We start from the raw sequence: 144179 nt of genomic DNA, 5'->3' as shown, positions 1-144179 counted from the left end.
TTCACTTACAACTTAAACATAAAATGATCAAGAAATATTGTGTGTTAATAGTGAGATGCATGCATGGGGCACCAAATCAATTTTTATACATATATAACTACATGTAAATCACTTGAATAAAGTTCAGTATCGGTGAGTTGTCTTTTCTCCACCTGAAAAATTTCTCACAAATTTGTAGCTTATATTCCTATATACAATAGACTTACACATATAAATATACGATATATCCATTTTATCCACGAACAAAAATGTACATTTGTACTTCTATACGTCCAGAATATAACTGCAGTAATGTAACTATATTGACCGTTGGTTAGATATTCGTACCCTGTGAATACAGTGTACATAATAGCTAGGCTGATAACATATACATTCATATAATATCATAAAACACCAATTCATAAAAACGGTTAAAAAACAAGAAAAGAAAACTATCATCCGATAAGTCTGAATCCCGTTCCTTGCAAGATGTTACAACGAATTATTAAAGACGAAAAATGAACGCATATGAAACGGAATGGCCTTTTTCCACCCTGCCAATATGGATTTACAAAAGCACTGTCGGGAATCACGTGGATTAAATTGGCGACTCCACGAACAGACAAAATGTCCGTCATGCAGAAAACCGAGTCGCTTCGGGAGAAACCAGACGGTAATCTTCTGAACTAAATGGGTCTTATGTATCAAACACTGGCCTATAGACGTCGGACATTATAACCAAATATACCCATCTTTCATTTCAGCTGAATTTTGTGTCATTGTTGCAAACATTCAAATAGTCGGACGGTTGGTGTAGAAAAAATATCTAAACATTTAATCAACACGTCGCGTAGCGAAACCCACGAACGAAGTACGTTTTACTGTTGTACGACGAAATAAGTGATATTACCACTGAATTGTTATTCAGTCATCTATATTATACAATGACAGGACAATTTTAGACCATATTTGCCAATATCTATGAAAGGTCTTTTTAAATGGTGGGTGACACGAATAGGTCATCGTAGTAACAAGGCGGTGGGTTACCACGCATAAGAAATGTTTCAAAGTTATACAACAGAGGTCTTGGTAATATTCTGTTTACAAAGCTGCCACCTCGATTTGGTGACTGACTACACTCCACCGCACTTCAATCGACTAAATATAGATTATTCTAATATCAAACTGTAATCGAATCGGTTATATAAAATCAAAACGTTATAAGTCATGTTATTCTCAAAATGTTGGTAACTTTTAGTAATGAATGACATTAAAAGTTCTTCTTGATTCACTCAATGAATTCCACGCAAATCATTTGAGTTGAGGGGGGCTGTTAAAGTACATTGTATAACCTATAACGCATTTTCTTTCCATTGTATTCATATAAGATGGCCCAGTTTCATGAACATGGAACTTCAACAGAGTTTAAGTTATGGGATGTTTATCAACTAACTCGAGTTAGAGAAACATGCTTTGCATAGTCACTTATTGGGAACCTCTATTTTATTATTATATGATGATGACTACGGGATTCAAAACTAATTTACATCAGTAACTTATTTCATTCGCTTGGTGAAATTCAAGTCGTACACGTATAACTTTAGGCCCAGACGTAAACACAGAAGTTGTGAAATACGTATCTAGTTACATATGAATCTACATATAGTTTGTATGCGCAATTAAAAAAGAAGCACGGAACAATTGACAGACTGGCGAACTATAATTAAATACAATGTTGATACAAATGAATAAACTTAATGAGCTATACCATATTAATACTTACATATATTTAACTATCTCATATTTTACATCATATATTATGGATCATCAACTTGGCTCAAAGGACCATTTTACAGTCTATTTACAAAAATGTAGCAACACCTTCATCATACATAATGCTTGCAGTTTGTTGTAGTCAAAGTAAATAGCTTAACTTATTAGCAAGTATGTTAAATATATATCTTCTTTCTAGATCTGGTCGTAAAACGTTGAGAAAATATTCCGAGACTACACCTGCGCTCACACATTTTAAATAGAGCAAACAGCTCCAGAAGCGATAAATATCTCTCGGCTTCTTGACCAAGTGGTTGTTTACAATAAGAAAAAATACCTTTGTGTAAATAAGGCTGCATCTATTATCACATCTTCTCGTAATTCTTAGAACTTTACCGGCATGCTGCGGTACATGCATACGAAGCATCGTGTCAACTACCATATAACACACGTGCACGTGCTACATACAACTTTACTGATAGTCCGGCTATAAATGATGTCACTGAGCTGTCCACGCACGCACAGGCGTTCGACTATAAATACACGAATATACCGCAGTCTCCCAAATCATGCACCTCTCACAACATACACGCAACACACAGCATACATGGGAGGCCGTCCTTACATGACCATAGCTGTTAATAGGACGTTAATTAATCAAACAAATATAGATAGCGTTCTCTAAATACATGTATGTGTAATACTGTGTCAAGATCTATTAATCGGCCGACTATATAACACTACCCAATTCAAGAAAAAAGTATTGATATTAAAAAATTGTGTAAGATTAGACAAACGAAGGGTCAAGATGACCTATAGTCATCATGATTTGTCCGTCGTCGTCCGCCGTGCGCCGTCCGTCGTTCGTAAACTTTTTCCTTTAAAACTCTACTCCTGCTTAACCGCTAAGCGGATGTCATCCATATTTGGTGTGAAACATAATTGGGGAAGGACAATCATATTTTATATAAATTAGCTTGGTCCGACCCCTAGGGGCTGAGGGGTGGGGCCCCAAAAGGGCGAATTTTCTTATTTTAAGCTTTAAAATCCTACTCCTCCTTCATCCTTGGATGGATTTTATCCATATCTGGTGTGAAACATCATTGGGGACGGACAATCATATTTTATATAAATGAGCGTGGTCCAACCCCTAGGGGCTAAGGGCTGGGGCTCCCAAAAGGGCAAATTTTCTTAATATTAGCTTTAAAATCATACTCCTCCTTCATCCTTAGATGGATTTCATCTATATTTGGTGTAAAAATTTATTGGGGAAGGATTATCATATTTTATGTAAATGAGCGTGGTCCAACCCCGAGGGGCTGAGGGGTGGGGCCCGAAATGGGCAAATTTTCTTAATTTTAGCTTTAAAATCCTACTCCTCCTTCATCCTTGGATGGATTTCATCCATATTTGGTGTGAAACAACATTGGGGAAGGACAATCATATTATTAATGAGCCCGGTTCGACCCCTAGGGGCTGAGGGGTGGGGCCCCAAATGGGGAAATTTTCTTAATTTTAGCTTTAAAATCCTACTCCTCCTCCATCCTTGGATGAATTTTATCCATATTTGGTGTGAAACATCATTGGGGAAACACAATTATATTTTATATAAATGAGTCTGGTCCGAACCCTAGGAACTGAGGGGTGGGGCCCCAAAAGGGTAAATTTTCTTAATTTTAGCTGGCCCAATTCCTGTTTTAAGGTTTCAGTCTCAATGAAAATTGGTCTATAGGGGTTTTAATTGATGCCGAACAACATGCAAACATTTTCGTAAAGATTTTGGTATTCCAAGATGGCCGCTGGCCCACTTCCTGTTTTAAAAAGTTTCTGTCTCCGATCCCAATGAAAATTGGTCTGTAGGGGTTTTAATTGATGCCGAATAACATGCAAACATTTTCGTAAAGATTTTGGTATTCCAAGATGGCCGCTGGCCTACTTCCTTTTTTAAGGTTTCAGTCTCCGATCTCAATGAAAATTGGTCTGTAGGGGTTTTAATTGATGCCAAACAATATGCAAACATTTTCATAAAGATTTTGGTATTCCAAGATGGCCGCTGGCCCACTTCCTGTTTTAAGGTAACAGTCTCCGATCTCAATGAAAATCGGTCTATAGTGGTTTTAATTGATTCAGAAGGGGGAACTTTAGGTGAGGACAATCATATTTCATAAAGGACCGAGGTAAGACCCATGGGGATACTACGACCGAGGTCCAAAATGGGAGCTTTGCTGAAATTTGGCTTTAAAATCTGACTCCTCCTTATATTAATCCTTGAATGGGTTTCGACCATATTTGGATGAAGGGCTACCAAGTTTGTTCAACAAATGACATTTACCTTTTTCAGAAACTTACATATTCAACTTAGGAGTATTGTTTATATTAATCGTTATATTTTACCTATTTTAGAATATGCTGATGTTTTATGGGATAACTGTACTGAACAATGTAAACTTCTGTTAGAGTCTGTTCACTTAGAAGCCGCTAGGATTATAACGGGATTGCGCAGAGGTACCTCCCATGATATACTTTATAAAGAACTAGCTTGGGGATCTCTTTCTGATCGGCGTCAAAAACACAAACTTATTCTTATGTTTAAGATACTCCGTGGATTTGCTCCACAGCATTTGATTGAAATTGTACAACCATTTTTATATCAGCCTGAAAATGAGAGATATCCACTAAGGATGACAAGATATTTTAATATTCCTATGTCCAGAACTGAAAGCTACTATACTAGTTTTTTTTCCAAGTACCTTTAGAGAATTTAATTCTTTCGCTTTAAACTTTGACTTATCGAAGGTTAATACTGTTGCACAATTTAAAACGCTCCTTTTTTAACATTAATAAAATGGAACCTGATATAACAAATACCTTTATAAACAAAGGTTCTCGAATTATAAATATTACTCTGTGCCAACTCAGAAATTCCTCTAGCAATCTAAATTCTGACCTATTTCGCGATCACTTGAGAGATTCTCCAATTTGTTCTTGTGGCCTTGGTAATGAAACAGCCGAACACTATCTTTTCATATGTCCTTTATTTAATGAACAAAGATCATCACTCAGAACCAAAATACATAACTCTAATATCCCCCACTCGCATTTTAACGCAAAAACTCTACTGCATGGCTGTGAACAATTGTGATGAAGAAAAAAATACATATTTATTGCAATGCATATCAGAATATATATCTGAAACTAAAAGATTTTTTTTTAGATTTTTCTACTATGATAGGTTGGGGAGATACACTAAAAATAATATTCATTCATAATGTAATGTTAAATGTTAAAATATTTTGTTGATAATTGTACTATACCGGATTTGTTTGGAGATGGCTAATATAGGCTTTGCCTGTTGCCAAATCCATTTGCATATTATTTGCAATAAAATTTGTAGAAATGAAATATTAATCGTTAACCAATACTTTATACTGTGACTTTGTTGTTTTGTGCCATGAGTCAGATGACCGTTAAAGCCCATGGGCCTCTTGTTAAGTGAAATTCGAGATGGTGGCCATCTTAATGACGTCATAACCGGAACTTATACAATGTTAACATTGGTATTTGTTGTTGTTGTTGCTTAAACTGATTGATAAGTGGTCAAAAAAATTATTAGAAATAATAGTTTGCTATTGGGAAACATTTTTGCTGCGTCAAGCCAAATAGGAAAAATTTGCCAAAAATCACCATTTTTGAGCTTCAAATCAGATTTTTTTTCTTTCCTTGCGTTGAAATCACTACATATATTGGATTTTTTGGTTCTGATATGTATGCGTATTTGTTGTTCTATTGTGGTCATTTTGGTACCTCATTTGTCTACTTCGGTTGAAAAATGTCAATGTTATGACTATTTTTCATTTTTTTGTGAAATTCGAGCTGGTGGCCATCATGATGACGTCATAACCGGAAGTTCATTCCAATTTATGCAATGTTAACAATTTGATTTGTGATCAGTGGGTCATAAGGGTTCAGAAAGATATTGGTTCGGAGGTTTGGGGGGGGGGGTGCATGTGGGACCCTCCTAGCCCATGGCCTAAAAGGGAAGTCGTGTGTGACTCAACTTATTGAAGATGTTGACTATGTTAACGTTACGTCAGAAATGGCAAAAAAAAATGAAACAACGAGTCGTCATTTACCTCGACTTACACAAAGCCTTTGACCGAGTACACATGGTCGATTACTACTTAAGATATAAAAAAATGGTATAAAAGGTAAAATTCTAGGATGGATAAAACGGTTTTTGAAGGGCATGAAACATCGAGTAAGGCGAACTGTCTGTTCTGTGTGACGTCACAAGCGGCGTCTCGCAGGGGAGCGTCCTCTGGCCGAATTTGTTCTTGATATTTATCAATGATATTCCTGACGTGTTAAACTCGGTCGTGAAAATGTTTGCCGACGACGCTAAGCTGATGAAAGGTATTGGATGTGTCAGAGACACACTAGACCTACAAAACGACGTCGACAATATCATTAAATGGTCTGAGACGTGGAACATGAAATTTAACACAAAACAGTGCAAACACATGTCTATTGGAAATTCAAACATTACGATTGCTACAAAATGGGCACAAATGAAGAAATGATAAAATGTATTTCGGAAAAAGATATTGGCGTTACATTTGATCCTCACCTCAAATTAAGTCAGCATGTGAATAATTCAGTCTCTTAAGCAAACCGAATTACAGGATTGATATTCAAAACATTTAGTTACATCAACAAAGACATGTTTTTGAACCTTTACAAAACCGTAGGCCTCATCTTGAATACGCATCATGCATATGGAACCAAATTTCCATTAAGGACCAGATTTGGATTTAAAATGTCCAGAGACGAGCTACAGAAAGAATGAAAGGTTTTAACAACTTGACGTATGAACAACGTCTCAGATCACTAGGAATACGAAGTCTTCAATATTGACGGAAACGGGCAGATATTGTTCAGGTCTACAAAATAATCAATGATAACGATATTATTGATAAGGACAAGCTCTTTAAAATGTCTCCTGTTACTGTCACCAGAAAAGATTGTCACTTAAAAGTTTCTGAAGCGCGGGGCTAAATTGAATGTCAAAAAACAAATTCAACAGTAGAATTGTGGATACATGGAACAGTCTACCTGAAAATGTGGTACCTGTAATGACTCGGAACTCATTCAAGTCACGCCATAGCAAGGACTGGCACAATGAGCCTTCTAAATTTACTCCTACATGTTTTAATGTTACTTGATTGGACAACGATTGTATACAAGGATACGCCTCCAGAATCCATTAGAGCTTATAATGGTTTAATTTACATAATTGCATAGTTACAAAATGCAATTAAATGATATCCAGCTGTACTTATCTGTTTTTCGACATTCCGTGCTTACTACCTGTACACTGTACTTGTTTTTATTTTTAACATTTTTTTTCGAGTCACCCCGTGGGAGGTCTCTTCAGGAAACACTATTACAAAAATAAGTTCTTTTTCTATGTATATTTTCAATAAAGCATGACTCGTTCTTACTCCTGTTCCAACGAGCCCATTTGTGTTATTTAACTCGTATTCATTGAGTTTTAGGCTAATTTCGGAATTTGTCATGTATATGCGTACGTCATTACAAAGCTTTTTTGGGGAAATTCCCCTTTTCTGTCTATGCATGCTAACTCGATATATTTATATTTTGTAGCTCTGTATGCTCTGTGGCAAAGAGTCCGAAACCCATATCTTATACGAGGGTTTTTTGTGTTTTTGGAAAACATGGTCGTTCGTCCTTTTTTGTTTGTTTGCTCTTCATGTTCGGTAGTTATTGTTTTCATTCTGATTAAAACAGATCCTTATTATCACTACGTTTGATAAGAGGATCTGAGAAAATCCCATTAGGGGTCATGTCCAGGTGACCTTTTGAAATGGCCAATCGAATTGCTACTTGCAAAATTTTGACAGTGAATTTCAGGGACGATATAGTTTGAAAAACTGTCAGAATTATTTTGGTTTACGTAGTTATCTCGCCCAAAGAGCACAATAAAGCTAATTGTTTATGTTTACTGGGACGAAATATCGTTTTCAATGGATGTGACAAGGTGTAGAAAATGTATCTTATATGAAGACCACGTGGTATAAAGGTCATCTGGACATGACCCTATAAGGATATTGTCAGATCCTCTATATAACGGAGTGGTTATAAGGATCTGTATTTTAATCAGATTGTTATTGTTTTCTTTCTTTCGGGCCATTTGCGACTTTTCGACCGTTCGTTTACTCATTACAGATAGTTTGCGAGGTGATATTCTGTTTCTGATACTGGTAGATTTAATGTTCATATTCGTTACTCTGTAATCACCCCCTATTGCTGGATCTCAGACTGTTCTCCTTTTGTTTCACCAACGGTCTTTGATACTTTGGTTGAAATTTCTTTTCAACATTGTCCGATTTGTCTTCTTCCTCGTTAGTTACCTCATCTTTATCTTAAGGGTTGATCTGTTTTGAACTAAATAGCGGTAATTTCATTTTACAGGCATTACATGTCCCCTTAAAATCGACCACAATTTTTACAAGAGATCCCAGAGGGATCTTGGCGCCCACCAAAGAATGATCTATGTCTGACAACAGAAAGAGGGATCTTTTCCCTGCTTTTCAAACTTTTACTACATACTATATATGAACCTTGAGAAAGATCCTTTCAGTACTTTCTGAGATATGTAGCAGTAACAAACTTCAATTATCAAAATTCAAGATGGCTACCTGTCGATCATCTTGCTGACCGATTTGTCCCAAAATGCAATATGCACAACTAGGGTCGTAGGGGAATCTACATATGAAATTTGAGAGAGATCCCTTCAGTACTTTCTGAGAAATAGCGGTAACAAACTTTAACTATCAAAATCCAAGATGGCCGCCGGTCGGCTATCTTGTTGACCGATCACTCCCAAAATGCAATATGCACAGCTACGGTTCAAGGGGAACATGCATATGAAATTTTGAGAGAGATCCCTTCAGTACTTTCTGAGAAATAGCGGTAACAAACTTTAACTATCAAAATCCAAGATGGCCGTCGGTTGGTCGGTCATCTTGTTGACTGATTGGTCCCAAAATGCAATATGCACAACTAGGGCCCTAGGGGAACCTATATATGAAATTTGAGAAAGATCCTTTCAGTACTTTCTGGGAAATAGCGGTAACAAACTTTAACTATCAAAATCCAAGATGGCCGCCAGTCGGCCATCTTGTTGACCGATTGGTCCCAAAATGCAATATGCACAACTAGGGCCCTAGGAGACCCAACATATGAAATTTGAGAAAGATCCCTTCAAAACTTTCTGAGAAATAGCGGTAACAAACTTAAACTATCAAAATCCAAGATGGCCGCCAGTCGGCCATCTTGTTGACCGATAGGTCCCAAAATGCAATATGCACAACTAGGGCCCTAGGAGAACCAACATATGAAATTTGAGAAAGATCCCTTCAAAACTTTCTGAGAAATAGCGGTAACAAACTTTAACTATCAAAATCCAAGATGGTCGCCAGTCGGCCATCTTGTTGACCGATTGGTCCCAAAATGCAATATGCACAACTAGGGCCCAAGGAGAAGCAACATATGAAATTTGAGAAAGATCCCTTCAGCACTTTCTGAGAAATAGCGGTAACAAACTTTAACTATCAAAATCCAAGATGGCCGCCAGTCGGCCATCTTGTTGACCGATTGGTCCCAAAATGCAATATGCACAACTAGGGCCCAAGGAGAACCAACATATGAAATTTGAGAAAGATCCCTTCAAAACTTTCTGAGAAATAGCGGTAACAAACTTTAACTATCAAAATCCAAGATGGCCGCCAGTCGGCCATCTTGTTGACCGATTGGTCCCAAAATGCAATATGCACAACTAGGGGCCTAGGGGAACCTACATGTAAAATTTGAGAAAGATCCCTTTAGTACTTTCTGAGAAATAGCGGTAACAAACTTTAACTATCAAAATCCAAGATGGCCGCCAGTCGGCCATCTTGTTGACTGATTGGTCCCAAAATGCAATATGCACAACTAGGGCCCTAGGGGAACCTACATGTGAAATTTGAGAAAGATCTCTTTAGTACTTTCTGAGAAATAGCGGTAACAAACTTTATCTATCAAAATCCAAGATGGCCGCCAGTCGGCCATCTTGTTGACCGATTGGTCCCAAAATGCAATATGCACAATTAGGGCCCTAGGGGAACCTACATGTAAAATTTGAGAAAGATCCCTTCAGTACTTTCTGAGAAATAGCGGTAACAAGAATTGTTAACGGACGGACGGACGGACGGAAGGACGGACGGACGGAAGGACGGACGGACGGACCACGGACCACGGACGAAAGGCGATTTGAATAGCCCACCATCTGATGATGGTGGGCTAAAAATTCGAAAACGATGGTTTTGTTATCTTACTTTATATCAATACCAAGAATCACATGAAAAGTATGTGCATACATCGATATCATACACGCATGGGCTGCATAAAGGTAGTGGCATATGTTGGAAGTTGAAATTTTATGTTTGAGTCACAACGTAGAAATTGATACAATGTTACCAAGTACACTACACAACGATAGGACGATCTTAGAAACGTGTAACCAAGCCACGTTCAATACTCAAATTCCTTGTTTTGAAATGTATGTTTTCCAAAAGTCACACATACAAATGCCGCATATGTAAACGTGTTATATATTTATGATCCACTTTTATAGTCCGATCACTTGTAAAAGATGTTTGACTTATGAACACATGGAATGGACGGGTTCTGTTCACTTTAATCAGACTTGTAGTAATTGTCGTAATTACCAATCATTCTTCTCTTCTCAAGTGCATTTATCTTATCAAAACATCCCAATAAATATAGTATGTTACCATTAATATTTTCTGTTCTTCATATGTATGTGAGATGACCTTCACAATATGTGATGGTTGACCAGACTTTAAAACTTATTTAAACCTTGATAGTGGCAAACGTTAGCATTGCTATGGGAAATGTTTTGGTTCTGCGGATTTATTATTTATTGTATCATTGAAGTGTCACATTTCTTTTGTCTCGTCCTTGAAATATTTCCCGAAGAGTTAACCCTACTAGTAAAAACCCATGTTCTTTTCAACTAAGAACATAGACTCATATTGACTCACGTGGCAGCCAACTTTCCAGTTCATGTTGTACAAGATAGCAAAATTGTTAACGGTTATACGAGAACTAAATACTGTACACTATTAACTATACATGTGAACTTGGAAAATCGGCTATCCTGTGTAATTTACAGGCAGTTTGTTTGTTTATTTGATTAATTAACGCCCTATTAACAGCCAGTACATATCAATAAGTGCTTTCAAATGCATGTAATTTACATGCGCATCAACAAAACACATCAAAGTAACCTTTAGTAGAATTAAACACATGGCATTAATAGTTTAGCTTCAAAATTGTTTGTAGAGTACAACATTATATACGCGAGTCTATTGGATAACATCGTAGATATATTCCCGGGCTTTAACGTCTGGGTCCACAATCCACAATAAAAGTCCAGCGGGTGACTAGCTGTTTTGTTTATCTGTATGACAAGTTTAAACACGTCTAAAACAAATACCAGGTAACCAATCAAATTAAAGAAGACGTGCCTTATATGTATCCATCCATGATTGACAGTTGCAGTGTGTATCGGTTCCCAGGCGTAGTTAATGTTCAAAATTGTTTAAAAATGAACATTGGCCTCGATGTGAGAAATATGTCACATGCATGATACGAGGAGAACACACACATAATTGACTCGTTCTCAGCACCCCGTGTACCTCGTGGGTTATATCATGAAGATAGAGAAAACTATGGTGTAACTAATACATATGAAGAACAGAAAATATTAATGGTAACATCCTATATTTATTGGGATGTTTGGAAATGACCAATCAAATTACTACTGGACGTAATAGTTTTGTAATATCTTGGGTCCCATTGTAACTGGAAACGCAACTCATGCAAGTGGCAGTGATCTAATTATTCTAAGAGTAAAACCTGGAGACCGGGCACGGAGTTCCGGATGTCATACTTAAATGCGGACAATAACGTTAAACATGATGTAGCGGGATCACACATTGAACTGTTATTATCCATACACAACAGGTTTTAAAAAAAAGTATCAGCATTATTTTCGTGTACTTAAAAAAGCATAATAAAGCAAATTTCATAAGCATACTGGGACAAACAGGCTTTTTCAATTTGATGTGCCAAGGTGTAGAAATAATCAAATTTACAGTCTAATAGTATAAATAATAGTATAAGCGTGTACATGTTTAATTCATTTGCAGGCTACTCCAATAATACTGGCGAAAGAACCTTACAACGTTGGCCATTTATACCCAACGGCTACAAAAGTATTTGGAAGTAAATGTTTTGCCAAAAACAACGAACTAAATGTATTGACTTGTAAATTACTAATATGTATCTTAATTTCAGGTGACTTTAAAGGTAGATGACGCTTGTTTACATAAGTTGCTATATGATAATTAAGTCAATTATTCAGTAGCCATTTTTATATGTTATTGCATAAGTCATACAGGACTTTTAAAATCATATATTTTAAAGTCTCCTTTTACTTTTTCGATAGACTGATTTAAACGGATCTGTATATATGATACTTTGGAAGGATCAATATTGTGTTTAATTATCTTTATTTTATTATTCACATCAGCGATATCTTATCATAAATGGATACAATTTGAGTCTATTGTCATATAAATTATACATCGAACAGCTGTGAGATGAATCATTCGATATATTGCTTATTAAGTTGCAAAGATTTTCCAGACGTCGTCTTAAACATATATGGTTTTGACACCATGCTACCTCTCACGTCCGCGGTTTATGATGACGTAACAGTTTACTGAGTTGCGGCTAAATACACCCACTTATCAGACACGTTTATCATTCCCATTTTTTAAATTAAAAGCCGTTTCGGAAAGGTTGTTGGACTTTGATATAAGTTACAATATGCTGATTTCGAAATTTTATATGATGTATATGCAGATGAGCAGGCTTTGATACAGATATCAGGAAGTACTGTAAGTTTAATTTCTTTCATCACATTTGTAATCGAAATACATTTATATCTATAATTCGATACCACAAATTATGGAAGATTTTCCTGATGATACTTCAGCACTGTCATAAAAGTTTACAATGCGGTTACGATTTCGACGGTGTATTTTCCATTTTTCTATTGCGCAAGCGTAATACAGATAAATATGATCAGTGTTCCTAAATATATGACGTGTTTCCATTGCTATCGTCCGAATTTCATTGATTAGTACAACTTATACAAATTATATTGATCACACTGATCCACGGTACTCATTCCTGAATACAAGGGTCCCTGTATCTCTTCACGAGATATCATATCTTCATATACTTGATCCAGAGTTAAGGTTTGTTGAGGGTAAGTATTAATTGTTACATCATTAGATACGTACTTTTGGTATGAATAATTTGACTCAAAACACAATAGTACATATGACGAAATAATAATTCCAGGATATGTGATTTTATCAAATAAGTATCTAATGTTAAAGTCCCAGTATATTAAAGCACGTGCATTAACCCCTTAACTCCTAACTACGCATTTCTATCATTTTCATGTCGATGTATATATCGCAATGTCTTCCTTATTTGTTTAGCTACGCATTTTGTTTACATCCTATAAAACTACACTTGTTCGAAAACATCATTTGGCAATCATGCTTAATTCAACTTAATTCCGAGCATTTTTAAATTGTTGACGTCATGTGTCAGACGGCGTATTCGCAATGTCAGTTTTATGTATGACGAATTATATTGAATGAAATCAATTTTAACATTAATTTTCTCGTAGCATAAATACATGTAATAGGCACCATATGTGTACTAAACAATATGAGCGTTCGCCCCTGTGAGAAAGGCTCTGGGTTCTGTCGCCTGGCCGAGACATACCAAAGCCTATAATAATGGTAGTTTCTGCTCCTGCTTAGCGCTCACCATACAGGGAGTGGGATTACTGGTTCACCCGCTGTCAGTATAATGTGCACCTCGCACAACATACCCGCACCACCCCGCATACATGGGAGGCGGTCCTTGCATGACCATAGCTGTTAATAGGACGTTAATGAATCAAACAAACAAAGTAACTAAACAGTAAACTTCGACGAAATAATAATAGAAAATAATTAAAATATCAATTTGCCATACATTGCAAGAAAGCCGAGAACATGAGAAACCATTGGTCAAAATGAACAAATTTGTAATTCATAACATACCGAAATACGTTTTCTATTGCCTCTACAAATCAGTTATTAACTTCATCGGAAATCGCGGTCCGGTGTAATTTCTAATGTTGGTCTCGTTGGTATAAATTAAGCACCTGTGCGATAAAGATGGGCATCAATTCTGAGCTGATGTTCTAAAACGATAAAAATATAGATTAATTACCTCAACAAATTTATTCAGTATGTCATTAGAATTATGAATTTTAAAACATCGTTTGATATATGTGACCAAGAAAAAGAAATATATGACCTAACCGGGAATGCGCAGAAATATGTAGATATTTTACCTAGATATAGCGTAAAAATCATTACCAAAACAATATGGCCCATCTTCTGATTATATTCAACAAACAAACTTTTAAGTTATATCGACTTTATTAAAGATGCTCCGCCGCTGACAAATGGTATTTTTTCACTATCAAAAACAGGAGCAGACGATTTGGTATTTTTCTTCAGTTACAAAAGTTACTTTCTTCACACCATTACCACCATTGAAAAGTTTGAGCTTCTAATTTTACTTAAAGTTTAAAAAATAAAAAATAATTAATTGCATCCCGAAAAAATTCCCTGGCACTATATCCTATATGGAATGAATTACTGATTGCGCATGCACCAAAAGCAAAGCTAATTATTTTAAATTATGTTTTGTGTTAATTAGACATACATATACACGATTAAACACAAATTATTGTTCAAATGATGAGTATCATTTATGCTCTGTCGGCGGTGGAACATTTTTAATGATACATGTACAAGCCTATATAACTGTTGTTTTGAACATACATATACAGCTACATAATATTGTAACTGCACAAAGGAATGAAGGCACATTTATATGTTGAGAAAGTACATTTTGATTTCTCTATGCAGTAATGTATCACAGATGTGTAAATTTAGGTGTAATTCTACTGAAAAACCATAAGAAGTTATATCCTTCCATATCTATTAAGCATGTTTTGAATATAGGTAACACCACCCTCCCCCCACACGCACATATACTTTCTGTTTGTTATCCTGTTGGAATTAGGCCTGGGTATTGGAAGGTCTAAAACGATACGATACGTATTGAAAATACACTGAAACAATACATGATACGTATTGAGCATATACTGGACCTCTTTTTCCAAATTCAGTTGACCATTGTGTTTTGAATATTGTGATGATAAAAGACAATTTTTATAAAACATTCTATAACCTGGCAAAAACCTTCCAAACATTTTATTTGGTTCACCATCTGTGTTGATTTATTTCTGTCAATTCGTATTCTTAGCTATGAAAAGACATTTCTAATCCATCTAGATGACACAGATGCTTTAAACACTTCCTTTTGATTGAAATGCTCTTACTTGAATGATGTTTAAATATAAATTTTGCTTGGAATTTCCTCTTTATATAATAAAAACAGTAGGTTGAATTCTTAAAACGATACAGCGATATACTACATGTTTGCGTATCGATATTCGATACGCTTATGAAAACCGATACGTATCGGTATATTGATATATTGATCCAGCCCTAGTTGGAATAGCATAACAGCTGATTATATAGGTTTGTATATGAAGTTGCTAAAATGATGTTAACATGCATGATTCATTTGTCTTTGTCAAAATTGAAGCAATACATGAACATTTATTGCAATGAGGAGGGGGTCAAATTTGACCATTCTTTATTCAATTTTCATGGGAAATGAGTTAAACTTGGTCAGAATTATTTGCCGTTTGGCACTATACAAACAAATTGCTAATTTTATGGCCCTGGGGTCTCATATTTTCCCCTGGTGAGGGGATCAAATTTACTTCAGGTAGAAATATAGGGAAAACAAAGTTTTTGTTCATTTTTAATATTTTATATGTTATACCTGATTGGAATTATCATAGTGGATGGCATTTGCAACATTTCTTTCAGATTGCCCTTGTTTCATGACTGACACCAGGGACCAATCTGATTAAAAAACATATTCTTATTATCACTACCATTGATCAGAGGATCTGATAACATCACATTAACGGTAATGTCCAGATGACTCTGAAACTGCAAATGATACCGTAGCGTCCGACGTCCCGCGTCCAGCGTCCATCTTCCGTTGTCTCTCGTCCGTCAACAATCGACTTCTCCATAACTGCTGCTCGGGATTCAACAAAATTTGACTGGTAGCATTATGATGGGCTACTAACTGAAAAATTGTACAAATGATGGGGCGGGGTCAAAAGGGGTCAAATTTGCTATTTCTATATAAACGACTTCTCTGAAAGGAAGCATGGGATGACACCAATAATGCATTGGTAGAATCCTTATAAGGTGGGGATTCAAAATTGTACAAATTATGGGGCTGACCCTCCCGGGGGCTGAGGGGCGGGGTCAAAAGGGATCAATTTGGCTTTTATCATATAAAAGTCTTCTTCTCTTCAACTAAGCACGGAAGAGCACTCATAATGCAATGATAGCATCCTTATAAGGTGTGGATTTGAAATTGTATAAATGATAGGGCTGACCCACCGGGGCCTTAGACGCGGGGCCAAAATGGTCTATTTCATATAAATTACATCCTCTCTGAACCTATGTATTGGATAGCATATTTGTATGGTATCTATAGCATCATTATATGGTTGTGATTCAAAATTGAACAACTTTCATAATCAATTTTGCTAATTTTTCTAATTGTAAGAGTCTTTGTGATAATTACTAAAAAAACAGGTGAGCGATAAAGGCCCTCTGGGCATCTTGTTTTCGTGTACGTAGTCATTTCGCCTAAAGAGCACAACAAAGCTATATACATATGTGTATTGGGACGAAATGGCGTTGTCAATTGACGTAGCAATGTGTAGAAAATGTATTTGACGTGTAAAGTATACGTTATCAAAAGGTCATCCGCATGACCCCTTTATGGGATGTTGTTTAATCCTCTATTGAACAGAGTGGTTTGAAGGATATATGTTTTAATCAGATTGACTAGGGGCCTGAGGGGTGGGGGCCAAAGGAGTCAAATACATTTTGTAGGCAAAAATTTCAAAAATCTTCTTTTGAAATTCCAGAAATGGTAGCATTAAATACATAGATTGAAAGTTTTATGGTCCTTTACGAAAATTGTGAATTATATATATAACCCCTGGGTCTCACAATTTACTCTTGAGAGGGGGTCAAGTTTACTGTAGTTTATAGAGAAAAAGCACACTTTTGACGTTATTTGATCATTTTTTGTTTGTTTGTTTGTTTGATAAATTAACGTCCTATTAACAGCTATGGTCATGTAGGGCCGGCCCCCATGTATGCGGTGTGTTGCGTGTATGTTGTGCGAGGTGCATGTTTTTTATCATTTGTAATAGAAAATAGATCAAAGGTTATTAGAATAATCAGTAGATATGGTGGTTGAACTTTGTTGACAAAATTTCCCTGCCTGACATCCAGGGGTCTAAAAGGTTGGACCAAAAGGGGCCAGCTGGGTTTTACATTATGTAACTTTAAACTTCATTAATCTTCTCAAAATCAACAAATATATAGCATTATCTAATTCCCTTTACATGAAGAAAAATCACAGAGTCCTTTCAAACAAAATTTGTTTAAATGACGCTGGTCTCTGGATGTCTTTCACCCGGGAAGCTGGTAATTTCCTTTAGTCGACAAGCCAATTTATTGGATGGCAATTAGATATTAAATGTTCATGATGGTCGTGACTGACATTATATACTAGAAATACCAAGGCAAATTAATACTCAGGTGACCGTCTGGGCCTCTTGCTAAAATTGTCATTTTTACCCCCTTTAGCTCCTCTCACAGCCACCGGACGATTAGCGTCATACCATTATTCACAATTTCGATAGATATTATGTCTTTGAAGGTTAGTGTAAAGCATATACAAATTGCTTCAGCAGTTTTTAAGACAAAGTCAACTATTGATAGGACATTGATTAATTCAGCAAACAAAGAGTAGAAGGCAAAAATGTAATTGTTTTGAACAAACGACGGACGACAAAATGCGATTAGAATAGGTCACTTGAGATTTCATCCAAGGTGACCTTATAACCTTTTTTAGGATTTCGTGTCAGCTGACCATTGACATGTACACCACCGTGCATATTTAAGGATGTTTTAATATACATACAATACATACCTATGAAATGACAATGAACTAGATACATAGTTCAAAACTGGAAAACTGAAGTTGGCCTAGAAGCTAATGAGCTGAAATAAACCGAAGAGGTAAATATAAAACGTATCTTTCAACAACAGCCACAACAAATTATTTTGTTTCAGGTACATGTACGTACATAGAGACTAAAGAGTCACAAGATGTAGTAAAACCCGATACAATTTGTGACCCCGAGGGTAAACTCTCCCTATACTCCATATGAAACAAATAAATTAGTTATTGACCGTGACTTCACGTGTAGCGTCACATAACGCCTTTCCTCACAAAATCATGTCACAGTTGCTACTAACTCTACATTTTCCAAAGACGAAACGATTCTGAAGTCGGAAGCTTTTTAATTAAATTCATTATTGAGACGGACTCATAATAAAAATATGACCTTAAATTTATTTACTTTCTTATTTTTGGTTTATTTTTTAGATCGATACGGGAAATGGATGACATAAAAACCTCGGTGTTGGTGATTGGAGCAGGCCTGTCAGGACTAGCGGCAGCGCAACATCTCATCAACGAAGGTCTGACACACGTTATTGTACTAGAGGCAAGCAACAGGTACATATCGTAAACTATGATGTAAACATTAGGCTATAAATATACAGGGACAAAAGACCGCATGCTGTCAAACTTTTTCAAATAATCCTCGAGATACCCATTAATGTTATGAGGGGCGTTATTCATTGGCTTGGCGTGAAGGAAATTAATTGTGACCTCATAACCGAAAGGATAATGTGAGTGACTCCTATAATCAGCCATTTCATGAGGCCAGTTATCCAAATCTGAATTAACTACAGATCCTTATTATCACTACGTGTCATAAGAGGATCTGACAACATCCCATTAGAGGTCATGTTAATTTGAACTTTGGAAATAATCAACAGAATAGCTGTCTGCAGAATCCTGAATGCGAATTTCAGTATAATTGAATTTAAGTTCGAGTATAATTATTGAAAACAAAAGTAAAATATAAACTTTATTTATTTTACATCGATTGAGAAACAAGTTACACAACTTATATAAATCACTCTCGATGGCACGGATGTAAGCGCGCGAGGGGTCGTAGTGTGGGAGGAAACCGGAGTGCCCGGAGAAAACCCACGTGATCGGACAGGTGACCCCTGACCTTTTCACGTCCATGCCGGGGATCGAACCCCGGCCGGCTATGTGAAAGGCGAGCGGCTTAACCACTACATCACCTAAAACTAAAGTAGATGGTCCATTCGAAGAAAAATTGATAAATAATTAATTGATTTATGAAATCGAGAGAATTTTCACCATTTTGAGGAATTTTCGTCTAATTTTGGGGAATTTTTTTTTGTTGGGGAATTGTTTGGAATTTTTTCAAGGGGGGATAACATCATTGATGAATACTACCAAGTTCGGTAGACAGATCGCTGCACATTTAAGGTAATTTCGATATCGATGCACATTTAGGGTAATTTCGATATCGATGCACATTTTAGTCATTTCCATATCGCTATACATTTAAGGTAACATCAATATTGCTACACATGTAAGACATTTTCGATATCACTACACATTTAAGATAATTCCGATATCACTAAACATTCAAGACAATCCCGGTATTTACGCATTCAATGTAATCCCGATATCCCAAAGCATTCAAGACAATATCGGTATAGCTAAAATTCAATGTAATCCCGATATCTCTAAACATTCAAGACAATATCGGTATAGCTTAAAATTCAATGTAATCCCGATATCTCTAAATATTCCAGGTATACCTGATATCACTTAATATTCAATATAATCCCGATACCATTTTATTTTGCGTTAGACTCGGCGGACGAATCCATACGGAGCAGTTCTGTGACGCTACAGTTGAGCTTGGGGCTACATGGATCCACGGTGAGGGCTCTGTTAGCGAGTTAGCAGAAATATTCCAACTCATCGACAATGCTATTATAACAGACGAGTAAGTCATTTACTTGTTTATGAATTAAGATCAATTGTTAATGTAGCATATTGTATTTGTATTGTTTTAAATCAAATATATTGTATCTACTCAGCGTTTAATATTTGATATTACCTGTAGCGCGATGTCACATGCTTTTGTGTTGTACCTGTTTTACTTGTACACGTGTCTTCGTAATGTATGTGTCGTAATGTAGTGTTTACTGACTAATCGTTTTCATTGGACAAGACTGGACCATGCACACTATGTATACGTGTTCCGTGCTTCTGTATTTCCCGTTTCTACTCCTTCTTTCATATATATCTCTTCCAATCACTTCTTGTCAGACTGCCGCAGCAGGAACATGTAATGAACTGACCAAATCATCACAATTTTATGATTTTATACATATATTGAACTGACCAAATCATCACAATTTTATGATTTTATACATATATTTGCCCGACACCAAATGTAAGGTGAGTACAATATTGTATGTTTAAGAGATTTATATTTTTTTGAATGGGCCTAATTATTAACTATAATGAGCGTTAATTTATCATTCCGTTTATCAGTAATATTAGCATTAGTTTGATATTTCTCTCGGTATATCTTTTATTCTGTAGTGAATTCTATAGTATATAGTTGTATCAAATAATATCGTTTTCAACTGCGGTTACCTAGTCCGTCCGGTTGAGTGAGTAGTCAGTAATGTTTCGCAAGTATTTGCAGTGTAAGTGTGTAAGCTAGGCGAGTTCAAATGAGTCGTATATATACATGCGTTTACACAAGTGCCATTTTGTTAAAGGAATATTCGTTGTATCGGGATAATAAATGAAAGAACCGGAATCCGTGTCAGACTTCCCTTGTCATTGCAAAGAGAACCCTATCGAAACGAGATATTACATAGGCGCCCATGTAGGGACTCGGGGAAATACTCAGCTATGCCCCACAGGTATCGCTGTAACCCCTGGAAACTCGAGGACGAGTTCTGTCCTTGAGGGGGAGTATGTGTATAGGTGTGTGACGTTACACGATGTGCGGTGTGCGCACGGTGTATGCACGATGTGCGGTCTACATCTGTGCGGTGTCCGCACGATGTGCGGTCTGGGCGATAGCTTTCCTGGTTTATATAAATTTAGGAATTCAATTTTATTTACTAAACATGAGAAACGATGATGGAGTTTTATTGCTTCAGTACTGAAGATATAATAAATCTAAATGTGACATATTAAGGATGTCCATTATATAATAAATATGCATTTTGTTTTATTTTGTTTACTTCACAATTTACGTACTTGAGGCTGCTAAAAGTCTACCGTACCGGCGAATTAGGCCTTTAAAATATTGATTTATACGTATTTAATAAACATCTTGAACAATATTTCACTACTGTAGCTACAATGTACAATGTAGTAAGTATCTGGATTTACGTACGTTCATTCAGGTATTCACATCCTTTTCTATACTAGATCTGTTGGACTAGCATGTTTACCTGAGCCAGGATATTAGTTAAATTGAAGGTAAAACAATTCATGTCCAGAGGGCAGAATTAGTGTCAGTGCGGCGAAATACACATACAATAACTAGCTATATGCACATACATGTATATTACTGTAGGTAGGTGTGGGGTCGGTGGGGCTGCGTATAAAGAAGCCCTATGGGTATATTGTCTCGATATGTAGTATAAATTTAACTATTGATAAACCCTTCTCCCTCTCCTGATAAAAGATAAATGAAACACAAACAAGACACAAAACAATGTGTATACATTATCTTCATTTTGAGAAAAAAATAATATTATAACAATTATTTTCAATTGAAAGAATAGGCGCAATTTGATAAAAAGTAGCAATAAGCTTAAATTGAACAGTCGGGCAAGGATGGCTTAAGTCGGTAAAAATGGTGTGAATGTATCCAGTATAATTTCTTGTGAAATGGAAAAATAAAATCTCTCGTAACAATTTGTCTGCGTACGAAGAAATTAATTTAAAGTTTGGGAATTCTAAAACGTCCTCCCGGCTCACTATGTCCGAGGTTACATTTCCACACAGCCTCGCTTTCAATGCTTTCAACTTTTCTTTACTTTAATGGTCAGAATTGGGAAACTAAGCAGAACTTGACCGTCGTATTAATATGTGAGAACATTTGGAAGGCCAATGAACGCATTTAGACTGGTTTTCTTTGCCCGTCTATTCACTTTAAAGATGCTCCACCGCTGACAAATAGTATTTTTTCACTATCAAAAACAGGAGCAGACAATTAAGTATTTCTCTTCAGTTACAAAAATTACTTACTTCACACCACTACCACCATTGAAAAGTGCGAGCTTCTATTTTACTTCAAGTTAAAAATATAAAAAAAAAAAAATTAATTGCATCCTATATGGAATGAAGTATTGATTGCGCGAGCACTAAAGGCAAAATGAATCATTTATATTATTTTTTGTGGAAAATATCATATTTTGTAACAGGTTCGTTGTTCCGGTGGCATAACTCTAAAACCTGAAGAGATCTTTCCACGAAACTTCAATATACACAATGGTCGTATGGTCTAGTAAGTGCCTTTTTGATATTTTTAAGATTTTCACTTTTTGTACTTTTTTTTTTTTCTGTAACCATGGTATAACATTGCTGAAAATTGCAAGTTTTTTGTGCAATGAATCGCTTTTACGGTGCACAACTCTAAAACCAGCAGATGTATATTTCCATCGATATTTCATATATACCAACATTGTTCTTATGGTATCAGTAGTGCCTTTTGCTATTTTATTAGGTTTTCATTTTTTGGCTTTTTTTCCGTAACGCCCAAAAACAATGTGCTGAAAATTTCTTATTGTTGTACCAGGTTTCGTTTTCCGCGAGCATTAACTGGAAAACCCGGTTGAGATATATGCACGAAACTCCTTAGGCACCATTAGTCTTAATGGTCTTGTAGTGACCTTTTGCTATTTTTAAGGTCTTTCACTTTTGGTACTTTTTTTCTGTAACAACCATGGAAAACATTGCTGAAATTGGCAGATTTTTGTGCGAAGAATATCGTTTTCCAGGAGCACAACTCTAAAACCAGCAGAGATATTTTCCAATGAAATTTCATATACAGCATTGTTCCTTATTGGACTAGTAGTGCCTTTTGTGCTTTTTTTGGGTTTTCATTGTTGTTTGCACTTTTTCCGTAACCATTGGAAAACATTGCTGAAAATATCATATATTTTGTACCAGGTTTCGTTTCCTGCAGGCATAACTGGACAAACCGGTTGAAATTTATGCACGGAACTCCATCGGCACATTAGTTTAATGGTCTAGTATGGCCTTTTAGCTATTTTAAAGGTTTTCAATTTATATACTTTTTTTCTGTAACTCATGGAAAACATTGCAGAAAATGTGCAGAATTTTTGGCTTATATGAAATCCGTTTTCAGGCGGCACACACTTTTAAACCCCCACATCCAGAGATATTTCCGATTGAAACTATCTAGAGGATAGCATAGTTCATATTGACTAGAAAGTGGTCTTTGCTATTTTTTTTGTTTTTCACTTTTCGTGCTTTTTTTCTGTAACCAATAGGAAAACGATTGCAGAAAAATATTCATATTTTTGAAGCAGGTTCATTTCTGGAGCATAACTCTACAACCAGCAGGGGAGGGGATAGTTCCACGAAACATCATAGAAATAATCCTTTTTATGGCCAAGGGTCGTACACTATTGGCTATTTTTAGGTTTTCATTTTTTGCTCTTTTTCCGTTACAAGGGAAAACATTGCTGAATTTTTCATGGTTAAATTGTAAATGGTTACTTTGCAAAAACTCCACCCATGCCTTTGTGTATATAGTTCTAATATAAATGTCTAGTAAGGACTGTAATCCTGATTCAACCATATGCAGGCCCCGCCTCTACTTGAATTATACACCCATCTTTCATTTAGCTCAACTCCTTTTTTCATTGTTCTTTTTCTCTACACATAATTCTTCCACAATCAATACTAACTTCTGCTTTGATATTCTCCAATTGGCGGGGGATCTGAATGGGAACTAATTGTCCTTGGTTTATATTTATTTTTGTTTTAATGAGATATATATATTTATATACACGATTATACAACAAATATTCTTCAAATGATGTAATCATTTAATTCTCTGTCCGGCAGGTGGTGCATATTTAAGTTAATTATTGTTATTATTATTATTTAAAAAACAAATCAGACCATGATGAAAAAGTAGACTTTTTTTTAAAACTTATCTGGGTATACCGGTACAGAGGCAGGTAACAGCAATGCCGATATCAATTGTTTTGAATGCTTGAATAATAAAGACCCCCCTGTGGGGTTAAAAGGAAAATAGGTATACCTTACCTGGGACGCTCCTGGACTGTATCATCATCGTCAGGTAAGGTGTCACGCTTCTTAAGTGGTTAGTGGGATGGGGAAAGAGGGAGAAAAGGGGCCCAAGGGCTATTGACCATAACGAACAGCCCCTTGGCCACTAGATTTTGTGCCTATAATTTAACAGTACTCAAAGGAAGTCATTTACATGTAAGACATGGTACAAGTGTATACCTGTAATCCCAACCCCAACGTAACATTGTTACAGTAACATGTATATCAGTTTATGTAACCAATCTTATATATAATTACAGATCCTTAATGACCTTTTTGGAATATGGACAATCAATTTGGCGCTCTGGCCAGAATCTTGACTGGGGAAGAATCTAGTTTGTAAAAAAGCTGTCCGTAATTATTTTCGTGTACGTTTGTAATCTCGCACAAAGTGCACAAATCAATGCTCGAAAACTAAAAAAAAAATGAGTATTGCTTACTTGGACGAAATGGCGTTAACAATTGACATTAGAAATGGTAGTAGAACATGTATTTGTTCTGTAGTATACCGTGGTCAAAAGGAAGGGTCATCCGAAACGTGTCCCCAAATGGATTTATTGGCAGATCCTTTTATTGAAACGACGTGGTTATTGTCATTGAATATCTTAATATCGGGTTCACAAATCCTGTTTTAGTAGTTGTGGTCCCTGTTCAGTATGTCACGGCGTGCTCGTGAGCCTCGTTTGAGTTGAATATATGTTGCTGGACCCTCAGCATTGGTGGTTGTTCTTCTTCTTATTCTTCTTAATGTGTACTGGGACGCCCGTCAAAGGTAAGACGGTTTATGATACACGGGGGACATGTAGGGTTTAAATAAGGGATGTTGATAGGATTAAGATTTGTGGATTTTTGTTTTTTGTATAATATAATATAGGTGTGTGCAGAACTTTTTTTGTGAGGGCTTCAATAGGGGCGCGTTTGGAAATATGTGCCTAGTAAGTCCTCGAGTGTTAGTGCAATGAACTGGCTGCTACATGGGAGGAGATACCATTGAGTTGTGTTATTGTTATGTTGGGAAAAATGAGTATTGGTATGTGTCCTTTGCAGCAGAGAATTGTCTGAAGCAGTGTGGATTAGGAGTGTCTGGTTCTGTGGTCTACTGGTATGAGTGTATGTGTCTGGTATTCGACGGCAACTATTATTGTGTATTTATTTTGTAGGAAAAGTATCTCAACTCTTCGTGTGTAGGCTCGTTCGTGCTCCCTGTAGTGAGTTGGCCAGTTGATATGATGTATCATGTTTGTAACCCCCCATGAACTGGTGAGTCGTGATTTTTGTTGTGAAACCTATCTTGGCATGCACTGCGTTGTGGTTTTTTCTTTCTGTTGTTCTTGGCTGTGTGTTGTGGGGGGTCCTCATTGGGGAAGTGCTGTATTCACAGTTTTGGGCGCTCGGAACTAGTGATTTGTCTTGCGTGTTGCTATTTATGTGAGGGTGAATTAATTTTTTAAGGATGCGCTTAAAAAACCCTAGTGTTCTGTTTGGGCATTTGCGGTGATATCTATTTATGAGCATGCCCCTTTTTAGGTTTTTTTTGTAGTGGTTAGTCCTAGATATTTTGCTTGCTGTTTACTTGCATCGAGTGTGTGAATTGTGGAGTGTATAGTTGTGGTGTATTATGTTTGCGTTTTTGTGTAACACAGATTATTTTGCATTTATACTGGGTGTAATTTTCCATTAGCCATTCTGTTTTTACCCCATTGTTGCTGCTGCGTCCAGATCTTTCTGTTAGTTCTAATTGTGTCGAGCTTTGTTGTTTATTGTTTTTGTATTTAATACTGTCTTCTGCGAATAAGTCTTAGTGGGCATGTACTGACATGTATTGAAGGGTAAAATCGAATATTGTATAAGAGAAACAGAATTGGACCCATACATGTTCCTTGAGGGGACTCCAGATAAAGGGGTTTACTTGTATTTTTATTTGAATGTGTTCCCCTCAAGTTCTACTGTTTGGGTGCTTTTTTATTCTTCACAAACTCGTTTTAAAATAGAGAACGCGAAATTTAGCCGCAAAAAAGGTTGATTTATAGTATGCTACCTAAATGATATTCAGCGATCAGGCATCCTTAAATCACAAGTCATTGCTGGATTAGGGTTTGGTCATGTATATCAGGTATAGGTATCATATATATATAAAATATATACGTGAAGTACTTACTCTCTTTCACAAATAAAATGTAACTTCCTGTCACATTGTATATCATTCACAACCCTTGTTTCGTTACATGAATACAATCCTCATTGCCGGTGTTTCTAGGGTTACCAGGTGACCAATAGAAATTCGTAGTTGGGACCGATTCTGTTGACCAGATCCAATGATCTCCGAGAAAGAAGTCACTGCCACCGATCAAATAGTCCGTGTGAAGAGCCGCTACAATAGAGAACGGATGTGTTATTGTACTAGCAGATCCAATGATCTTCGAGAAAGAAGTCACTGCCACCGATAAAATATTCCGTATATGGGGATATTAATATTTTTCATTATTATTTTAGAAGACGGACACATGTTTTTTTTTCCATTTTCTTCTATCGTATGAACTACTATTTCCAAACATAAGAGACCAAAAGTTAATTACAAGAAAATTTTCAATACATCCCTATTCTAAATGTAGAAAATACATTAATAAATTGCTTAGCATCAAAATTTATTAATATTTGAAGAGTTACATATCACGCTATTCATTGAATACTCTTTCCATGTATGTGTGTGTGTCGACGAGACCTCAGGTTTGCGATTTCGTTCAGACGATAGCAATCCGATTAAAATACATATATCTAACATAACTCCGTTTGAGCCGTAAAATTGAAACAAAAAAAAACAAATAGGAATAAAACGTTATCAGCACGTGACCCAGAAGTGAGAATAGGAAAACCGTATTTTAATTAGATTGCCAATACAATGAAATATTGATTTCTCCCAAAAACAAAACAAAACGAAAACATAAGAAATGGCATGGTTATGGATACATCAACCGCATAAACAAAAGTATGACATCATCGACAGCACAATACATTAAGCTAATGACGTCACGCATGCTTGTATATCATGTTCATAAATAGGGATTGACAGAGAAGTCCTCCCACGGTTTATAACCAGTGATAAAGTGACATCTCCATACCTGATACAGTAGTTGTTCAGGCTTTTGTCAGCGCTTGTTGTCGCTCATCTTTGTTTGGTTCGAATAGCACTGCATTGAACGTTCTGCAGTAGCTCTATAAAGTTATATATATAGTATGTAAGTCAAGAAAAATTTACGTGTCCATGCAGAGTTGAATATATATATATATATAAAATAAAATCAACGACCTTCCTTTGTTACATTCACCATTTCATTTTTCCAATTTGAAAGAAATATATATGATATATCCAATATTAACGTTACAGGATAACCTGTTGAGCGGAATTCCACATGCATGTTAAGAAAGTATTTCTAAACAATTATTTCAAATTGAAAATTCATATGATAATAAAGCATGTAACTTTGATTGGTACTCAAGTAAAACCATTGAATCAAACTATACCGCGGATTCACAAAAAATACGCAAAGCGCACTTCACATATTCAACACACCGTATAGACGGGAGACCGTCCTTAAATGATTCTGGCTGTTAATAGGACGCTGGTTTAATTAAAAAAGAAGGATTTAAACTCACATTTGCCTCCGCCATGCTCGGGTAATCTCACTGAAGAACAAACAGACGTCGTCTGATGCATGGTATCCTGGTGGACAGGCCCCTGGAGACAGAAAATGGTTTAATGTGAAATCAGTTTTTGTTTTATTACCGAGACTTCCCTGATGAAACAAAATACATCCCATATGTTTAAAGGGACATCAATGCTATATATTATGATTTATGAATTTATACCAAGAACAAAGCAATAATTAACGATCTTAGAGCAATCATAAATGGGTAATACAATCGATATGTTGATTGATTCGTTAAAAAGTAATCAGTTCCTTTTGTACCTACCCTACTCAGCATTCCATTTCTTGCAGACAGCAGCACATTCATTTTATTTTTTACACTTATCGAAATATAATTCTAACACACTAAAAGTATTAAAATACAACAGTATTGCCTTGGTGTACCTGCATAAAAACGGTTTATACAGTGTATGTATATTTTTATGACGATACTTTATTCGATATATAATATAACTAAAAACATTCAAATTAATTTAAAGATGCTCCACCACTGACAAATGATATTTTTTCACTATCAAAAACACGAGCAGACGATTAAGTATTTTTCTTCAGTTACAAACGTTACTTACTTTACACCATTACCACCATTGAAAAGCTTGAGCTTCTAATTTTACTTCAAGTTAAAGTTACAAAAAATAATTAATTGCATCCCGAAAAAAAATCCTTGGCACTATATCCTATATGGAATTAAGTACTGATTGCGCATGCGCTAAGGGCAAAATAAATTATTTTATATTATTTTTTGTGTTTAATTCGACATTATTTATACACGATTAAACACCAATTATTGTTCAAAGTGATTAATATCATTTATGCTCTGTCGGCGGTGGAGCATCTTTAAACAAAACTATCAAAAATCAAAAAAAAAACTACTAAATAATTTAAGCAAAAATTGTTAAATAATTAAAACTATTTTAAATAGTTAAAGCTGTAAGCATATCCAGGCATACCGAAACCCCAGAATAGCTCAACTCAGGACAAATTAAGCAATGTTCGATCCTTAATCATGAAAATTCACTGTCCTGTAGGAATTCTCAATATTTGATAATACGAATGGTCAAGACAATCCTCTGTAATGCTGGCCTCTGGTAATAAGGTATACCCGCCAATACGCCACACACATACAAAGAAAGTGACACATATTATAAATAAGTTTCCTCAAATAAAAATTTACTTTGAATTTATTTTTTGCCTTTTATTTCGGATTATTAATGTACTAACTTTATACCGTTTTACCTCATTCAAATGGAGAATGTGTATTTCATAGATATTTTGTGAAAGAAAGTTTTAATTTTGCGAGCATTGAATATAAATTTAAGATATTGTTTATCACATAACCTCAACAACCTACATCATAGTAAACATATGTTACAAAAGATATACAGAGGCCGCCATTTTCTTGAAAGCGTGACGTCATATCATTGTTAAATGACGTCATGCCATTACGTTTACAATGGATTCATAGTCGTTGAAAATCGCCCCGGCCTAAGAATTGTCTGAAGGCGACAAAATTCAGGATCGTATCTCCCTAAGATTCTTCCTAACTAAATGCGTTCTTCCTAACGTCTCCCTCGACACCATCTTACTTTCGATCTTTGGTTGAGCGCTCGCCCATGTGAGGTAGGCTCTGGGTTCTATCCTCCTGATAAAGAGATAACTTAGTCTATAAAAGTTTTTTTCTGCTCCTGTTTAACGCTACGCCTATATGGAGAAGGACAACTGGTTACCCGTTGTCTTACGCCCTCGGTCACCGGTGACATAACGACTTTCGGGTGGGCAAATCGTCATGTCGCTCCATCACGGGGGCATCATATTTTATTATGCGAATATTACAGTGTCTATCCAAAGTGGACTTTCTGAAAATATTTAAATATTATGTTTCTATTGCCCATACTACGTTAACATCCGTGTTTGCACACACACAAAAAAGCTAGGAGGCAGGATACATGTAGAATTTTTTTTTTTTAAATGTGAGAAATGTAACAAAACACTTAAACCATACTGTATATGTTGTAACTATCGTTTTAGAGTTCTACGATTTCCCGTGCTTGTTAAGCTTAGTATTCAGAGTAACATGTTAGGTATACTATTACCGTACATACATGTAATTCCGATATGTTATCTGTGGCTAGGAAGGGACAGTAAGGGTACTTATATTGTAGATTTCAATAATTTGTTTATCACTAAAAATGTTGAAGATGCTAGCAGTAATCTGCTGTGTTCATTTTAAGCTTTAGGCCTAACGTAACGGAAAATATACCGTATCATGTTCAGGAGTCGTTAACAACTGTCAGACCGTCTAAGTACAAATTATACACAAAAAAAAACAGAGATGAAGTGATGGTTAAGAAATACTAAATACCATTCAGTTTATGCTAGGTTATCTTTAATCGGGTGTTAATTTGAAATAAATGTTACGTAACCAAGAGCAAACGATTCGTCCTGAAGCCACCATATCTCTTTTACCCGAAACCCGGAGACTACCCGGATGAAGCTCACGTGAAGGTGACATAACGAGGATGACATAATGTAATTTCAATCAATGCAGCACGATTACAGATGATATGATTGTTTTTAATGACGTGACACTGTATTGACTATTCAGAAGGACCAATGCATGGATGAGGTATAACAATTTAATATACCGCAGTCTCCCAAAGCACATCGCACTTCATCCACGCAACACACTGCATGCATGGGAGGCCAGCAAACAGCAAGTTTATTAGGTTTATCTTTTTTACAGTAAGGACCAAATAAGGACGACGCCCATGTGTACAATGTGTAGTGGTGTATAAGTGTGGAATTTTGGGAGGCTGCGATATACTATACAATTAAAAGGCTCGTTGGATTGCAATTATTGGATATATAAATGCAATCTGGGTGGCAGATAAATAGAATAGCGCCCGTTAGTTATCTCAGTCAAGGAGTTTTAACATTTTTACAGGACAACATGGAGAGCCTGTTGCATACATCCGCTTGTCAGAGGAAGCTGACCCTGAATAAATTCCACCTTGGTGACCTTTCTGTTGCGTTTCGACCACAAGGGTGACATATTCACCATTCTCATTATTTTCAGAAGTAGATGAGTTCCATCACTCAGGAAACAAAATGAATTGACAGATTGTACCAATTAAAGTGTCGCAGTATAATTGGACATCTTGTAACGCATTCAAGGTAGTTGCTTATCGTTGATAAAGCTGATTTATCGATTACCTCCTTATGTTTAGTTGGTTTGGAAAGGCCCGTTTTTTTTTCTTTTAATCTCCTTGTCTCGCGCCATGTCAATATTCCTATGGATGTCATGCTTCAGTGATATAGCACTATAAAAAGGACAACAGTTCCACTATAAAAGAAGACACAACATGAATATGTACCACAGTCTCCCAAAACACGCACCTCGCACAACATACACGCAACACACCACATACATGGGAGACCGTCCTTACATGACCATAGCTGTTAATAGGACGTTAATTAACCAATGTATCTGCAGCCCCTATTGCATGATCGTAAGAGGCGACTAAATTTAGGATCTTATCTTTTCTCTTCTTCCTAACTGACTTTATCCTTCCTAATGCTTCCCTTGGCACTGCCTCACTTTTGGCCTTGAATTGAGCGTTCGCCCCTGTGAGGAAGGCTCTGGGTCCTGTCCCCTGGCCGAGACACACACCAAACTCTATAAAAGTGGTAGTTTCTGCTCCTGCTTGGCGTTCAGCATACAGGGAGTGGGACGACTCGTTCGCCCGTTGTCAGTATAATGTGAGCGGGTGGGGCGTGTTGCTTGGTTTCTTCGGCGGCATGCTTCAGTGATATAGCATTATAAAAGGGGCAACAGTTCCACTGTACAAGAAGACAACATAACTATACCGCAGTCTCCCAAAACACGCACCTTGCACAACATACATGCAACACACCACATACATGGGAGGCCGCCCTTACATGACCATAGCTGTTAATAGGACGTTAATGAATCAAACAAACAAAAGGATTGTAACAATGGACCTGAATATAACATGGCATTACCAACCAGGTGAGCGATAGCGGTCCTCTGGGCCTCTTTTTGTAGACTGCAGTATAACATATATCTATGCCTATGTTTTTGTAGACTGCGGTATAAAATGTATTATTGCCTATGTTTTGGGAGGCTGTGGTTTAAAATGTATTAATGCCTATGTTTTTTGTAGACTGGTATAAAATGTATTCATGCCTATGATTTGTAGACTGTAGTATAAAATTTATTAATGCCTTTGTTTTTATAGAACGCGGTATAAAATGCATTCATATTTATGTTTTTGTAAACTGGTATAAAATGTATTCATGCCTATGTTTTTGTAGACTGTAGTGTAAAATGTATTAATGCTTATATTTTGAGAGGCTGTGATATAAAATGCATTTATGCCTGTTTTTGTAGACTGGTATAAATTGTATATATGTCTATGTTATTGGGGGCTTTGGTATGAAATGTATAAATACCTTGTTTTAATGCCTATCATTTTGGTGCTGTGGTATAAAATGAATTTATGTCTTTGATTTTGTAGACTGCTGTTTAAAAATGTATCAATGCCTATGTTTTAATAGACTGCGGTATAAAATGCATTAATGCTGATGTTTTTAAGACTGTGGAATTCAATGTATTAATGCCTATGTTTTTGTAGCTATTTTTGTAGACTAGTACAAAATGTATAAATGCCTGTGTTTTTCTAAACTGCGGTATAAAATGAATCGGCCCTGCAGGTAGGGCGTTAGAATTGTACCTGCTGCCCCTATTGCATGATCGTAAAAGGCGACTAAATTTAGGATCTTATCTTTTCTCTTCTTCCTAGCTGACTTTATCTTTCCTATTGCCTCCCTTGGCACCGCCTCACTTTTGGCCTTGAGTTGAGCGTTCGCTCCTGTGAGGAAGGCTCTGGGTTCTGTCCCCTAGCCGAGACACACCAAAGTCTATAAAAGTGGTAGTTTCTTCTCCTGCTTAGCGTTCAGCATACAGGGAGTGGGACGACTGGTTCGCCCGTTGTCAGTATAATGTGACCGGGTGGGGTGTGTTGCTTGGTGTCTTCGGCGGCATGCTTCAGTGATATAGCACTATAAAAAGGGCAATAGTTCCACTATACAAGAAGACACAACACGAACATACCGCAGTCTCCCAGTACACTCACCTCGCACAACATACACGCAACACACCGCATACATGGGAGGCCGTCCTTACATGACCATAGCTGTTAATAAATCAAACAAACAAACAAACAAACAAACAAAATAAAATGAATAAATGCCTGTTTTTGTAGACTGCGGTATAAAATGTATTAATGCCTATGCTTTTGTAGACTACGGTATTTATGCCTTTGTTTTTGTAGATAGCGGAACAAGATGTATTTATGTTTATGTTTTTGACCTGCGGTATAAAATGCATTAGTGTCGATTTTTGTAGACTGTGGTATTAAATGTATAAATGCCTATGTTTTCTAGACTGCAGTATTAACTGTATGAATACCTGTGTTTTTCTAGATTGCGGTATAAAATGTATAAATGCCTATGTTTTTGTAGACTGTGGTATAAAATGTATAAATGCCTATGTTTTTGTAGGCTGTGGTATGAAATGTATAAATGCCTTGTTTTGTAGACGGTGGTATAAAATACATTAATGTCTATATTTTGTAGACTGGTATAAAATGCATTTATGTCTATATTTTGTAGACTGTGGTATAAATTTCTGCTCCTGCTTAGCGTTCAGCATACAGGGAGTGGGACGACTGGTTCGCCCGTTGTCAGTATAATGTGACCGGGTGGGGTGTGTTGCTTGGTGTCTTCGGCGGCATGCTTCAGTGATATAGCACTATAAAAAGGGCAACAGTTCCACTATACAAGAAGACACAACACGAACATACCGCAGTCTCCCAGTACACTCACCTCGCACAACATACACGCAACACACCGCATACATGGGAGGCCGTCCTTACATGACCATAGCTGTTAATAGGACGTTAATTAATCAAACAAACAATCAAAAGTGGTATCAAATGCATTAATGTCTATATTTTGTAGACTGTGGTATAAAATGTATTAATATCGATGTTTTGGGAGGCTGCGATATAAAATAATTGGAACACGACTGAAGGGTTCAAGTTACCGTATTATCTGCCATAACAGGGTAAGCAGTTTGATCCGATTAATAACATTCGATTATATACAGAAAAAGCTTGATGAATAAAGCCGTGACTTCATTCATATGCTAAAACAATCCGATTAATAACATTCGATTATATACAGAAAAAGCTTGATGAATAAAGCCGTGACTTCATTCATATGCTAAAACAACTTAAGTTAACTTTCTCCACCAATCGAAATACCGGTAGTGTATTATTCCACTAGTAGAAAACTTATACATTGTATATCTATCAAATACCCAGTACATTTATACAATTTTTGACATAGTCTCGTAGAATATAATTCTAAAATTATACGGAATTGTACAGATCTGCTTTGATTCTTGGTTTAATTGTGTGCATTTATTTTTCTGCGCGTAAAAAGTGATTTGTGCACTTCATTAGTAGATTGTGGTGGCGAATGACCTTTTAATCACACAATCCGCCTGATATCCAATACATGTAATTTCGCCCGTGTAATATATTTGCATACAGTATGTCACCAGTGTACAATGACCTGGGGCGAGTTTCTTTGTCTGTAGGGCCAACCTATATCAAACGTTTGGTTTTAAACAGCATATAAATCTATTAAATAAAATACTCCTTCATTAATTACTCGGTATATCTTGTAATCATGTTAGTGGAATTTTGATTTAACGGGTTTTGAATTTATATATGTTTCGAAATTAAAAGTTCGAAACGTCATACATAATTCCTACATTAGTTGAGTAAGGTCCTGTATATTAATACATCGTATTGCGAAGTTAACATCAAATATATACAACTCTAACAAGAAATCGAAATCTTTAGTTTCCATCCCTAGTGAAGACATGCTGTCGCAGATGTACTTTAAGTCGTGGTACTCCGACTTTATCCAATGATATCGACGTCTCCCCAAGGCCTGAAATAAAAATATATTTATCATCAATCTGATCCAAATAGTTCGATTTATTATCACATTAGTGTGCAGGTTCTTGAGACCTTTAAATGTGTCTTTTTCATTTGTCTTAATAAGCTGAAAAAGACATTCCGAAACATCAATCATACACGAGTTAATTATTTCGATCTGCCATAGGGGAAAATCACTCCATATACGATAACAACTCTTTCATTTCATGGTATTCTTTGATGATTTCGAAATGTTAACTTTGTTCTGTCTGTCCGCGACTCGATGTTATTCACCGATATTGAAATAAAATAGGATTGTCTTCTAAGAATAAATGAGAGCATTATATGACGATGTAATTTGATCGCCGCCTTCAATTTTCACTGTTTTTCAATTTTCACTTTTTTTGTTTAGTAAACTTACCCATTTGTTGGGAAAATGTAGTCATGGAATCCATTAGAATTTCGATTTACATAGAAAGTGAATCCTTTCTTATGAAGGATGGAGTAGTGTATATCACTAGAATGTCCCATTATTACCGTATACGATGCGAGAACTTCAACCTCTGTCACAACACATACGTTGTATACCGTTGAATCCGAAACTGCACCAGATAAGTTAAGTGACTTTTGTTTACGACTACTTTAATCGCTCTTACATTAGTATATTTCACCTTCTTAGATACATGATAGTGCGATAAAAGTGTCTCCTCTTTTTACAGAAATGACAATTTACAGGTATTTATTTTACGAACCTCGTGAGAGTTCAAATCAATTATGGATATAGCGTACACATCAGACATACTTGATTTTATAGCTACATGATCAAGAATTTCAATTGTATCAATTAATATTTTCAACAATTTTACTTTAAATAAGGATTGGATGGCATGCATCAGACTTCGTCCAGGGGCATATTATTCATGTTTATGTATTCTACGTTCTTCCGTCGCGATGCCTTTTCTTGGAAACTACTAGATCATCATTACACTTGACAGACATTTCATTGAAACTTGGGTGTGCATAAAGGATCGAATCTCCCGATGACAATGGTTGAATACTTTTTCCTATTTCAGATATCTATCCAATATTGTTTTGAAAAATTGTATGTTGGGGTTTAAATGGAAGTCAAGCAAGAGGCATGATTGGTCGTAATAGACTTTATTATAACACACACACCCGTAACGAAGTTAGGGGACGTATCTGGGAATAGACTTGTCTGTCTGTCTGTCTGTCTATCCGTAGAAAAATTAGAAAAATTCTCCTAAACTACTAAACAAATTTCAATGAAATTTTGGTTTCCATGGTAAACAGATCACTATGCACATCTAAATTGAAACTTGAAAGCGTTGTTTTGGACCATGTGTAGATGAGCATGCATACAGGTCTTTCGTTTTTCGATATTTTGGTTGCCATTGTAAACTGGTAACTATACACAGGTTTCAAAATTTGTCCCAACAACTATCGGATCAATTTCAATGAAACTTGACAGTATTGTTTGGGATTAGGTGGGGAAGGGCATGCAGGTTTCCGTTAGTCAAAATTTTAGTTGCCATGGTCACTATATCAATATACACAGGTTAAGATATGTCCGGACAACTTGTAATTTTCCGATGACTATTATATTTTTTTCAAGAACAAGTCAGATACCTCTCATAAGAGGTAGTGGGGTATGTGGGGGGGGGGGGGGTATAAGTCAGCCATCGGCATCAGTTCTTCCGAACATAATGATACGTATGTGGGCATCTGTATTCACAAAATCAAGGAATTATATATTTACCTTTCTTAGTGTTTTTTATCGATGCATTTGATCAAATTACTGTTTTGCATTTTAACCCGAGACAAATACTTACTCTGTTTCACAAATAAACGGCAAATGGCGATCACATGCGATATCATTCCATTGCCCTCCCGCCGATACAGCCATGCAATCCTCTCCAATGTTACTGTCACTAGGGTTACCAGGCAACCAATGAGAATTCGTTACTGGAACCGACTCTGTAGACCAGATCCAATGACCCTCCACAAAGAAATCGCTCCCTCCAATGAAAAATTCCCCATGTGATGGCGCTGTAAACAGGAAACCAATTTCTCTGAGTGATCGAAATTTATGAATATCATTTAGCTGTCTCTTCAACAAATGTAGTTGCTTCAGATATTTATCGGTATTTCTAGAAAAAAAAAGCTAATGGATGTTACAAAAATATTTCTTTTTATACAGATTTCAATTAATTTCAGATTTTCTTTTTTGTTCACTCGGGTGTATAGATCCTTTTTACCTACTTGGTACTGATTGTATTTAAGTAATCCTACCTGGTACAGTCTGTAGTGCCGTTACCACGGCTTTCTGGCGCTCATCGCTATTAGGTTCGAACAAAGAAGCACTAAAAGTCCGACAGTAACTCTGTAAAGAAATATTCAAACGACCCATGTAAACATTTATAAAAAGGGTGTAATGAAAAAAGATTTGTTTAGGTTTAGATACAGTCATTTTGTTCACGTTTGTCGAGATATTCCGTCTGTGCATATTACAGTTTTCCCTTGCCTGTAGATATCCATTGTATCGTAATATTTTATGACTTTTTTATTTCTATGACATATGTTTGGGAAAGTGATGTCAATCGCATTAAAATACAGACCCTGGTAACATCCTATAAAGGGGCAAGTTCGGATGACCTTTATACCACATGTACTTCATATCAAATGCATATTTAGCTCACCTGAGACGAAGTCTTAAGTTGACCTATTCTAATCGCCTGTCGTCCGTCGTCCATCGTATGTCCGTAAACAATTTATATTTTCGACTTCTCTTAAACTGCTGAAGCAATTTCAATGAAATTTCGCACAAACATTCTAAGGCATAAGACAAATGAAAATTGTGTATTACGTGGTCCCCACCCCCAGGGGGCTGTGGAAGGGGCCAAAATATTTTTTTCTTCTTCTCCAGTCACAGGTGTGGTGGAATCAAATACTCTTCATAGATGGAAAGGCCTTAGGTTTTAACAAAAATTGTGAATTATTTGACCCTGGGGTCTCGTGTTTCCCCCTGGGGGGGGTCAAGTCTTCTATAGTTTATTCAGAAGAAAACCACATTTATGAGCAATATTTGCTCAATTTTCATAGGAAATGAGTCAAATTTTGTTAGAATTATTAGCCTGAGATAATATTTTTTACATTATATCTATAATAGTCCCGGCCGATCCCCAGGGGCAAGAGGACGGGGCCAAAATGGCTCAAATTTTAAAGTCTCCTTCTGAATTCACAGATTTGATGGAACCAAATACTCTTCATAGATGGAAATGTCTTAAGGTTCTTAACACAAATTGTGAATTTCATAGCCATGGTATCTCAGATTTTCCCATGGGGAGACGATCAAATTTACAATAGTTTGAATAGGAAAAAGAGGGGCAGGGCTAATCGCAGTCAAAATGACTAGAATTTTAAAAAATCTTATTTTGAATTAACAGATTTGATGGAAAAAAAAATAATCTTCATAGATTAAAAAGTTAGATTTTTAAATCACTTACTAATTTCAAGGTCCTGATGAGACAATAAATAGTGTTTATATGTCTTTGTTTCATTCTGTTTTCCGAACTCTGTGACCGCTAAGGCCCATGGGCCTCTTGTTACACCTAACTATGTCAATTGAAAACGACCTTTCGTGCTTATTTACATATTCATTACGCTTTGTTATGTTATTTGAGCAAGATGACTACATGTATTAAAATGATTATGACTTTTTCTTTTAACTAATTCGTCCCCGGTCAAGATTCTGGCAGCAGTAATTTGACTGGCCATATCCAAAGGTCATTAGAACGTGACCCTTAACGTAGTGATAATAAAGGATTTATCTGTTAATCAGATTGAAGTGTTGCCAGTTTCGTGTTGGCTGCATACCTGAATTGGCCTTTTTAGGTCTTTATGAAAAAAAAATATTAAAAAAAGTAAATTACAACAAAAATAAACTACTCGGAAAGATAGACATTGAGACCACTTGCAAGTATCAGAGATTCAATACATTCAATGTATGAGTAATTTATATATGATATATATGAAGATATCACATCTTAGATCATTGCAATACACTCACGTTTGCCTCGGCCCATGTCCCCGTTATCTCACTGAAGAACAAACATAAGTGGCCTGCTGCGTGGTAGCCTTCCGGACAGCCCCCTACAGTTAGCACAATACTTGGAATAGGATTGTAATGAACAATGAATATCTACTTCATCTGATTAGACACTAAGTTGTTCGGAATATTTAAACATTACATATATTTGTGTTCAATTTTCTCAATCTTAGTCAGAATTATACGAAAAAAATGTTCATGGTTCCCGATTACATAATGCTAAAACTAAGTGGCGTTAATTACATTTAATATTCACTTAAACTACTGATATTTTAGCGGTTTCCGTCTTGCTCTTGGATAGTTTGTGTTGAAGAAACAACTGAAATATATGTAATTTTAATACGATAATGAGACAACGGAGGACAGTGTTCTGATATGTATGCAGCCTTCTATTAGTGTTAAATGGCTGTCGTCCATACAATAAACATTATTATTATACCTCATGTTTGTTAGTTTCTGTGATAAGTTGAAACACATCACATGACAGGGAAATGTAACGTCGTATTTCCCTGGTTCGGGGAATACAAAAATCACATTTTCCTGGCAACCGTCCGTCTTTCACACGGAGTTATCTCCCCTTCCGATTGTCCAACAATCACGGATGAAGAGTAAAAATCATTTTCACTCATCGTGTTTAATTAATAAAATGACGGTTCCTGTGGAAGTGTGAAATAAAGGTTTAAGGTAGTTGGCTCGGCCGATTTTGAATGCGCGCGCGCATCGTAAACCAGCACGATTGTCGTATATTTTTTTCGCAAAATAAATAAAAAAAAAACACGTTATAATTTATCTGATTTGATCAGTAAACTATACTATTGATAAGTCAGTCAAATTACATGCAGGAAACGTGAATTTAAGAAAATATATTTCGTTTTACGACAATGATACGTACTTCCGGTTATGGCGGTCACTATCGACGCCAAGACCAGACGAGTGTGTGGTATGTTATTATCATGCTGAGTAGAGGATTTGATAATAATTTAGGTCGTTTAAACCAAAAAGGTAGATTATTGAGACACACAGGAAGATGAGAGAATGATTTATTGCATAGAAAACGGGGATTGGAAGTTTTATTGAAGGCCAAATCGTTACCGATGGCCGAGCAACAATCACAACAAATCCACTGACATGCATTAGGAAGACCACAAAGCGGACACGGTAAGATATATTGATTATCTTTAAGCTTTAATAAAATTAAGCGAATAAATAATCCATATCTGGACCTAATTATTTTCGATCCTTCTCTAATATTTCAAGAAATTCAGTAGATCAACAGTCTGTTTATAACTTACAGTCAGACAGTGTCGATTTCAGATATCTCTCTGCGTGTACTATATGTGCACTGCTTAGGGGGAAACAAGATATATTTGACAAAACTATGCAAATGACATAAACAGATAAAAATACATGAGTCACATCAACATATTATCTACATTATATCCAGGTTAGATGTTGTTACATTTATGTATAGTACATACATGTATTTGTTATGTGTACATGTAAGCCTACATAAAGGGTATTCATGAGTGACAATTCGGGGCCAGCTACATAGTTCACATATAATTGTAATATGCCATTTTACAACACATCATTATAGAATTCACCATGTACAGTCACTTGTGCATGTTGCTTATTAGCATGTAACATACTTTTTTTCTAAAATATTAAATTGATTTAGTTTTTTATCTAAATTAATAATCTTGTTTTTTAATTTATAGGTGTGACACATGCTGACATATGTAGCTGCTGACATTTTGTGATCTGCTAGCAGTTATCCAATATCCATGTTGTAAGTGATTTTCTGAGGAAGCTTTGTAAACATGCATGTGTACAAAAGTTGACATATGAATATGGGTTGATATCATAATACATATTTGAATTGTGTCAATATGAAATTTTGAAATAAATGAATGAATGGATTATATAAAGTGAACACAAGTTTAATCATGTGTCTGTGTAGGTTATATTGTCAATTACTGTTATATAATTATACTTTTCTAAATTACCGAGTCATAATAAAGAGATACATGTATGGGTTCATAATTAATTTGACCTACAATGTACATTTCATTGTATGTATTGATCTGTAGCATACTGGCCATGGACTTCAGTTCAAATGAATTATCTTGATCCAAATCAGGGGATAAAATATTATAAAAGAAATCTATTTTCTTCATGTACATCCTAGATAAAAAAATGCCTGTCACAATGAATTCAAAATTTTGATAAAATGTACAATAACAGTGTATCCATTTACCATTTTGTGTGGATTTTGTATAATTCATATAATAGACCAGTACAATTTATGAGAATGATTAAATCGATAAAATTGTCATGTAACAAACCCATCTTTATTTTATCAGGATTCAGGATTCGAGGAGAGATTGGCAGAAGAGGGACAATACAAGAGCACTTTCACATGTTGTTAGAGGTGTGTATATTTGAAATCAATCTATTAGGTCAAAATTATACAAAAGGCAGCAATCTGTAAATATATATATGTACGTAATTAGTGCCCCCCCCCTCCCCCCTATAAGCGCCACTCCCTTTTCTGAAAAACAGTTGAAGTTTGCCCCCATACTACTTGTGATTTGTATTCCATTTTGCATGATCTTGCAAGTCTTTTACATGTGAATCAAGACATAAGAATGCGTCTCAAAGGATGAAAGGCACATATGGATGCTTACTGAGACAGATTAACTTGTTTTTGAGCCATCAGTATCCTGTTACATGTACCTATTGTATAATGATGTCCCTTGATTGAATTTTAGGACACTGCTCCATGATTGGTAAATAAACTGACCATGTCACCAACTGCAAACTGTGATAAGGAACACTATGTCTGTGCTTTCAAAAGAAGTTGAACTGTTGTTCCTGTCTGCATATGTTGAGAACTGAATCTGCAGCTTTCAGGGGACATAACTCAAGCCTTGTTCACTGCAGCTAATTATGGAAATATGTTTACAGAAACTATTAAGAGATGTCTTAGTTGATTGAGTGTTGCTGGTAATCATTCAACATTCAGTGTTGAAAGATTGATTTCTTCATGGATATTAGAAACAAAACATTATGATTAAATGTTGGATTTTTAGTCTGTAATCTATGATATGCATAGATAATACATTTAATATCAATGTGATAGTTTTAATGCTAATCTTTCCTTTGTCAGAATTTTTTTCTGAATTTATTGTAAAAGTTTCATTATGTCATATTTGTGATTATGTCAATTTCAACTTCTCAATGAGCAGAACATCTATCTTATATATATATTAATTATGCATGCTCAAGTTTTGTTCTTTCTTTCATTTTTGAATAAATCAAATATTACAGGAATTGATGTTGTTAATCATCATTTAAGGATACAAACTTTTAATAAATTTTAAAAGATATTTTTTTATAAAAGATAATCTATAAAATGATGTTGCATCAGAGACTGGATACCAATTTGCTATTGTGCTTTGTCTGTTGTCATCATAGAGTGCCATTACATGTTTTTTTCTGATCTTGGAATGGAATTCAATTCAAACTTACATACATGTATGGGAAATAATTCATAAACAATATTTGTTATTTACTTGCTTCTATTAGATTTTTATGTGGAATTCTTATGGTTTTTAAGTTAGATTTTATTTAATTTCCTTTAAGCAGCCAGGGGCATTAAGGTATGTACCAGGTTTAGGAAATGGAGGGAAGACATAGTACATTGATAAAAATCACTGACCTCCAAACAGGTATCTTGGAAGTCGTGTGACCAAAGACCTCAGCCCTGTTATCAGTGGTTGTTTTACATATATATAAAATTTACATTCATATATCCCCTTGATGCTAATAATTTAATATAAAAATTGAGATCTTTGATTAAAATAACTTAGAAACCACAAAATTTGAGCATTCCTATGTATGAAAATGCAATTGTATTGCTATGAAGTATTCAGTTATGTGAAGGGGAATATTTGAAAGTGGTTGCTAGGGTACACAACCTTTCATAGAGTACTTTTTCATCACAAAATTGCTTTAGTTATGAAAATTTATGAATGTCTCAAAGAAAAACTTTTGTCTAAATGCTATAAATATCAAATAACTTTGAATAGAATGCAAAATTGAATCCAGGTAAGACTTTTGTATAGAATACTGCTTGGTTGCTATGCAACGGTTGGTTACTAATAAAAGTTAACCAAAATATAGTTTTTCATTGAAAAACAAATATTTTATCATCTTTACATGCATAACATGTCTTTATCAGAAAAAAATATACATTAGGTTACATTCAAATGTACACAACAACCCTATTTATACATTTTAGAAAAATGTTGCTAAGGAAAACGGTTGCTATGGATTTAACATCCAATAACTTTTTTCTTTGGACAATGACATGCCATTTTCTCATCATTTTTATAAAGATATGGATGTCCTCTGCAAAATGAGCATCTTTGGAAAAAAGTTAATTATTCCTTCATATATTTTTATCATGTTAAAATGGACAACTCATTTTGCTATATATCAGTACTGAAAAATGAGGGAAACGTTGCCATGGAGACACTTTTTAAATCGACGCTAGGAAACAATAGATACATTGATTTATGTTTTATATTTATTAATAGTCACAAGACATCCATACAAATACATTAAAGTAAGAACAAATGAAAAAAATCTTATATTTCCATATAATTTTATTGCATTACATTTACCAAGTACATGTCCAGTTGTGCTATATTTCTGCGCAAAGGTTTGGTTAAGTCGTTGTCAAGGTAACACTTTTCAAACGAGGCTAGCAAAAAAAACTAGCACAATGACACACACTTTTATGTCCATTTTTTGACACAGCATGACCATACAATTAAAAATATCTGTAAATGAAAAAAAGTTAATTACTTTCAAACGGTCGAGCCAGCTACCTTAATAACACTCGGGTGTAATATTTCCCTCGACCAAACCTTCGGGAAATATGACACCTTCGTGTAAATAAACACCCATATCACACATCCAACGGGGCCATAAATGCATAAACTTACCATGAGAGAAGTGGACATTAGCCAATAGTAACAGGATGACGACACTGACAACCATACTGGCCTGACCTCTAATCTTTACCACTAAGGTTATATGTGTTACAAATACAGCGCTTTCTACGCTTCAGATAACGGTATCAGGTTAAGCTATCTCCTTGATCTATACATTCACACATACATCACAGTTCACACACGAGAAGTCCTTATGACATTTACTGTTAATATGACCTAACCAACCATCCAAGCTTTCAAATGCGGTAATTGAAAAAAAAAATGAAATGTCGATTTCACAAGGTAAAACTAAGGCACTAAAACAATAAATACACAATGTTTTTGGAAGTTGAGACAAATGATCAATGGTTCTGAGGTTGTAGCACGGAAAGGTCCAGTAAAGTCGTGCTAACATTATATTCTATTATACAGAAATTTTTGTTGAAGTCAGTGAAACGGTGATGCTGTTGTAGCTTGGAAAAGCCTCGCATACCGACACACGAACGGACGGAGCATACACCGCGTTTCGCATTAATACAAATACATAACAACAATTACAAATCTATTAGTTACTATACTGAAGTTTCTGGTAATGCAATATTTCTGTATTTCGCCAATTTTATTTCAAAACTATCATTTGTATGTATTATTTCTATTCACCATCAATTTTTTGATAGATAACGTGTTGAGTCAACGTGGAATGAAAAGGTCAAGGGTTCATAGTGATATGGCACGAGTCCATTATAGATTTAGTTTCGAACCTGAGTCGACCTTTTCGAAATATGACCTCTGTAAGCACATGACGCGGATGTTTACAAGGACGAAGAAATAGTTAGTGCTATAAGATAAGTTTAAGTAAGATTTTGTTTAAACATATACAATTTTATACTTAAATATGGAATGAGTGTTCGATTCAAATGAAATTTATCCCATAACTGGCCCTTCCAGCCATATTATTCGGATGTGTCATAAATATCGTAAGACACATGTGTAATAACACTATTATGATGTCACATATAGAGTTGACGTCATATTATATATATATGACGTCGCATGATTGTTTCAGGTGACGGAAACGTCACATTCGAGTCGGATTGATACTGTTTTATATATAGACGAAGTTTTGCTTATATTTTTATTAATAAATGTTATGTGATAAATAGACCCTTACACTTGTGACTATGTGATATGAAATTTATTGAAATTGTTTATTAACTTGATCAATTCCATATCACATTGTCACTTATGTAAGGTCCTCTACTTATGGAACGGATTTAGGGAGGATTTTATTTTTGATAACAAAATGAAAACGTAGAAGAGAGTTAAAGTTGATCATTTAACTAAAAAAACGTACATTTCGAAGAATTTTAACATCAAAATGGGTTGCAAAAATGTAGCGGAGACCACCATTACAATACGATATCCTCGAATTCTGACGTCACAATAACTTTCCAGACCATGGAATTCACTTCAGGTTACATTGCACTAGTGACAACAGCACATGGCCGAAGTCAATTGATATCAAGGTGGATTAAGTGATCAACCATTTTATTCAATACACCAGAAAATTGCCACTTCCATAACAAATAGTTCAATTTTGCTTGTAACGAGCATTTTCATTGGCTTGAAATGTTACTTTATCAGCCCATAAAAGAAAAAAAATGCAGTCGTCATTTGTAATTTCGTTTCTGATTGGCTGAGATAACGACGCACTGATTTCAAAGACAAAAAATTTCTTAAATGGATTTTAGAAAATGAAGAAACGGTCTATAATAAATTGATTTATAAGCATAAATATGAATAGATGTTTTATGTTACGGAAATGTAACACAAAAATGTATGTGTACAATCATCATAAACCACTTTGCTGTTTATTTAGAGTACACTCAAATGGGTGTGTTGTATCTCCATAACATAAAAAATTATGAAAGTTAATCCTTAAATAAATGCATATGTATGTATTAACTTACGACATGAACTTTTCAATGCTTATTTTATAACAGGTGTTTGCAATAATATATACGAGGAAGTAATATCTGTAACATGTTTTATCACAGGTGCGGTGACTCTAATAAAGTCTATAAGAATTATGTCCCTTATTTACAATGCTTTGATTCACAGTTAGGGAATTAATGATCTTGCTGTAATAATTGTATCTGGAGGTTTCTCATTGATTTACAATTATAATACTTGTCGTATATCCATATAGATATGGTAAATATCATAAGCACATTAATATTGAAATTTATTTCTATTGAAATTGTTTGTACGACTGCTGAATATTTTTTTTATCGCAGAGTATTTTCAGGGATAATGATATACGTGTAATACTAAACGAATTCTAATCTACACTTGATTCATTACATTCCATATTTTGCATAGTGTGATGTCGAGCCAATGAAAATGTATTTAAACGATAGTAAGGAATCTATTTTAATATTCCTATCGGTTCCCGCCTAACGTTTTTTGTTTGCTTTTCTTATTAATTAACGTCCTTTTAACAGCCAGGTTCATGTAATGACGGCCTCCTGTGTATGTGGTGTGAAGCGTGTATTCAGTGCGAGGTGCGTGTTTTGGGAAACTGCGGTTTGTTCGTGTTTTTGTTTTCTTGTTTAGTGGAACTCTTGTCCTTTTTGTAGTGCTATATCACTAAAGCATGTCGCCGAAGACACCAAGCATTACACTCAACCCGGTCACATAATACTGACAACGGGCGAACTAGTCGTCCCACTCCCTGTATGCTGAGCGCTAAGCAGTAACAGAAACTACCACTTTTGTAGACTTTGGTATGTCTCGACCAGGGATAGAACCCATATCCAACCTCACAGGGACGAGCACTCACCAATAGGCCAACTGTGAGGCGGTATATCAATGGAGACACTTTGGAAGAATACAGTCAGTTATGAAGACAACAATAGATAAGATCCTAACTTTACATTCAATTGGGGCAGCAGGTAAAATTCTTACGCCCTACCTGCAGATATTTTCTGTTGTTAAAGTTAGTTATCGGTTTCAGGCAGTGAAACCATAGCCAAACAAATAGTGTTCGAAATATTGATTTGTGTTAGACCATGTCTAGTAGATTTCCCTTTTGGTAAACTTTTCGCTGTAATTCCGTTGGACCGAAATCAAAAGGATAAGCTGTTTTTGTTAAAACATGAATCTTGTATTAGAAGTTTATTGTCCACCAAAAATTATGACTTATAGTTAAGCCTTGAATCCAAGCAGAATTTCAATTACTAGGTAACACTGTTTAAGCGTCATAATGTTTTCTTTTTTGCGTGTGAATGAATTAATTACTCAGAAAAGCATGTTATCATTGTAGTGGGAATTCCATTAAACGGGATATGGATGTATATATGGTAAGAAAATAATGTTCGAATCATCATATATAATTCCTTTATTAATCTTTAGCAGTTGACATCCACAATGAAGTCATGTTGTCATAGATTAACATTAAGTCGTGGTACTATTTATCTAATGATATCGACGTCTTCCCAAGGATTGAAATAACAAGAGGCCCGTGGCCCTTAACGGTCATCTGACTATTGGCACAATTCAACATAGTCATTTAAATATTTAAGCAATTTTGACCCCTGTGATCTTGAATGAAGATCGATGTCATTTACTTAAATATAGTAGCCCTTCATGTCTCAGGCCAAATATCAGGTCTCTTAGTTATTCACAAAAAGTTATTTCAAGATTTTAGCCTATTTGACCCCTGTCACCTTGAATGAAGATCAAGGTCATTCATTTGAACAAATTCGGCATAGTTACAGGCCAAATATCGGGTCTCTAGGCCTCCTAGTTATTCACAAGAAATCGTTTAAAAATTAATCTATTTGACCGCATGACCTTGAATGACAGTCAAGGTCATTAAATTTAACAATCTTGGAAGCCCTTCATCGAAGCATGCTGCAGGCCCAATATGAGGTTTCTAGACCTTTCGGTTCTTGAGGAGAAGTCGTTTAAAGATTTTAGCCTATTTGATCACTGTGACCTTGAATTAAGATCAAAGTCATTCCTTTGAACAAACTTATTAGCCCTCACTTTCATCCCCGCATGCACCAGGCCCAATATCAGGTCTCTAGGCTTTTTCAGTTATTCACAAGAAGTCGTTGAAAAATTTTAACCAATTTGACCCCCGTGACATTGAACGAAAGTCAAGGTCATTTATTTGGAAAAAAACCTGATAGCACTTCATCCCAGCATGTCACAGACCCAATATGAAATCTCTAGGCCTCTAAGTTATTCTCAAGAAGTTGTTTAAATATTTAAACCTTTTGACCCCGTGGGCTTGCATGAAGGTCAATGTCATTCATTTGAACAAACTTGGTACCCCCTCATCCTAGTATGCTACAGGCCCAATATCAGTACTATGAGCCTTCTGGATTTGAGAAGAAGTAGTTTTAAGATTTTAGCCTTTTTGACCCCTGTGACATTGAATGAAGGCCAAGGTCATTCATTTGAGCAAACATGGCAAATATCAGTACCCTGGGCCTTTGGGTTATTGAGAAGAAGTTGTTTGAATGAAAAGTTTACGCACGGCAGACGGCGCACGACGACGGACGGTGCATGAGGACAAAAGGTGGGTCAGGCCCCGATTTCTCGAAACTTGAGTGCAGACTTAAGTCAAAACTTAAGTTTTTCTCCTATATAACTTATATGAAAATCTATGACTTAAGTCAGTTTTTTACTTAAGTGTGTTTCGAGAAATCGGGGCCAGATTACCTAAAAAAGGGGGGATTAAAACCGCCGACCAAAGTTAGATAATGTATAACATCAAATGAATAATAAAGCAATATAAAAAAATTTAACAAAGACCGGTGAATTGCAGTGCCAGAACAGAATTACTGCGCTCTGTTAATGCCTAACTGAAAGAATGTTTTGTTAACCAGCATCTATCGCATGCATTGCCAATTTGTTAAAATCAAATTTAATAAATGCATGCGAAACGACAGCCACGAAAAATAATGATTTGCGTCGAAAATTGTATGACTGTGTATAAAAATGTTGTATCATGAAATTGTCAAAATAAGCCAAAAAATCATGTTTAGAAAAAATCAACTAAGTTCTATATTTTTATCATCAAATAACCATGCCTTTTTGTTTACTCAGCATGCAGGTACCACAAACGTTCAGGAAAACTATAATACCTTATATAAGTGCAAACGATACAGGTATAATTACTGATGCTCTACGAGTTTTGATGATTAAGTTAGTCCAGTCCTGCTACAAAACACAAAGCTACTACTGAAAGAACACAAGCTTTCTAAAAGACGCGTACAATAAAAAGTATACTAAGGAGCAAACTGGTATAGTATCATAAAATATGAAGACAAGCAGGTGGTACTGCTGCTGCTACCTCACGGTATTATCAAAATCAAATAGAAAACTGCTGAAAGTTCAAATCAAACACGTAACATTTCTACGACAATGCATCAGAATTTTGGGCAAGAATACACATGTAACGTCGTCTGTATTCATGTGTATACATGACACACTGATAGCGGAATGTCTATACTTGAATACTGTCGCTTCAGAGTTTCCTTTAAAGGTCGTTTTCAAATGTAATTTCAACAAATCTGACGACACCCCATGTTTATCGGCGTGGAATGAGTATCCATTAACTGATTTCGCCACAGTTATATCAAAATAAACATAAAGAACGTTGCATATACATCATAATGATATACATAGATGCACTTTGTTCAAACTATTATCATCTTTTATTTATGGAAATCTATGAAATACAGTGTCTTAATATAAAACTGGAAGACAATCCAAATACAGTGATTATAGTAAATTGAATAGCAACCGTCCAAAGGTACCGTACTTGCCTGGGGATGTGGATAAGTTGTTCTGACCATCCTTTAGGCATTAGTTAGGTAAAAAAGCATAAAATCTGTAGTGTTTTGGCCGGTAACAATATTTATGTAACCTCTGCCGAAAGACACGTACAATAAAAGGTATACTTTAGGAGCAAACTGGTATAGTATCATAAAATATGAAGACAATTAGGTTGTACTGCTGCTGCTACCCCACGGTATTATCTCGGCAATCAAATAGAAAACTGCTGAAAGTTCAAATCAAACACGTAACATTTCTACGACAATGCGTCAGAATTTTGGGCAAGAATCAACATGTAACGTCGTCTGTATTCATGTGTATACATGGCACACTCATAGCGGAATGTCTATACTTGAATACTGTCGCTTCAGAGTTTCCTTTACATGTCGTTTTCAAATGTAATTTCAACTAATATTCACAAGGACATTTGATTTATGGAAAATGTGGCATTTATCTTTGACACAAAAATAACGTCGGTCGGGGTATTATCGGACACAGCCAATCAAAACCGTTCTAATCAATTTCTGCGGTGATCCGTTACATAATCATTTCCGGTATACTTAACTTTGACGTTTTCCGCCCTTATAGGAAAACGTCCTATTTCAACTATTTAGTTCAGGTATAAACAATGACAATTACAAGTCATGTTGTCCTTATACTTTAACATCCGGTTGACAAATACTAACATGTGACGTCACCAGTTTCTATCATTAGCAATATATCGCTGACAGCACACAAATAACAATGTTGACATACAATAAAAATGCGTTCAATCTTGACGTTGTATGTTGTCCTCTGAGTACTGCACCATTGATAATAACTGCAATAACGATTTCAAACAGAGGCCACATTATGGGTATTATCGGACACAGATTACGAGAGTTTTTATACTCTCTGTAACCACATCAAAAGTGTTCATGTGTATCCAATGCGTACTATAGATATGTTTAAGCCTAATATTCTATTTAAGCCTTGTATTTTATTCGCTACATTCCAATGACTTTACTAATGACTCTAATGAAGGTTGGGATAACATTTTACCCATTCGCTACAAAGACTCTACGGAAGATTTGGAATAATGCTAGGTTTACACTATGTTCCCGGCGATCACGGTAGCCCCGTTTGCCCGAAACGTGGTGCGCCGTGGAATTTTGGCTATTTTTGTCTCTGTATTCAAGTTGAGCTAGGTCTTGTGAAGTTTTGCCACGGTCTTTTACGGATTACGTCATGGACCTTGGATATACGGGAAAGTGCTGTTCCGGAAGGTTAAAGGTACACTACGGCTTTAGCACGGTCTATCAAGGATACCACTACGTTCTCACTAGGCCTGTTACGATCTGATGAGGTCTGCTACGTTTTACACGTTTTGATCAAGCTCCGATACGTTTTTCACGGTCCGCCAAGGCTTACTAGGGATGAAAGTCTGATACCGGGATTTTTTTTGAAGCAAATGAAACAATATTTATTGCCGAAAATGTCATTTCAAACACATTTTAATTACAAATTATATTTGGTATGAATATATAATTATTATAGCTAAGTGTTTTTACGCCATTTTTTTCTGTAATGGTTAATCACTTAATCTGTCTTTTGCAATAATAGTTTTTGTATAATTTGATGGTTTTAATGTGTTTGATAATGACTATTTCTATTTAATAATACAAATAATCCATGAAGTAGCAAATATGTACCAGGCCAGGCAATGATACTTCATCAGATATTGGTTGCAACGTAAGGCCGTTATAAGACGTAACACGCCGTATCACGTCGGGCTTTCAATCGCTACAAGCCGTGATGTGCCTTGACAGAACGTATCGAAACGGTTATCATCCACCTTGGCTTGCCGTCAAAACCTTGACAAACCTTGACAAAACGGCACAAAACGTGCAGCCAATCTGCATCAACCGTGATAAAAACGTGGAAAAAAACGCAACAGAACGTCACAAAACTTGAAATCACCGTTAGATTCCGTGAAACGTGCTTGCTGCCCGTTCCACCACGGACCGTCTGGAAGTTTTGTTACGGCCTCGCACGCATTGTTACGTTTTGTTACGTCAATCCCGTTTTATGACGTCCTGTGGCGTTTACCATCTGTACCGTGACTGCCGTGGCAAATTTTTTGACAGTTTAAAAATCTGGCACGGCATCCACGGTAATCACGACCGCTCACGTTTGTCTATCACGTCCTTCTGCGTTGTCTCAAGTTGTCTCGCGGTCACCACGTTTTGTCCACGGTGGCCCGAAACTGGGCTGCCGTGGCCGCCGGGAACATAGTGTAAACCTAGCATATTTTATTTAACTTTTGACTGTACTGATGGTTTAAGATAACCTTTTTGGCTTATTCGCTACACTCCGATGACTTATGAAGGTTTAAGTTTTTAACCATTTGCTTCATTCCAATGACTTTACAAATGACTCTACTGAAGGTTGGCGTTAACCTTTTACCCATTTGCTACATTCAAATGACTGCTGAAGGTTTGGGATAACCTTTTACCCATTTGCTACATTCCAATGATTACTGAAGGTTTGCGTTTATTTTTTTATCAATTCGCTATATTCCAATGACTTCACTGAGGGTTTTGGATAACGTTTTTGCCCATTCTCTACACTCCGATGACTCTACTGAAGGTTTGGGATAACCTTGTACCCATTAGCTACATTCCAATGATTACTGAAGGTTTGCGTTTATTTTTTTATCAATTCGCTATATTCCAATGACTTCACTGAGGGTTTTGGATAACGTTTTTGCCCATTCTCTACACTCCGATGACTCTACTGAAGGTTTGGGATAACCTTGTACCCATTAGCGACATTCGATGACTCTACTGAAGATTTGGGATAACCTTGTACCCATTCGCTACACTCTGATGACTCTACTGAAGGTTTGGGATAACCATGTACCCATTTCCTACACTCTGATGACTCTACTGAAGGTTTGGGATAACCATGTACCCATTTCCTACACTCTGATGACTCTACTGAAGGTTTTGGATAACTTTTTACCCATTTTACTTTACCATTTGACGTTACTGGCATACACACTAAGTCAATACCACACTATTGAAGGTTTGGGATGGCTTTTCCTCAATTCGCTACTCTCCACTCCATGATGTTTATCATAACGTTTGGCCCATTCCCTACACCTCAATGATCATACAGAAAGTTTAGAATAAGATTTGTCGTTAGAATATGCATACGATCGATTTTCTATGAGACTGCTATAACCGGTGGAGTGTGTAGCGGAACAGTGTTAGGGCATGTCACTGGCTACATGTTCACTTTGTTACCTGATATCAAACTGGAAAGTTGAAAATTTCCGAAACCAAGATATATTGACATGAAGAGTATAGTGTTATTGATCATATTATAGTCATGCATGTCTACTTATTAATGGTGTGTGTCTGTACAGTTCAGGCGGCCATTACATCATCTTCGTTTAAACGTGTACACGTGCTCGATGTGACCCTTCCCGACTATGATTGTTACGTTTTGGCCGTGGAGCATAATTTATACAATCGGATCGAATGTTCTTCGAAATGTGGAACTGGATGTAATTCCTATATTTACAAACAAAATACAAAGGAATGTACAACATATACGATAGAGTTCTGTAATGACGAGAGTGTCATTCAGTCATCAATTATACAGATATATGTGAAGAAGAAAATTTCAAACTGTGGTACGTATTTGTCAACCTCAATATTATATGGACCAATTTATTTGGTTATACTTATCTACAGGATAATAAATTATTAACATAGGTTTTTTTAGATTTGTAAATACAACAAGAGATCCCAGAGGGATCTTGGCGCCCACCAAAGAATGACTTATGTCTAACAAACCGAAGAGGGATCTTTTCTCTGCTTTTCAAGCTTTTACTACATATTACTACATATGAAATTTGAGAAAGATCCTTTGAGTACTTTCTGAGATATAGAATAGTAAAAAGCTTCTATTATCAAAATCAAAGATGGCGGTCTGTCGGCCATCTTGTTCACCAGTCTGCCCGAAATTGCGATATGCACAACTAAACCCCTAGGGGAGCCTCCACATGTAATTTGACACAGAACCCTTCAGTACTTTCTGAAAAATAGCGGTAACAAACTTCAATTGTCAAAATCCAAGATGGCGTCCTGTCGGCCATCTTATTTCCTGATCGGTACCAAAATGCAATATGCATAACTAAGGTCCTAGGGTAACCTACATGTGAAATTTGAGAAGAATCCCTTAAGCACTTTCTGAGAAATAGCGCTAACAAACTTTAACTATCAAAATTCAAGATTGTTGTCTGGCAGCCATTTTGTTGACCGATTTGTCAGCTAGGGCCCTAGGGGAACCTACATATGAAATTTGAAAAAGATCCCTTTGGTACTTTCTGAGAAATTGCGGTTACAAAAATTGTTAACGGACGGACGGAGGACGGACCACGGACGAAAAGCGATTTAAATTGCGATCTAAAAACATCTTCTCCTAAATAACTTATTTAAGCATGTATTCTCTAATATTTCAATTTTTACTGAAGTTGGACTCAATTAGACTACTTAAAAATCCGGTTTCATTTGCTCATGAACTTGGGTATGAACTTGGGTATCTTAACATCGGTTTTCGCGCAAGAAAATATTTTATCTAGACCTACTTTTAGGCCTAGATCTAAACAGCGGTGGTTTAAAAAAATGCAAATATTACGGACAGATTTCTACAATTTTAAAAGCATTTTTATGAGCTCTCGTGCCATGTCCCTGTGTGGTGTGTGTCGAAGCTACACTAGAACGTCTCAGTTACAAACAAATCATGAAGCATAAACGGCGATAAGAAATACTATATAAAAGTCAAAGAGTGTTGATTTACCTTTAATCAGTTGTTTAACTTGTATCAAGACTAAAGGCTACATAAACCACTGGAACCTTTCCGTTCCCATCACGTTACGATGACTCTCCATTTTGAATCGAAGCGGGAGACAACCGTATCACACAGTCTAGACATTATCCTTCCGCATCTTCGGCGGACGATTTTTGCAATCACTTCTAAATCTATTGTGAATGTTTTATGTTTCATATGAATTACATTGATAATAAAGTTGTTTCTAAATAAATGTATGACAAATTCTAATATTTGCGCTATTTATCTTTAATTAGTTGTATACTAATGACGCACTCATTTCTTACGTCTCTCGTTGTAGACTTGCACAAGCCCAGAAACTCGTATTTTTTAAAAACAAAAAATCAACAAAAATCTTATACGATTGAATTGAAATATAAGGATTGAATCTTGCTTTGGTCAATTTCATGGGGTGAGGAATTGAGTTGCTCTTGGTATCAACATGAACTGCTTCGCAGTTCATTCAATTTGTTTCAAGAGCAACTCAATTCTGCTTAGCAGTTCATTCAATTTGTTTCAAGAGCAACTCAATTCATCACCCCATGAAATCGACCAAAGCAAGATTCAATCCATAAATGGTTACTATTACTGTCATCATATTCACCCCATCATCGATACTCAAAGGGTTACTTTCACTATCGATATACATGTATTTCCTTTTGGACAAAGCTTTTCATGTGGAAATAAAAAATAAAAAAATGGCGGTGGTCTCTGCTCCTGCTTAGCGCTCAGCATAAAGGGAGTGGGACGACTGGTTTGCACGTTTTCTGGTTCCAGTATTGAGATGGGAGTCTAACATTCCCCGTAGTTTATATTTGTTCTATAACGTTAATATGTTGTATCATCTGTCATTTTTCCTCAATCGATATTCAAATTTGTCATTTTTGTTTAGTTTCTATTGTATACCAATGCAGTCCAATATGACAATCCTTATCATCTTTGACCTATCATCTATTGGGCCCTACCCATCCTGCCCCCATTGGTTCAGAGCCAAAATTTATACAAACTCTGTTCCCCTTTCCCCAATGTTTCTGGGCCAATTTGGTTACAATCCATGCAGAATTCTATGACTAGTATCGATTTAAAGAATTTACCTCTATTTCCTCTATTGAGCCCCGCCACTCCTGCCCCTAGGGGTCATAGCCAAAATTATACAAATTCTGTTCCCATTCCCCAACGGATGTTTCTGGCAAAATTTGATTACAATCCATGCAGACCTTTAGGACTAGCAGCGATTTAAAGGATTTACCTCTATATCTCCTATATTTAAGTACTACAACACAAAACATTACAAAAACATCGATTGGCATATTCTAAGAACTATTCAAAAATATATTTCCAATTGATCCATATTTGATCAAATTTCTCAATGCCTCCATTTTTCATTGACAGCTTTTTTAAACATCATATTTTGTAAACAAAAACTCATTCAAACCTTCCATATTTATGTTGGGGTTTTTTTCTTGATACAACCAAATTGAGCGGTATTAACAAGTTTTCAGTCTCACTAATGAGTACTTTACCTCATTTAAATTCCACAACATCATTAGTTTTTTCATATATTTTCTTTTCGTATCTTGCCAAATTTTAAAAGATTTTTAACAATACCAAAAAAACGTGTTCTATGGTTCAACTTCTGTATTACAGATATAACAGTATACGTTGTTGTAGTCTATACTGGAACATTTGTATTGATGTATCTTTGGTAATTTAAAAAGGTATTTTTATGTTTGTTTTTCCAGTGTATGTTTCCATTTCTGCTCTGATGTCATCAACGTTTCCATTTTTTTTCAATTAAACATTAATAGATGTCTTAACATGCCTTATACTTTTAAATAAAATATTAATATGGCTAGGTTTGAGTGGTCTATCAGAAATATTCTTTCACCGTTTTTTAACCTTAAAAAATACTTTTGGGTGAAAAAAAATAATGCATTCTTTATACCAGCATTAAATAAAATCAGAAAACTAAAAACGAAATATCTGTTACGAAAATACCATTTCTTTATTCCTACATAAATCCGTTATGTAAATAATATTTACTTTTGTCGTATTGCATGAATTCCGTCAATTTGTATTGCGTCTTTAAGGCCTTGTCTATATATACATGTATATAATCAAGTTTTATAATACTATATATATATATTTATTTCATACTTACAGGTGTAATACTGGCTGATCTATGGCAATACACTCATATCGCCTGAGGCTACCCATGCAATAAAGCCTCGTGACGTCATGGCGTCAACAAAATTTCCATATCCTCGGTAAAATTTTAACATTTTTTTCACAAACTTGACTGGTTTTATTATAAAAGATGCAAACAACGGAATTTGTGTCGAAAATATCACGTAAATTTTCATGTATGGAAAATTGACTTTCAGTCATGGATTTCATCGAATTTATTTCAAAATGGCGAGATATTATAGTTGTAAAATTGCAATAAAACGTCGAGGTATGAAAGAAAAATACTCTTTCGTAAGTGGATATGAAGGATAGGGATATTCTACCCTCGGGATCACAAAATGTTGCAAAACCATCTGCAAGCCTCGGGTTTTACTACATTTTGTGACCCGCGGGTAGAATATCCCTATCCTTCATATCCACATATGAAAAAGTCTTATATATATTTCTGATACCCTATAAGGATGTCACCTTTGCATTATGAGTGATATCCAATGCTTAGTTTCTGAGAAGAAGTCGTTTATAAGAAAATAGCCAAATTAATCCCTTTTGACCCCGCCCCTCACGCCCCTGGGGGTCAGCCCTTTCATTTGTACAATTTTGGATACAAACTCTATAAGGATGCTACCATTGCATTATGAGTACTCTCCCATACTTAATTTCTAAGAAAAAGTCGTTATATAGAAATAGCCAAATTGACCCCTTTTGAACCCGCCCCTCTGGCCTCCGGGGGGAGAGGGGCAGGCCCAACATTTGTACAATTTTCAGTCAAATTTTGTTGAATTCCGGCCAGCTGTTATGGAGAAGAAGTCGATTGTTGACGGACGAACGGACGCCGAACGCCACGGTATCGCATAAACTCACCCTGGTCCTTCTTTAGGCCTAGGTTTGGAAGTGTAGAGTTGGATATTTCTCAGCTCCGAACCCGACTGTAATAAATCATTATATAGAAAATGTATTCTTTGGATTATCCTTTTTCACAGACAACATTAGAGCTATTTCCCCAAACACTATCTGTAGCGATGAGAAATAGAGACCAATATGAAAATTCCAATATCGTCTCCGTACTGATCTCTGACATTTGCTGATAATATAAGCTTTACTTCAATAAATCACTACTGTACACTTGTCACTACAAATATCAGGTTCACCAGAAAAGAATGCGTTAGCAATATATATACATAATTATAAATAGTGATACCATTACACATGCGCCTTTCAATAGTTTGACATTGCCGTGTGAAATGGCTGAACAATCCAGAACGTGTTTTAAAAATATACGATCTCTCTGAACTATTACATCATCTAACTTACTTTTTAATATTCCACGCTTTCATAGCGGCGCTGAAATATGCAAAACCACACTCCTAATAAGCAAATAATAATTTATATTTGACAGTTTGAAAGTTCTCCAGTGTCGAACTCATAGCTTCATTTACACCTATTTTTCTGATCGAACATTTTGGAAATCTTGCGATCGATGCTGCGGATTTTATATCAAGGTTAGCACAGATTAAGCATGATCCAAAGCCTTTCATTTCAGCACAATAACGATTCTTATGACTTTATTGTAGGAAATTTTAATGTAAAGAAATATTATTAACATTGAAAAATTTGAGCTTCTTATTTTACTTCCAGATAAAAATATCAAAAATACACTAAACTTACGGAAGGTTTGTGATATTTTTTGTCTCAATTGCTACATTCCCATGAATTCACGGATGCATCAATGCATTCGCTACATTTCATTGACTTTACGTAAGGTTTGGGATAACTTTTTACCCATTCGCCACACTACAGGACTTTACTGAAGGTTTGGGATAACTTTTTACCCATTCGCCACACTACAGGACTTTACCCATTCGCCACACTACAGGACTTTACTGAAGGTTTGGGATAACTTTTTACCCATTCGCCACACTACAGGACTTTACGTAAGGTTTGGGATAACTTTTTACCCATTCGCCACACTACAGGACTTTACTGAAGGTTTGGGATAACTTTTTACCTATTCGCCACACTACAGGACTTTACTGAAGGTTTGGGATAATTTGTTTTACCTATTCGCCACACTACAAGACTTTACTGAAGGGTTGAGATATACTTTGCGCCGTTCGCTACACTCCAATTACTTCACGTAAGGTTTGGGATACAGTTTGGTTTTATCCGCTGCACTTCAACGAATTTACGGAAGGTTTGTGGTAACATTGTTCAATTCTCTACACTCCAGTGACTTTACACATTGTTAGTGATATCTTTTGTTTCACTCGCTACACTCCATGAATATACAGAAGGTTTGGTATAACGTATGTATCATTCGCTACATTCTATTGACTTTGCGTAAGGTTTGAGAAAACTTTTTACCCATTCGCCACACTACAAGACTTTATTGAAGGTCTGGGATAAGCTTTGCCCCATTCGCTACATTCCAATGACTTCACGTAAGGTTTGGGATAAGTTTTGGTTCATTCGCTACTCTTCGATGAATTTAGGGAAATTTTATGATGACGTTTGTCTCATTAGATACATTCAAATGACTTCACGGGTAGTTTTGGGTGATTTATTACCATTCGCTGCACTCCAAGACGTTAAGAAAGGCTTGGTCACATGTGCTAGAAAATTCTTCTGGTCGCTTTGCTATCGTACTGGAACCGACGAACAAACAGCACAGTCACAGTTGTCTCCATACCCGGTAGTGTGAGTAGATGGGAGAAGAAAACATTACAATGCCTCAACTTATATTACAGATTGGAGATCGAAACTAATATATATTGGGTACACATATAGACATGTATGTTTACATGTGGCTGACGTGTGCTTGTACAGTTCAGGCGGCCATTACATCATCTTCGTTTAAACATGTACACGTGCTCGATGTGACCCTTCCCGACTATGATTGTTACGTTTTGGCCGTGGAACATAATCTATACAATCGGATCGAATGTTCCTCGAAATGTGGAACTGGATGTAATTCGTATATTTACAACCAAAATACAAAGGAATGTACAACATATACGATAGAGTTCTGTAATGATGAGAGTGTCATTCGGTCATCAATTATACAGATATATGTGAAGAGGCATATTTCAAACTGTGGTACGTATATGTCAACCTCAATATTAAATGGAGTATAATTAATTATTAACATGAGTTTTTATATTGTTATTACAAAAACATCATCTCCTAAACAAATAATTGAAGCATTCCACATTTTCTAAGGGTTACTATTACTGTAGTCATATGCACCTCTCGATACTCAAGGGGTTACTGTCACTATCGATATATTCACTTTTGGGCAACGCTGGAGACATTTCATGAGAAAAACTAAAACAAAGTGATGATGGTCTCTACTCCTGCTTAGCGCTCAGCATAAAGGGAATGGGACTACTGGTTTGTACGTTGTCTGGTTCCAGTATTAAGGTGGTAGTCTCATCTCACATTCTCCATAGCTTATATTTGTTCTATGAAGTTAACATGTTTTTATGTATCCATCTATCTTTTTTTCTCTATCGATATTCAAATTTGTCAATTTTGTGTAATTTCTACTGTATACATGACAAGAGGCCCACCGGGCCTGTATCGTTCAACTGGTTCGTGTGTGTGTCTGTGTGTGCGAAGGGGGGGGGGGGAGGGGTCAGAGCCAAAATTTATACAAACTCTGTTCCTCTTCCCCGAAGGAGGTTTCTGGCCAGATTTGGTTACAATCCATGTGGAACTCTATGACTAGTAGAGATTTGAAGGATATATTGACGGACGGACGTACGACAGAGGGACGGACGACGGATGCTACGCCATGAAATAAGCTCATCAGCCTTTCGGGCCAGGTGAGCTAAAAACCAACATTTGTCTGCAGCAAATCCGACCCGTAAATAAAAATAACAAAATGTATGATTTATGTATTGTTTAATTTGTGGGATATATACCATTTTTTCAAGAAAAAAGCTTTAGTTTACATGTACTTTATTTTGGTGATGATATTTGGTGGATTAATTTATTTTGTACAACGGAAACTCAAACACGTTGTGATGACGTCATAAAGAAACGGCCAGATTTCCATTAATCACCGTTATCTTTTATCAGTTTTTAAGTAATCAGGCGCTACAGTCTTCCATCACAAATATTTTCTGACGGTTTTCATAAATTTCATGAGTCGAAAACTTTGAAAATGGTATGGATGTATCGTTTTTCGATCGGAAACGTGAAAATGGGTTAACCATAGCTACAGCGGAAAGTTAAACTCAGTTCAAAACCATTGTGATATAGAACACATTGTGCTATAGAAGGTATTGCACACAAATAATGATTTGGTATATCGAAGTATTGACCGAATTATTATCCGATTTTTGTCTTTCTGTGATTCCTCCCATATTTTTACTCCAATTATATGGTCCCGTATTGAAGAGAGGATATTCCTTGTTTATTGATATATGCCACTTATATTTCATCTCGTGAGGTAGAAACTTGATTAAGAATATCATTTTTCACCTCACGAGATGAAATATCACTTGTATTCACCAAAAAACATGATGTATTCCATATATTATTTTTTTCCCGCTTCCATTTACAGCAGACCATCACTACTTGTTTCGCCAAAGGTTATTCCCTGGCTTGATTGTTTATGATTTATTTTGACGCTGGGATTCTCTGGAATGGAATAGTTGTTGTTGTGTGATTAATCTCCTATTTGTGTTTGTTTCATACGGGATTTTATAAAATAATCTAAGGAGTTTTCTATATTGTTGTTGCAAGCATTGGCGACCAACAATTCAAATTTTAGTAAAGTAAATGTACGCTGATTTGTATGCATAATTATAATACTGTTAACATATGACACACGTGTATGTATCATTGTTTTAACATGTGACACACGTATATGTATCATTGTTTTAACATATGACAGACGTGTATGTATCATTGTTTTAACATGTGACAGACGTGTATGTATCATTGTTTTAACATATGACAGACGTGTATGTATCATTGTTTTAACATGTGACAGACGTGTATGTATCATTGTTTTAACATGTGACACACGTGTATGTATCATTGTTTTAACATATGACAGACGTGTATGTATCATTGTTTATAACATGTGACAGACGTGTATGTATCATTGTTTATAACATGTGACAGACGTGTATGTATCATTGTTTTAACATGTGACACACGTGTATGTATCATTGTTTTAACATATGACAGACGTGTATGTATCATTGTTTTAACATGTGACAGACGTGTATGTATCATTGTTTTTAACATATGACACACGTGTATGTATCATTGTTTATAACATATGACACACGTGTATGTATCATTGTTTATAACATATGACAGACGTGTATGTATCATTGTTTTAACATATGACACACGTGTATGTATCATTGTTTATAACATGTGACAGACGTGTATGTATCATTGTTTATAACATGTGACAGACGTGTATGTATCATTGTTTATAACATGTGACAGACGTGTATGTATCATTGTTTATAACATGTGACAGACGTGTATGTATCATTGTTTATAACATGTGACAGACGTGTATGTATCATTGTTTTAACATGTGACACACGTGTATGTATCATTGTTTTAACATATGACAGACGTGTATGTATCATTGTTTTAACATATGACAGACGTGTATGTATCATTGTTTTAACATGTGACAGACGTGTATGTATCATTGTTTTAACATGTGACAGACGTGTATGTATCATTGTTTATAACATATGACACACGTGTATGTATCATTGTTTTTAACATATGACACACGTGTATGTATCATTGTTTATAACATATGACACACGTGTATGTATCATTGTTTATAACATGTGACAGACGTTGTATGTATCATTGTTTTAACATATGGCACACGTGTATGTATCATTGTTTTCATAACATGTGACAGACGTGTATAATATCATTGTTTATAAACATGTGACAGACGTGTATGTATCATTGATTTTAACATGTGACAGACGTGTATGTATCATTGTTTATAACATATCACAGACGTGTATGTATCATTGTTTATAACATGTGACAGACGTGTATGTATCATTGTTTTAAACATATGACACACGTGTATGTAATCATTGTTTATAAGATATGACAGACGTGTATGTATCATTGTTTTAAACATATGACACACGTGTTTGTATCATTGTTTATAACATGTGACACACGTGTATGTATCATTGTTTATAACATAATGACACACGTGTATGTATCATTGTTTATAACATGTGACAGACGTGTATGTATCATTGTTTTACATATGACACACGTGTATGTTATCATTGTTTATAACATGTGACAGACGTGTATGTATCATTGTTTATAACATGTGACAGACGTGTATGTATCATTGTTTTAACATGTGACAGACGTGTATGTATCATTGTTTTAACATATGACAGACGTGTATGTATCATTGTTTATAACATGTGACAGACGTGTATGTATCATTGTTTTAACATATGACAGACGTGTTTGTATCATAGTTTATAACATGTGACACACGTGTATGTATCATTGTTTAACATATGACACACGTGTATGTATCATTTGTTTATAACATGTGACAGACGTGTATGTATGTTTATCATTGTTTTAACATATGTGTACAGACGTGTATGTATCATTGTTTTAACATGTGACAGACGTGTATGTATCATTGTTTATAACATGTGACAGACGTGTATGTATCATTGTTTATAACATGTGACAGACGTGTATGTATCATTGTTTATAACATGTGACACACGTGTATGTATCATTGTATCATTGTTTTATTGTATGTATCATTGTTTTAAACATGTGACAGACGTGTATGTATCATTGTTTTAACATATGACAGACGTGTATGTATCATTGTTTTATAACATGTGACACACGTGTATGTATCATTGTTTTAACATATGACACACGTGTATGTATCATTGTTTATAACATGTGACACACGTGTATGTATCATTGTTTTAACATATGACACACGTGTATGTATCATTGTTTATATGTGAAGACGTGTAACATGTTTAAACATGTGACAGACGTGTATGTATCATTGTTTTAACATATGGCGACACGACGTGTATGTATCATTGTTTTATAACATATGACACACGTGTAATGTATCATTGTTTATAACATGTGACAGACGTGTATGTATCATTGTTTATAACATGTTACAGTACGTGTATGTATCATTGTTTATAACATGTGACAGACGTGTATGTATCATTGTTTATAACATGTGACAGACGTGTAGACAAAACATGTGACACGTATGTATCATTGTTTTAACATATGACACACGTGTATGTATCATTGTTTATAACATATGACAGACGTGTAATGTTATCATTGTTTATAACATGTGACAGACCGTGTATGTATCATTGTAATAACATGTGACATGTATGTATCATTGTTTTAAACATATGACAGACGTGTATGTATCATTGTTTTAAACATGTGTACAGACGTGTATGTATCATTGTTTTAACATGTGACAGACGTGTATGTATCATTGTTTATAACATGTGACAGACGTGTATGTATCATTGTTTTATAACATGTGACAGACGTGTATGTAATCATGTTTATAACATGTGACAACACGTGTATGTTTTGTTTATAACATGTGACAGACGTGTATGTATCATTGTTTTATACATATGTCAACACACGTGTATAAGTATCATTGTTTTAACATGTGACAGACGTGTATGTATCATTGTTTATAACATGTGACAGACGTGTATGTATCATTGTTTATAACATGTGACAGACGTGTATTGTATCATTGTTTATAACATGTGACAGACGTGTATGTATCATTGTTTTATAACATGTGACAGACGTGTATGTATCATTGTTTATTAACATGTGTACACACGTGTATGTATCATTGTTTATAACATGTGACAGACGTGTATGTATCATTGTTTTAACATATGACACACGTGTAATGTATCATTGTTTATAACATGTGACACACGTGTATGTAATCATTGTTGTACAGACGTGTATGTATCATTGTTTATAACATGTGACAGACGTGTATGTATCATTGTTTTAAACATATGACATTGTAACGTGTATGTTATCATTGTTTTAACATATGACACACGTGTATGTATCATTGTTTATAACATGTGACAGACGTGTATGTATCATTGTTTATAACATGTGACAGACGTGTATGTATCATTGTTTATTAACATGTGACAGACGTGTATGTATCATTGTTTTTTAACATGTGACAGACGTGTATGTATCATTGTTTAACATGTGACACACGTGTATGTATCATTGTTTATAACATGTGACAGACGTTGTATGTATCATTGTTTATAACATGTGACAGACGTTGTATGTATCATTGTTTATAACATGTGACAGACGTGTATGTATCATTGTTTATAACAATGTGACAGACGTGTATGTATCATTGTTTATAACATGTGACAGACGTGTATGTATCATTGTTTATAACATGTGACAGACGTGTATGTATCATTGTTTATAACATGTGACAGACGTGTATGTATCATTGTTTTAACATAAGTGACACACGTGTATGTATCATTGTTTTATTAACATATGACAGACGTGTATGTATCATTGTTTATAACATGTGACAGACGTGTATGTATCATTGTTTATAACATCTGTGACAGACTGTATGTATCATTGTTTTAACATATGACACACGTGTATGTATCATTGTTTTATACATATGACACACGTGTATGTATCATTGTTTATAACATGTGACAGGACGTGTATGTATCATTGTTTTAAACATGTGACAGACGTGTATGTATCATTGTTTTTTTTTTTTTTTTTTTATAACATGTGACAGACGTGTATGTATCATTGTTTATAACATGTGACCAGACGTGTATGTATCATTGTTTATAACATGTGACAGACGTGTATGTATCATTGTTTTAAACATGATGACAGACGTGTAATGTATCATTGTTTATAACATATGACAGACGTGTATGTATCATTGTTTATAACATGTGACAGGACGTGTATGTATCATTGTTTATAACATGTGACAGACGTGTAAGTATCATTGTTTATAACATGTGACAGACGTGTATGTATCATTGTTTTAACATGTGACAGACGTGTATGTATCATTGTTTTTAACATGTGACAGACGTGTATGTATCATTGTTTTAAAACATATGACAGACGTGTATGTATCATTGTTTTATACATGTGACAGACGTGTATGTATCATTGTTTTAAACATATGACAGGACGTGTATGTATCATTGTTTTAACATGTGACACACGTGTATGTATCATTGTTTATAACATGTGACAGACGTGTATGTATCATTGTTTATAACATGTGACAGACGTGTATGTATCATTGTTTATAACATGTGACAGACGTGTATGTATCATTGTTTATAACATGTGACAGACGTGTATGTATCATTGTTTTAACATGTGACAGACGTGTATGTATCATTGTTTATAACATTGTGACAGGACGTGTATGTATCATTGTTTTATAAAATGTGACAGACGTGTATGTATCATTGTTTATAACATGTGACAGACGTGTATGTATCATTGTTTTAACATGTGACAGACGTGTATGTATCATTGTTTAATAACATGTGACAGACGTGTATGTATCATTGTTTAAATCATTGTTTATAACATATGACAGACGTGTATGTATCATTGTTTTATATATTGTGTATGACACACGTGTATGTATTCATTGTTTATAACATGTTGACAGGCGTGTATGTATCATTGTTTTAACATATGACAGACGTGTATGTATCATTGTTTTAACATGTGACAGACGTGTATGTATCATTGTTTATAACATATGACACACGTGTATGTATCATTGTTTATAACATATGACACACGTGTATGTATCATTGTTTATAACATGTGACAGACGTGTATGTATCATTGTTTTAACATGTGACACACGTGTATGTATCATTGTTTTAACATTGACAGACGTATGTATCATTGTTTATAACATGTGACAGACGTGTATGTATCATTGTTTTAATATATGTGACAGACGTGTATGTATCATTGTTTATAACATGTGACAGACGTGTATGTATCATTGTTTATAACATGTGACACACGTGTATGTATCATTGTTTATAACATAGTGACACACGTGTATTGTAATCAATTGTTTTTATAACATGTGACAGACGTGTATGTAATCATTGTTTATAACATGTGACACACGTGTATGTATCATTGTTTATAACATGTGACAGACGTGTATGTAATCATTGTTTATAACATGTGACACAGTACACACGTGTATGTATCATTGTTTTATAACATGTGAACACGTGTATGTATCATTGTTTTATAACATGTGACACACGTGTATGTATCATTGTTTTTAACATATGACAGACGTGTATGTATCATTGTTTATAACATGTGACAGACGTGTATGTATCATTGTTTTATAACATGTGACAGACGTGTATGTATCATTGTTTATAACATGTGACAGAACGTGTATGTAACATTGTTTTAACATATGACAGACGTGTATGTATCATTGTTTTTATCATGTGACACACGTGTATGTATCATTGTTTATAACATATGACAGACGTGTATATGTATCATTGTTTATAACATGTGACACACGTGTATGTATCATTGTTTATAACATATGACACACGTTGTATGTATCATTGTTTAACATACATGTGACAGACAGAATGTATGTATCATTGTTTATAAAATATGTACAGACGTGTTATGTATCATTGTTTATAACATAGTGACAGCGTGTATGTATCATTGTTTATAACATGTGACACAGACGTGTTATGTATCATTGTTTATAACATGTGACACACGTTGTATGTATCATTGTTTTAACATATGACACACGTGTATGTATCATTGTTTTATAACATGTGACAGACGTGTATGTATCATTGTTTATAACATGTGACAGACGTGTATGTATCATTGTTTATAACATGTGACACACGTGTATGTATCATTGTTTTAACATGTGACACACGTGTATGTATCATTGTTTATAACATATGACACACGTGTATGTATCATTGTTTATAAACATAGTGACAGACGTGTATATGTATCATTGTTTAGAACATGTGGCACATACGTGTATGTATCATTGTTTTTATAACATGTGACCACACGTGTATGTATCATTGTTTATATACATTGTGACACACGTGTATGTAGCTTTGCTTTATTACATGTGACAGGGTTCATTGTTTATAACATATGACAGTACGTGTATGTATCATTGTTTTTTAACATGTGACATGACGTGTATGTATCATTGTTTATAACATATGACACAGCGTGTATGTATCATTGTTTATAACATATGACACACGTGTATGTATCATTGTTTATAACATGTGACAGGACGTGTATTTGTATCATTGTTTTAACATGTGACAGACGTGTATGTATCATATGTTTATAACATGTGACAGACGTGTATGTATCATTGTTTTATAACATGGACAGAGTGTATGTATCATTGTTATTTAAACATGTGACACACGTGTATGTATCATTGTTTATAACATGATGTACCATAGACGTGTATGTATCATTGTTTTAACATGTGACAGACGTAGTAATGTATCATTGTTAAAACATTGTTTGAATATACATATGACAGACGTGTATGTATCATTGTTTTAACATGGTGAAGGCACAAACGTGTTATGTATCATTGTTTTAACATGTGACAGACGTGTATGTATCATTGTTTATAACATGTGACAGACGTTGTATGTATCATTGTTTATAACATGTGACAGACAGTGTATGTATCATTGTTTATAACATGTGACAGACGTGTATGTATCATTGTTTATAACATGTGACACACGTGTATAGTATCATTGTTATAAAAATATGACACGACGTGAATGTATCATTGTTTTTAACAATTGTGACAGGACGTGTATGTATCCGATTGTTTATAACATATGACACACGTGTATGTATCATTGTTTATAACATGTGACACATCGTGCTATGTATCATTTGTTTTAACATATGACACACGTGTATGTATTCATTGATTATATAACATGTGAACAGACGTGTATGTATCATTGTTTATAACATGTGACAGACGTGTATGTATCATTGTTTATAAAACATGTGGCACAGTACGTGTAATGTATCATTGTTTTTAACATATGACAGGTGACGTGATATGTATCATTGTTTATTAATCATATGACCAGACGTGTATAGTACGTCATTGTTTATAACATGTGACATGACGTGTATGTATCATTTGTTCCCTAATAACATATCACACACGTGTATGTATCATTGTTTATAACATGTGACAGACGTGTATGTATCATTGTTTTAAACATATGACACACGTGTCATGTATCATTGTTTAAGTACATGATATGACAGACGTGTAGTATTCATTGTTATATAACATGGTGACAGACGTGTATGTATCATTGTTTGGCAACATGTGACAGACGTGTATGTATCATTGTTTTATAACATGTTGACACTTGTATGTATCATTGTTTTATTAAAACATGTGACAGACGTTGTATGTATCATTGTGGTTGTATAACATGCTGACTAGACGTGTACTGTATCACTGTTTATAACATTGTGACAGACGTGGTATGTATCATTGTTTTACACTTGTGACAGACGAGTGATGTATCATTGTTTATTAACATATGTGAACAGACGTGTATGTATTCATTGTTTATATACATGTGAGCAGACGTGTATGTATCATTGTTTATAACATTGTGACTAGACGTTGTATGTTTCATTGTTTTAATATCCATTGTTTATAACATGTGACAGACGTGTATGTATCATTGTTTATAACATGTGACAGACGTGATGTATCAATTGTTTATAACATGTGACAGTACGTGTATGTTGTCATTGTTTATTAACATGATGACCAGACGTGTATGTATCATTGTTTATAACAAATGTGACAGACGTGTTTATGTAATCATTGATTGTTAGTTTCTATAGACATATGGTGAAAGTCCTGACGTGTGCTGCCTCTGTATTTATCATTGTTTTAAACATTTTATGCTCTGCACAATCACGTGTATCGTATCATTGTTTTTAATAATTGTATGTGACACTCACGTTGTATGTGATCATTGTTTTATAACATTGTGACAGACGTGTATCATTGTTTAGTAACTTATCATTGTTTGTTTCCATACATGTGACACACGACCGGCCATGATATGTTCATCATATTGCGCGCGCCCTAATACATGTGACAACACGTGTATGTATCATTGTTTTATAACATGGTTGATCAGTGGCGTGTATGTATCCATTGTTTATAACATATCACAGATACTTGTATGTATCATTGTTGATAACATGTGACACACGACGTGTATGTCATCATTGTTTATAATGTGAAGAACGTGGAGTTGTATGTATCAATGTTTTAACATGTGGACAGACGTGTATGTATCATTGTTTTAATTGTGACAGGGGAGTGTATGTATGACTTTTTTAACATGTGGGTCAGACGTGTATTTTAACTTTGTTTATGACATATCACAGACGTGTATGTATCATTGTGTTATAACATGTGACAGACGTGTAATGTATCAAAGTTCTATTACCTATGTAGACAACACGTGTATGTATGTATCGCGCGGGTTTATAAACATATGAACACACGGAGTCATGTAGTCCATAGGATTAAATAAACATGGGGACACACGTGCGTAAGTATCATATGTTTATAACTTGTGTGACAGACGTGCGTGTCTCAGTGTTATTCTTTGTGTTTATAACATGAGGGACACTCGTTGATGTTTCATTGTGTTCAACATATGACACACGTGTTTGTAAACATATGTTATTACATGTGACTCAGACGTGTAATGTAACAGTTGTTAGAACCTAGGGACACACGTGTAGGTATCATTTGTTATAACATAGTGATGACAGCTGTTGTTTGTTCGAGTTCATGGATCGCGCTGCGGGTCACTCTTTATGACAACATGTGTTAGGTATCAGTTTGTTTTATAAACATATGACATCACGTGTATGTATCAGTTCTTAACATGTGGACAGACGTGTATTGTGACATGAGGTAATTCGGTCGATCTTTTTGGATGTCCGATTGTGGAGTAATGGTCGGACTGTCTTGTAATTGTTCTGACCGCCAGCGTGCTTTGTATCGAGTATCATTGTTTATGATCATGTGACAGAGTGTTTGTATCATTGTTTATAATCTAAATGGATCTGACGTGTTTGTATCTTTGTTTATATACATGTGGACTCACACGCTTTTGAGTCATTGTTTATATCATATGTAAAGGACGTTGTTTGTGTCATTAATAAAAAATGTACACCTCGTGTATTTATCATATGTTTATACCTATGTTGACAGACTTGTGTATGTATACACTTGATTTATAACATTATGACATGACTGTGTATGTAACATTGTTTATACAACAGTGTGTGACGCAGACTATGTATATGGGTCCATTGTTTATAACATATGACACACGTGTATGTATTCATTGTTTATAACATGTGTGACACACGTGTAATAGTATACATTGTTTGTTATATCATTATTTCAGACGTGTATGTATCATCTGTCTTCTAAACATTGTGAACAGAGTCGTGTATGTATCATTGTTTATAATCATTATGTTTACCAGACGTGTAATTGTATCATTGTTTATAACCTGGTGGATGACAGGACGTGTATGTTTCATTGTTTTAAATATGACACACGATGTATGTATCATTGTTTTAACATTTATGGACAGGACTTGATGAGCTCACGTGTATAAGTATTAATATGGTTACATTAGACAGACCTGAAATCACTTAAGATGTAGATATGTTATACTGTTATAAAATTTTGCAGATCTTGAAACCATTAAGATGTGTTATGTTAGTACTGTTAACATTTGACAGATAGAAACCCTTAGATGTAGATTTGTTTTACTGTTTACATTTGAAACCTTAAGATGTAGATTATATTGTTATTACTGTTTAACTTTTGGACAGACTGAAACCATAAGATGTAGATATTGTTATAGATGTTAAACATTTGACAGACTTGAAACCCTTAAGACTTGTATATATTGTTATACTGTTAACATTTGACAGACTTGAAACCCTTAAGATGTAGATATTGTTAGTACTGTTAACATTTGACAGACCCTGAAACCCTAAGATGTAGATATTGTTATACTACTGTTAAACATTTGACAGACTTGACGCTCTGAAACCCCGTTAAGATGTATAGATATTATTATACTGTTAACATTTGACAGACTTGAAACCCTTAAGATGTAGATATTGTTATACTGTTAACATTTGACAGACTTGAAACCCTTAAGATGTAGATATTGTTATACTGTTAACATTTGACAGACTTGAAACCCTTAAGATGTAGATATTGTTATACTGTTAACATTTGACAGACTTGAAACCCTTAAGATATAGATATTGTTATACTGTTAACATTTGACAGACTTGAAACCCTTAAGATGTAGATATTGTTATACTGTTAACATTTGACAGACTTGAAACCCTTAAGATGTAGATATTGTTATACTGTTAACATTTGACAGACTTGAAACCCTTAAGATGTAGATATTGTTATACTGTTAACATTTGACAGACTTGAAACCCTTAAGATGTAGATATTGTTATACTGTTAACATTTGACAGACTTGAAACCCTTAAGATGTAGATATTGTTATACTGTTAACATTTGACAGACTTGAAACCCTTAAGATGTAGAGTATTGTTCTACTGTTAACATTTGACAGACTTGAAACCCTTAAGATGTAGATATTGTTATACTGTTAACATTTGACAGACTTGAAACCCTTAAGATGATAGATATTGTTATACTGTTAACATTTGACAGACTGAAACCCTTAGATGTAGATATTGTTTATACTGTTAACATTTGACAGACTTGAAACCCTTAAGATGTAGATATTGTTTATACTGTTAACATTTGACAGACTTGAAACCCTTAAGATGTAGATATTGTTATACTGTTAACATTTGACAGACCTGAAACCCTTAAGATGTAGATATTGTTATACTGTTAACATTTGACAGACTTGAAACCCTTAAGATGTAGATATTGTTATACTGTTAACATTTGACAGACTTGAAACCCTTAAGATGTAGATATTGTTATACTGTTAACATTTGACAGACTTGAAACCCTTAAGATGTAGATATTGTTATACTGTTAACATTTGACAGACTTGAAACCCTTAAGATGTAGATATTGTTATACTGTTAACATTTGACAGACTTGAAACCTTTAAGATGTAGATATTGTTATACTGTTAACATTTGACAGACCTGAAACCCTTATGATGTAGATATTGTATATACTGTTAACATTTGACAGATCTGAAACCCTTAAGATGTAGATATTGTTTTACATGTTAACATTTGCCAGACTACTTGAAACCCTTAAGATATAGATATTGTTATATACTGTTAACATTTGACAGACCTGAAACCCTTAGGATGTAGATATTGGTATACTGTTAACATTTGACAGACCTGAAACCCTTATGATGTAGATATTTGTTATACTGTTAACATTTGACAGATCTGAAACCCTTAAGATGTAGATATTGTTCTACTGTTAACATTTGACAGACTTGAAACCCGTAAGATGTAGATATTGGTATACTGTTAACATTGACAGACCTGAAACCCTTAAGATGTAGATATTGTTCTACTGTTAACATTTGACAGACTTGAAACCCGTAAGATGTAGATATTGGTATACTGTTAACATTTGACAGATCTGAAACCCTTAAGATGTAGATATTTGTTCTACTGTTAACATTTGATACATCAATACTTGGTACTTTGTATATCAATATACATAAAAACTACATCAATATTGGTACTTTGTATATCAATATTACATAAAATACATCACTATAATTTGGTACTTTGTATATCAATATTACATAAAAACTACATCAATACTTTGGTACTTTGTATATCAATATTACATAAAAATACATCAATACTTGGTACTTTGTATATCAATATTACATAAAATACATCAATACTTGGTACTTTGTATATCAATATTACATAAAATACATCAATATTTGGTACTTTGTATATCAATATTACATAAAATACATCAGTATTTGGTACTTTGTATATCAATATTACATAAAAACATCAGTATTTGGTACTTTGTATATCAATATTACATAAAATACATCAATACTTGGTACTTTGTATTACAATATTACATAAAATACATCAATACTTGGTACTTTGTATATCAATATACATTATTACATCAAAACTTTGTATATCATTACATAAAATACATCAGTATGGTAGCTTTGTATTACAATATGATATAAAATACATCAATACTTGGTACTTTGTATTACAATATTACATAAAATACATCAATACTTGGTACTTTGTATATCAATATTACATAAAATACATCAATACTTGGTACTTTGTATATCAATATTACATAAAATACATCAATACTTGGTACTTTGTATATCAATATTACATAAAATACATCAATACTTGGTACTTTGTATATCAATATTACATAAAATACATCAATACTTGGTACTTTGTATATCAATATTACATAAATACATCAGTATTTGGTACTTTGTATATCAATATTACATAAAATACATCAATACTTGGTACTTTGTATATCAATATTACATAAATACATCAGTATTTGGTACTTTGTATATCAATATTACATAAAATACATCAGTATTTGGTACTTTGTATATATCAATATTACATAAATACATCAGTATTTGGTACTTTGTATATCAATATTACATAAATACATCAGTATTTGGTACTTTGTATATCAATATTACATAAAATACATCAATACTTGGTACTTTGTATATCAATATTACATAAATACATCATTTTTACAATATTACATAAAATACATCAATACTGGTACTTTGTATATCAATATTACATAAATACATCAATATTTGGTACTTTGTATATCAATATTACATAAATACATCAATACTTGGTACTTTGTATATCAATATTACATAAAATACATCAATACTTGGTACTTTGTATATCAATATTACATAAATACATCAATTTGGTACTTTGTATATCAATATTACATAAAATACATCAATACTTGGTACTTTGTATATCAATATTACATAAAATACATCAATACTTGGTACTTTGTATATCAATATTACATAAAATACATCAATACTTGGTACTTTGTATATCAATATTACATAAAATACATCAATACTTGGTACTTTGTATATCAATATTACATAAAATACATCAATACTTGGTACTTTGTATATCAATATTACATAAAATACATCAATACTTGGTACTTTGTATATCAATATTACATAAAATACATCAATACTTGGTACTTTGTATATCAATATTACATAAAATACATCAATACTTGGTACTTTGTATATCAATATTACATAAAATACATCAATACTTGGTACTTTGTATTACAATATTACATAAAATACATCAATACTTGGTACTTTGTATATCAATATTACATAAATACATCAGTATTTGGTACTTTGTATATCAATATCACATACAATCTGATTAAAATACGGATCCTTATATTATTATCACTACGTTTGATATGAGTATCTGACAATATCCCATTAGGGGTCACGTCAGGATGACCTTTGGAAATGGCCAATCAAATTGGCACTGCCAGAATCTTGACTGGGGACGAACTAGTTTGAAAAGGCTGTCCGAATTATTTTCGTGTACGTAGTCATCTCGCCCGAAGTGCACAACAATACTCAATGTGTATGATAACTTGGAAGGAATGGCGTTAACAATTGACGTAGAAATGTGTAGAACATGTATTTGATCTAGAGTACACGTGGTAAAAGGTCATTCGAACGTGACCCCATATGGGATATTGTCAGATCCTATTTAATTGAACGGAGTGGTTATAAGGATCTGTATTTCAATCGGTTGTATTACATAAAATACATCAATACTTGGTACTTTGTGTATCAATATTTCATAAAATACATCAATACTTGGTACTTTGTGTATCAATATTTCATAAAATACATCAATACTTGGTACTTTGAATTACAATAATACATTAAATAATCAATATTTCGTACTTTGTATTACAATATTATATAAAATACATCAATACTTGATACTTTGTTTGACAATAATACATTAATTTCTTCAATATTTCATACTTCGTATTACTACCATGTATAAAATACATCAATTTTCTATTTTGTATTATGATAATTCAATAAATACATCAACACTTGGTAATTTGTATTACAATATTACATAAAATAAACCAATACTTTGTATTACATTATAACATAGAATACATCAATACATGGTACTTAGTATGACAATAGTACATAAAATACATCAATACTTGGTAACTTGTATTACAAAAGTACATTAAATACATCAATGCTTGGTACTTTGTATAGCAGTATGACATAAAATAAATCAATACATGGAACTTTGTATTATGATAGTACATTAAATGCATCAATACTTTGTATAGCAGTAATAATTTAATATATCAATACTTGGTATATTGTATAGTAATAGTACATTTAATACATCAATACTTGCTACTTTTCATTACAATACTACTATAAATATATCAATACTTGGTACTATGTATTTTAATAATACTATTAATTAATTTCGTTCATTTTTTTTTTATTTTACATTTCATATCTGTCTAGTTATTCTTTTTACGCATATGGAAATGGAACCATTACCTTTCACATTCTTCAGTTTTGTTGATGTGTTGGTTTTATATAAACTTTCCTTCGTTTTATGATGATGAAACAATTCTTTACGTTCATTACTTCATTTTGTAATACAGGTGATTCAGAACCGACTGGATGGAGAGGTTGGATTCCACAGGAACTGGACGGAGTACCAGGATGGATTCGGAGACCTACAAGGAAGTTTTTGGGCTGGTGGGTATAAAAAATGTAATGTAATTAATAGCTTACTAAGGCGTCACACATCTTGTAATAGAACATCGGATACAAAACAAAAACTACAACTCGTGTGCATAATATAATTCTCGCTGACTTCCTATGTAACGGTTTTGTATATATTTTATCGTCTGCCTTAATTTTACACTATGGAGTGGTAGTTGGTTTAAGGTTTTCCGTTATGTTACCACAATTCTTCCACTTCTGTACTTCGAGATCAAGATCCGCTCTAGGCAGGTTAACTAAGCGAAGTTTTTTTTGTCGCGATCAAGTTCACTCTTCTATTTCTAAATAAGGCACGGTCTTCAGTAATGTTAGCTGTAGATATGACACAAAATCAATTTACAAATATTCACAGCTAAAATGCTTTCAAATAACAGCAGGAAATTGCTCGGTAAACAAGTCCTACTAAGTGAACCACCCCCATCTTACCTCTATAACATAATCATAAGGTGTTGACCGTGACAAGTACCTGAATTGTATTTTTGACAATATATTAGAGGATCTGACCACATCCCATAAGGGATCATGTTCGGGTGAACTTTATACGGCCTGTACTTCAGATTAAATACATTTTCTACACTTAGCTACATCAATTGAAAACGCCATTTCGTCCCTGTACAATATATTTTGTGTGCTCTTCTGGGCGAGATTACTACGTACACGAAAATAATTCCGACATTTTTCAACGTTTTCAAATTACTTCCTCCCCTGAAATCACTTTCAAGATTCTACAGGTAACAATTTGATTGGCCATTTTCAAAGGTCACCTGGACATGACCCCTGATGGGATGTTGTCAGATCCTCTTATCAGATTGCAGATAAACAGTATTCAGTTTCTACATATATTCTATCATCGGACGTTTGTTTACTAGGATAAAAAACCATTACAATCCAGTAAATATATTTGGAACCAATTCTCTGTTCAGGCCTCGACATAATACGTGCTCTTACCCAGACCGGTTCAATACTCCGTATCGAGATGGTCACCGTGACCGGTGCTGCCACCTACGCCCAGTACTCGTACTTCAGTGTAGGGGACGAGTCGTCCCAGTACCGCTTGTCTATATGGGGATACTCCGGGAACGCCAGACGTAAGTATATGGTTTTCCTTGTGTGTTGTGAGACTACCGCTAAAATATTTTGTGCCCAAGTCTCGTTTTAATTTTTCTTTCATTTTTCCCCCCAAATAACATTGTTGAAAGATGATCCGTCGCCGATCGAGTATAATTGATGTTTAATATATATATATATAGTGTATTTAAATTTCCAACAAACAAAAAAATAAATATAAAAATAATTAATTTTGCTTTTGTTGTCTGCACTATCACTACCTCGTTCAATATAAGGACCTATTGTAACTGATGAATGAAAATACTTATTCGTCTGCTCCTGGTTTTAATAGAGAAATCATGTCACTTGTCAGCGGTGCAGCACCCTTAAAGTATATGTAAATAATTGTTTCAATCTTTCCTCAGTTGATGCCATGTCTTACCATAACGGCCAGCGGTTTACCGTGATGGGCCGGGACAATGACCGGAATTCCAAACTACAACTGTGCTGAGCGGTTCCATGGCGGTTGGTGGTATAACTCCTGTTATCAATGTCACCTGAACGGACCGTACGTCCCCCTCCCGAACAATAGAGATGGATATATGACATGGGGTAGAGGTCGCGCGCGTATAATGAAAACAAGAATGCTAGTGAAGTGACCTTTTGTTTAACTCGGACTTGGCGTCTTTCTAGAGTCAACATCGACATATTATAAGGGTTAGGAGTAACGCTACTGTATTAAGAAATCGTGAATGATACTGAAATGACCAGAGTCAGGTTGTTCAAACGAGGATTAGCTTGATCCCTTAATTGGTGAAATTTTCTGTTTTCATTTGCTGTTAAACCTTTAATTATATGTCAACACCTAAATATAGCAAGAAGGTCAAGAATGTGAAAGTTTGTAATGTTAGTATTCAAAGATAATATCTTATTTTGGTTTGAAAATTGGCGTTAAACTATCATAAAGCTAATCAGTCAACAAGACCTAGTTGTTTACCTCGGACTAAAGCCATCGTAAGTAATTCATTTTCCTTCTCATGTACTTTTATTATCGTAGACAATACAGTTATGTTAACATTGGTAATCATGCGTCTCGTGTAACCCACATGCATAGCTTGGTTTTTGTACAGAGACAACCCGTTCTTCAGTGATAATCGCAAGGAGACATAGCTTCAATGATGAATATCTGCATAGGAATTGACATGTATATGGTTTCGCTATGTATGTTTTGAACGTCTATAATTGTGGTAATGGAATAGTACAATCCTCCCGTGTGACCTACCAACGGCTTAATCTTGGGCAATGCTATTCTGTATTTGCATATTGCAGAGTTATCTGCCCTTGCGGGTAGGTATAGATTGTGACGTCATGTGTTTGCGAGCGTAACGTCATACTTTTCGGAGAAAATGACGTCAATCGTGCTCACAAAATAAAGACATAACAATCGATAACTACCCACTACTGTGATTGCACTTATATAAGATCCTTTCCTATCTTGATATGAAGGATAGGAGTATGGACGCTAATAGACAGCACGAATACTAACACATAGTCATAGAAACTTTGTAAATATTCACTTGTTGTAAAATGTGTTAATGGAAAAACAAAATTGAAAAAGTACCGTGGTGATATGGCTCATTTTTCTCTCATTAAACTTCATGAAGTTTTTGTGAGTAAACAGCCATATGTAAAGAATCGGCCATATTTTTAGCTGAACCATCTATCCAAATACAAAAAAGAATATGGATATTATCACATAACTGGCCCGTCCAGCCAAGTCATACGGCCATGTCATAAATATCGTAAGATACATGTGTAATAACAATATTATGATGTCTCGTGTATTCTTGACGTCATAATCTATATATGACGTCGCATGATTGTCCCAGTAGACGGAAAGTCACATCAGAGCCAGATTTCTACTGTTTTATATAGAAACGAAATTTAAAGTTTTACTTATATTTCTATTAATAAAAGTTATCACATCGCCAATCATGTAAAATCCCCAATTTCTACCTTACCTGATGGTCACAAAATGCTGTAAAACCCGGGTTGATTTCATTTGATTTAAACATATTTATAGAAGGTATTAGTTACAAGTATGATACGGTAACGTTTTTCACTCTAGTAAAAGTTTGTTTATAATGTTTCAAACTGTACAAAATTAGAACCTGATAGGTCAATTTTAATACATATGTAATTAAAAAAACACAGAAAAGAACATGTTAATTGGCAGTATGTAAAGGAAACATAGATTTGCTGATGAACGAAGTATATCAGATGGACATTGTCAGTTACAAAATGTCAATAAAGAAAAGCTTTTTAGGTGTGATTATCGATGACAATATATCTTGATTATTCAAGCGGAAGATGTTTTGAAAATCAAAGTACTGAACGTACTGATACTTAAGCCTAAAAAAAGTTACAAATCAAGATTTCTGATTTGCATTTATAACATAAATGATCAATCTCAATGCACAACAGCATGGTCATCAATTGTTGTCAAAATGCAATGGTAAAGATTTTTTTCATACAGCTTTTTAGAGTTAATTTTCTATTTCCTTCTACTCAAAACAAAGATCATGCATTATGCGATACAATAATCGAAAGACATTGCAATTCCTTGGATAAATGAATTTGATATTGATGAACATCATTTCATACACATCATGTATATTCCCAGTTGGACAACTATAAATTCCAGGTAAAAGTGTTTTATTATAAATGCAAGCACTCTATTATAAAATGACAATTTATTTGATTATTGATAAACAAATAGCAAATCACAAAAAGGGTCGACCATGAGTCAATGATTTATAAATATTTCCTTCTCTCTTTCTTTTGAGCAAATGGCAACAAAATGTTATTTGTCACTCCAAGATATGTTATTATGTGTACCTTGTATTTATCATATCCTTTAAATCCCTTTATGGCAATCTTCAATTTACTCTGACAACATCAATTGGATAGTATCCTATATATAACTTCTTCGTGCATATGCATATTATTTCTTTCATTCCTGCATATTTAATCGATATTGATTGAAAGGCTTTTTTGTATCATTAGCAATGTCCATGAAGCTAGAGCGCATCATGAAATTTGCCTCCCTCCAGTTGGTATTCATATTGACTATGAATGCCAACTGAAAGCCAATGCTTAATATTTACAACCTGAACTCACTCAAGGTTATCTGTATTTTACACAATATCATAAGCCACCTATATTTCAAATTATTTTGTAAATGTTGAAAATATCAAAATATATTTTAATTTTCATGTATACTTTTCAAGCCATCATTAGGTAATCAAAGCTTTTTTTAGGTATTTTATTTCAACATAAGTATAGTAATTTAACACTGTTTGTGTCCGTTTTTATTATAATGATGGAATTCAGTCTGATTTCTGAAAAATAGATTGTGGTATTAATCTAAGAAGCATGCATTATGGAGAATAAACACAAAGAGTAAATTCTGCAATCATATTTTGAATAATAATAAGGTATCAAACATGAAACAGTTTCTCATTAAATTCAGTGTATTCAGTGATTTTATTTTGATGTACTGAAAATACAGTTTCTGTGGGTTTTTTTTATTCGTATATGATTTTCATATGTATTTGAGGAAAAGGCAAAAAAGATAATTTCAAGGCCATTACATTGATTATAGAAATATCATGCCGCACATGTATATATGGATTCCATAAGTATAGTGACACCCCAAAGATGCATCTTTGATAGGCTAGCGAGATGCAAAGAACATATTTCGTTTCGAACATTAGTTTACATAAATTTGATTGTTTTGTATGTTTATTGGAACCAAGAGATGAAAAATTATACCCAAAAAGAGATGAAAATTTTCATATCAGTTTATAGGACAGGATTTGTTGTATTATAATGGCAAGAATAATGTATCCATATAGCTCAGATATAGTATATGTCAAGTGCATTAAAATTAGCATGTCGTCAGTCAACCTCATTTAAATTACATAGTTGAAAGGTTACTGGATGTAATCCCTTTGACTCAAACCATACAAAGTACAGCTTAATTAAATCAAACATAAGAAATGAAATTGTAGACCATAATTTGACTTCATGGTCTGAGTGTATGTACTTGTTTCATAGATGTAAATGTAATATTTTTTGCAATACTGCTACAAATCATAATATAATTCAAAATGACTTTTAGTTTCAATCTATGTTGATTATATGACATTAAGATACACCATTCTGTTTTTACAATTAAAATTATCATTAGTGAAAAAAAAAATTTCTAATGATAAATATATGACAAATTCATTATAAAAACATTAAGCTGTTAGGCAGATTTCCATTCCCCAGAAAACAGATACTGTATGTTTTATGAAAATTCTATCAGCAGTCAAATGTCTTGTGACCGACTTTGATATCAATTATTTCAACAATAATCAACTGATTACAGAAAAACCATATATATGTTTATTTGGCATTCTTCTTATTCAAAATTTTTATAAATGAAAGAAAAGATTTTAAAATAAAGAAAGCAAAAGTCTTATATTCATTAAAAAAGTTTTTGTACTACACTCTTGTGTTGCTCACTTATGTATGCAAGTAAAACCATGCACACTTAATAGCAGCCTTATATTGTCTTTTACCTCAGGTCTGTTTTCAAAAACATTTTTTATTGTACACGGAAAGAAACTTTGATTAATTTACCTTTTTTAAATTATAACTTTTAGGTCTATAAGACTTAGATATCAAGATCTTTAACAGAGATTATATATTTAAGTTAGATGGGGGAGTCACCAGTGTGTATAGATTGTGTGGACAGCAGTCAGCTGGAAGGTAAGGTACTAAAGTACTAACCTAGCTGTGTATTAGGTGTCATTATACACATGTAGGCACAGGGGGAGTAGGGAGGGGGATATAGTACACAGTATAGGTCAACAGCATTTAAATTAGAGGAGAGGGGTGAGATGTAGTACAGAGTATAAGTCAACGGCATTTAAATTAGCGTGTCATAGGTCAATAGTATTTAAATTACTGAGTTGAAAGGTTACTGAAAGTAATCCCTATGACTCAAGCCATACACAGTATGGCTTAAGTCAAAAACGATAAACTGTACCAACAGCGAAGAACAAAAGAAATACCTACCGAATTGAAAAGAAATCCATTAAATTGAATGGTCCAGCACATTGGAATAGCCTTCCAGCAAGAAAGACAGAAAAATACCATGATCACGTAGAAGGTTGAATGAAGAATGTATTGATTTTATGTAAGGACTACAAATGATATTTCAATATTCAAGTCTTATGTGTTGAATCTTGATTTTTAGAAATTCATATTTTGTCATGTTGGCATATATGTATTTAAGACTCATATTTGTGTTAAATATTTCATTATCACCTATTGTAACACGAAATTTTATGTTTGCATGACTTTAATGTGTACACTTATAACAATTTTCTACCCTTCTGTGATATGATGATATATTCTGTGATATGATGATATATTCTGTGATCAGATTTAACATGTCAGTGAGATTTTTGTATCATTTGATATAATTATTATCCGTTACTGGGTGTGTATTAATTATGCTGTCAATACTGTACAATCCAATGTGAGAAGATTATTTGGCTTATGTTTATGTGCAATCGAATGAAAACAAAGTCAATTATTATTATTAAGTGGTATCTATATGTAAATGTATGTTACCCGTGTATTGTTTTTTTTTGTGTTAATCAGCGTGCTCAGTAAAGTTCTGTTTTGTTCTGAAATTGTGTGACATTTTTAAATATTTGCTCCACGCATTAAGAGTATATATATAAACGTTACTCATCATTTGAACAATAACTGATGTATAATCGAGTTAAGACAATGCAGCTGTTGATTAAGTTTGTTTATTCCAATACGCATTCTGATTAGATGATACGGTGAACTTTGACCGAACTACTTTTTTCATGATTTCACGTCATCATTTGCCAACGTCATCAACAATCAAACGACGTCATGCTATGTTGTGATCGACGTTTGACGTCCAGAACTGCTGTTGGAAACTGTATACGTCGTGATCTTTGTGTCAAAAAACGTGACGTTTTCATGCATGTGTAAAATTGACCTTAAGTACTACATCTTGACGGACAAGAATTTCACTGATGAGCTTCGTAGATTTAGCGAATCCGAAACGGACTTGATCTTGATTGTAATGGCTTGATGATTATCTGGCGGTATATAGACGGCGCCGTGTCGTGCAAATGCTTATATTTGTATACATGTAGCCCAAAATTGATTTTTATTTTCTGGAAGCAATTACTTTGTATGAATATTTGAACTCAATTAGGCGTTAAACGACTAAAATCTAACCCTAAAGATGTAACCAATTAGAAGAATTTGATATCAATTTCTTCTTTGATTTTTTGAATACTTGTTAGTGACTTTTTGCTGATGAAAATATTACTACACCTTTTTGGCATATTTCGCTAAATACACGTTACCGTATTTCTATTGGCTAAAAACGAATATGATTGTGGTAGAAACAGTTTACACTACTCGTGGTTGTTGAATATTGAATTTATTCCACACTCATAAGTTATTTCTTTAAAGTTACAAAAGACACTAACTAAAGCTTGTGTCATTTGTAACTTTTAATAAATAACTCCCTGGTGTGAAATAAATTCAATATTCAACAACCACTCATTTTATAACCTCTATTTATGTGTCTAATTAACACATAAATGCAAATTAAATAATTTATTTTGCTTTTTGTGCGTGTACAACCAATACTTAATTCCATACAGGGCTAAGTGCCATGGATTTTATTCGGAACACAATTAATTATTTTTGATATATTTATCTTGAATTAAAATCAGAAGATCAAACTTTTCAATTGTAGTGATGGTGCTAAGTAAGAATCTATAATAACTGACGCAAAATACTAATTCGTCTGATCCGGTTTTTGATAGAGAAAAAATACCATTTGTCAGGAAAGGGATATTGTACCTGAGAGTCACAAAATGTAGTACCCAAGGCTTTAAACAATTGAATATCGATTGTTTTGATAAACTTTTTTTTTAAGTTTTTGCTAGCGTTTGATACACAACAAAGACAACTTTTTTATTCTAGCTAACTTTATTTCAAAACGTTAACAAAAGTAAGTTTTTTTCAGTATTGTTATAATGACTATGCAGATTTCAAAATAACATATTCTTAACAAATTGAAATTTTAACAAAAACAAAAACAAAACAAAAATAATACGAAACTATAAATAACATAATACAACTTAATAACATATCTCTATAACATAATTTCTTTCCATATTTAATTGCTATGAAAATGAAACTAATACAAAAGGTATAATACAAAGAACACATACATTTGTATTATTATTAAACAAACTGTCGCTTTTTATCAAACAATCAACAAATTTTTTAGTTCCCTTTGCCAACAGAAATGTGTAGGCTTAGCACGTCATCCTTTATAACAAAAACAATTTTAAACCGATAAACCGACAAAAATCACAAATTCATCATAAATTTTTACAACGGTATCATTCGTTTCTTTTTCAACATGTGCTCAATTAAAACCCTATTGTAAGTAAATAAAACAAATGAACACTGCAACGGATAATTCCAATAGGAGCAATTCGAAAAAACATTTAGTTTAAAATTTGAAATAAATAATCAAATACCTGTCAGAATACATGAACACAAAAAATCAGTTTTGACAGCAATTTTCATTCTTTTTTTTGTGTGTGGTTCTGTTACTTACTACCAGAAATCAAATGACACAAATCAGAGTTTATATACACAACGACACCGTCCTTTGATCTGTTTATAATTATAATGTGTTAACTGTCGAAAGTTTTCCAGTGTGATTGGGATGAATTCCAGACAAGACCAAATAGTTCCTGTGAAAAGTTTCTGATGTTAAATTAGTGAATTAAGGGGATTCGTAATTGGACGAACCGAACCTGGGTGTTGACACATTAAAATCCACTGGGTGGTGTTGTCCTGACTGAGTCTAGTACTGCTCCGACATTACTGTCTGTCCAGGGTACAGGTCGGTCATTTGCATCTTTCACGGGCGAGAATACAAATTGGGATTGTTTGTAAGTGGCACCATAGCGTATGGTATCGGTAACATCACGTTTGTTGGTAATTATGACGTCATGGCTAATGGTGCTATTAACGTCGCAAATGTTGGAGCTTGTGAAGTCACGTCCAATTTGTTGATGTGGCATCAGATATTGATACTTGTAATGACAGGTCGTGTGTTACGAGTTTTGACGTTTTTCATAGAACGAATCCGATGTAGTGTTCAATTTATCATGCAATTGTAACTCTGTCAGTTGATCTGCTTTTTTCCGTCCCCCGGGTCCGACCTGGGTCCGTTTACATACTGCATTGCAGTTGCACGCAAGCAATGTGGAGTGTAGTTCTCGTCAACATTTGCCGCCTTGCAGATTTGAGTGAGGAAGCGGGCGAAGGTCCGTTTGGACACAGACTTCGGGGTGTACCAGATGCTTGTTGTCATGGGTGACATAGAAGACTCCTTACTGTACTGGTTAAACAAACTGGTAGCCCTGGAGTCAGTCTTCTTCAGCAGAAGTTTCAGCATTTTTACTGGACAAGAAGGTGATTCCGGACAACTATACATCCGTTTGTCATTATGTAGTTTCTTCGCACATCCCCGAATCTCTTCTACAATGTCATGCGTCAATGCAACATATTCGCCATACTCATCTTGTTGGAACGAAAAAGATTGGGGAGTCAACTGCTCGTGAAATTCCATCCCCCTCGTCACAAAGTACAAAGACAAATTGAACCAAACACATTGTCGGAGAATGATTGGAGAAGACCAAGCCTGTCTGAGGTATGCGAAGATTTGCTGAAGATCCTCTGTTTCTATGAAGGGCGAGTGAACTGCCTTACTAAGATTTCGTTGTTTGCGCAGTCCGTCCAAAACCCCATTAGCATGTTTGAACTCTTTGTCTCGTACAATGTCTATTGTCCTATGTATATTTGCCAAATGTCTATTGAGAGCCCCGCGAACGTTAACGAGAGTGTTGGAAGTGTATGGTTCAGAATTGCTTTTGTAAGGTCGGGCGCCACAATAGAATTTTCTGAGCTGTTCAGCCAAATCTGGGACGCTGACAGTTGTCATATCGAGAGGACTTCCAGACACTTCAATGTTCCATTCTGGAAATTATGGAATCAAAATTATGATTTTTCTAATTCTAATTATGTTATTCTAGAACCCTTTCCGATTGGTATCGAATGAATATGAAAGCATATTTATTTCAATATTTGTTAAATTACTTTCGCAAGATCAAGGTGAATCCGATTGTCAGAGTTTCAGTCTTGCAAATGAGGAAAGCAATCATTTTTTCTAATTCGATGGAAAAATGTTTTTCCTGAATGCATATGATAAAAAATACAAGTACCTCGTTAATTCGAAGTATTATATAAACTTCGCTTCCACTGAACAACTATAATTCTGGTCAAGAGTTCTACTACATATTCAAGTTAACGTAATTCGAATACGGTAACAGCTTGTATTTTTCTAGGGTCTATACTGTATTCCCTTACAACCTAGATTATACTTTATTTATTTTATTACCTTGGAATAGTTTTAGTCCCCATAGTGTGTTCTTTTTAGTAGAGTTAGAGTGTCGGGCATCAAACAGTTGGTCTAGCTCCTCCTCTGAGACCACTCTGAACCTCTTTCGTTGTGGAGCCTCGTCTGATAAGTCAGGACCAGCAGCACTGGACGGGATAGGGCATTCTGAACGCAAAACAAAAGGCCGGTTAATAGCGCATATTGACAAATCAAGGATTCATACTGAGCAGTACATGATATACCTGCAAGTTGTGTGTTGTTTAGTATTAACTAAATGTAATGTGTAATTTATTTAATTACATTGTCAAAGTAATGGTGATTTAATTAATTACATTGCAAAATTATGTAATGGTAATGCCATTTTAAAATGTAATGTGCAAAGGAAATCTGGGTAAATAAATGAGAATGTCATGCCTTTGTTGTTTCTACGCCTGCTCAATAAAACAATTAAAACAAATTGCTCTAACACGGATTTCATCATACATTCTGATACCACATTGATTTTATCTACAATCCGTGGAGATTATTGGCTAAAGTTAGCATGGAAACCATGGACTTATCTAAATGTATACCTCCAAGGAAAAATCATATCAACACAGACATTTATGATAGACGTCCTCGATACCCCAGGGGTTACTATTACTAACGTAATATCCACTCCTGGACTATATCATAGTAAAACTCGAGGCAACAGATCAGATAAAGTAATTTATTCATTTGTTGTACATCAAAAGAATTTATAACGATGCACTGTGGTTGACTGTGTGGCTTTATAGTTAGGCGTCGCTCTCTCTGTAGTCATCAAAGTAAGTCTGTGCCGGCCTGTGATTGGCGCTCTCTCTGTAGTCATCAAAATAAGTCTGTGCCGGCCTGTGATTGGTAAGATGTTTTCTCTGGAACTGTCTGTCAGTAATGGAGTATCGAGTATGGTTCTCATGATGATCCCGAGTATCCAGTACCTGACACTACACAATACAGACCACAACCAGCTCTGTACATTACTCTGTCAGTAATGGAGTATCGAGTATGGTTCTCATGATGATCCCGAGTATCCAGTACCTGACACTACACAATACAGAGCACAACCAGCTCAGTATACCAACTCTAGTCTAAAGGTACCAATGTGTTAGGGTTACATCTATATATGTATTCAAATTATTGTCATAAATCAGCGGATAAGACTTTTTACATGGTTTTATGTAGTTCGTACAATCTACTGTCATGATTTGTAAAACGTGCATGTACATTTGTTATTTTAATGGTGGATTTTCTTCCACACCCAAGTCGTTTGAATGTTGATGTCAAACTATTTGTAATGTTTTATAACAAACAACATATACCGTCGATTATTATTAATAAACAGCCTTATTCAATTCATTTCATGTGTTCTATAGTAAACCACGTTTATATTGAACACGCTTCCAACGAATTCATGGTTATAACTTAATATTTTTGTCCATTGTGAAGAGTTCATATAAGAGATTTGTAATGTATGTATAACGAACTATGCTTATAACGAATTGATTTTGTTGGTCAAGAGGTTCGTTAAAACCGTATTTTACTGTTGTCTAATTTATGTTATAGTCTTACAAGCTGTTATAGTCTTACAAGCGTGCCGTGGTGGGGGCTCTGTATAAAGGGACAGTATTTCCATAATCAATAACTCACGAAATATCGATGGTCTGTTAATATTAAACTTTTTGTCAACCCCTCCCATCCTACACTGTAACTCATATCTAACATAAATTATTAAGTGAATACCCCTGATATCCAGCGAGTTCGTTCACATAATATATTTTGCATCAATCATTATATTCATTCACTCATGTCATATCAGCTATAGCGATGACAGAGAGGAACGTCATTGTGACGTCATAATATTATCTTAGGAAATAATAACATGGCATCAGGATTGAATGATAATCTGATAAGATCGCTGCATCTGTCAGCGTTATCTAACAGCTTCTGACGTTGGATTTGTTTCTATATCAACCTTAAATTTGAGTTCATTTTACATGAGATGTTATGAATTAATTCGCTCGCAAAGCGTCGTAAAATTGAAGACTTAAAGATTGAAAGTCTGCATTGTTTGTTTGTTTGTTTGATTTATTAACGTCCTATTAACAGCTGTGGTCATGTAAGGACGGCCTCCCATATATATGCATGTATGCGGTGTGTTGCGTGTATGTTGTGTGAGGTGCGTGTTTTGGGAGAAAGTCTGCAAACCAACGTTGTAGGCTTTAGATATATTGACAACGTTCAGCTGGAGCTGTGAGGATCTGTGAGGTGATAAGGATACATTCTATCTATATCTGTTGTGTTGTTTAAAAAAAACGGGACCAAGAGTCTTTTGAATTTGCATTTTTAAGTTATAAATAGTGACATCGTTTTATAAGCAAACAAGAGGCCCATGGGCCTTAACGGTAATCTGACTATTAGTACAATACAACATAGTTGTTTAAAGATTTTAGCCTATTTGACCTCTGTGACCTTGATTGAAGGTCAAGGTAATTCATTTGAACAAACTTGGTAGCCCTTCATCCCAGCATGCTACCAGCATGCCACATGCTCAATATCAGTACCCTGGGCCTTCTGGTTCTTGAGAAGAAGTCATTTAAAGATTTTAGTCTATTTGCCGCCCGTGACCTTAAATGAAGATCAAGGTCATTCATTTGAATAAACTTGATAGCCCTTCATCCAAGCATGCTACATGCCCAATATCAGTACCCTTGGCCTTCTAGTTCTTGAGAAGAAGTCATTAAAAGATTTTAGCCTATTTGACCCCTGTGACCTTGAATGAAGGTCAAGGTCATTTATTTGAACAAACTTGGTAGCCCTTCATCCTAGCATGCTACATGCCCAATATCAGTACCCTGGGCCTTCTGGTTCTTAAGAAGAAGTCATTTAAAGATTTTAGCCTATTTGACCCCTGTGACCTTGAATGAAGATCAAGGTCATTCATTTGAACAAACTTGGTAGCCCTTTATCCCAGCATGCCACAGGCCTAATATCAGGTCTCTAGGCCTCTTAGTTATTCACAAGAATTTGTTTAAATGATTTTAGCCTATTTGACCCCTGTGACCTTGAATGAAGGTCAAGGTCATTTATTTGAACAAACTTGGTAGCCCTTCATCCCAGCATCCTACAGGCCAAATATCAGTACCCTGGGCCTTCTGGTTCTTGAGAAGAAGTCATTTAAATATTTTAGCCTTTTTGACCCCCGTGACCTTGAATGAAGGTTAAGGTCATTCATTTGAACAAACTTGGTAGCCCTTCATCCAAGCATGTCACAGGCCCAATATCAGTACCCTGGGCCTTCTGGTTTTTGAGAAGAAGTCGTTTAAAGATTTTAGCCTATTTGACCCTCGTGACCTTGAATGAAGGTCAAGGTCATTTATTTGAACAAACTTGGTAGCCCTTCATCCCAGCATGCCACAGGCCTAATATCAGGTCTCTAGGCCTCTTAGTTATTCACAAGAAGTTGTTTAAAGGATTTTAGCCTATTTGACCCCTGTGACCTTGAATGAAGGTCAAGGTCATTTATTTGAACAAACTTGGTAGCCCTTCATCCCAGCATCCTACAGGCCAAATATCAGTACCCTGGGCCTTCTGGTTCTTGAGAAGAAGTTGTTTAAAGATTTTAGCCTTTTTGACCCTCGTGACCTTGAATGAAGGTCAAGGTCATTTATTTGAACAAACTTGGTAGCCCTTCATCCCAGCATGCCACAGGCCTAATATCAGGTCTCTAGGCCTCTTAGTTATTCACAAGAAGTTGTTTAAAGGATTTTAGCCTATTTGACCCCTGTGACCTTGAATGAAGGTCAAGGTCATTTATTTGAACAAACTTGGTAGCCCTTCATCCCAGCATCCTACAGGCCAAATATCAGTACCCTGGGCCTTCTGGTTCTTGAGAAGAAGTTGTTTAAAGATTTTAGCCTTTTTGACCCCTGTGACCTTGAATGAAGGTCAAGGTCATTCATTTGAACAAACTTGGTAGCCCTCCATCCCAGCAACCTACAGGCCAAATATGAGTACCCTGGGCCTTCCGGTTATTGAGAAGAAGTCGTTTGAATAAAAAGTTTACGCACGGCGCACGGCGGACGGCGGACGGCGCACGGCGCACGACGACGGACGGTGCATGATGACAATAGGTCATCCTGACCCTTCGGGTCAGATGACCTAAAAACGCAATTCCATGATTTTTCAAAGTAAATATTCTGTATTATGTAATTCTTTTATCAAATTTAATCATTTAAAATCTGCACATACATTTTTAAGTGATTTCACATGAAATAAATGTGAAGATATATTGACTGTGAATACTACTTGAAAAGGAAATGGGTGAAATTGAACATTTAAGTGAGTTTTTAAGGTCAGGATAAAACTGATGTAGAAACGTTCAGCAAACGCATTTGATACACAGCACAGAGAATGAAACATTTTCAGAAATCTTTAATTTAAAAATGTATGAAACCTCTATTGCAATTGCACAACTGTATTCAGTATGTTAAAAACACATGGATAAAGCGGATAATAAAAACAAGGAAATAAAGATTTAATTCATAAACTGCAGTTTCTAATCAAATAGTCATTCATCAATGTATTGTCATTTTTATACCATTGCCACCAATATGTGAAAATAAAAGTGCAATCATTGTCCTTTAAAGATGCTCCACCACTGACAAATGGTATTTTTCACAATTAAAAACAGGAGCAGGCGATTTAGTATTTTTCTTCAATTACAAAAGTTACTTATTTAAACCATTATCACCATTGAAAAGTTTGAGCTCTTCTAATTTTACTTCAAGTTAAAAATATAAAAAATAATTAATTGCATCCCGAAAAAAAAAATCCGTGCCACTATATCCTATATGGAATGAAGTACTAATTGCGCATGCACCAAAGGCAAAATAAATTATTTCATATTATTTTTTTGTGTTAATTAGACATATACATACGATTAAATACCAATTATTGTTCGAATGACGAATATCATTTACGCTCTGTCGGCGGTGAATGTGTATCACTAATAAACTTTAAACAGGCATTTATCATGCAGGTCCGTTGAAGCACACGTGTCTGCATTTGGCTTTGAACGAGAGAAAGAAAGTCTAGGCCTACTATATTCAAACTGTATACTCTATAGAATGGGTAGAGTACATTTCTCTTCGTCGATTCAAAGCGGACACTGATACCTGTGGTAGAAGAGTTTATACGGTAGCATGAATTCTGATTTTCACAAATATAAAGTTTCATCTTACTAATTCCATAATATTAGCATACCAATATCGGCTTTGTAGATGATTAAAGATGTATACATATATTATAAGACCTTCTACGGTTTAATTGTGTTACTGACCAAACAATACTAAATCTAAATAAGATATTCTTGCTTCTTGTAACGCTAACTAAAATTTAACATTGGAATTATGCTTGATCTAAATGAAACATTCTTATATTGAAATGTTCATTCAGACTACTCGTAGTTCTTACTGAAATATTCTAACACTGAAATTGTTTTGTTTTTTCCCCAGACTACTCATAGAATGTTCAACAATGCTTCCACTTTGTCTCACAGATATCTTAATATCCGTATTATAATAAAGACATTAGAATGCACAGTGTCAAAATCATTTCTCCACAGGTAATGTTTTAAGTGGAGTTCGGTAGATAGTTAACCTGGAAGACCTGGCTAGAACCCGGGAATGGCTGTAATGTCATGTATGGAGTCATCATGACCTGAGTGGTAGGTACAACACTGGGTTCAGCCATCGGGTCTGCCTTTATTGTCTGCACAGAGGGCAATACAGCCAACTGTAGCGTTAATGGATGATGTGAAGGGTTGGCGTTTGGAATGGACTGGCCGTGGAATATTTGGGCGTCATGACTACCAGTAGGTGTCGCCGATATATGGGAGTTGTTTACATCAGGTCTTCTGGCGGCTATCGCGTTATGATCAGAGAAACCATCAAATGTATTGGTGGTATCTACCTCACGTTTTATGGTGAGGTCATTGGTGCTGGAGCTTGTGACGTCACGACTTACGGAACTTGTAGCATCAACCATGTTGTTGTTTGTGATGTAATGTTGGTTTGTGTTTAGGACGACTTGGTTTTCCGTACTTGTAACGTTACTTTGGTTGGTACTTGTGACGTTTCGACTCGCGGTACCTGTGACGTCATGTTTGTTGGTGCTTGCAACGTCACGATTTCTGGTACTTGTGACGGCACGTTTGTTGATACTTGTGAAGTCACGGCTCGCTGTTTTTGTGACGTCATTCCTCGAGGTATTTGTGACGTCATCTTGATTGGTGCCTGTTAAGTCAGATCGTGTGTTCGACCTATGGCCTTTTCTGCAATATGACTCCCTGGTATGGTCATTATTTTGAAGTGATGAATCAACCAATGGACTTTGCCTCAAACGTCTCGCTTTTACTCCAGCTCCCTTGACATACTGCATTGCAGTTAGCCTCAAATCATGAATAGTATAGCTTTCGTCGACATTTGCTGCCTTGCATATACCGGGTAGGAAGCCTACGAATGCCCGTTTCGACAGAGGTTGTAGGCTGTACCAAATTTTTGATTTTAAAGGTGACGCTGCCGCAAATCTATTGTAATGGTTAAACAGATATGTGGCCTTAGGGTCCGTCCTCTGTAGCAGAAGTTTCAACATTTTCACTGGACATGAAGAAGATTCCGCACAACTATACATCCGTTTGTCATTCTGCGGTTTCTTTGATCCCAGATTTCCGTCAACAATATCTGGTCTCAATGTAACGTATTCACCACGCTCGTCATGTTGAAATGCGAACGACTGAGAGGTCAAGTGTTGGTGGAAGTCCGACCCTTTTGGCACAAAGGACATGAACAAATGAAACCAAACACACCGACGTAGAATGACCGGACAGGAATCGGCGTTCTCTATGTAAATGAGGATTTTCATAAGATCTGCTTCATCCAAAGGTTTGTGAGTAACCTTGTCAAACTCGGACTGTTTCCCTTGTTTTCGCACTCCATCCAAAACATCATTAGCACTTTTGAAGTCCTTGTCTCGTACAATGTCTATTGTCCTACGTATGTGTGCTAAATGTCTATTAATTGCTCCTCGAATGTTAATGAGCCTGCGACAACTGTAATGTCTTACACCGTAATAGAACTTTCTCAGTTGCTCTGCCAAGTCCGTGACTGTAACAGTTGCCATATCAAGGGGACTCCCAAGCACTTCTTTGTTCCAGTCTAGAAAATAAACATTTTATATTATTCTAAGTAAATAATATATCTTACAATATTTCAGATAAAATGGTATATTCTTAACCCCGTGCTTTTTACTATATCTGACAATATATTCATATTTTACAATTCCTTATTTACATAATAATTTATTATAGAGCTATTCGTAACCAAGTGTTGCTTACTATATCTGACAATATACTCCTATTTTACAATTCCTTAGTTACATATCATAGAGCTATTCGTAACCTAGTGTTGCTTACTATATCTGACAATATATATTCATATTTTACATTTCCGTAGGTACATATTACATAGCTTTTCGTAACCAAGTGTTGCTCACTATATCTGACAATATATATTCATATTTTACAATTCCTTAGTTACATATTACAGAGCTATTCGTAACCCAGTGTTGCTTACTATATCTGACAATATATTCATATTTTACAATTCCTTAGGTACATATTACAGAGCTATTCGTAACCCAGTGTTTCTCACTATATCTGACAATATATTCATATTTTACAATTGCTTAGTTACATATTACAGAACTATCTGTCTCCCAGGGTAAATATAAATCAATGGAACTAATTCACGTACCACGTGCCGTGGTTCCCGATAATGTTTGCGTGGGACTAGCATCTTCTCCAGTGGTGATGGAACATAACTGTTTGTAATCACCCCTTTCCCCTTTGAAATGGCATTAGCAATCATCTTTAAACGTCATTCCATCACCAATAGAAACAATAGTCCCATTGCAACGTTTTTACTATGCGAGCGAAGATTCGTATTTTCTCGTGAAATCGACGTCATTCAAAAATGCAACTTATGAATTAATGGCGCAATCATCGATATCGACTCGCATGGACAGATAACTGTAATATGCAGAGATGGAATGATTACAGCTACCTTAAAAGTGAATCACAAATTAGCGAGCCTACCTTGGAACAACTTCATTCCCCACTGCGTGTTCCGTTTCGTTGAGGTAGTGTACCTGGCGTCGAGCTCCTCCTCCGAGGCCACTCTAGACCGCTTTGGTCGGGACGCCTCGTCAGATGTTTGGTGATTAGAAGGACCGATTGAGAGCGTCGTTTCTGCGTGAACATTAAAATGCCGTTCGTTACACATCTGTGTAATAATATCATCATAATAATGTTTGGTTATGAAATGTGCAAGGTAATGATATTTGTAATTTTCATACTCATCATAATTCTAGCAGGATAACAATGGTTTAAAATACTGATTGTTAAAGTTAGACATAATTATAAACCAAAGTATCAAGAATATGTTACAAGACATTCAATGAAATGCCGTTCAGTTGTCTATCTACGCTTTGATCGCCTCTCGCCATTGTTTTTACTTTCATGAATATGAACTGTTCGACAATTGTATGGTAAAACAAATAAAGTTTCCTATTATAAAAATAAATGTCTAAATCATAGCATCGTTAATATTTTCTGTTTTGATGTTCAAAATCTATTTCTAGTTTCGAAAGTACATGTAAGACACAAAACCTTCTGAAATTCATCCCAATCAAGGCGCTATTTATCTTTGTTTTTGTTTTTTTTTATTATTTCAAATCTAACTTTCTAAAATATCATTGTATGTTAGAAATGATTGTGCTCCCGCTATGGATGAATGATGTATTTTTTTCTGATACCTACACGTGTAATACTGGCTGGTCTAGGGCAATACACTCATGTCGCCTGAGGCTGTATTGCATGTTATATTGTTGGAACTGAATACACGGTTCTATATTGTTGACACTGGATACGTGGTTCTATATTGTTGGGACTAGATACGTGGTTCTATATTGTTGGGACTAAATACGTGGTTCTATATTGTTGGGACAAGATACGTGGTTCTATATTGTTGGGACTAGATACGTGGTTCTATATTGTTGCGACTAGATACGTGGTTCTATATTGTTGGGACTAGATACGTGGTTCTATATTGTTGGGACTAGATACGTGGTTCTATATTGTTGGGACTAGATACGTGGTTCTATATTGTTGCGAATAGATACGTGGTTCTATATTGTTGGGACTAGATACGTGGTTCTATATTGTTGCGAATGGATACATGGTTCTATATTGTTGGGACTAGATACGTGGTTCTATATTGTTGGGACTAGATACGTGGTTCTATATTGTTGATATATTGTTGGACTAGATACGTGGTTCTATATTGTTGGACTAGATACGTGGTTCTATATGTTGGATACGTGGTTCTATAGTGTTGGGACAGATACGTGGTTCTATATTGTTGGGACTAGATACGTGGTTCTATATTGTTGGGACTGGATACGTGGTTCTATATTGTTGGGACTGGATACGTGGTTCTATATTGTTGGGACTAGATACGTGGTTCTATATTGTTGGGACTAGATACGTGGTTCTATATTGTTGGGACTAGATACGTGGTTCTATATTGTTGGGACTAGATACGTGGTTCTATATTGTTGCTACTAGATACGTGGTTCTATATTGTTGGGACTAGATACGTGGTTCTATATTGTTGGGACTAGATACGTGGTTCTATATTGTTGGGACTAGATACATTGTTCAATATTGTTGGGACTGTATACTTGGTTCAATAATGTTGGATAAGAAATGAAGAACAATAATTTTATGTAATAATTTGCTTCGTGGTTATGTGTGGAAATTTGTGTGAGAATTGTCCCTTTAAGGAAAATTCATATATTACAGACTCCTTGTGAGATTCGCTAAGCACATTATGGTAGGAACTTTGAAAACTTACATTCCAATTAAAATTAGATCCTATCACTCCGTTTCATACGGCACAGACAATATCCCATTAAGGATGACCATGATATATTCGCTGCCACCATTTTTATGGTAAATTGCAGGGGACAAAATAATAACAAGTTGTTTGTGTATGCAGTCATTTCTCTCTCATAACTACACGTGTAATACTGGCTGGACCAGGGCAATACACTTATGTTGCCTGAAGCTGTATAGCATGGATACCCATGCAATAAAGCCTGGTGACGTCACGGCGTCAACAAAATTACTATTGAGAGAATTGATTTGCAGTCACATTTTTTTCGAATTTATTTCAAAATGGCGGATAACTATAATAGGATAATTGCAATAAAATGTCGAGGTATGAGAGAAAAATACTCTTTCATACGTTGATATGAAGGATAGATATTCTACCGTCGAAACAAAATGTTATACAACCCTCGTCAAGCCTCGGGATTGACAACATGTTGTGACCCTCGGGTAGAATATCTCTATCCTTCATATAAACATATGAAATAGTCTTATACTCTTAAATAGCGCAATATAGCTACAAGTATAAGCTAGGACAAAATGTGTGTAACTAATGTAAGTAAGGAATGTGTAAAGGTCACCAAAATGTGACCCCTATCTGGATATTATTATCAAATGGAATGATAATAGGGATGATATAACTGACAACCACTATTTGTATGGCAAAATCGAATTTGGTCAAACAAGCGCTCCTTGTACCTGTTAAAGACACTAGTAAACGTAATGATGTGGATATTTGGTGACAGAAATATGAACCAAACCCTGTTGACTTACTAAACTGAAATGTGCATTGTTTTGAATAATTTGATACAATTAACAAATAACACAAATTTAACACTCTACAAATCACCAGTTATACAGATTAGGACAGATACATATACACCTAACTTTAATCAACTTAGTAACGTTCAACTACACAAGAATGATTTTTACTTCATGACGTGTAAAACAGAAACAACAGCAGTTCTGACTTGTGCGGTCATGCAATTGATTACTGGTAGCTAGTACAACAAAATAATATATTACAGTCAAACATTTTATAAACTTATATTGTGTCTGAAATACATACGAGTGATTTTATGTAATTCCTGGATACATTTAACAGCTAATAATTACATTGTATGAAGGACGAAAGACAACAGCGATAGAATCTACATGGGTCAAAGTGGTTATTTCAACAGCAAGGACAAAATGAATGGCAAATTTTAGATGAGATCCGCCCTGTTATCGCAAATTTAACCATTTTGTCCACACATGTGGCATTATGTCTTTGCCCCAAAATATTGCTTCAGAAATTGATATCAAACAGACATGCGATCATAACGATGATCCAGCTTGACCTAGAATACAACTGTTGATATTACTTGTTTGACACATATGTATACAATGGGGTGTTAATTAATACTATGAAAAGGACTCAAATATGCGTACCTTGAAATCCAATCCTTTTAATGTATATTGTCACAAAGAAGAAACCAATTTTAAAACGCATATACGTACATTTTCCATCACGTCAAGTTCTATCTTACTTCTATCGTATTGTATGCCAAAGATATAATATACCAAAAGAAACGAATGGTGAATATCACCTCGGTCGCCAGTTGAAATAGGTACACAGAATGTCCGACACCTTATATGAACATATATACGATTGTAACCATGTTTCGCTTCCATGCAATTCATATCCCAATACATTTCTCGCGATACAGTATATTTTCCCATGTTCAATTAATTATACTGAACTATTTGAGAGAACAATGTTGAAGTTTGATGCAGTAGTTGTTAGACCTGTTGGTTTTTTTCCTTTTTTGAGAAAATTATAGATAGCGATTAAATGATGTGCCATTCAAGTCCAATCCATACATTCCAAACAACTGGCAAAATACAATGGTTTATCGTACTGTTTCAAAGCGAAATACACTGGCAACATTCTTCCCATGAATTTCATGTCAAAAAATGAAATATTGCCCGTGTATTGATGTATCATGAGTTGTATCATAAGTGATTATGGTGAATTCAAATAATCTTATCTATCTTTAGGAGAAAGCGTGTACTCCAATGGATTCAGGAACTACAAATGAATCACCCAAATTTCACAATATTCCAATTGTTTTCATATCGTTTTTCATAATATCCAAAATGATATATCCCATTTGTCCCAAACAATTTGGGATTTGACATTTTTTCTTATTTGTTTTGGTTTCATTCAGTCCTATATCTGAGGCAAGTATTTCGGGATGAATATGCTGATATAAGGCTAAAACCTTTGGTGTACAGTGATATTCATCGTCGGAGACGTATCCCACCTTTGATTGCGATATTAGTTTACACCTATTGTGCATCGTTAACGTCTATCCATAAATGATACTGGGTCAAGTAAACCAAAAAGAATAAAATAACATACAACTAAATACTTATACTTCACAGTTTTATTGTTTCAGTTTGGTATCTGATGTTTCTTTTTCATGTGTCGCGTCAGGCTACTTCTGTGTTGAAATGAATCAGCACATACTTCACAACTGAAGACCAAGTCCAGGTGTTTGGTGGTGACGTGCCTTCGTAGACTGTACTCGTATGAAAACTTGGCTGGACATTGTGTACAATCAAAGCTTTTCTTTCCCTCCCCAAGTTGGTGTTTAGCCGCCATGTGCGCTTTTAAGTCTTTGTTGTGTGCATATCTCTTGTTGCAAATTTCACATACATAACTCTTCTCCTGAAACAAATATTATTAAGACATCATTTGTATACCATGGCACTAACTGTCATACAATTAATCAGTCTTAAGGATGTTATTTTTTGCAAAAGATTTCCGTTTTAAATACATTTAATGACCACTTGAATGCCAGCGGAATATAGCTACAAGTATATATATATATATGCTAGGACGAAATGTCTCTAAGAGGAAAATTTCTAAAAAAAAAAAGACATTAAATAGATGAGCGATGCATCAGATCAGATTGTTACCTTATGACTGATTGAGTGGGCCTAACGTCCTATGAAATGTAACACTGAAGTCATTAGGTACCGCAGGGATAACTTTATTTATGAAGCTGTTTCTGTTGTGATAGCCGACCTGTATGGTATTTTGATCAGGTTAAGTTACAGGTACGAAGCTGTACATGTTATAATGACATACCTGCATGTGCATCAGTACGTGTGACTGGTATAGTGTCCTGGAGGTGAAGCCTTTCTGACACTGACCACAGGTAAACTTGTAATCGTGTGTGTGCGCGTTAATGATATGGTCCATCAGGCCCTGCTTTGACGTGTATACACGACCACATGTCTGACACATCCCAACTACTCCTGTAAAATAAGTCAGCGTGGCGTCAATAGAAGCCTACAAACATGTTCTTGTTGTCTCCTTGTGTTAATCAAACTCGTGTTATAGTGCAATCTCAAGGAAACATGCTACCAAAGAACACCAAATCAGGGCCCGGCACCATAAAACTTTCTCAGACAGATGTTTTACTCAAGTCTATGTAAAATCATACACTTGAGTAAAAATCTGTCCGAGAATAGTTTTATGGTGCCGGGCGCCGGCCATGGTCTTAGGACACTGACAACAAGCAATCCAGTCCGCCATATCAGGTCATAGGACACTGACAACGAGCAATCCAGTCCGCCATATCAGGTCATAGGACACTGACAACGACTAATCCAGTCCGCCATATCAGGTCATAGGACACTGACAACGACCAATCCAGTCCGCCATATCAGGTCATAGGACACTGACAACGAGCAATCCAGTCCGCCATATCAGGTCATAGGACACTGACAACGACTAATCCAGTCCGCCATATCAGGTCATGCACACCGACAACGACCAATCCAGTCCTCAATATCAGGTCATAGGACACTGACAACGACCAATCAAGTCCGCCATATCAGGTCATAGGACACTGACAACGACCAAACCAGTCACTCCACTCCATTTAAACTGAAGGACAAGAATCACGTGTATCGTCTACATGTATCAGACCAAAGGACAGAACCCAGGGCTTTCATCACAAAGCAAACGCTCAACTCGCGGCATAAGGTAAATGGTCAAGATCAGGTATTTGAACGATGAAGTATTTGTTAACCTTCAGTATTATTAGTTTAATGGAACAAGATATCTCTTTCACAAGAATAAATCAAAGTAATCAAAGTACTCAAAGTACTGCAAATACAACGCAGCAGAAATTGAAAAATAGAATGAAATCAAATGAATTTCCAAAATCAAAATAAATAAACCATATTATAAAGACTTTGATATCAATTATTTCAAGAACATTCAACTGATCACAAAAACGACATATTTTTTGTTTCACATTTTTCTTAATTAAATTTCCTACACAAAATAAAAGACTTACAAATTAAAAAGAAAACAAAAGTCTTCATTAAAAATGAGTTTTTATCCTATACTCTTGTTTCTTATAATGTTGCACATACACTTATTTTGGTAAAACCATGCACACATGAGGACAGCCTTATAAGTTATATTGCCTTTACCTCAGATCTGTTTTTAACAGTCATTTAAAAACATTATTTTAAGGTACACATACAGAAATCTGATTAGTTTACTTTATAACTCTCAGGTCTATAAGCCTTAGATAGTAAGTCTAATTTGAATTATGTAAGTTGGACAGAGGAGTCACCAGCAGGCAACAGTAAGGGAGTACTGGTATAAGGTACAGTTGACCTAGATGGTGCTGTGTATTATATAACACTGTGTATTCTATACACACTCTGTGTATTCTACCAATCAGAAGGCAGTCTTCCCATGACTACTGATGGGTCCAAAGGAATATTATTCAATGAATAGTGAATTTATGAATGGAAGTTTATGAATGAAATGGTTCAAGAGGTCACCACTAGATGTCATTGTAGGGCAAGTCCTACAAATCAATAGTAAACCGGATAGCAATAATACAAACGCTACACGCGAACAATACAGCAGTACAAGTTAAATATTCATCCCATGTGAAGACTATATATATATATATGCATGTGTATGTGTGTGCGTGTGTGTGTGTGTACTACATGATGTGTCTTTAAGTTCATTTATAATGTTTCATCCTACATAAAGGTCTCTTTCAGTTTCATCTGTGGTACAATTACCCTTGAAGGAACACTATTCGCCATGGTAACCAATCCTCTCGGATATCAATAAAATAGCAAGAAATAAAATGTACAAATTATATCAACACAAATATCTTATATTCTTTATTATCTTTTAATTTATTGTCTATCAATTCATTATTTATCTGTCACGATACGGACGATTTCTATCCACCGGTCGGTGGGTGAAGGCCAACACAAAAGGGACCTATTTTCGTCAGAGGGGCTGATTGATTTTTATTACCAAAATTCCAAATAAATGGTGCGCAACAGGCACCTGTGAAATCGTGATTAAGCTAGAAATTTCTTGCTGTTACATCAATTTTAAGTCGTTATACCTATTGGTTGTAGAAAGTGGCGAACACCTCTGTTTACATAGCATAACGTTATGTTTTCAACAGAACCGCAACAATATTTTCGAGTAAGTTGAATTGCCAAAATAATTTGTCATAACCAAAAACCTGGGCTATGAATCACATGATCAGACACGTGACTTTCCGATACTTTGTTGACATACTGCTGATAAGTGCACATTGACAGTCAAACACTGATGGTAGGTTCATTAAGAACAGACTTAAGAAAATACCTTCGTTTTGGCATATATTGCTATATCGTTTTTTATAAAATCACGTGATTATAGCACACATTCCCGTTGAAGCAAGACCAATCTTCATTGATTAAATGTGCGTTTATGAAATCACGCGATAAATCTTGAGATATATATATACATGTATAAGCAAAATTATAAACATGACGAAAACAGGACCCTGACGAATCTAAGGCACTTGACCATACATGTAAAATTAATATTAGTAAACACATACATCAGCATAAAAGGTATTTAACATTCAGATCCTCCAAATCTATAAATACAAGTGAAATAAATCAAAAGACAACTTTAATGAAACAAGTTTTATTCATGATCCGTACTAGATGAAATCCGTGTAACTTTATTTTGAATTGCTAAACGAAGATAACAAATTTTCAAAGAATTCCATGAAACGAAAACTTGTTGAAAGATCTTAATTAATCTATCAAACAAATTATACATAGCTATCTGACTTGATCATCGCGTATATATCCATCAAAAGAGTTTCACTGATCATTAGACGACGTCAGTACTTCTAATATGATCTGCTGTTTTTCCTGATAGTCTGAGTCCTCTTTGGGCATATAAGGATCATGCCTTTTTATGTGTTTTTCCGTCCTACATTGCTAAACACAATTGGTGAACATAATTAATAGAGTTGATATTTTATTTCAGTAGACAAAATCCATGGGGTTGTTGCAATATGTCATGCGGATCATGTTTTGGTTTTCCCTTGTTGTTTTCACCTTGTTGTTTTCACCTTGTTGTTTTTATCTTGTTGTTTCCTTCTTTATTCGACTTTGTTGTTTGTTTAATCTCCATCTACTTCTAAATTTCATTTTTTCTGATTCAGACATATCTGCTACCTTCTTTCGCCTCCCAGATTTCAAATCTTCTTCATATTTACTTCGCATTTTCCGTCTATATTCTGCTCGCCTTGTCGGGTCAGCGTCTCGTCGTTCTCTGTACCGCCTTTGTCTTTCAGCAGAAGAAAGCACTCTTCCTGAAATACAAATGAAAAATAAACTCAGCAATCCTATTATAATAAGCACTAATAATTAAAATGTGTGTCGCCTACCGCCCAAGTTGGACGGATTTAATTTTCTACGATTCACGATTTACGATCATGATTTTCTTAATAGGTCACTGCTACTTTAATCTCGATTTAACTGCCTGGATATGTGGGAGTTGCTTGCACATGTATTTTATTCCCCGGAAACAGACCATTACAATATGCTTGGATGGTGATTTAGTCTTGCCAAACACTACTTAGCCAAATACTTGTCATTTTACACTGGTTTAAATAACATTTTAGCAAGAGTTGTGGCAGTGGGAACAGTCAAATTTTGAGGAAGAGACTTAGTATCTTGCTCAGAAAGTAATTCTATTCTTATTTTCTTCTTGTCCTTTTAGAAATGCAGTTAAAACATTTACACAAAAGTTTAACAACATCCTGCACCAGAATGACATAACATCCCTGGTATTTCATATTTCAGTTCAGTTCAGTAATCCCAACTGTACAGTAATTCTGGAAGAGTGGAAAGAACTTTAAATTAATTGTAAGTAACATTAACTTTATCACAGGAAGTTAACAAGGAATTAATGATCTTAGGTAGTGCCATTATAAGTTTGTCAACTTTCACATCCATTTAGTCCCCAATCTACAAACAAATAACTTAAACATTAAACTGATTCGAGTAATTTTACTTCAATTAATGTTTTGACGAAAGTGAAAGATAATACAATGCTTCCAATATAATAAATCCTTTATTTTTTCCAGGAGACTTAAATGATGTTATTACCATTATAAGAATATAAATCTGCCTCATAAAATGTACCGATTTTCACACTGCCTTATAACTTACTGTGTTAACTATCTGTTCCTCTTTTTCTCCATCATCCATTATCATATCCTCTCCGTGACATGCAGGATGTTGCCTATTTCTCTTTTCCTTCCCCTGAAGTCTTTATTTTTAGTGTCTTTCCAGTGTGTGATGTTATTTTGCATCCTTTTGGAATGTTGGATCTTCAACTTATCCCAGGGTTTTGCAGGATTAACCAATCATGGTTAATATTTCAAACCATCCAATATCAAGACATTTTAAGCTGAATTCTCTCCAATAACGAAAATAGTAAGAAATTCAGGGTGAAAATCAAACCAACTGCCCTGGTGCCTGACTAAATGTCCAGAGTGAAATCAAACCAACTGCCCTGGTGTCTGACTAAATGTCAAGAGTGAAATCAAACCAACTGCCCTGGTGTCTGACTAAATGTCCAGAGTGAAATCAAACCAACTGCCCTGGTGTCTGACTAAATGTCCAGAGTGAAATCAAACCAACTGCCCTGGTGTCTGACTAAATGTCCAGAGTGAAATCAAACCAACTGCCCTGGTGTCTGACTAAATGTCCAGAGTGAAATCAAACCTGAATGTCCAGAGTGAAATCAAACAAACTGCCCTGGTACCTGATTGAATGTCCAGAGTGAAATCAGACCTGAATGTTCAGAGTGAAATCAAACCAACTCCCTCAGGTACCTGACTGATTGTCCGGAATGTAATGTAATCAAACAAACTCCCTCAGGTGCCTGACTGATTGTCCGGAGTGAAATCAAACCTGAATGTCCAGAGTGGAATCAAACAAACTCCCCTGGTGCCTGACTGAATGTCCAGAGTGGAATCAAACAAACTCCCTTGGTGCCTGACTGAATGTCCAGAGTGGAATCAAACAAACTCCCTTGGTGCCTGACTGAATGTCCAGAGTGAAATCAAACTTGAATGTCCAGAGGAAATCAAACAAACTGCCCTGGTGCCTGACTGAATGTCCAGAGTGAAATCAAACAAACTCCCCTGGTGCCTGACTGAATGTCCAGAGTGAAAACAAACCTGAATGTCCAGAGTGAAATCAAACAGACTCCCCTGGTGCCTGATTGAATGTCCAGAGAGGAATCAAACAAACTCCCGTGGTGCCTGACTGAATGTCCAGAGAGGAATCAAACAAACTCCCGTGGTGCCTGACTGAATGCTAAGCAGGAGCAGATCCAGAGAGGAATCAAACAAACTCCCGTGGTGCCTGACTGAATGTCCAGAGAGGAATCAAACAAACTCCCGTGGTGCCTGACTGAATGTCCAGAGAGGAATCAAACAAACTCCCCTGGTGCCTGACTGAATGTCCAGAGTGAAATCAAACCTGAATGTCCAGAGTGGAAATCAAACCAACTCCCCTGGTGCCTGACTGACAATCCACTTAATCTACATGTTTCTTTTTCTTGTGACTAGCTAGAGTTCCAGGATAGTTGAATATTTCATTGCATATGTCACATTCGAACAGACCCCTGATTTGGTGCGTGTATTTAATGTGATTTTTTAGGTTACGTTGGGTTTTAAACAGCTTGTCACATTCATGGCATTTCACAGTCTTTGTGTTCCCACATATCTGGAGGTGTTGTGACAGATGGAACACCTTTCTGAAACACATGGGACATGTCTGTTTGTCCTGGTGACTCTTCATGTGCTCCCTCAGCATATCTTTCCGGTCATATACTTTTTGGCATACCTCACAGACAAACTTAAACTTGTCTCCCTCTATGTGTACATTCCTGTGCCTTCTCAGTGACTGTTGGTGTTTGAATATTTTGCCACACACATCACACACAAAGTTTTTGTCCTCCGAGTGCCTCACTTTGTGCCTCAGCAGGTACAGATTACATGTAAACTTCTCATCGCACTGGTCACACCAAAACATCTTTTCTTTGTGTATCAAACTGTGACGCCACAGCGATGATTGACACTTATAATCCTTCCCACATATGTCACACAAGAACACTCTGGGCATTCCTGAAAACAAAAAGACAACACTCATCCAAATGTGTTAAACAAAAAGACAACACTGATCCAAATGTGTTAAACAAAAAGACAACACTAATCCAAATGTGTTAAACAAAAAGACAACACTAATCCAAATGTGTTACTAATGGTTTGAAAGACTATATTAGATTTTAGAAAATGTGTTGTAATTAATATTTTATGGCACCAATTGTTCTGTGTGCAGCAACCCACAGTAGTATCAACTATCATTAAATAATACACAATCACTGAATATGATTCTATTCAAAATAGTGTAGGTTTTTGCCATCTGCAATTCAGTGGATTGTTGGCTCTAACTCCCATAGAGTAATTGACGTGTCAAAACTGGTTTTTGGAAAATCGTTTTTTTATACATATTTGTGATAAGTTCATTAATTTAAAGATATAAATGCTTGTAGTTTTAATCTTATAGTTGCAGTTGATTTGATGAATACAGTCTACATTCTCAGAATTATTTTGTCATACACATTGCGTAATTTCATGTTCGGATTAGATTGCATTTGTCTCTCATATGAGTACTACATGACTGGCCATATAGTCTGACTGGCCATATAGTCTTTCAGTGGAGTACTACATGACTGGCCATATAGTCTTTCAGTGGAGTACTTCATGACTGGCCATATAGTCTTCCAGTGGAGTACTACATATACATGACTGGCCATATAGTCTTTCAGTGGAATACTACATGACTGGCCTTATAGTCTTTCAGTGGAGTACTACATATACATGACTGGCCATATAGTCTTTCAGTGGAGTACTACATATACATGACTGGCCATATAGTCTTTCAGTGGAGTACTACATGACTGGCCATATAGTCTTTCAGTGGAGTACTTCATGACTGGCCATATAGTCTTTCAGTGGAGTACTACGTATACATGACTGGCCATATAGTCTTTCAGTAGCGTACTACATGACTGGCCATATAGTCTTTCAGTGGAGTACTTCATGACTGGCTATAGGCCATATAGTCTTTCAGTGGAGTACTACATGACTGGCCATATAGTTCAGTGGAGTACTTCATGACTGGCCATATAGTTCAGTGGAGTACTTCATGACTGGCCATATAGTCTTTCAGTGGAGTACTACAGGACTGGCCATGTGGTCTCTCAGTGCAGTACTACATGACTGACCATGTGGTCTCTCAGTGGAGTACTTCATGACTGGCCATGTGGTCTTTCAGTGGAGTACTACATGACTGGTCATGTAGTCTTTCAGTGGAGTACTACAGGACTGGCCATGTGGTCTCTCAGTGGAGTACTACATGACTGGCCATGTGGTCTCTCAGTGGAGTACTACATGACTGGTCATGTGGTCTCTCAGTGGAGTACTACCCTCAAACTCTCTTCCAATGATGTCACACATGAATGAAAATGGCTGTTCTTCCCTTAGATGGTGCCACATGTGGACTGCATTGGAAGGGAATCTCCTTGGGTGGCTTGTTAATGTTGCCTTTAGAAAAAGCTCTTCTCGCCACAAATTCTGCTTCTGCATTTTTATCTCATTTGTATGAGGAATTTTGTTTATGGTTTTCGCCCATCATTAATAATTTCTTATCTCGCAATGCAACTCTTGGTACATGGAATACTCTGCAAGTCAATATTCTGTATTGCCCTATAAATATACGGTCCAATCAAATAATGACAAGAAAAGGGGCTTTACAATTTATTGAACAAAGCAATGAAAATCAATGCCACATTTATAGAACTAAATGGTCATGTGATCTTGACTGTACGAATGATGACAGATAAATATCCCTGTTGTTTAAATCAACCTAACTTTAAAGTACCTCAATATGATCAACATTTACGTGCTACCTCTCTACAACACAAACAATCATCCATCTTTGTTCATGATGTTAGAATAGTGGCAAATGGACTATGGCACCTTTTGGTACCCAATTTTGTTGAATGTCTTAATATGTTATTTAGTAATTAAATTGTTGAATTATTGCGATTGTAGTCGCCAAGGTTACCATCCAAAATATGCATACATTAAGGTAACATCAATTGGTCATTTATATTATGACCTTTTTTTGTCAAGTTTTTCATCTAGAAATCATAGAGCAAATCCATAACAAACCTGATATTTCTACTAAAAATGTATCTTCAGCCTTTACATATTCCCAATAAATATTAAGATTGCCTTCAATGCATTGACTTTTTTAAGAGAAAAACTATCAAAAACACACCTATTTAAAATAACCAAAATTTCACATTCACTATGTATCCATATTCTGGATAGTTACAATGGTAACTGGAGCTAAAACAATAGAAAACTACCATCATAGAGATGTACAAAATATTTCAAATAGAAAAGCATTATTTCGTAACATGTAGTTGAAAAACAAATGATGAATTTGGCGGCCAATATATATGGCTGCCCATACCATAAAAAAGCCCCGATGTTGAGATGCTCTAATTATAAAATAGAATGGAGAAATATATATAGTGAGGTTTTTTTCTTTACATGTATATTTAGGGACAGATTTTAACACGACTGTGAATGCATCTGCACACATTTCTAGTAATGCAAATAACCTATATATATGTGCATAAACTTGTCACCTTGGTTTTTATCTTCTCATTTTCTCTCTAGAGCATATAAATTAATAATTGGAAATATTTGCTTAAGTAAATTCATATATATGATTTCATTTTAAATTTCAGAAAATATCTACCACCAAATGTTTCAGATGTAAACTACCCCGTAAACTATGTACTGAAATGAAGAAGGGAATAAAATTATAATGTGAAAATAATAGAGGGCATAAAGTCATCATGCAATATTTTATTTGATTTAAATGTAATTTGAATAGTTGCAACCTGCAACTCCAGGTGAACAAAATCGCTATCTATACATGGCACTTTTTAAGGTGGTAGTTGTAGCTTGATCTCCATTTGTAGGAAGATCCACATCTGATGCACTCGAGACGCCGACCATCATGCTCACCATAGGTATGTTCCCGTAATGCATCTATTGATATGAATACTGCATTACAGTTGACATGCTCACAACGATAATCCTCATTACTTTTATCTGTATCTCTGTGACAAACTTTCTTGTGTTTCATGAGTGAAGTTTTATACTGAAATGTAGCATTACATCGCCCACACTTCTCCTTAAAGACTATGTTATGTTTATGGCCTCTGAAGTTCCAGAGCGTATTGTATTTTTTGTCGCATTTAGTGCATTCGTACTTGAATGTGTTCTGATGGACCGATTTTTTATGAAGAGTCATTCCATATTTGGATTTGAAGGATGAGCCACACTGTTCACAGATATACTCCTCTGTTGGTGACTTCACTAGAGAATGCTGTGTTCGTTGGTGCCGTTTGAGATTGTACGAGAAGCGTGAACTGTACCCACATTTATTACACGAATGCTCCTTTGTTGTTGTTACATCGTCATCTTCTCCTGTGTGATATAAACCGTCAATAGCGAATGACTCATCCTTCATCTCTAAAATTGAAAATGAACAGAAAATATGAATTCCAAATGTTTCATATATGAAATACATACCTATATATATTTGGTATACATATTTATTACATATGTTATGTATTTGTTTATGCCTGGAAATCTTGTGACTTTTTGTCTGTAGATTACATATCTACAAGAGTTTTGCATGAAGAATGTGCACTTATAGGAGATTTCTACCTCGCAGTTGGTTCTCAAAGCAAAGTCTTCCTAATTCAAATAATGTATATATGGAAGAATGTATCCTTACAGTCATTTTCCAATTGAATGTAAAAGATTGAGAAATGTACCTTTAGGTTTTATATCACTGTTATCAATATATAACCATAATGATCACATTACTATGATATTCCACATACTGTATATATATAGTACATGTCCTTTTGTAGAGAATCTTGATTGTGGCCAGAATTAGGACTTTGCATAATTCTACTAATGTAACCATAGCAACGTAACATAGTTGTATCATAGAAATCACCACAACGTAACATAGTTGTATCATAGAAATCACCACAATGTAACATAGTTGTATCATAGAAATCACCACAACATAACATAGTTGTATCATAGAAATCACCACAACGTAACATAGTTGTATCATAGAAATCACCACAATGTAACATAGTTGTATCATAGAAATCACCACAACGTAACATAGTTGTATCATAGAAATCACCACAATGTAACATAGTTGTATCATAGAAATCACTACAACATAACATAGTTGTATCATAGAAATCACCACAATGTAACATAGTTGTATCATAGAAATCACCACAATGTAACATAGTTGTATCATAGAAATCACCACAATGTAACATAGTTGTATCATAGAAATCACTACAACGTAACATAGTTGTATCATAGAAATCACCACAACGTAACATAGTTGTATCATAGAAATCACCACAATGTAACATAGTTGTATCATAGAAATCACTACAATGTAACATAGTTGTATCATAGAAATCACCACAACGTAACATAGTTGTATCATAGAAATCACTACAACGTAACATAGTTGTATCATAGAAATCACCACAACGTAACATAGTTGTATCATAGAAATCACCACAATGTAACATAGTTGTATCATAGAAATCACTACAACGTAACATAGTTGTATCATAGAAATCACCACAACGTAACATAGTTGTATCATAGAAATCACCACAATGTAACATAGTTGTATCATAGAAATCACTACAATGTAACATAGTTGTATCATAGAAATCACTACAACGTAACATAGTTGTATCATAGAAATCACTACAACGTAACATAGTTGTATCATAGAAATCACCACAACGTAACATAGTTGTATCATAGAAATCACTACAACGTAACATAGTTGTATCATAGAAATCACTACAATGTAACATAGTTGTATCATAGAAATCACTACAATGTAACATAGTTGTATCATAGAAATCACTACAACGTAACATAGTTGTATCATAGAAATCACTACAACGTAACATAGTTGTATCATAGAAATCACTACAACGTAACATAGTTGTATCATAGAAATCACTACAACGTAACATAGTTGTATCATAGAAATCACTACAACGTAACATAGTTGTATCATAGAAATCACTACAACGTAACATAGTTGTATCATAGAAATCACTACAATAACATGTTGTATCATAGAAATCAACAAGTAACATAGTTGTATCATAGAAATCACACAAGTAACATAGTTGTATCATAGAAATCACTACAACGTAAACATACATAGTTGTATCATAGAAATCACTACAATGTAACATAGTTGTATCATAGAAATCACTACAATGTAACATAGTTGTATCATAGAAATCACTACAATGTAACATAGTTGTATCATAGAAATCACCACAATGTAACATAGTTGTATCATAGAAATCACTACAACGTAACATAGTTGTATCATAGAAATCACTACAACGTAACATAGTTGTATCATAGAAATCACTACAAGTAACATAGTTGTATCATAGAAATCACACAAGTAACATAGTTGTATCATAGAAATCACACAACGTAACATAGTTGTATCATAGAAATCACACAACGTAACATAGTTGTATCATAGAAATCACTACAATGTAACATAGTTGTATCATAGAAATCACACAACGTAACATAGTTGTATCATAGAAATCACTACAACGTAACATAGTTGTATCATAGAAATCACCACAACGTAACATAGTTGTATCATAGAAATCACCACAACGTAACATAGTTGTATCATAGAAATCACCACAACGTAACATAGTTGTATCATAGAAATCACCACAACGTAACATAGTTGTATCATAGAAATCACCACAACGTAACATAGTTGTATCATAGAAATCACCACAACGTAACATAGTTGTATCATAGAAATCACTACACAACAATTAAGAAATCATACAAGTGTTGTATCATAGAAATCACACAAGTAACATAGTTGTATCATAGAAATCACCACAACGTAACATAGTTGTATCATAGAAATCACCACAACGTAACATAGTTGTATCATAGAAATCACCACAACGTAACATAGTAACACAAGTAACATAGTTGTATCATAGAATCAACATAAGATCAAGAATCACTACAACGTAACATAGTTGTATCATAGAAATCACTACAACGTAACATAGTTGTATCATAGAAATCACCACAACGTAACATAGTTTGTATCATAGAAATCACCACAACGTAACATAGTTGTATCATAGAAATCACTACAACGTAACATAGTTGTATCATAGAAATCACCACAACGTAATATAGTTGTATCATAGAAATCACTACAACGTAACATAGTTGTATCATAGAAATCACCACAACGTAATATAGTTGTATCATAGAAATCACTACAACGTAACATAGTTGTATCATAGAAATCACTACAACGTAACATAGTTGTATCATAGAAATCACCACAACGTAATATAGTTGTATCATAGAAATCACCACAACGTAACATAGTTGTATCATAGAAATCACCACAACGTAACATAGTTGTATCATAGAAATCACCACAACGTAACATAGTTGTATCATAGAAATCACCACAACGTAACATAGTTGTATCATAGAAATCACACAACGTAACATAGTTGTATCATAGAAATCACCACAACGTAACATAGTTGTATCATAGAAATCACCACACGTAACATAGTTGTATCATAGAAATCACCACAACGTAACATAGTTGTATCATAGAAATCACCACAACGTAACATAGTTGTATCATAGAAATCACCACAACGTAACATAGTTGTATCATAGAAATCACCACAATGTAACATAGTTGTATCATAGAAATCACCACAATGTAACATAGTTGTATCATAGAAATCACCACAATGTAACATAGTTGTATCATAGAAATCACCACAACGTAACATAGTTGTATCATAGAAATCACCACAACGTAACATAGTTGTATCATAGAAATCACCACATATACATAGTTGTATCATAGAAATCACCACAACGTAACATAGTTGTATCATAGAAATCACCACAACGTAACATAGTTGTATCATAGAAATCACCACAACGTAACATAGTTGTATCATAGAAATCACATAGAAATCATAGTTGTATCAAGAAATCACACAACGTAACATAGTTGTATCATAGAAATCACCACAACGTAACATAGTTGTATCATAGAAATCACCACAACGTAACATAGTTGTATCATAGAAATCACCAAAGTAACATAGTTGTATCATAGAAATCACCACAATGTAACATAGTTGTATCATAGAAATCACCACAATGTAACATAGTTGTATCATAGAAATCACCACAACGTAACATAGTTGTATCATAGAAATCACCACAACGTAACATAGTTGTATCATAGAAATCACCACAACGTAACATAGTTGTATCATAGAAATCACCACAACGTAACATAGTTGTATCATAGAAATCACCACAACGTAACATAGTTGTATCATAGAAATCACCACAACTAACATAGTTGTATCATAGAAATCACACAACGTAACATAGTTGTATCATAGAAATCACCACAAGTAAATATTGTATCACCACACAACGTAACATAGTTGTATCATAGAAATCACCACAACGTAACATAGTTGTATCATAGAAATCACTACAACGTAACAAAGTTGTATCATAGAAATCACCACAACGTAACATAGAAATACAATTGTATCATAGAAATCACACAACGTAACATAGTTGTATCATAGAAATCACTACAACGTAACATAGTTGTATCATAGAAATCACCACACGTAACATAGTTGTATCATAGAAATCACACAACGTAACATAGTTGTATCATAGAAATCACTACAACGTAACTAACATAGTTGTATCATAGAAATCACCACAACGTAACATAGTTGTATCATAGAAATCACTACAACGTAACATAGTTGTATCATAGAAATCACCACAACGTAACATAGTTGTATCATAGAAATCACTACAATGTAACATAGTTGTATCATAGAAATCACCACAACATAACATAATTGTATCATAGAAATCACTACAACGTAATATAGTTGTATCATAGAAATCACCACAACATAACATAGTTGTATCATAGAAATCACTACAACGTAACATAGTTGTATCATAGAAATCACCACAACGTAATATAGTTGTATCATAGAAATCACCACAACGTAACATAGTTGTATCATAGAAATCACTACAACGTAACATAGTTGTATCACAGAAATCACCACAACGTAACATAGTTGTATCACAGAAATCACTACAACGTAACATAGTTGTATCATAGAAATCACTACATGTAACATAGTTGTATCATAGAAATCACTACAATGTAACATAATTGTATCATAGAAATCACTACAACATAACATAGTTGTATCATAGAAATCACTACAACGTAACATAGTTGTATCATATAAATAACCACAATGTAACATAGTTGTATCATAGAAATCACCAAGTAAAGTATTTGAGTATGAAATTGTTTTAGAAGGATAATGCATTCAATTCTCTTTTATAACAGAAATTTTATCGGTTTGAATGCCAGTTTCACTTATTAATAGTTGATTATGTTTTAGAAAAAAAATGATAATTAACAAACTGAATATGACAATGGGAATACTATCAATCTATAGACAGAAAATCTAACTTTAATTTGGTATATAATACAAGATATATCATGCTGTATAAATGTCACTAGGTATCTTGAGACATCAGAAAAATGTGGTGTCCTACGATAAACATGTCAGGGTTCTAATGAGTGGCTCAAAAACAACTACATGCGCCCCAACACTTCAGTCTAATCAAAATGAAAGTTTGGCATAAAACAAAGTTACCTTTATGTTTTACTTTATATCTTAATACTATCTATTTGCTCAATGCAGTCCTTTGAAATCGCGAATTGAAAAATTTGTGTCTCAAGCCGCCATGTCAGTATATGTGTTTTCTTGGTCAATTAAAGAGACATTTTACTGCCGTTGACGTACCCAAATTGGGATTATTATCATCATCAGTGTTGCCGGCCATGTCTACAGTGAATATCATACAATTTAGTGTTGGGAATCACTTCATAAATTCACAATCGATCATCATCCTTTTAAAACGATCGATCATCGACTAATGATCGATTAATTTTGTTTGCTCTGTCGGGCTTGCATGTTACAAAAATCAAAGTTCTTGTTTGCTTTTTTCTTTTCTTTTTCAAATTGTTGTGTGTTATGTATACGGTTGCCAATAATGCAATATGTATTCTTTTATACCATTTTGTATCCGATAATTTGTATGTGCTTTGTTTTTTTTAATTTTATAATGAATTAATGATTCATTGAATAAATTGTTTTCAAAATATTTCAAGATATTTGTGTTAATTATTTTACTATGAATGTGTTGACAAATTGACATAACAAGATCAACTCTAAAGAAAGTTAATGACTTGTCATTTTAATGACATAAAACAAAATTAAATAAACTGATCAACAACTGAAAACTAAATATTCAGAGTACTTGACTGACTAGAAACAAGAGCACAACGTGGTTCTACTTTCATTTTCCTTAATCTTAATATAGGATATTTACGATGTCACTGAAGTTCACCACTAGACCGCAAAATTATTGACTATTTTGTGAAGAATACAGAATTTCTGCAATAAATTAACATGTTTTAAAATTTCAAATATAGATCTACAGTAATTATAAAAACTCCGGGAAAAACACGTTCCGACGATTCTACTTACTATTGAATTTGTATTTGTTTCCACACTTTTTGCAGAAGACAAATTCCATGTCTAGTTTCGGAGGACAGCTGTCCTTTATTCTTTTGAATCCAAAAAAATTCCACACACGGGAACGTTTTGCCCCCGGATGATCGTATAGTTCGTCTGTCGTATTTGTCGCCATGTTCATTCATCGTATGTTGCTACTGGAAGCTGAAGCGCTTGCAGCGACACCGGAAACGTATCCAGTAACCAATCAGAAACCGCGTTACATCATGTTACAGATACATTGTAAACACTATATTGCTGCACACCGGAAAGCGGCGTGCCTCGAAGTCTTTCTCATCTTATATCTGTACCTCGTATTTTTTTTCGTTTTAGTCATTTTGAAATCGATTACAGAAATCATTGATCGATTAATCGATTTTCCAGAGCAAACGAGGCGACGTCGACTAAATCGATTAATCGGAACACCACTAATACAATTACGGTCATTATAGTATATATAGTACATATAATGAGTAGGACACCAACTGGTCAATGTATCATATGAATTTCTCTCAAGTCATCCAATTTTTAACCTCATGTTTCTCAATTAGAGAACACCAACAAGCATATCATATATACGTCAAGAAATGTTGCTCGTGTCATTTAATTCCTAACCTAATATGTTTTCACTTTAGAGAACACCAACGACAATAATAAGTATGTCACAAAATGTTGTCAAAAACACTGAACCTAACAGTTCCCTTTAGAGAACTGAACCTAACAGTTCCCTTTAGAGAACTGAACCTAACAGTTCCCTTTAGAGAACTGAACCTAACAGTTCCCTTTAGAGAACTGAACCTAACAGTTCCCTTTAGAGAACTATGTCTATACCCTGAGAAAATTGCAGAAAAAAAGTAACAGATATATAAAGTCGGTTTATGTTAAACAATTTTTAATCAGACATGAAAATGAAAATCAAAGTACTGAAAGTACTAAATGGCTCGGTCTTGATGATAGGAGAAATTTATTTTTAAGGTCAATACTACTGTAGTTTTGTACAATAAGAAATAAATTTGGCTGGTGTTCCTTCCAGTTTGGACTTTTGAGGATTCCTTGGACACCAAGGTGTAAAATAAGAGACAAATACTAAAATCTTGGAAGCCTATTCTAATATTTCCTATGATGTTATATGTCAAATGATTTTATAACACATTCAGCATTTTCCTTGTTAATTTGATGTTAATGAAAATATCCATTCTTGATGACAATTGTCATCAAGTTCCAGGGACCACAGTATCAGTTAACAAGTATCGTTTGCAGCAGAGAAAGACAAGAGGCGTACTTTTCTATGACAAAATGTCTTAAATATAGAATATGTCTGTCCTCTAGAAGACTTATCAATATCACCACGTGATTTTTGAATAAATTGGTCAATTGGTCTACTTTTAACAAGTTTTGTAACTATTCTTTTGTAAAACAGCAAGTTGATTGATATACATTGTATCCGAACTTCAATTCAAACCGGATAACTTGTTAGCTCACCATAGACCATGAAATTGTTTGTACACTTTCTTAACTTCAGGATTGTTTTACAAAATTACAACTGAATTTTTCTACAACATTTTTTTATTTTCAAATCCCCATACCTCTGATGAGTATACTAAAACTGTCATTACAAGTGAATCAAATATTTTCAGTTTAAGATGAACAGGAAGAGATACATTCCTTTATTTCTTATAAATAGCAAACACCGATTTAATTGTATGTTCAGCAGGTTTTTTCCCTTTCTTTAAAAACGCTACCATTAACATTATGTTCTGTACCTAGATATGTAAACAATTCTTATAAATCTAATTCTGTATTCCATAACATCAACTGGTGTTGTGGTACCGATTTACGTCTTGAGAATATCACAATTTTTATCTTTCTGATATTAAGTTCTAATTTCCATGTTATGCAATATTGTTAAAATTCAGGTAACATTTGTTGTAGACCATCAAATATTTCTGATATCATAACAGTGTTATTGGCAAATAATATGATAAAAAGTTTGGGATACATTCCAATATCATATACCGTAAAAACTTGTATAATTTGCGCAGGTACTTTTTAGGGCTGAAAATGCTTAAAAAATCTACTATCAGTATATTTTGCGCATCACATAATGGGAAAATACAATGTCCAGGGAGTCCCAAAACCGATGTATGAAGGTGACAATTTCAATGCAAAATATTCCCCATAAATGCTTGACAACTTGCACAAAAAGTGTTGTATTTAGAAGATATAACATATGAAAAAACCGCATTGTGTTTGTTTTCTTTTATTGGCCACCGTAACCTGAAACTGAAATATCTAGCAGATGTCCAAAACATCGGCTGTCTGGTCCGCCGTACTCCGTGCACATGTCAATGTTTTGAGATATTACACATGAATAGTAATCAGGAATATTTGAAAAGAGTAGAATATATTTACATTGGCACAATAAGTAATTAGTGTGTTTGATATCATTAACAATCAACAGCAATCAGCTAGCGGATACGTAGTTTAGCTTGCAACAATCACAGTGTGCATAATTTGTCGAGATTTTAAGACAAAATATTCTTTTCCACCAGATAAGATTCTAAGTCATAAAGGTAGATTGAAAATAGGAAGGGAGATAAAATAACCAGATAAATATTTGTAGCGGGATCAGACTGGGTTGATTATCGGTGATCAGGTAGCTCAGTCGGAAGAGCTACATTTTCTTCTCTCCTGTTACAGAATTGGCACCCAACTAAATAACCAACGGTTGTGGTGTTTGAAAGGGTCTCGTATGTATTCAAAAAAGGAGGGAGGAGTGTAGCGGGACTGGACTGGGTCGATTATCGATGACAAGGTAGAGCACGGTAGAGCACTTAGCTAGTGTTCGGAGAGTCCCGGGATCGAATCCCGGTCTTGCCGCTACATTTTCTCCTCTCCTGTTACATATGGTACCATACTGTGCATGTAGATATTCAAGGTAAATCAACAATGTTCGCTGATCTTGCAGAATTGCCTTACAGTGTTATAATGAATGCAGTAAATGTATGTCTCATTGGTGTGATTGATTTAAAGGCAGTTCATGTGGTGACCGAAAAAAAGGTAAAATTAATACATTGATAGCCAAGGCGGGGAAAACATAAGACGACCTGTGTTATACAAATTAATGTTTAATTGTTTTCATTAAATTGTCTCGAAGGTGATGATTAGTGTGTTATGAACGATAAGCTTAAAATGTTTTTGACAAAAAAAATACCAGCTAATGTCATATTGTGTTTTAAATTTAAATTATCTTTTATTTATTCATTTCATTTCATTTCAAGCATGTACATGTCATAGAATATAAACAAATGTCAGGTATATGCTTAAATCATATTACAGTTAAATTCACAATAAGGAATTTGAAGATGATGATAGTAATTTTTTCGGATTGATAATTATTACAATATTAAGCTTCCACAGTTGAAAATTACTTCTTTTTGTTCACACAATTCTTCTCCTAGACTGTTTCCAGTTGAAATGATACATGCATGCTGACATTCTGTAAAACATAAGGAAACAATAAATGTGTTAACAGAGTAATTACTGAAAGGCTAATATCATATAATTAAACATTTTAATCATAAATACCAATACCAGCATAGAGGAAATATTATTGAAGTTTAATTCCCGCTGTTCTTCAGTCCTCCTGTTCTTACATGTAAGAGTTTTGTCCTTCATAAATTGTTTGTAATATAGTAGTTGTTATATAATGTGCACAAAGAAGTATAAATATACACACGTATGCATGGGTACAGTGGTAAATTAATAAGTTATACAGAAAATGATGGTGCTGATCATGAAAAGCGTAAAGTCTATTTTGTTGAGTGAAAAGTTAAAAAAAACTAACATTGTTCACACCCTAAGATGTAATCGCACTAAAAACAGTGATCATGTGGGCTTTTGTGCGATTGCATTTCTAAGACTGTGCCAGGTGGTAGAGATTAGTTCCGTTCGAGTGATCACACAATGCAAGTGAGAGTCGGGAATATGTTTATGTAAGTTTTGATTGCTAATTTCTGATGCTTGTTGGTAAAATATAACTCAGGATAATTGCTAAACAATTAACAATTAATTTCTCTACATTTGTTACAGATTGAAACAGCTTTTTAAGTGCCGTATTACGGAAGAATTATGAAAAAGAAATCGGCATTTTCGTCGATCTAGTAGTCCAAAAAATATCACTTCGAGTTATATGAACATTCCATATATGATTTATGTCATTCGGCCAAAAATTTACTTCGTATTACCTAGTTTAATGAATATGCTGTATGTATATATGATCAGAACGTCAAGCTCCTGTGGTGAAAATAACTAAAATGTTTTAAAAGTATGGTTTAGTGGTAATCTCTGAACGTACTTTAGTATATGGATATAATCTGATATTTATACATGTGCTTATAAAATTATCGATAATTATGGATGTGGTAAATATTCATACCTTATTAACTGCCGTTAGTTTTAAGATTACGCCACCTTGGACATTTACAAAATGTTCACCGTCTGTCACGTACTATTTTATCAGTAGACCAAATTTGTCCAAAATTTTGTTAGAGTTGTCTTTCTTCCATTGTAGTTCCGGATGAACGCCATGTGCCATAACACAGCCGTGATAAATGCATTTCCATTTCGCCATGAAATGTATTTGCTCCGAGACAAATTTGATTCAAATTACAAAATTCATTAAGGTATCAATTTTGATGTTCGAGGTGAAATATTGATTTCATTTTTTTTCCATTGCGGGATAACTGTCACTAATAGGGAGTAAACGACTGGGGGGAACCAGCTTCGAAGCGAAGCATTTTTGGGACGAAACGTCTTCATTCATTGTAAACACCATTTTGGGAACGAAAAGTCTAGATACTTTGTAAATAATTCAGGTGAAAATTTTCAAACAGAAGATCTTTTGGATAGTGTATATAGTAAGGATATAAAAGCCGTAATATACTATTCCTATTTCAACGTTACAGATACGCTTATATCAGTAACTTTCATATTCAAAATTTGCTATTTAAAATTCCCGGTAAAATCAAAGTTGTTGAATACACTGCCGCTAGGAGCGCTAGTATCTGCGAGCAATTTCTAAGCCAATCATATTGAGGAAATTGACTGTAAGAGAATTTTGCAACCAGGAACACAATGGCGAGGTGATCCTCGCCAAAAAAACCAACTGTTCAATTAACTTCCTGTAACCAATGATAGATAATTATATAATGCTTATATCATTATCAACAGGAAATACTTTCTGGAATGTGACAATTTGATAAATACATTTTCTGGAATGTGACAATTTGATATATACATGTACATTATACATTGTACACTGGTAAAAACATTTTACTTGTGTATACTGTAAACAACATTATTTTGTATATATTTTGTGTCTGTTATTTTTAACACATTCACTAATACATAGTTTATGATCAAAAGTTCATACTAACCACTGTCTATACATGTTATACAATTATTTGTGATTTATTTGAATTGGTATTCAAACTCTCCAGCGAAATAATGAAATAAGATTCTATGCAAAAATTTATATATTATATGTCTCGAAGTTAAGATGATTTACTGTAATTTAGTGATATCAATAAACCAAAAAAGAAAATAACAACAAATTACTTTTTGTAATATTAACTAACTAGAAATTGGAATTATATTGTTCTTTTAACAAGAGGGCCATGGGCCTTAACGGTCATTTGATGACTATTGACACAAAATAACATAGTCAAAGTATACTAGTGGCTAACAATTAAAGCAATACAACATACCCCTTATTTAAAGCTGCAAGTTTCCAAAATATTTCATGACTTTGACCTTAAAAGTACATAAAGGTCATTCACTTGAACAAACTAGGTAGTTCTTTATCCTAGTATATTTTGCTACAGGCCCAATATCAGGTCTCTAGGCCTCTTAGTTATTTACAAGAGTCGTTTAAGGATTTTAGCCTATTTGACCCATGTGACCTGGAATGAAGGTCGAGGTTATCAATTTGAACAAATTTGATAGCCTTTTATCCCAGCATGTCACAGGCCCAATATAAGTACTCTGGGCCTTTCAGTTCTGGAGAAGAAGTCTTTTAAAGATTTTAGCCTTTTTGACCCTTGTGTCCTTGAATAAAGGTCGAGGTCATTCATTTCAACAAACTTGGTAGCCTTTCATCCCAATATGAGTATCCTGGGCCTTTCAGTCATTGAGAAGAAGTCATTTAAATGAAGAGTTTACACACATTGCACGGCGCACAGCAAATGGCAGACTGCACACCACGACAGACGGTGCATGATGACCATATAGGTCATCCTGACCATTCAGGTCAGAAGACCTAATAATTTTAACCAAATTGAACATTTACTCTCCATGCATATGTTACCGTAAACAAACTTATTTTTGCATGCTATTATTTATATGTATTTCGCAGGTGAAAGAAAATGGTGAAAAATAAATAACTATGAAATTGATTCAAACATAATTCCATTGGAATAATAATGCGTAGATCACGAAAATAAATCATTGTAAATAGGTCGTTTTGTAGAAATAATGTGAAATAAGTCAGCATGAAAGTTGGTATAGACTAATCACTGAGTATGTCCTTTTCTAAATCGATGATTGAGGAGGCCGTTTGGGTACTTGTACACCTTCCCACACTCACATCTGTACTCTGTATTTTGGTGCACGGCCTTCACATGATTGTTCAGAGACCCTGTGCTGGAGAATTCTTTTCCACAATCTTTGCATTTTTCCACTTTCCCGAGGACACAGTGTTGTTTATGGTTTCGCCAAGACGAGACAGAACTGAACGCTTTCTCACATTTTGTACAGGTGTGTGGTTTAGCACCGGTATGTCCATTTATATGATCGCTGTAAGTCGTGTTTGAATGATAAACCTTTCCACATTTTTCGACGGGACATTTGTATTTAGCCTCCTCCTGGGGTATATGACACCTCATATGGCTCATTAACGAGTATTTCCTCCGGAACACATTCCCACACATCGTACATAGATACTTTTCTGAGTGAGCATTTCTGTTGTGGTTATCCAGCAAGATTTGTGAAGTAAAATACATATGACATGTACTACATGGCACTAGATTGGGGTCGTGACTCTTCATGTGTCGTGTTAGCGAGTCAATACGCTCATACACTTTGGAGCATATGTCACAAGTAATGGGTTCAGATACATCTGATGATTGTTTTTCTTTCGTACGTTTGGCTTTTGGTTCACAGGAGGTAGCTGTTGTTAATGTCTGAGACTGGCTGGATTCTACCACGGTGTCTCTACTGAAATCACGTAGAGATCCGTCAACTGGTCGAGTCAAACTAACGTCCATTTCATCTGCAATTGAAAGAATCACAGGGTCAATTTTCAATTGCCTAGAATCAAACCCTAACAAGGTTTGGAATCCCCTCAAAATTCCATGCATTTAATTATATAGTAATTAAACAAGTCAGTGTAATGTCTTACCTAATTATGTCGAAGCCTTCCAAATATCCACCATCTGCAGAACACAGTATCCATCCACAGAGCGCATTACTATATTATTTTTGAACACCAGTTAATTTTTTTATTTTACCGATAAGGAGATCTAGGTATCTGGAATATTTATTGTCACCAAAAAGTGTGAATTATAGGTTAAGTAGTGGAACTCTGTCTTAAAATGACAATTGTACTTTATCCACCCCATGCACGTTACATATTCATGATCATTCATTAATCAAAGTGATAAAAGAGACATCAAAATTAACAATCATCTGACTTTTGGTACAATACAACACTGTAGAAATAGAGAAGAGGAAAAAATATCTTGAAGCCTTTCATTTATTGAGATGTTGTGTGAAGATGTTCAGTGACCTAGCTTTGTGAACTTGAAAGTGAAAAGTCTCTCATTAAAGCATGCCAATTTCAGGTCTCTGGGCCTCTTGTTTCTTTAATTATTTGACAAGATATATTTTAAAAAAAAATCTATTTATTTGATCCATGTGACCTGGAATGAAGGTTAAGGTCACTCTTCAGAAAAAGAGTGACCCTAGGCCTTCATCACAACAAAATGAAAAATAATTAGGGGTGTAACAATACATGTGACTATCGATATTGCAATATATGCCTCTCAACTCGATCAATCAATGGCAATTTCAAAAAGTCAATAGCAATCGCCGATAGTACGCCAAACTATCGATAGTTTCAATAGTCAGATATTTTTCTGTAACTTGGACTAAAATCATGTACTCACAGAGGTTTCATACAGTAACAGGCTAACAGTCACGATAATTATAAAATGTCACTTTTCCATGCTTTTCAATCCAAACGCAAACACCGACAATGTTCTCAATCACGATCTTCATTGCGTTGGAGTTGGTACTGACCCTAACAGTTAAAGGGAAGTAACTCTGAACCAATACTGCACTAGATGTACGTCATGGCGGCCAATTCATCGACCAAATTGTAATCGGATCCATGTACGTCATGGCGGCCAATTCATCGACCGAATTGTAATCGGATCCAGAGTGCAATACTATCACAATACTATTGAAATTATATTCTGCAATAGGTAAACTATCGCAAAAGTGTTTCCCTCGATAGCAATAGTATTGCAATAGTTAAAATTGTAGGCGATAGTCACCCATAAAAATAATGCATCTTATTTTTTCTATTTTTTTTATGTTTTTTTTTTTGTGTGTCATTTTCCTGTTTACCAGAAATATTTATCTCCCCTTAAAATGTTTTGTCGTGTTAGACTCAACATGTATCTGAATTAATCACAACAAATCCTCTTTTAATCAATCACCAGACCAAGGCAATCTGATTGCAGTGAGCTACATATAGCTACGTTGTACATGTCTGTCTAACTCATTTACCCCTGAAGACAACTTTGAACCCTTCTAATTCAAAGCCTGGAAGAGTTCAATGTTACTGTTCAGGGGTAAATGAGTTAAAAACAGCATATGAACAATTTAGTTCAAAAGCATGATTGTCTCAAGTTCATATACCACACATTGAAGAACAATTCCAGAACTGTTCCATATCTTGGTATAGATTCTGGGACTGCAACATCAGTACATATCAATTTTCATTTACATACATTTAGTATTGCCATACCTAAATTTCCAATTCAAATGGAGCTGTTCCTCTTTACGGTGACCCTTAATTTTCTTACCAACAGGCAGTCTGCAACAAAATTTAGCGTCCCCGTCCGTGTGGCACTACTTTGCTACTGGTATACGTTTATATTTTAGTACTCCAGGCAATTTAGAAGTCAAAGATCCGGAATCCATTACACCATATAAATTTGTCATAGTATATCTTTGTGTGTTGTCTAAAACTCTCAATACATCAAAATACATTTTATATGGAAGTGTAAGTAGGTATATTACTCGCATCAATTAGCAGTGATGTGAATCGGACGGATATTGCATATGTTAGTCAATTAATAAGAATAATCGAATAGCATCAACCGATTGATAAATTTTCGAACATTTCTTGAACACTTAGTTTGGAACGGTCACAGAACAGTTCAAGAATACTTGTAGTTTAGAATGGTCAAAGAACGGCTCTAGAACACTAAGCTAGTTCAGAATGGTCACCGAACGGTTCTAGAACACTAGTTTGGAATGGGCACAAAACAGTTTTGGTTTGGAATATTTACAGAATAGTTCTAGAACTGTAAAGCAGTAATATAGATCAGAACAAAATTTTGCATAGGGGCAAACATTGAGTTGTTACTATAATATATAGTGTACATATATGTGACACTCAGTCCTTGACACAGATAAAAGATCCACAATATTCATTCATTACAAAAAGCATTGTACTACAAAATGCTGATTCTAGAAGTCAACTGCACAAACATGGTGCACTAAATCAACACACATTTTATCATTATCACTAGTAAGGTATTTCAATTTCATTTAATACCAATGATGTTAGGTCATCAGTTCTCCGTCCCACTGAAAACTCTTGTGAGGTATAAATTTGTATTAAATTAACATCCCTGTTAGAATATTTTATATCTCATCTAGATCTGTTTAGGATGTGAAATGAGTCGACAAAGCACAATAGATCTGCTGTGTATGTTCATGTTTATTACAATGTGTTGTATGGGCTAGCAATAGACATGTGATTTAAGAATTGTAATTAACCCGTAACATATATATTGGAAAAGTAAAAATATTTGCAGTGACAATAAACTTTTCACTTATTTCACTTTTTTAATCTCTCTGCAAATATAACAATGACTGAACATATTACTAACAACTTGAAATTTCATGTGTGAATACATGTATAACTGATTATACATACATATATATAGATCTGGATGCACGTACAGTATATGAACAAGTGACAAAATGAAAGAAAAACAGGAAACGTTCTAAAATTTGATTTAGGGATGCAACAATACACACAATGCAAAAATGTTACAGGCCATTTAAATAATTTATACACTGGAGCAATAATATCTGTTTAATTCTGTTGACTTGGTAACCATTTCTTGCCATATTATCTCCCAATATACATGTACAATTACATTAAAAATGTAATCTCAATATATACAATAAAATAGCTTGAAGATCTGTGACTAACTCATCAATCACCCCTGAATACCCATAATGACCTGCTCCAGTCTTTGAGAGTTTAAATGTGTGTTAATGTGTGAATGAGTAAAACATCAGTGATATGTGTATAAATTTGACAAGAACAGGTTGAAAGTCTCATTGTCTGTATTGTGTTGTGTCAAAAAATAACCAGAACTTTTTTTGATCATTTACGGTATAATAGATACATCTGTATCTGTACGATAAGTGTGAGAATCTGTAGGACACTGCATTAATTCATTGACATCTTTAGAGTGCATTGTTACATTCCAAAACCAGGGGTTGACACTACTACATTTAATCACTGTACAGTTGTCAAATTTCACAAGGAGGATGACGTACATTTGCTGTCACCTGTATTATTCCAAGAGAGAAATCAGACATCGCAACCATTGAAAAAAATGGCCGGACATTCGGACCAACAAGGACTGCGAGTAAGCTGCACCGAACAAGATTTTGCAGGAACGCACATTAATGTGAATTTTTAAAGTAAACATAATTTCCTGCTATAAGATTTACATTTTACAGTTCACATTTTTGCCAAGTTCAGCAACTGCGTAATACTTCAGAGACACCATTTCAACTGACTTCTGTTTATACTAAATAATTTTCGGACAGTCGTTCTATACCGAAATTTAAAATAGGCGGTCCGAGTCAAATTTTGCCGGACATGTCCGTCGGACTGTCAAATTTCACAATGTCTGAGAAATATTTTCACACAATTTTTACCATTGAATATAGGTTGACGGACCGTCAAATTTCACGATGTCTGAGAAGAATTTTTACCATTGAATATAGGTTATCTTATTTCTCATTCTCTTTATTTCATTCACGAATATTTAAGTTTGCGGAAATCAGCATGACTACATATACAGCGGAATTTAATCTCCCGTGATTAAGATCAACTATAGAGTAATTATATAAGGCTGCTATATTGTCTTAATCCAGAAGCACTGCTGTCTCCCTGTTTGTTTCATTCATGAACTAGACATTTATTTTTTTGTCATTATATATAGGTTAAAAGGAATTCAGGAAAATTCATGGTGTAAATACCATGCCTCCAAGTCGCAGAATTCACAATCAAGACTTAAAAAGGTAGGTCGCTAAATTATGAATGTTATTGCAGTAATTGCAGGTTAACGGTTTCTACCTGCAAATTATTATCAGTTACTGAGCCAGAGACTCATCAAATGTTTGTCACATTAAATGTCAAATATGGGTCATCACATCAACAAAAGCAGTCTGACTGCTGGGTTTTACAATCTGGCAGCCCAGATCATGAGGTCTAGATGAAAATTTTGTGTCAACCCCTGAAAATTAGGTCTGTCATTGATAGAAAAAATATCTCGATAGAAAATTTTATTGATATGTTGAAAGAAAATTGTATTAATATGTTGATAGAAAATTGTATTAATATGTTGATAGAAAATTGTATATTGATAGAAAATTGTATTGATATGTCGATAAGAAATTGTAACAATATAGAAAGTTGTATTGATTTATTTTATATTGAACTGTTGCTGAAATGAAATTTGTATCTGTATTGCATCAATGAAATAAATCGATGTAGTTTCTATCAATGACAGCTCTACAGTAGATAATGTAAACTTCCATTTACCTGTATGTTGGGTAGTCAGGCCGGCGGGATACAAATCTCTGCCACTCATTACGTTATCACCACTCACTTCGTTATCCCCACGCCGCATTCTCCCTTTCCTCTTAAAACCAGCTGCAGGGGTTGTCTCCCCTGATTGTATATTGGCCAAGTCCTGAGAATAAGTCACAGTATAATCACGTTCACTGGGAGTTTGAGTGTCCATGCTCTCCTCCGTGGGGAGTTCCTCTTTGATGTCTGATGTCATTGTTTCAGTTTGTGAGACAGTCCTAAGAGGGAGCTGAAACCTTGCATCCTCATTGGTTCCAACTGGGAAACCAGTGCCCTGACTAGAAACAGAATGATCAAATGAATCATCTTCCACTTCTGTTTTTATCAAAGGAATCGGCCTTTTGTTTAGCATATACTGAGAAGTGTCATCTACATCTTTATCAGATGTATGAGACTCGGATTTTCTGTCACAGGGACTTCTAACATGAGAATCCGACGTCAGATTTCCTGGTGTATTCTCAGAAGTCTCAGAATCTTCTTCCGCTTCATCCACTTTGAAATGCATTGTGCGATTATTCTCTGTATCAGTGACAAGAACAGTATTTCTGTGATCAGTGTGTGTTTTATCCTGGTTTCTATGTAAATTTGTGCCCTGTTCAGTTCGTCCCACAGGTACAACTCCCTCAGATGTCTGTGTGGGGTTTCTATTCCCCGTATTCACTAGATACATACTGTTATCACATGTTGAATGCCAAACTCTGCCTAAAGCTGAAAATTGTCTACCAGTCACATTTGATTGGGGGCTCACACTGTCAGATGTTTTTACGGAGTTTGGCACGGTTTTCTGTACATTATTAAGAATTCCTTTGAGGTAGTTGACGAGAGTGTTGACGCGGTAACGCTGGGCCAGACTGATCAGGGCCATGGCTATAGACTCAGTGATCTCCTCACTAACGTAGTCTGTGTATAGATACCTGTGTAACAGGAAAGGACATGGTATTCAGGATAATCATACTTCTTATTTTATTTCTGCTTCATCTATTTGATCTTAAATTGATATATCTGATGAATAGGGAACATGAATGAATAGATATAATTCATTTCTTATTCACTTTGCCTCAATCTTCGATCCCAAAAATTTTCAGAATTACAGTATTCATAGTTTGTATTTCAGAATAAACTAGAACTGTTGACAGCGTGGATGACTAATACCCTGCTGCACACATTTAGTAATAACTCCATTAAAAAGGTACATTGCAGAACCCTATGTAGTTTACTTAACTCCCCTTTATATTACCATTTTTATCCAAATCTACAGACAGACGGACAACCCGATTCCAGTATGCTCACCTCTTAACTTGGGTTCGAGGGGTATAATATTACCAGTAATTATATAACCAGTTATGAATAGATCATATTTTGTTTCAAACATAGAATTGGTAAAAAAAAGGATATATACAAGAATTAAAAGCATATTTGAGAAGAACAAATTTCCCAAGGGCTTTTCAAGGTTCATAATTGGTCTTAGTACAAGTGATAAACATATTAATTGCAATTCTAGCTAGTATGTCACAAACAGGAAAAGAAAGACTGCAGATCCAGACCTTCTAAAAGATAACATGATCTGCAGTTAACCTAAGCAATATCAAAATCAGAGCTAATTATTTCTCAAAAAGAATTTTAAATCATTATAAATGTGGAAATACAGACAAGCAGAGAAGCAGACAAACATCGTTAATATTTATAGAGTTATTGAGATATCTATTAAATAGACCCTGGTTCTAGATATAGAATCTGACCTTAGGAAAATATCAAAGATATTTGTTGTGGTGTTGGTCACTTTGAGTGACCACTCACAAAGGACAGGATCTGGGTTCTGAGTGGCCAGTATATCACAGAAAACTGGACTACGGCAGATGAGGATACTTCTGTGTCCCATTGTGATGTCCTGTCTCTCCCCTATCAGGAACCTCACGTCTGCACCGATCCTGGTGTCAAACAGATGCTGAAGACAGGCTAACAGGGAGTTGTCCGACTGCCACTCAGGGGAAGGGTGCGAGGTGCTCATTGTTCTCTCTGATCTGTAAAAACATATTATTAATAAATCTATTTTATATCACATATACCTGGCCCGTCCAGCTATGTCATAAATATAGTAAGACAAATGTGTAGTAACACTATTAAGACATCACATGTAGTTTAATTTTGACATCATAATATATATATGACGTTGCACGATTGTTTTAAGTAAACAGAAATGTCACATCCAAGTTGAATTTCTACTGTTTTATATACATATATAGACGAAATTTAACATTTTACTTATAGTTCTTAAAGTTATGCAATATATTATTATAGAATCTAATGCTCGCTATTTATCAAACTCTTTAAATAATTTGATATGCCACTCACCTAAAGGCTTGTGACATACCAAATCGAACTCTTTTGATAAAGTTTCTATCACATTGCCACTCATGTAAGATCCTCTGCATCCTGAATTATACTATTCTAATATGTTAACATTTTACACATGTAGCATTAGACCAAGGCAGTTTATACCGGCATTAAAGACTCACTACCTTTGCCAAACAGTTTTGATTTTTAAAATGGTTACATATGTTTAACAAGATTGGTAATGAACTAATTTTGTATAGTTACAAATCTTATCAATTTAACATTCATACTACACTAACCATCACTTTCTAAATAATCTAATTAAAATAAATTAAAAGTAGTTTGCACAATGTGGGGCGTATGATTTTTCCTATTGTCATTCTACTACTATGCCAGACAGCGAAACAGCAAAATGAAACTCCACTGTTAGAATGGCCGATACACACGTATCGAACCTTGCGTTTGATTGTTACAATTGTTACTTTATCTTAGGTCATTTATATACATAATTATTGTTTTTAAGAATTTTTTAGCTTAGGAAAGCAGGGCTCGAATTTTACATTTTTGGCACTTGCTAAAAATAGCAAGTGCCATAAATTTGTACTTGCTAAAATATATTTTTTATTTACATTTTATAATTAATATCCGTATTCAAATTACAGTTATGTTATAAATAAAATCCTTTATTTTTGCATGATGATGTGAGGTGTAGAAGTACATAATAAATATCAACAACATTACTGTAAGAACTGAGCCCCCATATTTTCCATTACAACAATTTTTCACAATCATTATGCCATTTTTACAGTTGTCCCTGATAAAAACCACTTGCTAAAATAAGCAAGTGCATATTTTTTTAACTTGCTATTCTGGTATATCTACTTGCAAAATGCAAGTCAAACAGCCTGAAATTCGAGCCCTGGGAAAGGTAGTGGGCTTGTTATAATTTTCTTTATTATCAAAGAGTGTTCGCATTACACGATTTGAGGTAAACATGACATCAGGAGCTCAGACTTCATCAAAATAATTATCATGCATGTCCATTAAATTGACAGATGTTGTTACAGGAACTGAAGATGTATTACCCTAGTACAAGTTATGCCTAGAAATATAGATGATATACAATGTATGCACAATTTTCTATAATTGTCAGGGGTTTCATTATCTTTCAGGAGAGGCGATACAATTGCAATTTCAGGGGGTACTTTTCTATGTATGCTATCTAATGTGATTTAGCCCAAATCAGGCGGTACCACAGCCAGGTTCAATCGGCGAAAAGTATCGGGTACCGCCTGATACTGAAACCCCTGAATCGTCCATGTTTGTGTGATTATACCAGAATAGCATATCTTATATAGTCATGTTTCTGGTTAAAAGACTTTTTTCAAAATGATTTGGGGCTGATTTTCGGCCCCATTCCCCATGGCAAAAGCCTCTTAATTTCTAAATTGATCATAGTTGTCAGAACAATACAGTTACATAAGGATATTACCCGAAAAATATATTTTTATCATTCTCAAAGTACCCGATGTGGATCACATTCGGGCTTGCAACACTAGCGGCAAGGGGGTGGAATTCATACCCTGTCTCCACTCCGTTTCCGGCAGGGTATGATTATTCGTTCTAGGAGCATGCAGATCCCATGCAAATTGACATTGTGCAAAAAGTGCTATAGTCCGCTCATAAACAACAAGATTTGTTGCATACATGTATTTCAAATGGGAAATTTGGATTTTATATCTTTTTCATCAGAACATGAGGATGAATGGATGCGAGTACCAAAAAAAATGCAACAACAGATTTTTTTAAAAAATCCCGGGAAATTATCTTGGACAAGGATTTACAAGTGAGAAGAATTCGTGACTGTCTCTTTACAATGTACATTACTAAACACCACGCAAGACGCCTATGAACCGGGAATAAAAACCATTTTTCTCAACAAATAGAGCTATGAACTTAATAAAAACCATTTTTCTCAAAAATACTTATCTTATCAAAACCAATGTAAAGTTTATTAAATTTCACAACGTTTATCACTTACTTTAATAACAGAAGATTTAGAGGATATGTCTTAAATTTCGTTAAAAAAATACCACAGCTCATGCAATGACGACCCGCTTCAGAAAGTAAGACGGTAGCCCTCGTACCCGTAAGCTAAATCAAAGGCTGCGCTGGCGGATATGAAAGGAAAATCAGGTGTCGCCCAACGTCACGGTCAGTGCACAAACACAAAAGTGCCTGCCTTGGACTTCCCCAAAACCCAGTGTGACCACAGGGCCTCGTTACTAATGATGAAATATATAAGATAGGTCACGTCTATGTAATGTATGAGAAAATAAATAGACGTGACCTATCTTATATATATCATCATTAGTAACGAGTCCCTGTGGTGTGACTTATCCTTCTCATATACCTACGTCCTTGTCTTGGATGACAAAAATATTTCGTTTTGCCGATTCTCAAGACTCGTCATTCAATTTTCGATGTGTTCGCTGATTTTGTGACCAGGTATGTTTACATTTGTCCACTATAAGTGTTGTCAAATTTAAATGATACAAATCTAGCTACAACAGCGGTGAAACGCGCACTCAAGTTTTGACGCTAATGAAAAGTATTTAAGATTTAACACGAGACCAACTATAAGCAGAAAGTTATTCCCATAGCTTATATGCACATACCAGATGTACCAATATTATGTCTAGTTCAACTGTAGTCTAGTTTGTGCTTCATCACATTTCATCTTGCACCTCTTTCTTTTGTAATGGCGGGCATCGTTACTAAATGTCGCCGGGAGACGGATCATGGAATCCGGATATTTGTGTCGCCTGAGACAGTACGGTCATTTACCATTTCATTTAACTGAATTAAACGTAACATGCAGCAAGAACATTTTTAACAATAAAGGAAATCAATAAATGATTATTATCGTTTGATTAAAAAAATCGCGAAGAGAGATTCTAACGTTCAGCATCGTCCGGAAAAGAATTACAGTCTTTGGTTTCAAATATTACACGCTTACTTCCATTTCACCTGTAGCGTAACTGGACGTTTCCGAAGTTGACAGTGTATGGTTACGTGGCATTTACGTAGTTTATGTTATGAATAAGTGTAAGTTAAGCGGACTAAATACCAAAGTATTTCTCCTGAAACACCCCTTAATGTTTGAATTGCATCGAAACCAGTTTAATTACGAACATAATAATCATATAGGCCTACGACATAAACGGTTGTTTCGCCCCAGGTGACGTTTCGTCCTAAGAATAAGACTGACACATTTCTGGCGAAACATTCATTTATATTTATAGTAACTCAAATTTATAAATTAAGTTTTCTCCCTTACATATCTATATAGCATCTTAAGATTATCATATAATTTTATTTTGACAAACATGGCTGGGTTTTCTGGCTAATATAATTTTGGCAAAGCTTACATCTTAAGTATCATTAAGATGAATGGCTGGGTTTTCTTGTGCATCATGTATAAGAGATGCATCATTTGTTTTTTTTTATTGTAAAGTTGAGGTTATAAGAAGGTTTCCTTTAGAGAGTGATGCCAATAACGAATAGATTGTTATGCCCTTCATAATCTTTATTCTCCGTGTTACTGAATCTTGGAAGCAGATCTATAGAGTCTGTAAAAGATTACTCTAACAATGTTAGAGGTATAGCATGACGAGACACTTTCGGAACATTACGTTGTGTCTAACCTCTAACTTCCGATAGGCCATCTACCATTTACCCGATGCTGAGGGTAACATTTTCATAGTTTGGATTGTGACTATATCAAACGTTTAAATCATATTTAAATCATCATCAATGTCAAATATCTAACTCTTTTTCATAAATCAACAAGTTTTTTGTGACAAAATCAGCCGTAAAATCCATCTAAAACAAATATTTACATCTCCTAACGTAAACTTTCATGACCCAGACAAAACTTCTTGATGCAGCGATCCACCCGGTAAATAGAAAAAAACGAATTGCAAAGTCCCCAAAACGCTTGATCTGCCTTTACTTTTACTAGCATTCTGCCCACGCTTGAATTCACGTTCCGTTTTTGTAGTAACCAGCCGCCATTTTTGGTAGTTAATCATAGCTAATCCGCTAAAATACATTTTTATGAGGCCTCAAGTTATGGTCTAGATAAATGGGATAATTAATACATGAACTGTAAGTACACAATCAATGTTATCACTGTTAGATCTATAAATATTGATATTAATGCACTTTTCATTCCGCCTTCATGGAAGCCATCAAGTTACCCTTCGGAAATGAGAGTCCAGTCAGCAAAATAAATGGGAAAAAAACGGCTGACCAGTCGACTCTCATTACCCGATGCTGAGGGTAACATTTTCAAAGTTTGGATTGTGACTATATAAAACGTTTAAAATCATATTTAAAATCATCATCAATGTCAAATATCTACCTCTTTTTCATAAATCAATAAGTTTTTTGATCAAAATCATCCGTAAAATCCATCTAAAACAAATATTTACATCTCCTAACGTAAACTTTCATGACCCAGACAAAACTTCATGATGCACCCGGTAAATAGAAAAAAACGAATTGCAAGGTCCCCAAAACGCTTGATCTGCCTTTACTTTTACTAGCATTCTGCCCACTTGAATTCACGTTCCGTTTTTTGTAGTAACCAGCCACCATATTTAAAACTAGGTCAAAATGTTACGGAAAGGATTCATCATATCTAATCCGCTAAAATACTATTTTATGAGGCCTCAAGTTATGGGTTTCCTAGATAAATGGGATAATTACCCCATAAATCATTTACCCCATGTTTGGCAGAAGGGACGTATATAAAAATTGCTTGGAAACGACTGTGAAGATGTACGTTCTGTATATCGAATATCCAAATCAGAAGTGATGAAAGGAAACAAAGTAATGTGGGAAAAGTAAAGAAAGTGTTAGACGGCATGTCCAGGTCAAGTGGTCAATGTCTGTAAGACTATATACATATAATATCGTCCTTGATACTCCAGGGGTTCTGATCACTTAATATCTCTACACCCCTGGACTAATTTGGTAGCAAATCTGGATGCAACATACAGAACAGGTAATTTTGTCCTTTGATGCACAACAAAAGAGCATATAACGGTACACTGTGGTTGACTGGGTGACTTTGAAGTTAGGCACTGCTCTCTCAGTAGTCTTCAAAGAAAAATTCTGCAGGCCTGTGATTGCTTCAGATTTGTTCCCCTGAGTTGCCTCCAGTTTTACTATGAGATAGTCAAGGGATGTAGAGATTGTAAGTGCTTGGAACTCCTGGAGTATCGAGGATGACCAGGGTAACCAATGATGTAAAGGAAACATAAGACGACCAGGAAACATGATTAATATTTAATTTGTCTTTTTAAAATCGTTCAGAGTTATAAGTGTTGTGTTAATGGTAAGTTGATAATTTTTGAGACTCTAAAATATGTTACTGATACATGTTACACATTAGAAGCCATTTTGTTTGGTACATGTATATACATTTAATTACCGTTGTTTTTTAGGCATCTTGCACAGCTGTCAAACAGTGGATAACATAACCTGCCAGTATGAAGGGAACACTGAAGAGAACAGATATCGAAACAGAATATAATCAAATAGAGAATGTTGAAACTGCCCTGAAAGCGATACCAGATGAAACTACCAGTACCCAAACTGGATCAGGGGAGACAACTCCTACCGAGGATGCAGTTAGTGACAGCACTCGCATGTTGTATAGAGAGTTGCCAATATCAACGTCAAGAGAAGGAACTCTTGGTGAAATGCTTCTAGAAGAATCCTCAATTAAGCTTGAACAAGATGATGGCTCACATAATTACCTAAATACAGAGGAGACAACTCTTGGTGAAACTTTTGTAGCTGAATCTGTGAAAATTGAGCCATGTGATACTATGGAACCACCAGTTGGAGAACCACCAGTTGGTGAACCACCAGTTCGATGTGTGACCCTTATACTCCCAGAGAATGGTAGGTTACTATATCATTTAAATGTGACGGATTCTTTTATACTCTGAAAAAAATTTAATTGATACGAACAATGTAATTTACCCACCACTGTTATGCATCATCCATCATGAATGAATACATATGCAGTAAAACCTTTACATAAAGATCACCATAGTCTTTATACACATTTATACACATATATTGTAGGATGTCGGTTAATAGGTAATTATAACAGTAAAAACAAAGGTATTATATACATGTATGTAAATTTAGCAATTTTCACATATATATATCTTTCCATGATCAATTTCAGCAAATCTGAGTTTAGTCACCCCGGATCCCTCCATCCCATTAGAGACTCCCAACAGCTGTGACATGTCTGGAGACCAACAGAGTGACCTCCCTTGGGAACATGGCTGTAATGTGTGCGGTAAAGCCTTCAGTCGTGAGGATTTACTCCAGGATCATATAGAGATACATAATTACTCGGGCTGTGATTTCTGTGGGGAAACGTTCAGAGATGACAGAGATGAAATTTTACACTACGACACGTGTCAAGGAGAGAGGGTGAAGAAACGTAAAGAAATGTGTTCTAATTCTAGGTATCCAGATGATACATGGGAAAGCAGAAAGAAAGCCAAAAAGAAATCTAAACATAAAAAGAAGAAATCTAAGCATAAAGAAAAGAAATGGAAGCATAGGAGTGATAAAACATCTTTGCATAAAGAAAAGCATTCTTCACTCAAGGATTGCAAATCTTCACATAATCAAAAGAACAAATCATCACAGAGTCAAACAATATCTTCACATCATGAACAGACTCATTTACCTAAAGAAAAGACATATTCTTATACCGATGATATACCTTCGCTTAATAAAAAGCCAGCTTCCCATAGTGAAATGATGTCTTCACATAGTGAAATGATATCTTCACATAACGACCAAACATCTTCACATAACAAAAAGATATCTTTTCACATTAAGAAGATATCTTCATATAGTGAGAAAGATTTAACGTGTGACGTTTGCTTTAGAAGTTTTGCTGACAAACTTCGCCTTACAAACCACCGAGCCAAACATTGCACAGAGAACATCTATTCGTGTGAGATCTGTGATAAAACATTTAAGCTTGCCTCAGTATTAAAACAGCACCTGCTGATCCATTCTGATAACAAACCGTTCCAGTGTTCTGACTGTGGTAAATCCTTCAAACGCCGGAGTCACCTTGTCACCCACTCCGCCATTCACTCCGGACATAAAACTCACAGGTGTGATATTTGTGACGCAATGTTCAGTGACCGTAGCGGTCTGCTTCGACACCAAGTTGTCCACACAGGAGAGAAGCCGTTCAAGTGTGACATCTGTGGGAAAAGTTACGGCCGAATGGGCACGCTTCAGCGACACCTGATCATCCATACGGGGACGAAACCGTACAAGTGTGATGTGTGCGGTAAGGGGTTCTCGGAATCGTCAGGATTAAGTCGACATTACATGATACATACAGGGGATACTCCGTATAAGTGTATGCTGTGTCCCAAGGCCTTTATACACGCTACACATCTCAGTCGTCACATGAAAACTCACAACAAGGAAATCCACTCGTGTGATCACTGTGACAAGGTATACACCAGCAAGGTCTTGCTTTCTAACCACAAAAAGTCACACAATAAATAAACTAAATATTCTTTTCTTGAGGAGATACATAGGTTGCTGGATATTTTTCTCCTGATATTACATTTCTTCAGTGAGAAGAATTTATGTTATTTATATAAAAGCCGTTTTTTTGAGCAGGTCAGAATTTTTACTGTTTTAACTGAAAATGAGGAAGTTTTTTTTTTTTTTTTTTTTTTTTTTTAAATTAGTTAAATTTCAACAGTTTTAAATTTTTGCCATCTGGGTATGACTTATAATATAATTCAACCATTTATTTCTCAGTGTTTCTCAGATCAAATTGTCGTAATCATATCAATGTCTTGTGAAATAGTGATAATAACCAGCTGACGTATTCGACCAAATAAGCGCCCAGGGTGCTTAAAAATTGAAACAAAATGCAAAGGTGCTAACAAGACAAAATTATTGCAAATCTGTACAGTTTTGTGTAGTTATGGTCTTCATTTATGCCTGGGCAATTGAAATTGAGGCCTCAAAAGGGGGAGGGGCGCTTATAGGGACATGGGCTCTTATTGGGTCAAATACGCTATACAATATTTCTGAAGATTGACGTCAATGATTGGATGACTTGTTAAGTTTTCATCGTAATTGTATTTATAACTTACTTCAGCAGGAGTAGGGTATATTTCTTATAATTTGAAATTTCATAATTTTATGTTTACTAGCAAGGACGTATATGAGACAAGTATTTGTTGAGAAAAATGGCTTTTATTCCCAGCTCATAGGCATCTCGCATGGTGTTTTGTAATGTAAAGAGACAGTCACGAATCCTTCTCACTTATAAATCCTTGTTACTAGTTATGATAATTTAGAAAAGGATAATTCAAAATATTTGACATTATCTTCTTTTATTATCTGTGCTTCATAATTAAATATGTATGATTTAACACAGATTTTTTAGTCAGATGAAAACCCCTAAATTAAAGTGTGTGGTTGTCCATCGGATTCCTTATCCTTGATTCCTGTTCTTTCGTGTGATACTACTTATTATTGTATGTTACTAATTGTTCACAGACATATTGCATTATTATAATCGTGCAAGAAGAATTCTGGTGCTAATTCAAATGAAATGTATATATGCATCACATCATTTAAGATGTTTCTGTATAAAGACCTATTCATTCTGTCTTTATATGTTTCTTTTAGTATTATATTTTGGTGCTAGCTAATTAAGATAATTTATATACAAACCAGCATTGTTATACAGTTACATTGTTCATCAAGTTAATGGTATTTGGTAATATTTAATTTTTACCTGTTTTTGTAATAAATTATTTGATTAAGAAGATCTTTCTGACCTTTACATGTATTGAACCTACTACTGGTGCTTATTTATGACTGGGCAGAGTTATTGCCCCTGCTTATCACTGAAAAGTGTTTTTTTTTATTTGCCTGTTGCGTTACACTAATAACTACACATCATATATATTAAATGCCTGCGATTTCCTTCCTACATGTACGAGAATTGACATGTATTTGTCTTTTGGTTTACAATGATAAAACAAACAAGATGTTCCCTTCTAAGTTTGAATTACAGCATATAATGTATTAATAAATAAAAACAAGCTGTTCGCTATGACTATGTGGCTTCAGTATGACTAAATTTAAAATTGGTATCACTCAATACTTGTTTTAAGAATCATTCTTTGTAATACATGTCTATAATAACAGATGAGATATCATCATGAATTTCTTGTGAAAAAAATAACCTAAAAAGATCTAAAACATCAACTCATAGTCAATACTTTGACTTGAAATTGATTTATAAAAACTTAATACGAAGATTTGTTTTGGTCATTTTCAAGTGAATTTCAGTTTGAAATATAATTTCAGATGAAGTTCTTTTCACATTAAATTTCACCCTTTGTCAGGAGAATGTGACCGGGTGGGGTGTGTTGCTTGGTGTCATGGTCTTTATTCAGAAGTGGTTACTAAGGTAGAATTGACTTTGTCATTTTTCTAAGTCTTTGGGATAGATTCTGATCCTTGAATGAATAGTATGTGGCCTTAAATTAATCAATGTAGCTAACATAGATGAATTTGATGTAATTAATCATCAATATTTTTTCAAGTTGTATTTTTTTATTTTGTTAATAAATTAAAACTGAGTGTTTGCAATATTTTTTAGTTTAACCTATGAGAGTTAAACATTGATTTTGTAGATGAACCACATACCTGTAAATGCATTTGACTTACTTTTGGTAATGCTTTCAGAATTTTAGGGAGAATATGATTTTTAACATATTTCAAAACTGTACAAATACAAATGTAAGCTACAAGTTTCATGACACAAAAAACAATCCTTTTATTTTAAAAAGGGCTATTCTTTTAGAGGAGACCTTTTGGGCTATTTTTTTTGTTCACAATGATAAGTTGTTAAGACAGAATTGTTGTTAAGACAGGTTGTTGATATCGGTTTATTCATTATTGTTTACTTCATTTGATTTGTTGATAATCGGAAGCTATGTTGTATATCTAGTTATTGCAAATAAAGTTTGATTATTGTTATTACATATTTTATGTGGTTTAATTTTTGTTTTGAAATTGAAGCACACAAATAAATCTAGAACAAATATACGTACCTGGCTTACTTTAGGTACCTTTTGGCCGGGTAAGAAATGGTACCAATGAATCTTAGTAGAGCAGTGTCTCAATCACTCTGGCACAATTTTCGATACTTTTTTGTATTTATGTAGGTTTCCAATTATTGTATGCGTATATATACATTAACATATTATTTTTGTCCAAAACAAACATAACTAACATTCTTAATATCTACCGTACCGCTCACAAGACGTCAAGATTACAATTTGGTGGACTTGCAGTATGAGACCTTCATATGTATTATGTAAAAAAAAAAAAAAAAAATTGATATTTTATGAGGTTCAGTGTTATTGCCTAGTAGGTAAGCCATACAAAACAAGTACAATAAAATGCAAACAAACGTTTGTAATGGTTTGTATATTCATTACGTTGCTCCATTAGCAGTAATAGGCACCAGTTGTAGCTCTACCTAACGAGGACACCATTATATATCTGTCTACAATTCTTTTGAGCTACAAAATTGCTGATAAAATAAATGGAAAAGTACAAATCAATCTTGGTAACTCACTGACTCTTTTGATTATATATAGCAAAAGTAGGTTACTTTGTTATATTATAACTCGTAAATGCAAATGGAAAAGTGTATGCAAGAAGAGAAGGAACAACTTTGGCAAGAAAACGCAAGAGTAACCCCCCTTTGGACGTGTTATGCTCTCTCAGGTAATTATAATCAACCTATAGAATAAGATATAGCACCAGAAACACTTACAAAATTATTTTTCAAAACGCTGAGATCAATTTGGTAGATTCTATATGTTCCTATACAAGTTACAATGAACAGATGAACGGGCTATTTTTGGAAAAGACTTTCATCAGAATTATAACTTTATACTGTACATCATTGTGCAATATTTATGTTTATGTGTGTATGCACTACACTATACTGAAGAGTATTTACACAAAAGTATAGAGCTTTAGCTTAGAAAATAGTAACAGGCCACTGAAGAAAACTTAATCCTCAACTGCGGTACGACTCATCCTTTATACTCCAGGGGTTGCTTTCACTGTCGTTTAATCACGACAGTATACTAGTAGATAGTAACCCCATGGAGTATCGCTGATAGGTACGACCATGCATATGACCCTCAAAACTAACCAACACATTGGCTGTATATAATCATATATATAACTAGAAATTGTCACCGGGACAATTTGACGGGGTTTTCACCTAAAAGGTATTCCAGTCAAGGTCATTCATATTAACAAACTTGGTAGTGCTTTGTCTAAACGTCCTACACGTCCAATCCAGGTCTTTGCCATTTCAGAACTTCACAAGAAGTAATTTGAAGATTTTAAGATTGTTAGCCACAGTGACCTTGAATGAAGGTCAAGGTTTTTTATATCTACAAACTTGGTAGCCATTTATATCAGCATCATGCCTGCCTATATTTGGTATCTAGGCCTTGCAGAACAGCAGACATCGTTTGAAGATTTTTGTTTTTTTGGCCCCGATGACCTTGAATATCGATGAAGGTCAATCATATTAACAAACTTGGTAGGCATTTATGTCACCAGCACGCTACATACTAAATATTAGGTCTCTAGGCCTTGTAGAATTTGGGAAGATTTTTTCAACGATTTTGTTAAAAAATTGCACATTTGAAATTTTACCCTTAATTGCAACTAGAAGTTGACGTTTTAAAGAAAAGTAGTCATTAAGTTAATTGTTTCAATTTTTATTCTACGTAACATATCCCAAAATAATAGAAATCGGCTTTGTGGTTAAAGAGTTAAGGCTGTCTAATTAAACAGTCTGAAGAGCTACCTTGAATGGAGCGAAAGTGCTCAAATAGCTAGTCAGTCGTTATTGTTTTAATTTCTTATTCAGACCGCTAACCTTTTCTCTTGGACTGACCTAAAATATATATACTTTCAATTGACAAAGCTGAGTTGTCTTATCTCGCAGATTCTGTAATAAAACCACATCAACTTGTAATCATGTCATATTTTCAAAACAAAACCAAAAACAAACAAAAAACGACGTAAACACAAATTAATGACTTATCAACCAGTATACTCTCTCTAGAACAGATAGAAAATTAAGCTGGAATTGGTC

General features: G+C 34.8%; 4 protein-coding genes and 2 long non-coding RNA genes across 8 annotated transcripts; 3 read left to right on the top strand and 3 right to left on the bottom strand.

Moving 5' to 3' along the window:
* Positions 1–26431: 26431 nt before the first annotated feature.
* LOC138306775 (uncharacterized) lies at positions 26432–28628 on the bottom strand. Its single transcript, XR_011205913.1, has 4 exons — positions 28441–28628; positions 28123–28204; positions 27588–27681; positions 26432–26839 (listed from the first exon to the last, which is right to left on the bottom strand). It is a non-coding gene; the product is annotated as an uncharacterized lncRNA (long non-coding RNA).
* Positions 28629–35042: 6414 nt separating this feature from the next.
* Positions 35043–44443, bottom strand: LOC138306250 (perlucin-like). The gene is made up of 5 exons (XM_069246647.1): positions 44345–44443; positions 39294–39376; positions 37517–37607; positions 37057–37273; positions 35043–35219 (listed from the first exon to the last, which is right to left on the bottom strand). The coding sequence occupies exons 1-5, from the start codon at positions 44397–44399 to the stop codon at positions 35189–35191; spliced, it is 477 nt and encodes a 158-aa protein (XP_069102748.1). The 5' UTR covers positions 44400–44443; the 3' UTR covers positions 35043–35188.
* On the top strand, positions 40079–42589 carry LOC138306169 (uncharacterized). Its single transcript, XR_011205796.1, has 4 exons — positions 40079–40490; positions 41051–41121; positions 41696–41763; positions 42104–42589. It is a non-coding gene; the product is annotated as an uncharacterized lncRNA (long non-coding RNA).
* Positions 44444–59777: 15334 nt separating the features above from the next.
* LOC138305590 (ficolin-1-A-like) lies at positions 59778–79055 on the top strand. Its single transcript, XM_069245892.1, has 4 exons — positions 59778–59936; positions 77226–77322; positions 78273–78437; positions 78862–79055. The coding sequence occupies exons 1-4, from the start codon at positions 59778–59780 to the stop codon at positions 79053–79055; spliced, it is 615 nt and encodes a 204-aa protein (XP_069101993.1).
* Positions 79056–85628: 6573 nt separating this feature from the next.
* Positions 85629–134674, bottom strand: LOC138306316 (uncharacterized). Of its 3 annotated transcripts, none has more exons than XM_069246751.1 (5): positions 134311–134437; positions 131299–131580; positions 129512–130473; positions 87989–88153; positions 85629–87567 (listed from the first exon to the last, which is right to left on the bottom strand). In XM_069246751.1, exons 1-5 carry the CDS (start codon positions 134364–134366, stop codon positions 86714–86716), a joined length of 2319 nt encoding a protein of 772 aa, XP_069102852.1. In that variant the 5' UTR covers positions 134367–134437; the 3' UTR covers positions 85629–86713. The 3 variants fall into 3 exon arrangements, with proteins under 3 accessions (XP_069102852.1, XP_069102851.1, XP_069102849.1); XM_069246750.1 differs by lacking the exons at positions 85629–87567; positions 87989–88153; positions 134311–134437 and adding exons at positions 93521–95223; positions 96162–96314; positions 134572–134674; XM_069246748.1 differs by lacking the exons at positions 85629–87567; positions 87989–88153 and adding exons at positions 93521–95223; positions 96162–96314 and having other exon boundaries at positions 134311–134439.
* A 248-nt stretch (positions 134675–134922) lies between these two features.
* On the top strand, positions 134923–142034 carry LOC138306024 (zinc finger protein 492-like). Its single transcript, XM_069246341.1, has 3 exons — positions 134923–135001; positions 137407–137869; positions 138162–142034. The coding sequence occupies exons 2-3, from the start codon at positions 137452–137454 to the stop codon at positions 139520–139522; spliced, it is 1779 nt and encodes a 592-aa protein (XP_069102442.1). The 5' UTR covers positions 134923–135001; positions 137407–137451; the 3' UTR covers positions 139523–142034.
* Positions 142035–144179: the final 2145 nt, after the last annotated feature.

Source organism: Argopecten irradians, chromosome 13, assembly GCF_041381155.1.
Source record: "Argopecten irradians isolate NY chromosome 13, Ai_NY, whole genome shotgun sequence".
In the NCBI taxonomy this organism is placed as follows: domain Eukaryota; kingdom Metazoa; phylum Mollusca; class Bivalvia; order Pectinida; family Pectinidae; genus Argopecten; species Argopecten irradians.
Note: the sequence above shows the minus strand (reverse complement) of the source record. Positions and strands in the feature narration are given on the sequence as shown.

Coding starts and splice junctions, on each gene's coding strand:
- LOC138306250 (XM_069246647.1), bottom strand. CDS start 44,399: ATGGTTGTCAGTGTCGTCATCCTGTTACTATTGGCTAATGTCCACTTC. Junction 39,377..44,344: donor TAATGTCCACTTCTCTCATG/GTAAGTTTATGC, acceptor TGCTAACTGTAG/GGGGCTGTCCGGAAGGCTAC. Junction 35,220..37,056: donor CCGTTTATTTGTGAAACAGA/GTAAGTATTTGT, acceptor TTTTTATTTCAG/GCCTTGGGGAGACGTCGATA.
- LOC138305590 (XM_069245892.1), top strand. CDS start 59,778: ATGACTTCACGGGTAGTTTTGGGTGATTTATTACCATTCGCTGCACTC. Junction 77,323..78,272: donor ACAAGGAAGTTTTTGGGCTG/GTGGGTATAAAA, acceptor TTCTCTGTTCAG/GCCTCGACATAATACGTGCT. Junction 78,438..78,861: donor ATACTCCGGGAACGCCAGAC/GTAAGTATATGG, acceptor GCGGTTTACCGT/GATGGGCCGGGACAATGACC.
- LOC138306316 (XM_069246748.1), bottom strand. CDS start 134,366: ATGACGAGTCTTGAGAATCGGCAAAACGAAATATTTTTGTCATCCAAG. Junction 131,581..134,310: donor TTGTCATCCAAGACAAGGAC/GTAGGTATATGA, acceptor ATGTTTTTACAG/ATCAGAGAGAACAATGAGCA. Junction 95,224..96,161: donor GGGAATGAAGTTGTTCCAAG/GTAGGCTCGCTA, acceptor TTTATTTTCTAG/ACTGGAACAAAGAAGTGCTT.
- LOC138306024 (XM_069246341.1), top strand. CDS start 137,452: ATGAAGGGAACACTGAAGAGAACAGATATCGAAACAGAATATAATCAA. Junction 137,870..138,161: donor CCTTATACTCCCAGAGAATG/GTAGGTTACTAT, acceptor GATCAATTTCAG/CAAATCTGAGTTTAGTCACC.